General features: G+C 36.0%; 10 protein-coding genes, 1 long non-coding RNA gene and 6 pseudogenes across 13 annotated transcripts; 9 read left to right on the forward strand and 8 right to left on the reverse strand.

The window, feature by feature from the left end:
• Positions 1-3,419: 3,419 nt before the first annotated feature.
• On the reverse strand, positions 3,420-5,155 carry LOC147936140 (uncharacterized). Of its 2 annotated transcripts, none has more exons than XR_015569296.1 (3): positions 4,982-5,155; positions 4,730-4,813; positions 3,420-3,682 (listed from the first exon to the last, which is right to left on the reverse strand). It is a non-coding gene; the product is annotated as an uncharacterized LOC147936140 (long non-coding RNA). The 2 variants fall into 2 exon arrangements; XR_015569297.1 differs by having other exon boundaries at positions 4,987-5,041.
• Positions 5,156-7,562: 2,407 nt separating this feature from the next.
• Positions 7,563-11,133, forward strand: LOC104719064 (uncharacterized). Its single transcript, XM_010436908.3, has 2 exons — positions 7,563-9,222; positions 10,759-11,133. The coding sequence occupies exons 1-2, from the start codon at positions 8,636-8,638 to the stop codon at positions 10,847-10,849; spliced, it is 678 nt and encodes a 225-aa protein (XP_010435210.1). The 5' UTR covers positions 7,563-8,635; the 3' UTR covers positions 10,850-11,133.
• Positions 11,134-23,735: 12,602 nt separating this feature from the next.
• Positions 23,736-24,457, forward strand: LOC104719066 (protein RALF-like 31 pseudogene; annotated as a pseudogene). Its single transcript, XR_015569235.1, has one exon. The product of XR_015569235.1 is annotated as a protein RALF-like 31 pseudogene (transcript).
• Positions 24,458-25,333: 876 nt separating this feature from the next.
• Positions 25,334-26,422, reverse strand: LOC104720408 (F-box/kelch-repeat protein At3g06240 pseudogene; annotated as a pseudogene).
• Positions 26,423-27,840: 1,418 nt separating this feature from the next.
• Positions 27,841-28,768, reverse strand: LOC104720410 (F-box/kelch-repeat protein At3g06240 pseudogene; annotated as a pseudogene).
• A 1,427-nt stretch (positions 28,769-30,195) lies between these two features.
• On the reverse strand, positions 30,196-32,278 carry LOC104719067 (adenosylhomocysteinase 1). Its single transcript, XM_010436910.3, has 2 exons — positions 31,480-32,278; positions 30,196-31,252 (listed from the first exon to the last, which is right to left on the reverse strand). The coding sequence occupies exons 1-2, from the start codon at positions 32,188-32,190 to the stop codon at positions 30,506-30,508; spliced, it is 1,458 nt and encodes a 485-aa protein (XP_010435212.1). The 5' UTR covers positions 32,191-32,278; the 3' UTR covers positions 30,196-30,505.
• A 31,936-nt stretch (positions 32,279-64,214) lies between these two features.
• On the forward strand, positions 64,215-68,178 carry LOC109124625 (serine hydroxymethyltransferase 4). Its single transcript, XM_010436911.3, has 4 exons — positions 64,215-66,569; positions 67,023-67,413; positions 67,513-67,614; positions 67,707-68,178. The coding sequence occupies exons 1-4, from the start codon at positions 65,892-65,894 to the stop codon at positions 67,949-67,951; spliced, it is 1,416 nt and encodes a 471-aa protein (XP_010435213.1). The 5' UTR covers positions 64,215-65,891; the 3' UTR covers positions 67,952-68,178.
• An 897-nt stretch (positions 68,179-69,075) lies between these two features.
• On the reverse strand, positions 69,076-75,110 carry LOC104719069 (receptor-like protein 48). The gene is made up of 3 exons (XM_087468493.1): positions 72,266-75,110; positions 72,191-72,231; positions 69,076-70,667 (listed from the first exon to the last, which is right to left on the reverse strand). The coding sequence occupies exons 1-3, from the start codon at positions 72,865-72,867 to the stop codon at positions 69,208-69,210; spliced, it is 2,103 nt and encodes a 700-aa protein (XP_087324619.1). The 5' UTR covers positions 72,868-75,110; the 3' UTR covers positions 69,076-69,207.
• Positions 75,111-75,304: 194 nt separating this feature from the next.
• On the forward strand, positions 75,305-75,841 carry LOC104720412 (uncharacterized). Its single transcript, XM_010438316.2, has one exon. It carries the CDS (start codon positions 75,305-75,307, stop codon positions 75,839-75,841), a length of 537 nt encoding a protein of 178 aa, XP_010436618.1.
• Positions 75,842-89,000: 13,159 nt separating this feature from the next.
• Positions 89,001-95,572, reverse strand: LOC147936141 (receptor-like protein 48; annotated as a pseudogene).
• On the forward strand, positions 89,324-92,598 carry LOC104720413 (zinc finger BED domain-containing protein RICESLEEPER 2). The gene is given in 7 exon segments (XM_087470218.1): positions 89,324-89,687; positions 90,038-90,180; positions 90,277-91,929; positions 92,021-92,143; positions 92,145-92,198; positions 92,244-92,412; positions 92,516-92,598. Coding segments are annotated over 6 exon segments (2,103 nt in total). The 5' UTR covers positions 89,324-89,687; positions 90,038-90,159.
• A 3,064-nt stretch (positions 95,573-98,636) lies between the features above and the next one.
• Positions 98,637-101,123, forward strand: LOC104719072 (serine hydroxymethyltransferase 5). The gene is made up of 3 exons (XM_010436916.2): positions 98,637-99,946; positions 100,212-100,602; positions 100,684-101,123. The coding sequence occupies exons 1-3, from the start codon at positions 99,149-99,151 to the stop codon at positions 101,028-101,030; spliced, it is 1,536 nt and encodes a 511-aa protein (XP_010435218.2). The 5' UTR covers positions 98,637-99,148; the 3' UTR covers positions 101,031-101,123.
• On the forward strand, positions 101,010-103,717 carry LOC104719071 (3'-5' exonuclease). The gene is made up of 6 exons (XM_087468845.1): positions 101,010-101,409; positions 101,705-101,875; positions 102,559-102,689; positions 102,774-102,935; positions 103,135-103,245; positions 103,403-103,717. The coding sequence occupies exons 1-6, from the start codon at positions 101,142-101,144 to the stop codon at positions 103,436-103,438; spliced, it is 879 nt and encodes a 292-aa protein (XP_087324971.1). The 5' UTR covers positions 101,010-101,141; the 3' UTR covers positions 103,439-103,717.
• Positions 103,718-104,349: 632 nt separating this feature from the next.
• On the reverse strand, positions 104,350-105,723 carry LOC104719074 (glycine-rich RNA-binding protein 2, mitochondrial). Its single transcript, XM_010436917.3, has 5 exons — positions 105,566-105,723; positions 105,212-105,336; positions 105,028-105,096; positions 104,818-104,924; positions 104,350-104,733 (listed from the first exon to the last, which is right to left on the reverse strand). Exons 1-5 carry the CDS (start codon positions 105,712-105,714, stop codon positions 104,551-104,553), a joined length of 633 nt encoding a protein of 210 aa, XP_010435219.2. The 5' UTR covers positions 105,715-105,723; the 3' UTR covers positions 104,350-104,550.
• Positions 105,724-106,138: 415 nt separating this feature from the next.
• On the forward strand, positions 106,139-111,479 carry LOC147936142 (uncharacterized). The gene is made up of 6 exons (XM_087468846.1): positions 106,139-106,364; positions 108,465-110,103; positions 110,195-110,329; positions 110,413-110,484; positions 110,576-110,710; positions 110,796-111,479. The coding sequence occupies exons 3-6, from the start codon at positions 110,213-110,215 to the stop codon at positions 110,880-110,882; spliced, it is 411 nt and encodes a 136-aa protein (XP_087324972.1). The 5' UTR covers positions 106,139-106,364; positions 108,465-110,103; positions 110,195-110,212; the 3' UTR covers positions 110,883-111,479.
• Positions 108,486-110,166, forward strand: LOC147936143 (uncharacterized; annotated as a pseudogene).
• A 2,082-nt stretch (positions 111,480-113,561) lies between the features above and the next one.
• On the reverse strand, positions 113,562-115,933 carry LOC147936144 (uncharacterized; annotated as a pseudogene).
• Between the last annotated feature and the right edge of the window lie 5,963 nt (positions 115,934-121,896).

Raw genomic sequence — 121,896 nt, forward strand, 5'->3', positions numbered from 1 at the left:
TGTCCTTGTCCCCAATGGACGGTTGTGGCGGCGCGGCTCTTTCTTGTTGAGCACGGAGCAACTGCCCCAACTGTTGTCGAAGTTGCTGCAACTCGGCAGCCATATCCTCATTGTTTCTGTTGTCACCCATGTTGACGGATTGAAACTTTCTGTTCTTGCGGTTTGTTCTTTCTGCCAAAGAGAGCTTTGCGGCTAACAAAGCAACTAGTTCTTCGGTGTTGTTTCTTCTTGTAGATCTTCTTGACATGCACCTGAAACACACGCAAAGAAGAAGCAGAAAGACAAATCAGTAAGGTCTTAGTCTAGTAATTTCGCCGAAAACCAAAGGTAAAAATTTGGTCCCCGGCAACGGCGCCAAAAACTTGATACACAGAGTTTTAAACCCTATTTTCCTGCTGCAAGTGCACAACAAAGAAGTAGTACTTAGGGGTCGAATCCCACGAAGACCAAGTTTTACTCTATGGTTCTATTGGTTCAATTTCAAGCTAAGACAATTCAAAGTTGGGTTTGTTTGGTAACAGTAACGCGATTAAAGCGGTATAAAAAAAAAAGCAATAAGCAAAACACTAGATCAGGGGTAATTCTCGGGAATTTCAGAGACAGCAACTAAACAACTATTCAGGGCATAGATTAAGTACCAGTCTAGAACTCAAACATAAATATAAACTGATCCACTGTCGTGGCATCAATAACTCTATCTGATCGATTCTGTGCGGAAACGCGGAGCACGTGCTCAGACATCCGGAGCACATGCTCGGCGGTCCATAAACCCTAAACTGTCGTTTGAGCCCAGAATCGCAGACAAGCATTAAAGAACAGGAATGATAAGTTAACAAATCACCTACACATCAACTTTTGCAGGACTAGGATAATTTGCCCACTAATATCTTTTCTAGCAACCTACTACACTTTTGATGAATAGATAAACCTAGAATCATAGATTGGGTGATCAAATCAACCTAAGCATTAAGTCTAACAATAGTGAAGACAATCGATTATATAAAGCCCTATTTGTGTTCTGTTGCTAACCCATGAAACCCCTTTTGAAACCCCTAATCTAGCAAAGAAAACTACTCAGACATAGAGAAATGAATCATAGCAAAAGATGAGAAATTCAATGACATAAAAATAAAAAGGGTTCAGAGAATGCTTCACAAGGTAGCCGCTCTTCTTCCTCTCACAAAAACGTCGCTCCAAAACCAAAAGAAAAGGTATATCCTCTCTCCTAAAAACCCTAGGTTAAATAGCATACAAGTAGAGAAAAATAAGGAAAGAATCCAAATTCAAATCTCTCTATTAAAAAAAACGATCTCCTCCCTCTTTCTCTCACAAAGGATCGCCTAAAATAAGGGGAATTAGGCAGGGAATCAGCGCCTAGATGCTTGCCACGTGTCGTCATGAAACCGTAGAGTTGGGAGCATGTGCTCGGAAATCGGGAGCATGTGCTCCTGGGTCTAAAATCAGCTTTTCTGCTCCAATTCAACTCCTTTCTGCTCCGATTGCTCCTGCTGTTCCAATCCTTGCTTTTAGCTTCCTAGCCTCTTATTATAACCTGAAAAGGACTCAAACAACTACAAAACTATCAAATAAACGGGCTCAAAGTGAGTCAAAACCGTAACATATCAACCGTAAAACTTGATACACAGAGTTTTAAACCCTATTTTCCTACTGCAAGTGCACAGCAAAGAAGTAGTACTTAGGGGTCGAATCCCACGAAGACCAAGTTTTACTCTATGGTTCTATTGGTTCAATTTCAAGCTAAGACAATTCAAAGTTGGGTTTGTTTGGTAAAAGTAACGCGATTAAAACGGTATAAAAAGGCAATAAGCAAAACACTAGATCAAGGGTAATTCTCGGGAATTTCAGAGATAGAAACTAAACAACTATTTAGGGCATAGATTAAGTACCAGTCTAGAACTCAAACATAAATATAAACTAATCCACTGTCGTGGTATCAATAACTCTATCTGATCGATTCTGTGCGGAAACGCGGAGCACGTGCTCAGACATCCGGAGCACATGCTCGGCGGTCCATAAACCCTAAACTGTCGTTTGAGCCCAGAATCGCAGACAAGCATTAAAGAACAGGAATGATAAGTTCACAAACCACCTACACATCAACTTTCGCAGGTCTAGGATAATTTGTCCACTAATGTCTTTCCTAGCAACCTATTACACTTTTGATGAATAGATAAACCTAGAATCATAGATTGGGTGATCAAATCAACCTAAGCATTAAGTCTAACAATAGTGAAGACAATCGATTACATAAAGCCCTATTTGTGTTCTGTTGCTAACCCATGAAACCCCTTTTGTAACCCCTAATCTAGCAAAGAAAACTACTCAGGCATAGAGAAATGAATCATAGCAAAAGATGAGAAATTCAATGACATAAAACTAAAAAGGGTTCAGAGAATGCTTCACAAGGTAGCCGCTCTTCTTCCTCTCACAAAAACGTCGCTCAAAAAACCAAAAGAAAAGGTATATCCTCTCTCCTAAAAACCCTAGGTTAAATAGCATACAAGTAGAGAAAAATAAGGAAAGAATCCAAATTCAAATCTCCCTAATAAAAAATCGATCTCCTCCCTCTTTCTCTCACAAAGGATCGCCTAAAATAAGGGGAATTAGGCAGGGAATCGGCGCCTAGATGCTTGCCACGTGTCGTCATGAAACCGTAGAGTTGGGAGGATGTGCTCGGAAATCGGGAGCATGTGCTCCTGGGTCTAAAATCAGCTTTTCTGCTCCAATTCAACTCCTGCTGTTCCAATTCTTGCTTTTAGCTTCCTAGCCTCTTATTATAACCTGAAAAAGACTCAAACAACTATAAAACTATCAAATAAACGGGGTCAAAGTGAGTCAAAACCGTAACATATCACTGGGCGATAATAGCTCCTCTGCATCCCCAAGCGCGCTGCCCTCCTAGGCACGCAACACTAAGTTACAGCGAAAGGCTCCTTTTCTCTAGCCAAAAACAAAAATAGAAATAAAAATACAAATTTAAATACATTAATTTTAACAGCAATTTTATATAATAAGATGTATTGTCTTTAATTTAAAAACATTAATTTTACTTAAATACATTGATTTTCTATACTAAGATGTATTATCTTTAATTTATAACTTACAAGTCTTATATGGGTAAAATTTCAAATATTTTGATAGATTTTGGTTATAATCGGGTTCAAAATACTAGAAAATATACATATATTTGGTTATTCGGATAGCTGTCTCAGTAATCTTTGGTAACTGAACGCTCATTTAAGTATTTAGTACAAATATTTTGTAAGTACCCATTCGAGTATTGAGTACAAATATATGTAATTTTTAGTTGTTCCACTTTTTTTTCATCTGGTTTCGGTTTTTGGGTTCATTTGTTTTCTCATACCTAAAGATTAGTTATGAGAAAACACATATACAAAAATACAAGAGAATTTTAATTATTCTGATATAAGGAATACACATAAAATAATGGATTAGTTAATATAATGAGTACATTATTATCATGCAATTTGGAAGAGTCTTGAGATTCAAAGCTAATAATAGCAGCAACAATGGCCAGACTTATTTGAGCCACCATAGCGTTCACAAAACCCTCCTAATTTGTATCCTTTATAATAGCAAAACTCATTGCATGTCATTGAGTTTTTACATCCTGGTTGAAGATAACATTCTCTCCCTCCTCCTGTTTTGTTAAAAAAGCAAACATATTAATAAGATTACAAGAAAATCAAACTGATTCTGATTATGTTTAATTATGTATGTTTTTTTAAAAATCATACACAGTATTGGAATCAATATCACTAAGGTTTGCATAACAAACTTTAACAGATGTGGAAGTCATATCGATAGCTCAAATCAAAGATCTTGGCATTCAAAAGGATTGTTCAAGAATTGGGTTGGAATCTGTCAATTTATATAGGGATAATTATAACACTCCGGTTTTAGAAATATCATAATTCGTGTAAAAATATATAAAATAACTGATTTGGTCATCTATGTCGGTCAAACGTGCTAAAAGAATTTCACAGTTAACCATATTTATGTTGGAATAGTTTTAGGATGAGTGATTTTAAGAAAAGTGATTGTCGAAACCGTGCAAATAAGCATTAAACATGTAGACATATCATATGGTAATTTGTAATATCGGTAAACAAGTCTTTACAGCCTTCCAAACATAACAAATCGACCGTCAAATGAAAATAATTCTACTGACCTAGAATAGATATGGACCCACTAAAAAAGGTAGCAGTCGGAGGTTTACAAAAACTAAAATTGGTTCACATGGAAATTATGTGAAACTATCTCCTAAATCGAGTTGAAGAAGTTGGAAAGAAAGATATCACCAAGGTTTTTCTCAGCACTTAAGTTCTACAACACACTATTCTCCAATTAAAACTAAACTCGAACTTTTTATTTAGAAAATTAGAAGTTCTACAACACACTATTCTCCAATTTATATGGTCACCTTTAAAATAACACAATAATGGAGGTGACTGACCCAATTTATATTTCACGAAATATATTATACAGTAGAATAACTTAATTGGTGAGGATAACCTCAGAAACATTTAACAATAAAATAATTTAATCTTAATTAATATTAAACAACTAAAATATTATTAATCTAATTTTTTAAATCATCTATTTCCGTAAAATTGTAAAATATAGATAAATAAATATATTTTTTTGCTTTTACGACACTTAACCCTTAATAAAATACACGCATTACCTGAAATAATGGGTAGGAGTATGAGGGCACACACCATCAACAATACAAGACATGAAAAATTCTTGGTTCCCATTAGTTGTGTTGCTGCATGATGCAAAGAAAAAAATTTGTCAAAATATATCCAATCTCATGAGAAACCTAATAATTAAAAAAAAAAATTGAAAAGTAAAGTTTAAAATCAAGGTTAAGAAAAGTTCCATTTCGTGTTGAAACAATGATAATAGGAAGAAATGTATAGACTAAAATTAATACCTTACAAATACTTAAGGGATGTGGATCTTGAAATATTATTTTACACAATTTGATAATAACTAGTTTTTGTTAAATATTAGAAAGTTTTCAAGATTTCATACCAAAGTAGCCATATTTATAAACTAGTTTACGAAGTTCAAAATTTTGATTTTTAAAAGTCAATATATTGACAGCAATAATAAATTCCCCTATTTTAGATTTATTTTAATTGAACCTTTAGACCTTAATCTGGTCAAATTCTACATAACATCATATTATCTATTTTACATTTATTGTTAAGACTGTCCATAATATATAATGGATTTTCCATTAAAGCCTATTTGTTTTTATTCTTATTTGATCAGTAGGTATTAGATCTTTTTTATTTTTATTTTATTATAGATATTAGATCTTGATTTTTACTTATTTTAATTTACTTTTAAAATATATAAATTAAAAAGTCTAACATAAATTAATTTTACCAGATATATTTTATACATAGTTGATTTGTTCATATTAAGAGAAATTTTTAAATATTATGTGGTACTAAAATAATTAAAAATAAATAAGATATTAAAGTATAGTTTTTTGAGACCCACACAAAAACACAGATATTCTTATAAATGACTCATATTTTATTATGATAAATAAAATCGAAAAAGCTTACAAATTTAATTAAATATATATATATATATATATGTGTGTGTGTGTGTGTGTGTGTGTGTTTATGTTATCTAATTTTATACTTAATTTTAAAATAATTTTATTTATTAATAGTATTTTACAGTTTTATTATTGTTACTATTGTAGATTATATAAACAAACATAGTAATTAAAAAAAAGTAAATATGTTAGAAGTATAATTTTCTATTTTAGAAATATATTTATTAGAAATTTTCTAATATACTATAAATTTTAAAATAATTATATAAGTTAAATTACATTCCAGATATTAAAATATACTAAAACAATATTATACTGATGAGATATTAAGTAAGTTTCTCACCAATACATATAAACAAAACATAAAGAAAAAAAATTAAGACTCATAAAAAAGTTTTAAGCCTAAAGGTACACGAAAATAATAGTATTATATTAGTAAGAGACACTAAAAATGATAATTGTGAGATAATACTAGAAACTAAAACTATGTATTACGTAACAAATTATAGTATGTAGATGATCTAATAGGGGCCCTATCTTAGCCAATTGTGTAAGTTATACAAGAGATTAATTCCATCTCCAAACATATTTGAATATATATTAATTAATCTGATACATATAAAACGAGAAATTAATTAGGAATTAGTGCATTAATTAATATCATCGGTTATGGAAGAGTCTTGAGATTCAAAGCCTGGATGACAACAACAATCGCCGGTCTTTTTGCCTACATATTTGTGGCAGAACCCTCCTAATTTGAATCCTTTTAATTTGCAAAGTACATCGCATGTTAGATTGTTTGAACACGTTGTTCCTGGTATGCATGGTATTACTTCAACTGCATAAACAAACACATTAACAAAGATCATAACCACAAAATGATCAATTAATCGTTTTATAAATTTCTATTACCATAGCATATGTTTTTTTATTCCAATTACAATAGCCATATTTCTTTCTAAAGAGTTAACGTCACTTATCCAATTTTTCACGAAAGATTTACGCATATATTTTTTCTCTAACTAAATGTAAGAGAAAATTACAAGTCCCTCATGGACATATCATACAAATAAACACACACAAAAATAGCTTTAAAGAATATGTGTTACCTGAAATCATTGATGGAAGGATGAAAGCAAACACCATCAGTAACGGTAATAGAAAAGATGAAAACTTCTCCATGGCCATTTTTTATGTGGCTAGAGAATACATATAACAAATATTTGTTAGAATACTCTTGAGAGAAAATAAAAATAAAAATAAGGTTCAAACTCAAACAAGCACACTAATAGTATGGATAGATGTTTTCTTACGCAATTTTCTACAAAACATTTGGTAGAAAATATTTTACCAATATCATATTCGGTTTTGAAGAAATTCAGTGATCGTTATTTACTGCTTGAGAAACAAATTTTTGTTTATCAACAATTCTTATGAAATTAAACAGATTTACAACTCAATTCACCTTTTCTCTTTTTGATATTTAGATATTGGGAAGTAACGATATTAGTTTTGTCACCTTTGTCTATGGTTTTTCTATTATATATTCTTTAATTATTGGTTTTATTTGGTAAGTCAAAAAATGATAATTTTTGGTCAAATGGGTTATTAATTTAGGGTCAGGTTTAGGATTGTGGTGAAATAATTTTAATGACCACAATTTTATCTGAAGGGGTTATAGAAACCTTTCCCCCTTAAGATTAATAGTTATATGACCACGATTGTGTTAAATCTAGTGTTAAATGTTGATAGTATCTAGTATCTACTTTAGTTGTTTGACTTTGACTAAAAAAAAAAAGAAGAAAATAACATCATATCGGTCATTCAAACTATATAATTGAGTTTTTAAAATATGTAGAAATATTTTTTGAAGATAAGTTTAATTGGTTATTTAGACGGTTTAATCTTGGTCAAACAATTGATGTCACTTACATTTTGTGGCTAAGTCTATATGTTCAACTATGTGTATGATCCATTTGGAGATTATACATGCATAAAGTAAATAAGACACACAAGCTTTGTTAACGAGGTTCGGTTTTTCCTACATCTCCGGGACCTAGTTCAGAACAAATCCACAAGAACAAGATTCAATTATAATTGTTATGATATCAAATCATTCTTTTTTAGATGAATAAACCATCAAAAGATCTTCATATCTTATTGATGGGGCGACACCACACATCTTGTGTGCATCTCTTGAGAATACCTTGAAGCGTGCAAATCTTCATGAAGCACCCTCTTGGTATTTATATCAATTGCCCAACCCCTAGAGTTGGCAACTTTCCTCTTATACAACAAATAGGAAATTGAAAATTTTCCTTTTTCTTTTTGGATAAGGAAAGTTTCTCTTCATAATCTCATCTTGAATCTTCCATTCAAGATGTTCATCCAGCTCAACAACCGCCACGTGGCTTGTCCAAGTCGGCCTTAAACTTCTGTACTCAAACTCTTCAATTCAGCTTCTTGTACTACTTCTTGTATTAATGTCGGACTAGTACAAGAACTGCTTCAAACCTTTAATACAACCTCTCATATATCTAAGTGCAAGGTTCTTGATTCAACACCTTATCTTTTCTGCTTTGTGTTAATCACTGTGTTAGCACGATCACCAAGTACTACTTAAGCTCTGCTCTACTTAATCATTGTGTTTGCTCTACTTTATCCCCTGTGTTAGTTCTGTCAACTCTCTTTTTCTGAACTGTTGCATCACCACTATGACATCTATGATGTATCTATGTATCCATGTCTCATCCATTACAGCCACTTAGCAGAGATTTCACCACATGTTCTAAACCTTGTAAAACTTCATTCAACATAACATCTTCAATCTCTCCTTTGGTGATTGAGTTTTATAATCCACGCACCTATTAGAACTAGTCTGCTCTGCATCTTCAATCTCTCCCTAGATGATTGAATTTTCAATTCCAGGCATCTTATAAAACTAGTCATCATAATATCTTCAATCTCTCCCTTTATGACTTGAGTTTTAAATCTCCTTCAATCTCTCACTTCATGCTACATCATGTATTATTCATGACAATCGTCATTCTCCCCCTTTTTATACGAAGAAAAGCTTACGAATCGTTGATCATGGTGAGAGCTACTCGGAGAGGGCCTATTGGAGGAAGACGGGTTGCATGCGAATTCCGATTAGACGGGGATGAAAATCAGCCACAGCTTGTTGATGATCCGAGTGACACAGAAGTTGGGATGGATCTTGTTCTTTACAAAGAAGACAAAGAATCAACTGTTGGAATTACTACCAAAGAGACAAGAAGTAGATCTGAGGATGATGAGACTGAGAAATCAATTGTAGAATCAACAAAATCTGAAGCTTCACCAGAAGAAACAAATGTCGAATCCGAAGAAAGCAGAGGAGATAAGGAAGAAAACAATCAAGAAATTTCATCTTGTGATGAAGAAATTGATTCAACTGAAATCTCTGTTCAAAAACAGTTGGATCGAGCTGCTCGAAAAAAGAGAGTTTATAAGCATTTGGGTTTATCTTCTTCTAAAAAGCGACAAAAACAAGATGAAGAACTTAGGACAAAGTCTCCGGTTCGGTCCAAATATTTCTTCTCAGCCGAAGCAAAAAGGAGGTACAAATCTTTTTTCTCTAGAGACTTCATAGAGGAACGAGTGGTTGATTTTGACAAGGAAGATGAATGGGGATATTTGGCTTTAATTAGAAATGAAAATTTAGAAGCAACTATGTCAGGATTGGCTAGTTATGTGAAGGAGATTGTGTGTGAATTTTATGCACATTTACCCAGCAAGAGTCAAGGTGTGATATAAGAACTTGAGATTGAGAGAAATAGAAAATAGTTTTAACAAAAGAATTGTAAACGTATTTTCTATTAATAAATAAAAAAAGAGTTTTGAGAAAAAAAAAAAAAACCTTGAACACAAAACTCCACCAGAAACTGTAGCCGCCAACAGATCTAGCAATACTTCATAAAAAAATTGCAGCATACACAAAAATATATACTAGCAGGCCATCACTAAATACCACATACATAACAACTCTTTCCTTTCCAAAGTGTTACTCCTAACTCCACTTGAAAATTCTTCACATTACCACCATGAGCCAAGAACCTTCTCCAAAAACGCTTTTCAGCATTCTTCTTAGATTCCAGCCAGCTACCATAACATGTTTCAACATCTATACTCTTGGCCTTCCATGTCATTAGAACTTCATTGGTGCATAAGACTCTGAATCAACTGTTCTGCAATATTATCATTCAACTATGTTCACGGGCTCCAAATCCAATTCTCTTATACCAGAATCTAGTTCAACATGTCTATAGTACCTCTGCCAAATTTTATCCCATTCTGAGTTCATATGGTCCTCCTTTGATGTCATCACTGTAACTGGTCAAAACTGAAACTTCTAATAGACTGATTCCGGAACAGACTGAAGATCCTAGAATAAAATGCAATTCAACCGTCAAAACTTCAATCCAAACGTTGAATCTCACGTCCGTACTATCATAAAGCTCCTCACAAAATTTCAGCTTGATCAGATTACTAGACATCCATCAAACGTTGCCTTAAAACAGACATCTCGAAACTGTTTTCTTCTTTTTTTTTTTTTTGATCTAGGTTGATGATGCAGTCCATATCTCCTCTTCTCGTTCTTCTCCTCCATGGCTGCAGTTCTCTCTTCCTCACTGATCTCTTTTCATCTCTTCATTCAGACAACCTTGCTTATGATCTTTGTTAATGACACATACATTTATACATGACCAATTGAGATCATCTCTAAAATTATGATCTGCAGGCTAGCCTTCAAGAATTTATTCCACAACTTCTTGTCTTGAAGCAACTAAAATTCTGCCTGGGAGACAATCTCTAAGAGTCCAGTAATCTTCATAACCTTAATGCTGTAATTTGCAGTGGAATCTCCAACATTTGCAGTTAACCTTTTAAAACTGAAGTCATATGCTTGTAATTATCCGATCTACAGCTTGTGGTAACTCAGAACCAACAAACACCTTCTTGAAATTGAGCCATATATGCTTCAGACATTTAATCATACTCAGAACAAAACACCCAAATATCCAGTTTTTGTATATCTTATACTTTGAGCTCCATCAACTTGTAATGAAGCTATTTTTGTTTCTGTCTTGATGCAGTCTTGATGCAGATCATAAACGGAGTAGCAAAACATCCCAGAAAATTATGAAATTCGGTGACAACATCCACAGCAGTCATACGAAAACATAGAAAGAAACGGATCACGATTTGAGTTTACGGTTAGCAAGTTATGATCAAATTCGCAAGACAGATCCAAACTGATACGACCTGCGAGCATCCAACTTTGAGAGCAATTTCCCATCAACCCACAAGGAATCAGAGGGATATCTCTATAACCTTAGAAAGATCTTGTTTTCAAGTTTTCAGAACCTCTTTCAGAACTAAAATCGGAGGTCTGTTTCCAAATAAAACTAACTGCTTCAGACGTGATATAAGAGCTATAAATCACATCATGAGACCCTGTCTTTTAAAAATCTCTTCTATCCACGTCATGAACTATTGATGGTCCCATCAAGACCAAAAATCTCTTTCTCTGCTCTTTGGACAAGAACAAGAGCATTAACAAGATCATCACCATTTAGAACCAACACTCCTAAAATCATCGATAACACCATTGTTACTTCAACTTAAACAATCGAGAGATGTAGTCTCCACTTTCACATCAAACAACACAGCAAAGTCTCTGTAGCAGTAGTTCTTTAATGGCTGCATGATCACACCAACAAAGAAACTTAATCCCTCTTTGCTTTGCTTTCGATCTTTTATAACTTTGGATCTTTATAAGAAGCTGCTTGTGGTTAGCAACAATCTTCTCCCCCCCCCCCTTGTTGACTTTAAATCCAGCCTCTCTACTTTGCAGCCACATCACATACTGATTTCGTTTAAGCTTATAACATCCACAACTTTTGACTATGAAAATAATATCACAGTCATCTCGCTCCTGCCTCTAATTTCAAGACCAACTGAAAACTCCCTTTGAGATCATCTTCACAAAATTGCAAGTTCCCAGTACAACACCAAACTCCAGCCGAGAAAACAGTCCTCATCAACCCCAAATTGACTTCACGTTACCTGCAGCAGATTCCTCAACCACTGTCAAACTCAAATTCAGCTCCAAAGCTCTATTGATCCTAAAACCAGCCAATATTCCAAGAATTTTCAGACACCATAATCATAAACAGCTCCAAACTAATCGATCTATGAGCCCCAACAACTGAAAATAAATCTTCTTCTCGTTGATCAGAAACAGCTTAACCAACCAAGGGGAAATCAAATACCAGAAAAGACAACACAAAAGCTTCTTTTCGTCAGACCTGTAAACACAGATTACAAAACCTCACGCTTCACCAACAGAATCCAGAATTCTTGATTTTTATCTTGAGCTTGAAACTTCGAAGTTTATCAACTCTTTTATGACATTTGGATTCAACTTTACAGGTGAGTATCTTCACCATGAAATTCATCTCTCTTCTTTCTCAAAAAATCCATCCATTATCTTTCATGATTGTAATACATATACTCTTTGCTCCCCATTTCAGAAACTTCTCAATAAATTTGAAATCCTAACACCAGATTTAATTCACCTCGACCTGTTTCTTTTGCCAGTAATGACAACTCAGACAATCAAACCTTATGATGAAATACTGAAGATGTATCTTCTGACTCATCCAAAATACCACATGGTTGGTACTATACACAAACCCAAAAACAGATTTGGTCCTCCCCACTTTTGGATTTGACACACCACAAAACGCCCAAGAAGACGAACTGCAACTTTGATTGATATCACTGCCTCTTCCAGTGTGGACTCTTTTGCTGAGCTTCTTTGATGACTACATATAACATCAACTCTCCAATTGAAACCGACAAGCATGTAGCCCAGATTTTGGGGACACTTATCTGGTCATGATTCTCCACTGAGACTTATTCCTTTCTTTTCAAATCACGGAGAATATATCAGCAGGAAAGAACTAGTAAACTCACTCTTCTTCCTCCATCTTTTCCTGACAGCAAGAAAAACCATAAAGCATTCTGAGAACGATTCTGTGACTTCCGATGAGCTCGAGTCTCAAGACTTCATATCATAAAACTGAAACCAAATTCATATCATAATTCTCCATTCTTTTGCAATTTCTCTCCTAGCAAATATTGCTAATCCTCTTTCTCATCTCTATGATTTTCTCTCGCTTCCAAGCTCGAAACCTGATCTTTATCCAAATTTTAAATCAGACAGCTCTTTCCGTCGAGATCTCCGCCTTTTTCTCTCTTGTCACGAATCTGACAAGTAAGATTATTGCTTCTAATTTCTTCCTTCCTCGATGTATCAACAATCTTTATAGATTCCAATCTCTTGTCAGGCGATCATAAAAGCTTGCTCCGAGACCGTAAAAAAAAAACAGAATTCTTCCGCCTGACAATCTTTCTTCTTCAAAGCTTTGTATGATTTTCCATAGTTCTTGCAACCTCTTTCACCGATTCACTTTTTTCTAATCTGATTCTCTCTGTATTATGTGTCTTTAGATCAACAGAGGCTTGCAACCCTTTTCTTATATTTTCCCAAACAGAGAAGATGATAAACAACAGCCCCAACAAAAGAATCTTCGATACTCTTAGAAATCTGCAAAAGTACACAATCCAACGTTTTCTTCTTCTAAAACAAATCGGTCATCTCTTGGTTCTCATTAAGTTAACCAGACACATTAAACCAACTCTTTTATCCCCTCCAAGTCTTCGATTCAGAAACTTCGTATGGATCCCCTAATCCTAATCCTTGTGAATATATAAAAAAAAAAATTCTTCATGATCCATCGATTTTTTTTTTTAAATCTCTTCATGTTCGTGTCAAATGAGTCTCTATCATCTATTCATAATTGATCATCCAAATACAATATCTCTCGGTTCTTTTCTTCACCAGCAACGAACAGAGAACCGGATGCAATGCAACTTCTGATGACTTCTCTTCAAGAGCACTGGAACTTTATACGAACCTCACTTTGTTTTTACTTTGGCTCTGAAACTTCACACAAATCTGAATGCTCGATCTCTTTCCTTATATCTTCATGAACATGTTTCTTCTTATTCACTTCATTCTAGCCACAAATCTAGGACCACACCCAAAACAAGAACAAATCTCTATCGAGCACCGCTGTTATACCAATTGAAAACGCATATTTGTGGCTAAGTCTATATGTTCAAGTATGTGTATGATCGACTTCGAGATTGTATGTGCATAAAGTAAATAAGACACACAAGCTTTGTTAACGGAGTTCGGTTTTTCCTACTCCCCGGGACCTAGTCCAGAACAAATCCACTAGAACAAGATTGCAATTACAATTGCTATGATATCGAATCATTCTTTTCTAGATGAATGAACCATCAAAAGATCTCTCTATCTTATTGATGGGGCGACACCACACATCTTGTGTGCATATCTTGAGAATACCTTGAAGCGCGCAAGTCTTCATGAAGCACCCTTTTGGTATTTATATCAATTGCCCAACCCCTAGAGTTGGCAACTTTCCTATTATACAACAAATAGGAAACTGAGAATTTTCCTTTTTCTTTTTGGATAAGGAAAGTTTCTCTTCATAATCTCATCTTGAATCTTCCATTCAAGATGTTCATCCAGCTCAACAACCGCCATGTGGCTTGTCCAAGTCGGCCTTAAGCTTCTGTACTCAAACTCTTCAATTCAGCTTCTTGTACTACTTCCTGTATTAACGTCGGACTAGTACAAGAACTGCTTCAGACGTTTAATACAACCTCTCATATATCTAACTGCAAGGTTCTTGATTCAACACCTTATCTTTTCTGTTTTGTGTTAATCACTGTGTCAGCACGATCACCAAGTACTACTTAAGATCTGCTCTACTTAATCATTGTGTCTGCTCTACTTTATCCCCTGTGTTAGTTCTGTCAACTCTTTTTTTCTGAATTGTTGCATCACCACTATGACATCTATGATGTATCTCTGTATCCATGTCTCATCCATTACAGCCATTTAGTAGAGATTTCACCACATGTTCTAAACCTTATAAAACTTCATTCAACACAACATCTTCAAAAATACATCAAAATTGAATTATTTTGGGGCTAAAAGTTTAAATAAATAAAAAATATCGATACAAGTCTTAAATCAAAGTATTTTTGACGGTTAAAAGTTAAAACATGTTTTTGGCATAACCGTAAATATAAACCGAGGGGTCAGTTGAAGATGGTTTTCCATCCGTATGCACCGCTGCCCGATTTATGTGTGACGCTTCGGGTCATGTAAGATCCCACTACTCCCAACGACTAGTTGAAAGTGGTAACACTTTAGCAACTAAAACTGAAACGGTCTATATATGGATTTAAAAACCAATTTACCCTGCATACAAACGTTTTTTTTTTTAATATGGATATGCCCATTTGGACCTGGACAAACAAAATGGAAAATAAAATTTGATTAAACATAATAATAATAATAATAATAATCAAAAATGGACAAACCAATACAATCAAGAGAAAAACGGTATAAACATATTTAAAAAATACAAAATTATTCATTAAGAAACATACAAAAAATGATATGGGTTTTTGATTCAAACGACTACATAAGTATAGATTCACTAGACAATAGTTTGAAAGAAGAAAATTAACAAAGAACTTGCTCTCTTTATTAAACCTTTAGGAAAATAACTCAAAACCTAAGGCTCTCCCAATCTCTCAAACTAGTAACTCTCTTGTAAAACTTATATGTTCTGCAACGCAATTGCAGTCATATTTATAACAGAAGGAAAAACCAATTTGTCTTAATCCTACTTGGAAATATATGTTTAGATAACTCCTAAACTATTCAAGTCCTTATCCCTCAAGAAACTTAATTCCCAAATAGGTTTAGGATAACTTCAAGCTCTCTTCAAGCTTAATTCAACATACTCCTCCTTAAGCTTGAACTCCAAAGCTGCCAAGTCTTTAACTCCCATGAGCTCCCTCATTTCTTTGAACTTGGTTCTTCCTAACGCCTTTGTGAGAATGTCCGCCTTTTGATTGATACCTGCAACATGCTCCACCTCTACTTGTCCGTTATCAACACATTCCCTTATGAAGTGATATCGCCGGTGAATATGCTTACTACGTCCGTGGAACACTGGATTTTTTGTCAATGCAATCGCTGATTCATTATCAATTCGAATCAGGATTTTCTCAACAGAACTACCAGTGATTTCTGCCAACAACTCCTGCAACCAAATTGCTTGTTTAGTAGCATCAGTTCCCACCATATACTCAGCTTCACAAGATGACAAGGCCACAACATCTTGCTTTCTAGAACACCATGTGATCGGACTGTTCCCAAAATAGAAGATATGTCCATAGGTACTTCTTCCATCTGCTGGATCACCACCATGGCTAGAGTCACTGTAACCAACAAGCTTACGTACCCTCGACCTTTCATAAGAAAGTCCCAAGCCAACAGTTCCTCTTAAGTGCCACAAACACTGCTTCAATGCTGCACCGTGTGACAATCTTGGACTCTGCATATATCTTGACAAGATTCCCACACAATATGAGAGATCCGGTCTAGTGTGAAGTAGATAACGAAGACACCCTACTCTCTTGCGATAAATTGTTGCATCAACCTCCTTCTCATTCTCTGCTTTTGATAACTTCAACTCTGTTTCCATTGGTGTATGAAATGAGTTGCAAGTTTGTAAGCCAGCTTCCTCCAAGATCTTCAATGCATAACCTGATTGATCAAGTGTTATTCCCCCTTGATGTTGCCTTACTTGAATTCCAAGATAGTATGACAACTTACCAAGATCACTCATGTCAAACATTGGGGACATCTCCTCCTTAAACCTCATAATGATCTCTAGACTTGTTCCTGTAACAAACAAGTCGTCGACATACACCCCTACAATCAAGAGGTCATGATCAGAACTCTTTCTATAAACCGAGGGTTCCTTTGAGCATCGAAAAAAACCGAACTCTATGAGGATTCGATTCAGCTTGTTGTTCCAGCACCTTGGTGCCTGCTGTAAACCATACAGGGCCTTGTTGAGCTTATAGACTTTCTCCGCTTCTCCTTTATTCACAAATCCCTCTAGCTGACTCACATGTACTAACTCCTCAAGCTCACCATGTAGAAAAGCCGTTTTGACATCTAAATGATGTATCTCCCAGCCACTAGAAGCAGCAAGACTAAGTAGAAGTCTGATTGTTTCAATCCTTGCTACTGGAGCAAACACTTCCTCAAAGTCCACACCATACTTTTGGACATAACCCTTTGCTACTAGTCATGATTTATATTTATTGATGCTCCCATCCGAATTTCTTTTGATCTTAAAGACCCATTTCAATCCAATTGGCTTCGATCCTACTGGCAAATCTACGAGATCCCAGACTCTAAACCTCTCAATAGACTCAAGTTCTTCCTCACAAGCTCGTCTCCATTCTATGGATTCACTAGCCTCTCCAAAGTTTCTCGGTTCATGATTTAAACATAGCAACGCTAGTTCTCCTTCTTCTTGTGCAATCTGAAAACAGTCATAGTCATCGAGATACTTCGGCCTAGTTCGATGTCTTTTACCTTCTACTTCAACTATTACTGCAGGCAGTCCTTCGAGTAATGCAGGCAGTTCATCATCAGACTGCTCATCTCCTCCTGTTTCCACACTACAAGTCTCATCAGACTGAACATTTACCATAGGTTGTTCAGTCAACTTGTTTACCGTATCATCACTTCTTAGTCCACCAATTATAATCTGGAAACTCCCCTCTCCATCTTGTTCAGACTTGTTCTTACTCCAGTTCCAGCCTTTTTCTTCGTCGAAAACAACATCACAACTGACTATAATTTTTTTGGTTTCAGGATCAAACAGCCTATACGCTTTGGAACCAGGTTCGGTTCCTAAGTGTACAAGAAGCGGATTTCTATCATCTAGTTTCTTTAGTTGCGCCTTATCTTTCTTGGCATAGGCAATACAACCAAAGACCCGAACATGTCCAACTGCTGGCTTCCTACCTTGGTAACACTCATATGGTGTTTGATCCTTGAGTGATCTTGTGACAACTCTATTCAACAAATAAGTAGAATGTCGAACAGCTTCTCCCCATAGATAGTTCAGCATCTTCATGTGTTTTAGAACACTTCTTGTCATTTCCATAAGTGTTCTATTACGTCGTTCCACAACTCCATTCTGTTGCGGGGTATAAGGAGATGTCAAATGTAAAATGTTCCCAGAAAACTCGCAAAAAGAGTTGAACTCGAGAGACACAAACTCCCCTCCTCTATCAGTTCGAAAAGTCTAAATCCTTTCCTTTGTTTCCTTCTCCACCATTGTCTTGAATTTCTTGAACTTCTGCAATGCCTCACTTTTCTCCTTTAGAAGAATGGTCCACATGTACCGTATATAGTCGTCGATGAGCACAAATATGTATCGACTTCCAGCACTTGTACAAGGTGTTATAGGACCGCAAAGATCTCCATGTACAAGCTCTAGCTTCTTTGTTGCTCTAAAGCTAGCTGCTTGTGGGAATGGTTGTGTAGGCTGCTTTCCAAGTAGACATGAGCTACAAATCTCTTTATCAAGTGATTTCTTCGGTCCTCCCAACACATGCTCATTGGTAAACATCGACGATAGTGTGGCATAATTAACATGTCCCATTCTAGCATGCCACATACTTGATTCACTTGCACTCAAGAGATTTAGACACACACTATTTGTTAGTCCCATGTTAACTTTGTATAGCTGATTCTTAGACCTCTCTGTTTTGACCAACAGATTTCCATCTTGATCACACATTGTCAGATAACCTCCTTTTAAATGTATGTCACAACCTGCCTATGTAGCCTGTCCAAGGATTATGATGTTGCTCCTCAACTCTGGTATAAAGTATACATCGGACATCACTCTCTGCTTCCCATATGAATCGATAAAAGCTATTGTACCTTTTCCTTTGATGTCGATCCTTCAGTCGTCTCCAAATCTAACCTTCCCAGTAATTGACTGATCAAGTGTGTCAAAATACCTCTAATCCCATGTCATATGGTTGCTTGACCGTTGTCGAGATACTAGACATCATTCCCATCTTTGTCCGCTTCAAACTTACTTGGTCTGCAATACTTTTCGTTTAGATAGACAACTTCATGCATCATGAGTTTATCAGCTTCTTCTGTATCCTTATGTTCACCTTCTTTTGCTTCCACTATACCAAGTTTGAGTAAACGTTCTGGACATTGTGAGGCAAAGTGACCTACCTTGCCACATCTAATACAGACAACCTGTGATGGATCCCTCCAAGTATTACGACCACGTCTCCGTCCTCTGAAATTTCTTCCACCACGTCCTCTACCCCTATAGTCTCCACTGTAATCTCGGCTTTCTGACTCAGTATTCGCATACATGAGTTTGTTTTGATCCTCTTGAGTGTCTTCTTCCTCAGCAATGCGTTCCTCATATGCTTTCAACCTACCAACAATGTCCTCAAAGCTTACAGTATTGAGATCTAATACTTGCTCGAGAGAGGCAACCATATGTATAAACTTTCTCCTTGGAAGACTCTTCAAGAATTTCTTTACGAGTTTTGATTCTTCAATAGTTTCTCCGAGAGAGGCTGTCTTTGAGGAGATTGTAGAAAGTTTTTTCAGCAAAAACATCAATGGTTTCTGATGCCTTCATCTTGAGTCTGTCGAACTCAGCCATCAAGGTTTGTAGTCTAGCCTCTTTGACCCTCTCAGCTCCTACATGTCGAGTTTGAATTGTTTCCCAGACCTTCTTTGCTATGCCCAAACCTCCGACTTGCAGTATAAGAGATTCTGGTATGGATTGCAGGATCAATGCTATGGCTAGGTTATTCTTATCACTATCGATTGATTATGTTTCGATCACCTCCCAAACTTTGTTGACTTTGAGCACAAAACTCATCTTTATGGCCCAAACCGTATAGTTGGTTGTGTTTAGCATAGGACATGATATTGAGGACGATGACGATGTTGTTCCATCTTTTGGTTTGTCTCCGGTGACTGCGATCTGCTTGTTTTTGTTATCTGAACTTCCGTCGTCTGTCATCTTTTCACAGGTTCCTGATCTTCTTGCTCTGATACCAAATATAGATTCACAAAACAATAGTTTGAAAGAAGAAGATTAACAAAGAACTTGCTCTCTTTATTAAACCTTTAGGAAAATAACTCAAAACCTAAGGCTCTCCCAATCTCTCAAACTACTAACTCTCTTGTACAACTGATATGTTCTTCAGCGCAATTGCAGTCATATTTATAACAAAAGGAAAAACCAATTTGTCCTAATCCTACTTGGAAATATATGTTTAGATAACTCCTAAACTATTCAAGTCCTTATTCCTCAAGACACTTAATTCCCAAATAGGTTTAGGATAACTTCAAGCTCTCTTCAAGCTTAATCCAACAATAAGTACGAAGGCAAAGCTATATCGGGTGAATTTATCGGAGTTACGAGCTTGGCAATGGATGGTGAACCGGAACAGAGAAACTCATATACTAACTTAGGCATTTACAAGAGCTACTTTTTTTCAGTTCCATCACCGTTTTCGAAACCTTTGATCAGACTAAACCGTTTAGTCTAAACGGATTCCAGCATAAGTAAGATGGAACAAACAACAAGTCAGATCCCACAACTTTTATCCTGAAATATAGATCGACAAAACACACCAAAAATCTAATATCCTTAATCTCATTAACTTGCAAAAAGAGAAAACTCATAATTTATATATCTTCAAAAATTCTAACGTCGACAGAATTGCTAACCTCGATCTAGATCGGTTAGGCGTATATTATTGATGGCATTGAAGAAAGAAGATGGCTCAAACAACCCTTCAACCACCAAACCTCCAAGGCTAGCCTACCAATATTTAAACGGATATGTCGTTAATCGTCTTAACATGCAAAAAAGAGCCTATACACCGGCAATGCAAATCTAAGGCGAGAAAGAAAAAAAATAATAAAAATAAAAATAAAAAAAGAGGAAAGAAGAGAAACAATTATTTTTTTCATCAAAACAATATAAACAATGCAAAGTATTTGGTTTAAAACTTTAAATATACTCAAATAATTGTTTTACTTCTCTTGATAATATAGAAGTAAAAAAAAATCTTACCTATTTTAGATCTTTAGTTAATAAAAGCTTCTGTTATTTCCTCCATTTATAAGAGACTCCTTGGTAGTCCTAGATAAAATAAACCGAACTGAATGGACCGAACCAAAATTTTGGTCCCGAGAATCAAACTGAACTCATATTAAAAATATGTGTTAGCCGACAATCAAACTTAAAGATCTCTACAAACATGAACGTGTGATGTGGTCACTGCGCTACATCGAAGTTTTGATATTTCAATCAATACAATAAAAGTAGAACGTTTCTCACCTCGTGTTAACACATAAGTTTTTTACACTCTTCTAAACATGACACATCATTAAAAACTTAACCCAATCAATTATAACAATTAATACAACTAAGCATTATGTTCCAATAACAATCAATCTCTTTTACACGTCACTTTTTCTCCTGCATCTCGGTCGATATTGTAGCCGCTATGTCCATCCTTCTCAAATCAAAGTGAAGAAGAATTCAATTAGAAGAACAGATCCAAAAACGTTTCATATGAAAGATCTTTTAGGGTGCGTTTAAAGTTATAAAAGATTTTGAGAAAAAAGGAGCTATAACGAATCCAGATGAAGGAAGGATGGTTGAAGGACCATTCAGAATTGCACAACCAATAAAAATAAAGAAGACTTGAAAGAGTTGTTTTTGTAATGCAGAAAGTGTTATTTTCTTCAACGTTTCATGTTAATTAATGTCTCTTTAGCTTTGTTGATTGTCTCTGTTAGGCACCCAATATTTGTTTTTCTTCTTATTTCAGTATAGAATTAATTGATTTATGATAACTAATAAATAAAACAGTAGACATAAATTGTTACATCACATAATGCTCATTGGATGTATTGATCATAATATTAGACTCTAGATCATACGATCTGTTTTTGGATATGCATGTCTGGTATCTAGGGATACTTTTTTATAAGAATTTTAATACATTTTACATTGTCTTTTATCTGCAGATTTTTGGATTGCAATGGCACATCCATTGTATTTTGTGAGGTTGACTGCAACGACAATATCAATTGATGGGTATGTACACCAAGTCCATTCTTGCAATTCATACCAACGACAATACCAACTGTTTTGATTTGTGTATTTAATAATTTGGAAAGCTAGAGCACTTCTGATAGTTTCAATGCATGTAATCCCTAATTAATCATCTGTTTTGTGTCGTCTGTGTTTTTCCGGGGAAGGAAGAAGCATTATATGTAGTTAAGTCTTACAATTTTCATATTGTTTGTGTGGATTTGGGGTTAATTTCAATTGAGGGATGAGGTGAACCGTAGCCATTAAGCTTCCTTAGCTGGACTTATGTATCATTTAAGTATTTAGAGAAAATAATCATTTTTCATTTGACTTGATCACAAATAAAACCAAGAGTAAGAAAACGGTCTAAATTTTCAAGTCTTAACCATCCTTGTCCAGTGGTATTGAATCTCTTCAAATTTCTGATCAGACCGGTACTGGAACTATTTGTTCCCATCCCCAATCTAGATATCCAAGTAAGCTATTTCATCTTGATGCCTAATAATTTCCTAAATTTTAGTTGCTGTGATTTCACTAGGAACATATCTATTTGCTTATTGATTTCATGTCTTAGTGAGATAATATAAAGTTTATTGTTATTACTCTAAGTGTCCTGTTTTTAATGTAAGAAATTTAAGTGGAATTTATTTTTAAATCTATTTGTTGACAGAATATTTTTATACATCTTTTCAAGAAAACAAACAAACAAATGCTCTAGAAATCATATGAAGCTTGTATATGAAGTTTTAGTATAAAGCTTTCACCTCATGTATTGTTCTTAAAAAATGAGAGTCATATATCTGTTTGAATTAATTATAGTTTTAAACAATATGATTTATATTACAACTTATAGGTATTATTAAATAATTATTAAATAAAAAATTTCTAAATAAAACCCCGCGGCGTAGCGCGGGTGTCAACCTAGTACGTGTTAATTTAGATAAGGTAATAAAATTAAACTAAAAACCTAAATCAACATCATATATATTTAGACCAAAATACCAAAATATATTAAATAAACCAAATATTTGGAACTATTTAGATATATTTGTTAAATTATAATCAAATTTTATATAAAGATTATTTTTAAAAATATATATCACACTGTTTCGGATACCCAAAAAATAACCGAACCCAAACTGAAATAGTAAATTAACCTATTGGATCATAAACTCTTAAATCCAAAATACTCGAAACCAAATGGATACAGCAGAACCTCTATAAATTAATAAGGTCGGGACCATGAAATTTTATTAATTTATAGAGGTTTTAATTTATCGATAAATTAATAAAATATTAATTTATGAAAATAATTTTTTATCAGATTTTCAGAGTTTAGAAGAAATTGCTACTACTATTTTTCAAGGTGATGATGTAGTTGAAGAAGATATGACGGTACTTTTAGAACCAGTTACACGTAAAGAAGCAATTATCGCGTCAAGAACTCTCTACAATTTTTGGATGCGATTTGAGAAGACAACACCATAAGTTTTTGATGGAGTCAGAAAGATTAGAGATGTTCTCCAACAAGAATGCAAATTCAAGAACAAACAAACAACAATAGATTCATATTTCACTAGATTTTCATGGATATATATATATATATATTTCTTAGATATATATATATATATATACTATTTTATTTGATTATTAATTTATGATATTGATGAGACCATATTTTTACATGAAATTTTCAAAAAAAATTATTAATTTATTATTTTATCGAATAGTGTCCAAAATTACACTAGTTCCAACTTAAGACCGGAGAAATTTATTAATTTATAGACGTTATTAATTTACCGAGTATTAATTTATAGAGATTATACTGTATATCCAGAACGAAACAGAATACCCGAACCCCCGAGACTAATCCTTAGTTACAAAGTCAAATAACTTCACTAATGGGAGAAGAAGACACTGGTTTAACTTGACAGATTATAATTTTTGCAAACCGGCCTAAAGACGAACACTTTAAACTGTACATTTGTCAGCGACTCTTCTTCTTTCACCAACTACCCCCATTTCTACTTCTTCTGCTTTAAGCTCCAGCGCGAGAGACAGAGAGAGAGATCGCGTCGGCACAATCTTCATATACCGACATCGAACATGTTAAACTCTATCGCGACGGTGTTTTTCGCCATCCTTCTCCTCACAATCTCCGATGCGATCTCGATCCCGCCTAACGGAGAGATCGACGCAATGCTAGTCCGAAACAGCCTCATCATCGGAGAAGACGAAGATCTGATGCCGTCAGAGATCAGCCGGAGAGTTCTCATGGCGCATAAACGTTACATCGGATACGAAACCTTAAGGAGAGACATGGTTCCTTGTCAGAAACCAGGAGCTTCCTACTACGATTGTCGCTCCGGACAAGCTAATTCTTACAGCAGAGGTTGCGAAACCATTACTAGATGTGCTCGAGACACCAGCGACATCAACACCTGAAGCAATTAATTTGGGAGCTTTTTTTTTTTTTTGGGGTCTTTTGGGTTTGAGACTTGAGATTGAGAGAAGAGGCAAGTAAATTATTATATGATTAAGACTTTTGTATTTGTTGTTGTAACCTCTGAAACTTTGATATAATAATTGTTATATATATGTAACCTTAATTAAGCTATTTTGGTTATCAATGCTCAATTGTATGATGTTTTCATTAGATTGATTGATCAAAATTGGGTGTTTTTGGTTGTTTGCTTATGTACCCAAATTAGAAGCTTTTCACTTGGGGATGTAGAGATTGCTTGATGGTTCTTATATAGTTTTGGTAAAGTAGCAAGGTTACCATTTGTAGAAAGGTTGGTGTTGTTATTACAGGAAACCAAGTCCAGTTTCAGGTCCTATTTTAGTTGCTAATATAGTCTTTCAGGTCATGACTGGTTCAAGATCAGCTGAATTAAAAAGATAGTAGTATAAAAAGGACTTGTGAATTAATTGTGAGAACGTTGGCTTGATTCTACTATAGAAATAGATGTACTTATTTGTGTTGTGCTATGAATTAGGAGGGACTCGTATACACTATGATGGCTCAAAACCTGCCAGGGTTGCTAGCTGCACAGTGGAGCTCTCCAAATCATGGAAGGATATTGCTCTTGCTCGTGTAATTAGCAAAAATCGTGAGAATGCTTTAAACTTTCTAATAAAATTTTAAGTCCTAAGAGTGGCAACAATGTTGTGCGCAGACTTCAGACGGGCATGAATATTATAATCATCACAAGTGACACCAAAATCATCTATATTCTTTAGTACTTAAACTCGTGAGAAGGCTGCAAACTTTCAAAGGGCATCTCCATTGGTTAAGAGTCCATGAGTTCTTCTTAACCCCCAAACTCTAAATAAACTCCAAAGTAATGAACATAGCAGAACTTTTCTTCATCTCTGTAAACCGTAAGAGTTTGGTGATATGAGGCTCTCCACGTACGTATTTGCGTGTTGCAACTTGCGGGATTCAACACCGCGGATTTTTACACTCCTCCAAGTATTACGCTCAAAATTGTACAGGACCAAGTCTTTATTGATAAGTAGAAAAACCTCCTCATCGTTCCTGGTGGAACACACACAATGGTATCATGACTTGGCAGTAGGAAACGCCGATTCGAATCTTACTCCATGAACTCCCGACACCGTACTCGTTCATTACCCATATAACATCATGCATCTCTAAGCACCAGCGAACGACACAGAGACGCCCTTTGAGAGTGCCCACCGTATATCCCCCATAGATATGGTCACATTCCTCGGTCAAATCAGGCAATGGCATAAGTCGTAACTTCTCTGTGTTAAGGTCAAATGCCATAACCACTTTCTGAGATTCTCCTCCACTAATCAGGGAAATCCAATGGATCGATCCGTTGAGTTCCACAGAGGTCCTGGAATAGACTCTTCTACAAGGAATATTGCATATCCGCCTCCACGAATCTTTCTTCAATGAGTAGACATAATTGTCGTTATCAACATTAAACCTCACCACTTTGTAATCATTGGTCAGAGGATCAAAACCAAAACCATAACTAAACCAAGACCAAGTTACACTGGAACTGGAACGCAGATATTCAGGCACGTCCGGTATTCTCTTGGATTCTCCGGTAGTCGGGTTATACAAGAAGACATCACTCGCATTCGAAGCCATATGCACAAACACCAACCCGTTCGAAGATACGGAGATATAAACGCTACTTGTTCTAGATATTACACCTGAATCCAATTTCAGGTCATATTCATCTTCTTTAAGCAGGTTATCTAGTACCACGGCAGTCAAATCCCTATTTCCTCCACAATCATCACGGATCGAATCAAAATCCACAGCTAATAGATTATTACAAGGTCTACGGTGTCCCCAACGTACAGCGTTACGATCGGACAACAAATCATATAGATTAAGATTATTAGTAGAGGATAGGATAAGTCTGCGGTGGCCAAAACGTACTGTGTTATGATCTACATGTTTCCTCGCAAAGTTGGGATCGGACAACAGAGCGAGAAAAGGCTTTGATAAGCATCTGAATCTCCCTAATGACCTAGCATGTGATCGAAGGAAAATTTCTGTGATTAACTCTCGGGGAAGGTAGGGCAGTTTCGTCGGTGAAACTTCGTGATTGCTCCCTCCTTTGCCCCTCACATCCATTATCGTTCTCTGAACCGAGACCTTTATTTCTAACTTATGTATATGTGTGCCGCTCACTAGTAAGGCTACCCTAACCCTAGCTTAAACAGCAAGCTAAATTAATTATAACTTTATAAGTCAATGATATATATGGGTGTTTTACACATGTAAAAAGGAAAATAAGCGAAAAAAAAAAAAATATGCGACTGTTTACTTTTCGGTATCCATTTACTTTTTTTAGAATTTTCTTTTCCATAAACAAAAAGGAAGAAAAAAAACAATATATATGCTAATCTTTTAGTTGAGATAAAAAAAAAAAAGGAATTCATTTAGCATGAATACTAACCAATCATAATGGTTGTTGAAACTCAAAACAATGTATCATGTAGGTTATTGTCAATCAGATGTTAACAAGTATAAAAAAATAGTAATTTACTTTGCATGGATATTAATCAATTAAAAAAAACACTATATCTGAAACCCAAAAAGATTTGTGCTATTAGTCTAACTAGGACTCAGACACCCGCGATGTCGTGGGGGAAGTATTTAAGAAAACAAAAATAAACTAAATTTAAAATTTAAAATTTAAAATTATACATTATGAAAATATTTGAATGTAATAGAATAGTTTGAATACATAAACTGTTATTAAAAACACAACCATCAAAAAGAAAACTTATAACAAAAAATATTATGTAGAATAGAAGCAATTGTGCAAAACATATTGTTTAAAGTATTATAAATATAAGATATTTTTATGAAGAGTTATGGTAAAGAGCTACAATTAAAAAAAACATTATGACAAATTGATCCTAACTGAGAATATTGAACTATTGTTGTAATGAGTAAATGTATTTTATATAATTTGGAGAGCTGTAAAAACAGTTGAGAGTGAAATTTTATATTATTTTTTGTCATGGCAAAGAAATGAAAACAGTTCAAACAGACAAATATATATAGATTTCAAAATATATGAATATTCGAATAGACACAAATCAACAATGAACAGTTGCAAATTTACAAGAATAACAAAAAACTGTTACAACGAACAATCACAACTTTTTGTAAAATACACAATTTAAATTTTCTACAGATTTTTTTTTAAAATTATCCAAAATGTACGATTGAAAAAAACATAACTTTTGGTGGCATTTCTTCGGATTGCTATTATATATAGATTAGATTATGAAAATTTAAGAATATGACAGTGCAATAAAAAATACTAATTAATAGCACTGTCATATTCTTATGACGACATGTATCAATTAAATTATGAAAATTTAAGAATATGACCGTGCAATAAAAATCTCATCAATATAGTTTTAGTTTTGTTAAGTAAAAAAATCAGTAATGAACAAAGTATGCTTAGAAGAAACTAATTAAACCCCCAAATCTGTGAACTCCACGATCGTAATGAACATAGCGCATGCCATTTTTTTTCATCTCTCTATACTATAACCGTATAAGTTTGGTGATATGAGGCTCTCCACGTACGTGTACGTATTGCCGGATTTAACACCGCTGATTTTCAGAATCCTCGAAGTACTACGCTCAGAGTTGTACATGACCAAGTGTCCATCAAGTAACAAAACCGCCTCGCCATTCTTGGTCGAACACAGTGGTTGTGGTTTCATGCTTTCTAAAGAAACGCTGATTCGAATCTTAGTCCATGAACTCTCGACCCCGTAGTCATTCATTACCCATATGACATCATGTATCTTGAAGCACCAATGAACCACAGAGAGACGCCCTGTAAGAGTACTGACAATACATCTTCCGTAGTTATGCTCACATCCTTCGCCCAAATCAGGGATTGACATAACTCGTAACTTCTTTGTGTTAAGATCAAACGCCGTAACCTCATTTTGAGTTTCTACTCCACCAAGCACGGGAATCCAATGGATTGCACCGTTGAGTTCCACAGAAGAAGTGAAACGGACTTCTTTATAAGGCATATTGCATATCCGCCTCCACGAATCTGTCTTCAATGAGTAGACATAATTGTCGACGTTCTTGCTACAATCAAAAAGCTTAACCACTTTGTAATCATTGGTCAGAGAGTCAAAACCAAAACCATAATTTAACCCACTTTTATTAACTGTTGAACGCCGAGATTGACCAACCACGTTCGATAGTTTCTTGGATTCTAAGGTGGTTGGGTTTCAATTTCGGTAAGAAAACTTTATCTTCTTTAAGCGGATAATCGAGTTCCACAGCTGTCAAATCCCTTATTCCTCCACAACCATCACGGATGGAATCAAAATTCACCGCGTATAAATTATTATAAGAAGATATGATAAGTCTGTGGTGGCCAAAACGTACCGTGTTATGATCTACATGCTTCTTCGCAAACGTGGGATCGGACATGTTTGTACCGGGATTGCACAACACTAAGTAAATAAAGGTTTCGGGGAAAAGTGAAGCTAGTCCTTTTATTAACGAGTTAATTTGAGGTCGTCACTAACAAAGAGCCAAGATTAAGTTCGTCAGTTCACAGGAGAACTAACAAACATAATAATGACGAGCGCGGAAGTGGAAATGGATTACACAGAAAACAATAACAGATATCGATGCAAAGTATTGCTCTCCGGGTAAAGTCTGAAGGTCAGGATGGTGATCTCAATAAATGTTCTCTCCTTTTATAGAGGACTGTTGACCTAGGGCTACCTAAGGTTTTCGTCGTGAATTCCCGAGATTGCCCTTTGCGGATTGTTAATGACTTGCTCCCAATTGTGTCGGGCCGAAACCACAATTAATTTGTTTTGTTGGGCCGAGTGGCATATTGAGCGCAGGCCATGTCCAACAGGACAACAAAGAGTAAAAAGGCTTTGACACGCATCTGAATCTTCCTAATGATCTAGCATCTGATCGAAGGAGAATTTCTGTGATCATGTCCTGAGGAAGGTAGGGAAATTTCGTCGGTAAAGCTTTGTCATTGCTCCCCTCTTCTCCCCCGTTTTCCCACTTCGTCGTTTTGAACCTTTGCTTTAGAAAATATATATTTTTAAAGCAAGCTAAACCCTAAGCCTAGATTATACAACAAGCTAAATACAAAGGCAATATTTGTATTATTTGACTACCATGTGTGCTTTTATTAGAAAAAAAAATCATTTAAAATCATAATTCTCACGCCTTCATCTTCTAAGCTATTTGATAGGGTTTCATCTGAATAACATCCAAATTGTAATCTTTTAAGTGTTTTGAATCCTTCAAGGCTTCAACCATATATTATTATTTTGTTAAATCGTGGAAATTCTTGAACTTCTGCGGTTCGGCCTATAATTTCTCTCAATACTCGGAGTTAGTAAGAGAGACCCTAAACCCGTGCAGAAACAAAAAAAAAACAAACAACCCCGCCCCCGTTGTACTACTACTACCAGCACCACACTTTTAGTTCCAACCATACATCTTAGTTTGTTCACAAAAAAAAAAAAAAAAAGTTTCTTCTCCCTCTCTTGTGAAGAGATTAACAAACGAAACCTACAATACAAGCAAGTACAAGCCATCATATGGCATAGGGTTATGGTGGAGCCACTGATTAAGTAGATACCGAAATATTTGGGTATCGCTAAAACTGCATTTTGTGGACCAACAGTTTATTAATTAAGATTCCTATTAATTACGAGGAACAAGTACATGATGGAGAATGATAGTTGAATTTAGAGACATGAAAACGCATTAATGTCTTCGTGGACATCTCATTGTCGAATGTAGTTTGATGTAAATAAAATATACGAAGTAGTTTGAACTTTGAGCGAACGCATGTGTTTCTTGTGTTTATTGAGTCGCTAAAATTGGGATGCCGAAAAAAGTTTCCCCTTTGTTTTTTTTGGTTTCTCATTTGTTTGGAGAGTACAATGTTGAACAGAACACACAAAATAAATTCAAGAGAGGAAACTGAAACTAAAACAAAAACTAAATTTTTAAGTCTCATGAAAAATTTAGAAAACAAAGCACAACCTTCGAAAGCCAATAACCCTTATTAATAGATATTTGGTCAACTTCATCAGAAAGACCAATATCTCAAACTGTTCCACTCTTCCACCACAAACCCAACACAAAACCACAAGTAGAACCGCTTTGTCCACACACTCTCTCTCTCTCTCAGTACCTGTAGTGAGGAGGCTTGTATGGTCCCTCAATTGGAATGCTGACGTAGTCAGATTGGTCCTTTGAAAGCTTGGTGAGCCTGGCTCCAAGCTTGCCCAAGTGAAGTGCTGCGACCTTCTCATCCAAATGCTTGGGAAGAACGTACACCTTCTTCTCGTACTTTCCGCTTGACTTCTCGTTCCAGAGCTCGAGCTGGGCAATCACCTGGTTGGTGAAAGAGCAAGACATGACGAAACTAGGGTGACCAGTGGCACAACCCAAGTTCATGAGACGACCCTCAGCCAAGACAATGATTCCGGTCTTGGTCTCTGGGAACACCCACCTGTCAGTCTGGGGCTTGATTGTGATACGCTTCACACCTGGGTAAGTCTCGAGTCCGAGCATGTCAATCTCATTATCGAAGTGACCAATGTTGCACACAATGGCGTTGTTCTTCATCTTGGTCATGTGGTCAACCATGATGATGTCCTTGTTACCGGTGGTGGTGACAAAGATGTCAGCTTCTGAGACAACATCCTCAAGGGTAAGAACCTGAAGACCTTCCATCAAAGCTTGAAGGGCACAGATAGGATCAATCTCAGTCACAATGACTCTGGCACCAGCAGTCTTCATGGCAGCAGCACAACCCTTTCCAACATCACCATATCCACAGACAACAGCAACCTTTCCAGCGATCATGACATCAGTGGCCCTCATGAGACCATCAGGGAGTGAGTGACGGCAACCGTACAAGTTGTCGAACTGCAAGTAAAGAGCACAACTAGATTAGATAAGAGTACAACATCTCTATCAAAATTGTCAAAACGTTAATCTCCATAACACTGTAACCAAAGGATACTCGCTACTAAATAATATTAGTTTCAAGAAACAGTTCAGATCTTGCATCTACTTAGTTTAATCCTAACGCATCAAAAACCACAGATCTATAAACGTGACGTATTGTAAAGGTGGTAAGTAGTGATCAATACCTTGCTCTTGGTGACAGAGTCGTTGACGTTAATAGCAGGGAACAAAAGAGTTCCGTTTTGCTGCATCTGGTAAAGCCTCTTAACACCAGTGGTGGTTTCCTCAGAGACACCAACAAGTCTCTCCTTCATCTTGTGGTACTTCTTGGGATCAACTTGAAGACCTTCCTTGATGATAGACAACACGATCTGGAACTCAGGGTTATCAGTAGAAGTAGGATCAGGGACCTGACCAGTCTTCTCAAAGATCTCCTCAGCTTTGACTCCCTCATGGATCAAAAGCGTGGCGTCACCACCATCGTCAACAATCAGATCAGGGCCACCACCTGGACCCCAATCAAGAGCACGCTCCGTACACCACCAGTACTCCTGAAGGGTCTCACCCTTCCAGGCGAAAACAGCGGCGGAGTCACGAGCGATCGCGGCGGCGGCGTGGTCTTGGGTGGAGAAGATGTTGCAGGAACACCATCTGACCTCAGCTCCGAGAGCGGTTAGGGTTTCGATGAGTACGGCGGTTTGGATGGTCATGTGAAGAGATCCGGTGATTCTAGCGCCTTTGAATGGCTGAGAAGGACCGAACTCAGTACGGCAAGCCATGAGTCCAGGCATCTCAACTTCGGCGAGCTCGAGTTCGAGACGACCGAAATCGGCTTGGGACATGTCTTTGACCTTGTATTCACGGCCACTTGAGGTCTTCTCGACGAGCAACGCCATCGTTGAAAGGGGAATCTCAGATATGGTTTCTAGATCTGAGATTTGAAAAAAAATATCGAAAGGGGGCAGAGAGAGAAGAGTGTGTGTGTGCGAGGAGAAGAGAAAGGGGAGTGTGAGAGTATATATAGATGAGGTCAAATTGGAATGAACGGTTCAGATTGTTTTGAGGGTTTGGTGGATCTGGTAGAAGTTGGTAATCCCGTATATGGCGGAACACGCTGCACGAGCAGCATGACTCGTGTTTGTGAGCTTTGTCGTGGGTTAATCGGACGGCGATGTGGGAGGGGTTACCACGTGGCTGTATTTTATTTGTTTTGGCGAATCGTATATATTGTAGTTAGGGATGACTTATTTGAGAACCTTAACGGGCCTTCACGGTAGCCCACCAATGATGAATAGTTTTTCGATGACTATTCAAGACTTGTCAACTATGTTCAATAGAAGGTTTTATTTCCTCAGCATAAGTTAGTACATATTAAAACAGAATATATTTTTGTCAAAAACATTTATTGTAGTATCATTAAAAATCATTGTAAATCTTATCATTTCCATATATTAGTTAAGAGTTTTTAATATTAATAAATACTCCCTCAGTTTCACGAAATATGTAATTTTGACATAATTCATACAGATTTTTTATAAAAAAATTTGAATCATACATGTATTTTTTGACTAAGTTATAGTTTAAATTCAATGAAAAATAATTTTGTTTTAAGGGTATATTAGAAACTTAAGTGAAAAAAATCATATTCAAAAAAAAAAAAATGACAAAATTTTAGAATGACATTTTATTTGAAAGAAACAAAGTAATAAACACGTAAGTTATTTACAACGATATTTTATGCTATAAATGCATTCAGCACCATCATATTGCGGCATTCACCATGGGCACACATGATATTGAGATGGGTTGCTTAGAGTTTATTGTCACCAGGAACATGTGTTATTTAAATATAGAACGACGTGCATTGGAGTAGCCGGTCTCTTAGCGGATGTAATGTATCCACAAAAGTAACAGAAGAGTTGCTAGTCATGACTAGCATTATGTAAGATATATGCAGTGTAATTTCATTGGCCACAAAATATGATTTCTTATTCTTGCTCAAGTAATTAAATGCCAAGAATATAGAGAAGTAGACCAAGAGTGGTAATTAAAAAAAAAGAAAAACACATCTAAAGAGCAAAAATGATCAACCTAATAAGAAGGAAAATTGTAGCTATGATGATCGATCAGGATTATGCCATTAACAAATAGGAGTAGATTAAGTAGTGTATTGTGCTTTCGAATTGTTTTAGAATTTGAGTATCTTTTCAATTTACCATCTTCCTTTCAAATTCGTTCCTTTAGACAACTTAACCAGATTAACCGAATCATGGTTCAGCAACTAAAGCTAAATACATCTGTAATTATATTATATCCCAAAACTTCGTCCTAAATCAGTTCATCATCCCGCTTGTATCAGTTTAGATCACTCACTTGAATTGGCTCACAATGCATTGCTCTCTAGTCTCTAGTGTATTACTTTCACTCTAAAGTCGCTTAAATTGCATCATCATTCTTCTGCCATGAATTCTCCATGTTTGAAATCATTTAATTATGAGATCTCTCGTTCGTCTCATTGGCCCATGAGAGACGTCCCATGTTCTCCGCTTATTGTAACGGCGTATTTCTAAATAAATGCTTTAGATCCACGACATGTGACCTTTCTGTTTTTTGTTTCCACCTTATTAATATTGTTTTTTTTTCTTTTTATATTTATCAATTTTAACTAATTGGTTTATTCATACTTAAAAACATTTTGTTTATGATGTGAAATAGAAATTTTAACCCTCAATATACGAAAAAACTGAAATCTACAATTTTATATCTATTGGTGGATATATATCTATAGTGAAAATTTATAATTCGGTCCAATTTTTTTGAAACTTTAAATACATTACTATGAATCCATATTAAAGTTGAGTTTGAAAAATAAACAATAACTTGTTTTGAAGAATAGAATATTTAATAGGTGCAAATAAAATAGACACGAAGCGTTTACACTTAGTGGCATAGTGACTGTGTGTGTGCTGTTTGGATCTGGACCTGCGCGTGTAGGAGCGTCGGTGGATCTGGTCACAAAACCAGACTTTTAATAAATTAATACGATTGTTTGACAAAATAAATAAATTTAATGCGATTACGATGTGATTTAGAAAGAATTGTAATATTTCAAGCAACCGACACTGAGAATCATAGCAACTATGTGGGGATATGCGTTTCTTTTTCTCTTTGTTTCCATACGATGCAGATCTAATACATGGTTCTCCTTTTTTTATATAAATTTATGAAGTATTAGATAAGGCTCGTAACCCGGGTACAAATGAAGGTCCCTAACGCGGGTACAAATTTTAAAACATTATTGAAAAGAATCTACCAAATAATAGATTCTTATTAAGGGTAAAAACGTCAATTATTTATATTTTAGTCGGATAAACGCGCGGATTACCGGGTCGGATCTTATTTTTAATTTTTTTTCCCAGTTTTACGGTACCAATAAAAACGATTCATTCCGCCTTAATCTCAGAAACGACTCGTGGTCAAGTGGTTGAAAGAAAGTGATTTAAATCTGGGGTCTTAAGTTCGATACACCTAGATGCAGATTCCCATATATTTATATTATAAACATTTCTAAGTTAATTTTTGTTTTATTCTATTTAATAATAAAAAAAGAAATCCCTACTATTAAAAGAAAATAATTCCCTAAACATTCTAATCTTTCTCCTATAATTCAGGCATTTATTATTTAATATTATTATCGATATCTTTAAGAATATTGTATAAAATATAATTACACTATTATAGGAATTATTCATTTAAGATTTTCCAAAAAAAATCGTCATGCTAATTAAATTTGTTTCCTCTTTTTGTGCTACTGGATTGATTCGTTTAAGCAATTTCTTTCACATTTTCATAAGATAATCAATTATTCTAATTATTTACTAAAAATAGTAAAACGTTATGTAATCTTTGATAGTATAAATCTTGCATCCAATCAATTCAATAATTAACTCACATAATTTTTTTTTCACAATCCCGATGATCTTGTGTATTTTAGTGTTAAAAATATTCTTTTGTAATTCTTTTGTAATTCAAAAAAACAAGTCCACCCCAAATTTTAAAATCTATATATACCCTCCCACTACTAGATCTCTCATTACCGGATCACATTCATGATTGTAAGCCTTCTTAATATTCCTGTAGATATTTTTATTTCCAACATTGGTTTTTTTCCTCTCAGGTTATCATGAAATCATTCTTTATTAAATTTATAAGGTATGACTAATCTTATGATCTAGATTTTTTTCTAATTAATGGAAAAATATGTGACTAATCTTATAAGATTTGCAGATGTTTCGATGGCTTCATTGACCAACATATTGTTGTTTAAATGGCTTCATGTACCTATTCAACGTGATTTTCCATCTTTTTCTTTGGTAAAAGATTACTGCACTCTCTTAATATACTTTACTTATTAGACAATCACAAATGTAGCAATTGATATAATTCCACGTAATTAATCTTTGCAAGAATCAAAATAGTACACTACATAGAAACAAGAATTGTCATTCCTTTGATCTGTCACTAAGGCCAAGATTGGTGAAGAGGGAGACGGGTCAGTTCATTTATCTAACTTATTATACTCAGAAAAAATAATTATTATCATAATGAGATTTGTATTTTTTTTTTCTCTTGTGCAGGAAAAACCTCAAAGTAATGTGGGACAACCTTCAAATGAAGAAGATGATGGCACATGAGCATATGAGATTATGTAGATCTTTTGGAGGCACTACGTTTTATTTTAGATTTATCAATTATATCCCATATTTATTTATATCTTTAACAACAAAATATAAATAATTTAGATCTGCAGAAATAGGATATCTAAAACAAAATTTAACATGTTTTATTAAAATTTTTGTTTTCCATTGTTTCCTATTTTTCTATTACGTGATTGATTCCTATAATTGAGTTTTAGATATACAATTTCAGTTTCTTTTGTGATATTTTCTCCTCAAAAATCTCTATTATTTTTCTTTGTTAAGTTTGTGATATTAAATCTTAATTATTTTATTATATTAATATTGTAATCAGCATTTCTTAAAAGTAATATTAATAGGATTTCATTATTTTTTATTACCTTCAAATAATTATTAAAAATTAATTTAAAAATGAAATATTACGAGTTTCCAAAATAAATTTTATACGAAACAAATTTTAAAGATATTTTAAAATTTACACGATTATTCATTTTCATCCGCAATCTCATTTTTTAATTATTAAAAAGAGTTACTTTAATTCTTTTTTTTAACGAATATACAAAACCTCCATAAAATTAATTTACTGTAAAACAATCGGCCAAAATATCTCTACCTTTGTAAACAAACATTTAAATTGTAAATTAAAGGAAAATCAAATCGCTTGTGGAAATAACCATAAATTTACATTACTCTTCCAAAATATGGTTTTGTTTAACCAAATTTTACAAACATATAATCTTAACAATATTAAAACAGAAAACAGTTTTTTTTTGATGAAAAAAAAAACACATGTCTTCTATAAAAATCCTTTAAATTTTGCGAAAAGCATTGACAAAGAAATTTCGAATGTTTTGGATAAATTCACCAAAACAAAAAAAACCCCCCCTTTTCTGTTTTATGGTATAAGATTAAGAACTTAAATGGTAGCAGTTTTTAACATTGTTTTTGTTTTCCAAAATCCATTAATTTATCCAATCAAGATTATAGAAATAGAAAAGGAAACTTTCAATAAAAAAATAAGCAAACGTTACGAGATAATACCACTGATATTAAAAAATATTTTAATCTATCTTTTAGCTATTTAATAATAATTCTACTTTTTAATTCTGAAATTAATAATAATAAAAATTCACATTTAATGAAAATTTTGCTAATTAAGTACATATACTTTAAGATACAGTAATTAAATTTTGAGAAAAGTCCAGTATATTTATGGTATTAAGACGAGAAATAGTATATGTAAACTGAAACATGTAAATTTGAATGATGAAAAACAATATATTGATTTTTTTTAAAAGGATATAGATTTTAGATAAAAGTACGAAATCAAAAAAAAAATATAAGTAGATCAAGTGTCAAGCTTTCACTTATTTAGATAAGGATTAACTATGCAACATGTAGTTAATGACTTTTGAATGGACACTTTGAAAATTTTTGTATTTTTAAAAAATCATTATATAGTTTTTTAAAATTATAATTTTTGGATAATTTCAACTAACTAAAAAAAATTATTCAATGGAGAAATCAGGTATTTCGTCTAAATTTCTTACCCAATCTCTCTTTGTAAATATTGTTTAGCGAGTAATTATTTAAAAAAGAACGAACATAAAACATAAAATTCTGATGGATACGGGATGAGACAGGTCGAGAGGGGATGGGTTAGGACGTGAGGGGATGGGACAGGACTGGACGTGTTTCCTTTTCCGAAGTAAATACGTCTAGATTTAATTTTTTAAAAAAATTTACATGAAAATAACGCATTTCTGCTATAGCACCCAGGTTAATATAATTCTTAGTCATTCTACGAATTTAAATTTTGTATGAAATATTTTATTCTGTGATGTAGCACGGGTTACTACCTTGAGACGGGTATTTTGAGAATTTTGGATATTTTTGAAAATATTTTGAGAGTTTTTGAGAATTATAATTTCTAATAACGATATAATTTAAACATACAAATGGAGAATATATGTATTTCATCTAAATTTCTTAGCCAAAATTTATTAATAGCATTACTATATTGATAATTATTTAAAATAAAATGGTTATGGGACATAAAATTTCAAATGGAATGGATCGGGACGGGATGGAATGGGACTGGACGAGATTTAACACCCGTAACAAAATTACTTTAATATTTTCAACAAACACGGGTTGTCTTTGATTATTATGGATGGATTGCAAAAAATAGTATATTTTCCAGCTGATGAAGATGGTGATCATGTTTATTTTTGGTACAGGTTGCGGTATTTTACATTTACACCACAATATTCACAAAACACCATAAAAGACTTGCCAACTAATTTTTATGGAAAAATACTACTATTATACAATTAAAATTTTCCAACCGAAAAGGGTTTATTATTTGACTAAATATATGTTTTACGAGTGTTTTTTTGAAGTAATTTAATTTACTAATTAAGAACACATACTTTAAAGATAATAATTAAATTTTGAGAAAATTCCAGTATATGTAAACTGAAACGGGTAAATTCGAATAATGAAAAACAATATATTGAATACTTTTTTTAAAGAAGGGAACATAATTTTTAGATTAAAGTACAAAATCAAAAATATAGGTAGATAAAATTAAGTATCAAGCTTTCACTAATTTGGATTAAGATTAACTATACGACACTTTGAAATTTTTGGTATTTTTGAAAAAAATTATGTAGCAAAAGTGAGGATGGGACGAGACTGGGAAATGAAAGGATGAGACGAAACCTTAAATGAGAGGATGGGACGGGAATTTGTTTTTAATTTAAATGAAAATTAACGCACATGTGCTATAGCACCTGTGTTAATATAATTTTAATCATTTTATGAATTCAAAATTTATATGAAAATATGTTGTCCCGTGCTGTAGCATGGGTTACTACCTAGTTAAGTAGTAATAAACATGTTTTTAGATTTTATCTTGTAACATTTTAATATTGAATATGAACTTCTCATATTTCATTTTAATACTCTCTCAGTTCTATTATATAAGAGTTTGAATGCTTTTTACATTATTTTATAATATCTTCTCAAATTTCTATGTACAGTTTTTATTAATATAACAATTAATGACTATTTGAACTATGCAATATATTTTCCGGGAAAACGATCTATTTTCCCACAAAAAGTATCACATCAAGCTAGATAAAGCTTAATCTTTGATCAACAGAAGAAAATTATTATTTATTTTTTTCTTTTAATTTGTTTTAATTAATTTAATTCGGTTTAAATTAGGTTATATTTGTTTTATTATTTTATTTAGTTTGTTCAGTAAATAGTGAACCAAGCAAAACCGATGTTTGTGGGTAATTAGGTGAAAACTATGTTTCAAAGGAGATATAGATCTTGAACTATAGAGTCTGAGAGATATAGATTGAGAAATATTTTCTCGGAGATATATAGCATGCGGTAATATATTGAGCTCATCTGGCTAGATATAATTTTCTCTTGGAGAAATATATCGTTTTCCGTATATTTTCTTATTGGTTGAAGTTTTATAAATGACATAATATTTATTATTTATTAATGTTTGTGTTTTTATCTAAAAACTCTTATAGGACATGGAGTACCATTTAAATATCTATAACATCGTAATAAAGCATATTTTAAGTTTAATTATACATTTCATCTTAATGCATAGAACTAAATATTTTATATCAAACACAATTAATAACTCATATCAAGTCTATATCTTAGTAAGAATTGAAAATACAAATAAAAATTAACAAAATATAATTCGCAATAAAACTGAATCAACATATTTAAGATATATTTGTTATGTTGTTATCTCATAAGTACTAATTTTAACTCATTTCATAATCAATTTTAAATAAGTGAATGTTATAAAATAAAAACATATATAAAGATATATAGACATTACCATCAAATTAGTGAAGATTCATTCCTATAAATTATAATATATTTCGTATTATCTTATGTTTTAGCATATGCATTACAAAAATACATGTGTTCAAATTATAAAATCAAACATAAAAAATATGAATAATATTCTTGAATCAATTTTTTAAAAATGATACATATTAATATTTGAAATTTTTTTATTCTAAAATAAATTTCATCGTTAGACATTCTGTTTAGTAATCACATTTAACTATCTATTTCATCGTAAAACCATAATTCACTTCTTCATGTATTAGAGTTAAAATTTTAATATAAAAAAAACTAATATGAGCATCATATGAGATAATATGTATATTGGTTAGTATTTTAAATTTAACAATAAACAATCAGTAAAAAAATCAGTTAACATCCACATAAAATTTGGAAATTCAAAAATATCCTAAATATTATTCTACTATATGACGTAATTTCATAAGTAATACTTTTGTCAGTTATCATCAATTAACCAAAAATTCATTCCTACAAACTCAGTTTTTCTATTTTTCTTTCAGGTTTCTAATATTACTATATGCATTAAAATCTTTAAAATAAAACATGTAAAACTATACTAATACACATCATGTATTGAATTTTTTTAAAAATTCATTACTCTTTCAAAGTTTTGTGTGCTTACTTACAATAAAAATTTATATTAAAACAATAAACACAATTTATATTCGACTAAAATTATGTTAAATAACTTATGTTATTCTTTTTAACTTTGTTATTCACTATTTATTGATTAATATACATGTTTAATTAATTTCATTTTCGTTAACACATGTCAAATTTTATTGAGAACACATGTATAATATAATTAGAAAGTATATTAATTTTTTTATTTTTCCTTTTTGATTTAGAAAAATATTTTTTTATATAATATAAACATATAAAATTCTGTAAATAAACTTAGACAGGTGTCATGATCTAATCAATATATTTGACACGTGTCATTATCTTGTTAATTAGTAACTTTAACATTTTTTAATATATAAACATATAAAATTCTGTAAATAAAATTAGACATGTGTCGACATCTAATCAATATATTTGACAAGTGTCACGATCTTGTTAATTAATAATTTTGTCATCAACGTTTATATAATAAGATTTTATAAATTTTAAAAAGATTTAATCGTTCTCAATAGAAACGATACATAGACTCCTACTGGTAACTATTAGAAAAACAAAAAGAAAAAGAATAAAAAGAATAATGCGGAATAGAATAAACAATTTTTGAGCAGTGAAAAGAAAATATGTAGAGAAGGAACAAAATAGTAAATGGTAACCAAACAATAAAAATATTTTTATAATATATTAAATATTTAATAAATTAAATTTCAATGATAATACTAATATTATTTTTAATGTATATATATTATAAATTTTACAGTTGATTTTAAAATAAAATTTATATATTAAATTTTAGATATATCATATTAAATATTAATAATTAATATTAACATATAATAAAATTTTAAGAGTAATTTAAATTTATTTTACTATTCATACAGTTTTCAAATAGAGTCTGAAGATTACATTAACATAAAATTCCTATCAACAATATTTTTTCTGTCAATACATTGTGAAAATATGAAAATTTTTATATTATAAAATTGAAATTTTATTATTAAACATATTTTTTTTATTTATTTTAAAATAAAAAAACAAATTTTATTATTTGTTCTTTTTCTTTATTCCATTTGTTCCTTATCAATTTTGGGGAGGAACACTTTTGTTCTATTGTTTCTTATTTTTTGAAAAATGTAGAGGAATATAAGAAAAAAATATTACTTTCAAATAGTAAAAAAAATTATGGAATAAAAAGTAATGTTATATTCCTGCTTTTCCTAAATTTTGGTCACCAATTCAAAGCCATATGTTGCAAACTTGCAATCAAAGGAATAATGTATACTTTCCCTTAATATTAATAGTCAATCGCCATAACGTTTCACATATGTGTCATACGTAACAAGCAACATGTGGACTGTAGTTGTATAAATAAGTTCAAAACTGTTGTCACTGATAATCCCAAAGACTTTAAGCAATCAATCCGTAGCAAAAATAACTTTATTCGAACCAAAACAAGGGTGTCTAAACTATGTATGTAAAGGGAATAGATTTCTTCATAAACTTTTTAGCCCTATGTGCAGAATTCTATCACCGATAGCTGCAATCTAACCATACCCACTTATATCTACTTCTATATGCCACAATCCGTCTATAAAGCATATGGGAGATTTTTGTGGAATTGAGGTCAAAAGTATGTCCGCTTCTACGATCGCTAGAGCTAGATCTCAATTATTTTCTCTTTTCCAAACTTATTCTTCTTGGATGGCTTTTTCCAATGTATCTTGCGGAGGCTCAGATATATTTTAGTTACACTTCCTTATCTCTTGCCTTCCAAATGTACCACATCACCCAAGGAAAGGTTCGCAAATTTTTGATCAAGTGTACCAAAGTCTCTACCGTACCCTTATAGAAAATCGAGATTGCTATAAACGAAAGATTAGGGAAACACCATAGAATGGAAAGGGATTATCGATAAACAGTGTCGAATTAACTAGGGGGACAAGCAGTGCTACCTCCCTGGATTCACAGATTAAAGAGACATAAATTTTATTTTTACATCAAAAAAAAAAAATTGTAAGATAAAGGAGCAGAAAGTTGAAGCACTAATAGGTGAGAGTGGAATTTGAAACTGACTGTAGAGAGGTGGCAGAAGCATCAAAAAAATAATGTAAGATTTTTTTTTTTGTCAATAGGATTTCATTCATAATAGTCTTCAAGGTGAAATACAAAGAGCTGACAAGGAAAACAATCCTTCCAAAGACTTAAGCCAGCGAGTACATGAACACTTCCAGAGACTAAGACCAAACAAGGTGAGCTAAGGGGAAACAACATCCATTCATTACTTCCCTCAACAGAATCAAGAGATCCAAAAAGAGAAAATTAAAACCTAAATCTTAAAACAAATCTGAGACAAGAAAAAACACGCAAATGGGTTAAAATGCAAGAATCTCCTTTAGCACAAGTTAGAACCGAATGAGCGTGTCGTGCGACCCTTTATGTTGCTTCACGAAGGAGCTACACACAAAAATAATGTAAGATAAAAGAGGCCAAAACAAAAATTATTAAAATGTGTTTTAAGGATTTATTTTTATGAGTTAATAACCAAAAAGACTCTTCATCTTCCATAATTATATTAATTGACTCCAACAGTAGAACGAAAATAAATTTTTATAATCTTCTCAAGTGTTTATGTATTATCAAAATGAAATCAGTATTTTTCAACATATAACACATGTTCTAAAAAAAATTAGTCTTTTATTAAAAAAAAAAAAAGTTGCCCAGGGGTCCCTAAAAACATTGAGCTGGCACTGTCGATAAAGCCTACACTTGACGTGCTGGGAGCATTCATATAACATATGATTTATAGTTTTCTCCTCCGCTACACATCTAAGACAATCCTTATCTCTACCAATATGGCGATAGTGCAAGTGTGGCATGTTGTCGAGCACCCATTCAGACATACTTGCGCCTTGAGTGTCGTAACACTAGGTCCCTGAAGAGGGAGGTCGCAAAAAAGATGAGAGATAGCTCTCACGACTTCGTATCCAGACTTAACTGTATAATTTCCAAACTTTGTTAGGGTCCAGAATAACCATCCCTCAAGGCATTTAAACTCGGTTTAATACCCAAAATAAGGGTAATTTCTTTAGGGGGAAGAGTTCCCAAAAACGCTCCATTTTCTACCTTTTTGATGAATCGATCAAAGATATTAACACAAATCAAGGGATTTCTCTCATTAGTTAATCCTTGTGACGGCCGCGCTGGCGTATCCAGGATCCATGGTTCTGTCCAGATTTACGTATTGAACCCCGAGCTTATGGTCTTACGAATTTTGTAAGAGAGAACATGTTTTGCCGCCAAAATGCTCATCCAGCCATATGAAGGTCGATTTGATACTTGTATCTCTAACTGACTACAATATCGAAATTAACTCCCTTTGAGAACTCGGCTAAGGAGAGAATCTGGATATCTCAGCAACCTCCATAGCTGCATTGCCAAGAAAGAAAAATTAAAATTTTCTAGTGTTCGAAAGCCTTCTGAAAGTCAAGAGAGCATGATTAAACTTTCTAAAAGTTAATTACACATTTTCTCCCACTGGATCCACTATAATCCTTTACTATCGTATAGTAGTAGATTTATGAAACCAATTACACAGAACAAGAGTATACGATCGATTACGACATTTGATCCTATTCAATCTACTGGAAAAGGACAACACTCTTGTGGTGTCGATGTCAATGTAGCCTTTGGCACCAAAAATAATATTTCTGTATTTTGACCAATAATATCTTCGATTGGTAATGGCCAGTAAATTTTTCCATGCTCGCTCTAAGCTCGAAGTACCATTTGTATAAATAAGAATCCCCTTCTTTAGAGCTTTTTTTTGTTTTATATTTTATCTACCATGAACCCACTTGGTAGTAAGGAAATATATTTTGCAAGAAGGTTGGCTTATATAGGTGAATCTATGGAAGGTCATCATTAACGATTTTTTTTTCAAATATTCTTTTTAGGTCAGTAAAATCTCTTACTCTCTTTTTTCTTCACTGGTACTAAATACTATATGGTTCGGTTCGTTAGCAAATTTATTAATAGAGATTAATCGTTTATTTCCGGATCTTTTCGTGACCTTATTAATTTAACCATAATTTTTTTTGTGTAAATGTTAAAGTCGATTAAAGTAAAAAATCGATTTTGACTAAGCTCTATTTAAACATTATCTATTAAAGTCAAAATCGATTCTTTCTTTTATACCTTATATAGGTTAAAAAAAGGTATAAATTTTTTTTGGCTCAACATCAACTATTCATTAACGAAGATAATACATCCAAATCAAAGGTACTTAACATTCCCCTCTAAAGAATTGGATCAAATGCAATGAGTCGATCAAGTAAAACCCTGAATCACTAACGGATCCAACACTACCTAATTCGAGAAACATTGCATTTTCCTACTACAGCGAGATAGATAACACACCACAACTCGGTGTGAAATCATCTCTTAAACTACCTAAAAAAAACCCTAATGACACAAGAACAACTACTAGCACAAAGAAGACCAAATCCTATACTGAACAACAATTCAAATCCAAGCTATTAGAACCTCAAGATCGGCGATTAGAACATCTTCCAACAGCATCAACACCCAGTGGCAAAAAATCAGAAAAGCTTGGTATCTCCGGCTTTCATTGTTCCGGTCCTCAACCAAAAAACAGACCATACATCCGACAAACCGAACAAGAGACGCAAAGCAAACCAGCAAGAGAAAAGGCCTCTCCGAACTTATCTCGCAAATCCAGAATACTAATCAACTAAAGATAAGAAACTAGAGCACATATTAGCATAACTTCACCTCACGGTGCCTTCTCGGATTGGCCACATCGCATCTGCCTTATTATCTCGCTTCTTAGCTGGACTGACACCAGAAAATTGAGGAAGCTCTTAAGAATGCCGTCTTAAAGGATATCCTCAAATCTCGGCCACATACATACACAGAATATGATAAGTTATAAAAAAACTATAAAAATTTGAAATTATGAATTATAAAAAAAGAGGTGAGTTTTTTTTGTGAAACTAGTTTACTAAAAAAATGAAAAAAAATGAAATAATAAATCATTATCTAATTCATAATATATATGAAATATTAATATATTTAAATGATATTAGCGAAATGATCAAATGTGATATCAAATAAATTGTCATATGTTTATTTTTTAAATCTTCATTATTTGATATTAATGAAATCATCAATTGTTTATTTCATAAAAAGTATTCAAATATGAAATACATGAGACATAGTATTCAATTCATCCATCAAAAAAAAATGTTTCTAAATCATAATCGATTTAATATGTGTTGCTATTTCTTCTCAATAATTTTTTGTGAGAAGGTTAATAAGCCAAAAGCAAAGAAATCAAAACCGTGAAACCTCTTAATAAAGTCAAAACGTTGATTTTTGTTAGCTGTTAGGATTAGTGTTTCTAACCATCAAAAATAAGTTGTAACCAGCATCTCTAACCGCTTTCTTCATCCGTGATATCCAACAGCTTTCTCCAAACGATTTGTTGATTGGTGATCATTGGAACAATTTGTTTGCAAACAGTGTTTGGTTGCTTCTAATCATACTCAATAAAGCTTACGTAACACAAAGGTTACATGGCCATTAGTAAAATATCCATTTTTCTATTGCTCTAATTCTCGTCGTCAAAGTTGTCTTGATCTTTTTTCTTGATACCAAAAGACACTTTACGTCGGTGGTTTTCTATTAATCTACTTGGTTTGAATTTGTTTCAGTAATAGATTTATATCAAATTTGTTTTTTTTTCATTTTTTTCATTTCTCTACCATGGTCGCCAAGTCGTTAGTTTGTATCGAAACTGTTAGTCCATTATTTATATTTGGTTACTTCAAAAATACACAACTGACAAAATAATTAATTACATTTTGTCAATGTTATGGATGAAGATAATGAAGATAAGAAGTTTTATGTCTTTTGTGTGCAAAATGTCTTAAATATATTTAATTATATTAATTAGTTATATTTAATAATCAGTGCTATAGATGAATATAATGGAGGTAAAAAAAAAAAAGATGAAAATAATGAAGATAAGAAGTTTTATATAATGGATGAAAGTAATCATTTGATATGATTTTATCAAAATAGTAAAATGGTGACAAGAAATCCTAGATCTGGCTAGCACAACCAGAGAAAGATTGCGTAAAATTTCATATGGGCATCGTATCAATGTTTTCAAATATGATGTTGACAAACTTGCTCATGTATTTTTTACGATTGTGATCTGCGGAGGACTTTGCAGCACAAACGTCCCAGTTTTGAACACGTTTTAACTAGGTTCAATGCTGATGACTTTCTGGTACATAAATTTTTTTCTGGCATTCGGTTATGTAATGGACAAGATATTAACGTATTTTGATTATGAGTTTGATGAAATATTTGATTAATTATATTTTATACAAGTATTTGATTTATTGTCGATAAAATATGGTGATGGAACATATATATATATATATATATATATATATATATATCAAAGTATTAATTTATATGTATATATATATATATATATCAGTTTATTCATTTGAATCTAGAAAAATCTTAGTTTTTTCTAATAATTATATTATTATGAACTAAAAATAACATTCAGATATAATGTAAACTTATGCATAACAAAACTTAAAATGAAGATAATTTTATTTTATAATTTATCGAATATAAGATATCAATATTATAGAAAAAAATTAATTGAAAATTTTTATTTATCACAGAAAATATTAGCTACTTATTAAAAATATGTGTGTCGTGTTGAAGAGAAAAAGTTTCTTATGTAGTTCTTTACTAAGAATAAATTCTAAAGAAATTTAACTTCAAAACTAATAACTTTTTATTATTATTTTTTTAATTATGAGTCTCTAATGTAGAGTGCTAATCTCTGAACCTCAAGTGGTTTTAGTCAAAGAAAATAGTAATGATTTAGCTGCTCATGCTTTAAAAAACAAAGATTAACATGCAAAACTGTTATAGCTATTAAGACATATATGACGAGAAGTTACGATATTTAATTATTTATAGTATAATTTCTAATATTAAGAACTTGAAAAATATAAGAACACCTTTCTTATTAGATTTAGAATACTCTCTCAAAAACTAAATCTCTCTTTCTCTCAAGTCTTATGAAACACCTCGCCATGGACTCTTATATTTATAGGTTTACATTTTTCCTAAACCTATTAGAATTACCATTAAACAACTTAATGATAATAGGAACTTTTCCTTTTCCTAATCTATCTCTTTTGGCAACTTCCTAGGAGATAACTTTTTCCTCAAGTTGGAATTATCCAACAGAATTCATCAAACTATAACTCTTCAAAGCTTATGATTTGATGAAAAGTTGGCAAAATTGGCTATGAAGAATTTCGATATCTTTTGCTATAAATTCTCATGTAATCGCAAGGTAAACTCACACTTTTTTATTGATTCGACAAGCCGATTTAACCCAATGTGTCCAATACTCATTTATGTACACCGAGATTTCGAGATACTGAGTAGCACCAAGTTCTTCACCAATTTGCCATCCCCTCGTTATCGACAAGTTCTTTTATCGGGCCAAGAGTGGTGAGGCAAGTGCACTAATAAGCATCATTATACTAATCGTGAGACTTCGAGTCAAAAGGTCAATAAGGCAAATTCGATTGAAAGTTGCACTAATTAATGAAGATCATTATAGCTTGGAATTTTTTGGTTAGTAACCTACAACACTTCCATGATACGTGGTAACGTGGGAATGTTGATAATTCAGAAGCGAATCAAGGCAACAACGGCTTTTCTTACTCCAAAATCTTAAAAAAAAAGAAAAGGTTAAAAATTAAAATTGTTATATTTATTTAAAGTATCATATCAAATGTTTAAAAACGTAAAAGAATATTATTTAAAATTAGGGAATATTTAATTGACCGAACTAAGTGATTTTTTATACAAAATAATTTATTAAAATGTAATTATTTTTCAGTATATGAAAAATATTTGTCTCTATCAAAAGTATTTGTTAAAATGTAAGAAAAATTACTGCAAAAATCATCTTTAAAACACACAAAAATGTAATACAATTATCTTCAAAACTTGAAATCTGGTATTTCATTACTTTCACGTCGTGCTCGGGATGCTTATGTGGCTCTCGGCGTGTCTCAGCACAACACGTTTGCCAATACGAGATCCTCAGTGGTTCGGGAGGAATCACATGCCTATGTGAGATGGGAACGGGTGGCTGGATTGGAAGAGCGCTTTCTAAAACAAAAGTCTAAGCTACACTGGCTTAAGGTTGGCGATAGGAATAACAAGTTTTTCCACAACAGTATCCAGGAGAGACAAGCGCTCAATTCCATTCATGATGTTCTAACCCCTGACGGTCACACACTTACAGAACTTGGTGATATCAAAGCGGAAGCGGTCCATTTTTTCACAGAACTTCTCACTTTGGAGCCATCGAGTTTTACTAGTGCATCTCCTGAGTTTATCACTGATTTGATCACATTTCAATGTTCTCCTCATGACCAGAACCAGCTTACTGCAGCAGTCACTGAGGATGAAATTAAGTATGTTATTTTTTCGATGCCTGCAGACAAATCGCCTGGTCTGGATGGTTCCACATATGAGTTCTTAAAGGCAGCATGGGACATTGTTGGTAAAGAGCTCATCCTTGTTGTTCAATCCTTTTTTGGTTATGGTTTTCTTCCCAAGGGCCTAAACACAACCGTCCTTGCTCTGATCCCCAAAAAGATTTATGCTCGGGCAATGAAAGATTAAAAACCAATCTCTTGTTGTAATGTACTATATAAAGCCATTTCTAAGATTCTTGCGAATCGACTTAAGCAAATCTTGCCTCAGTTTATTGCTCCAAATCAGTCTGCGTTCATCAAGGATAGATTATTGATGGAAAACTTACTCCTTGCGACTGAGCTTGTGAAAGACTATCATAAAGCTGACATCTCCTCACGATGTGCTATGAAGCTTGACATTTACAAGGTGTTTGATTCAGTACAATGGTATTTTATCCTCAATATTTTTACTGCTTTGAACTTTCCCCCTCAGTTCATTCACTGGATTCATCTTTGCATCTCTACCGCTTCCTTTTCTGTTCAAGTGAATGGGAAATTGACGGGTTTCTACACAAGCAAGCGAGGGTTGCGTAAATATTGTTCTCTCTCACCCTACCTCTTTGTCATGTGTATGAACGTTTTGAAAAAGATGTTGGATAGGTCTGCTGTGAACAGAGAATTTGGTTTTCATCCAAAGTGTAAAAACCTGCAGCTCACTCATCTATGTTTTGTTGATGACATCATGGTGTTTTTGGATGGTAAAGCTAGCTCGCTGGACCAAATATTGAGCCTCTTTAATGAATTTGCAGACCTCTCAAGTTTGCAGATTAGCTTGGACAAATCCGCTCTTTTTTTGGCGGGTGTTGCACGTTCAGTTCGGGAAGAACTTCTTCAGTGGTTTCATTTTGCAGTAGATATTCTACCTGTCCGGTATTTGGGATTACCTCTCTTAACCAAACAAATGTCTCTGGATGATTCCCTCCCTCTGCTTGAGAACATACGTTCCTATATACGATCTTGGAAGTATTGGTTCCTTTCATATGCAGGCCGCCTGCAACTACTTAGCTAAATCATCTACAGCTTGACAAATTTTTGGATCTCGGCTTTCCGTTTACCTAGTGGGTGCATTGTAGATATTGAACGGATCTGCTCAGCTTTCCTCTGGTCTGGTCCTATTTTAAACACCAAAAAGGCTAAAGTTGCTTGGCGTGATGTGTGTAGACCTAAAGCTGAAGGCGGTTTGGATCTCAAATTGATTTTGGAAGCTAATAAGGTCAGTTTTTTTAAGCTTATTTGGCGTCTTGTCTCTGCTAGATCCCTTTGGGTGGATGGGTAAAACTGGAGCTTTTGCGTGATGAGTCTTTCTGGTCTGTCAAGGGGAATACAAACTCAGGTTCATGGATGTGGCGGAAACTACTCAAATATCGACTGTCAGCGAGAGACTTCTTCCGCAAGGAAGTGCGGAGTGGTACTAACTCCTCTTTCTAGTTCGATCATTGGTGTGCCCTAGGTCCTTTCAACGTTGCTTTAGGGGACTCTGGGTTCATTAGTCTTGGTATACGTCGTACTGCTACGGTCGCCGAGGCCCTTGGTCATAGACGACGTCGACACCGTTTGGTTATTTTGAATCAGATTGAGGACATACTAGACAAAGTTCGGGCTTTGCAGCATGGTGATGGGGCAGATGTTTCTCTTTGGCTAGGACTGGGAGATAAGTTTCGTCCTCAGTTCCTCACCAAAGAGACATGGTCTCAAATTCGTTATTCGGGGCTTCCACAGTATTGGTCAAAGGCGGTTTGGTTCTCCAACTCAACCCCAAAGTATGATTTCCTCACTTGGTTGGCTGCTCTCAATCGTCTAACCATGTGCAATTGCATGTCTGGCTGGACGGGGGTGGTCTCAACACAATGTGTTCTCTAGTCTGATCCGTGGGAGACGCGGGATCATTTGTTCTTCACTGGTTCGTACTCATCCAATGTGTGGGTAAATCTAGCAAGTCCCTTCTTGCAGACGCTCTGTTTCCTATGTTTTGACTTAAAACTATTTACATCTTTAAGGTTGCAAATATTGTAAAGGCAGAATGTTATTTTTAGGTGTGAATAAATTTAACATTCATTCAAAAATAACAATAAAAACAATGAAGTAAAAGCCGCCAAGAAAAAAAAATCCAGATCTGAGGTCGGACTGCGGTGGCTTCTCTATCACCGACTCCGGCCTCTTCTTTCTCTTCTGCTTTAGTTTTTTTTCGTCTCACTGTTTGTCTAGGTAAGATCGGTTCAATTTTAAGTATAGGCTGTGACAGTTTTAGTGATGTTTGTCGATAAGTATTTCATCTTCTACCACTGTTGGAGAGTTTGATCAGGCAAGGTCTCTCCGGTTTTAGAAGATTAGCTTTCGTAATCTCCTGGCTGTTTTGGATAGTTTGTCGGATTTCCCCATTACAGTGTTATTTTGATCGTTTGTTTGATAGTGGAGATGTTTAGACCTGCTACTTCTTTGGAGATTCTCTGATTCACTTTGGTTCACTCTGGTTTGATCTTCTACCCTTCTTGATCTTACAAGATTGGTGTTACCCAGTTTGGATTTTTCGCTCTTCAACTCTGCAATTTAGATATGATCGAGATCTATTCCTATGGTGTGGCTTCTATCTAGGTGGTTATTTGTCACCTTGAGTTCGACATCCCCGTACCTGGAAAAAAGTGTGTGGAACTTGAAGTAGTTCTTCTTGCTGGGTTATGAAGCACACTCTTAGGAGTTCTATTACGGTTCCAGTTAGGCAGTTTGGCTTCTCAAGAAGAGGATTTGTGTGTTGATGGTTGGCCGAGGGCATCTTCGATATGTCTCTATTTTTTCAGTTTCATTCGGTCTTTGGTTTGTAATTGTTAGGGAATTCCTCTTCTATCATTGTATCTTTTAGCCTTTTTGTGTTTGTTTCCTTTTGTTTGGGAACATTAGACTCTGGGATATTTACTTCTTCTGCCAGCTTTAGACTCTGGGGATTTTTTTTTCTGCCAGCTTATGTTTGTATTTTACAAGGTTTCACTTTGGTTTATTAATAACTAGATGAGGACCCGCCCGATGTGTGGGTTTAAAGTTTTATAAATGAAATTAAATTTATTAAAATTTGTTGTATGTTGTATATAAATTTTATTTTTGTTATAATACACTGATTTATATCTATTTACAAATCTTTTATGTATGTTACAATTAAAAGTATATTTTTTACACCTAAATGTACTCTTGTATGTTACAAAAATATTATTTATCACCATCTAGAAACTGTCTATATAAACACATTAAGCTAAGTATATTACTTTCACTTCTGCATAGTTTTTTAATTATTAAAATTGTTGGTTCAAAAATTTTTGAAGAAAAAATATATTATATAATATATTAATTAATGATGTATCATCACAATAATGTTTGACAACCATGGAGAAAAAATCGGCTCCGCCTTCATCCCTTATGGGGAGAACCTTGTGTCCAACCTCCTCCACCATGGAGAGATTTTGGCTCCGCCTTTCTCCCTTGGAGAGATAACCTTGCTTCCAATCTCCTCCACCTTCTTCTCTTGCGGAGATAACTTTGTGTCCTACCTCCTCTACCATAGGGAGAACCTCGGCTCTGCCCTCCTCTTCTGTGGAGAAAATATGTTCACGTCTTTTTGCTATCTCAAAATGGCTTGTTTCGACAACCAATGAAAGTAAAAACAATTTTCTAACTTCACAAAAAAATCTTTTGATAGTAACTAATGTTAAATTTTCCAATGTATTCGTGATAGTAACTATGCCAAAGTGAAAGTAAAATAGTTGGCTTAATGTGTTTATAGATAACATAATATACTAATCAATGATGTATCATCACAATAATGTATGACCGCCATGGAAAAAACCTTGGCTCCGCCTTCATCCCTTATGGAGAGAACCTTGCGTCCAACTTCCTCCATCATGAAGAGAACCTTGGCTCCGTCTTCCTCCCTTGCAGAGATAACCTTGCGTCCAACCTCCTTCACCTTCCTCTGTTGGGTAGATAACCTTGTGTCCAACCTTCTCCACCAAAGAGAGAACCTAGGCTCTGCCCTCATCCTGTGTGGAGAGAAAATGTTCACGTCTTTTTGCTATCTCAAAATAGCTTGCTCCGACGACCAATAAATGTCAAAACCTTTTTCAATCGTCACAAAATCTTTTGATAGTAACTAATGCTAAATTTCTCAATGTATTCGTGGAAGTGTCTTTGACACACCGTGATGTAGCCTCTGTCTCTGTAACGCTTCAACCGCCACATTGTTTAGTGAGCCCATGTCTACTCTCAGTCCATGGGCCCACCTTCCCAAGTGGGCCCTACATCTATTCCCGGCTTGTGGACCAACCCATATTCGATGGCCGGTTTGTTACATCTGGGAGTCTTTAAAATCTTGATTACCGACCTTACAAATCAACAAAAGATATTTTTTTGTGTTTTGTCCTCACTCGCACAATTTCGACAATCACTTCCAGAAAGGTCACCCATCATGAAATTCTCTCAAGACCCTTGACTGAAAAAAAAAGTGCATTTTGGTGATGTATGTGGCTAAATCAATTCTTTTAAACATTTCCGCAAACCAGGGTGTCAGAGTCTTTGAGCTCATATGGATCTATCAACAACGGTTTTTTTCCAATCTATTTATCTATGTTTGTTGTACGCTTGTGTTTGATTAGCTTATTTTATTAATTCATTAGGTTGATGAGCTTTTATTCGTTATCTCCCTTTGAGATTGAATGAATAATGGTAACAATTATGTTTGCAAAAAAAAAAAAAGGTTATGACTAACCAATCAAGGTTGAGAAATTGAAAGAAAATTAATTTGGCATAATTAAATAAACAATAGTAAATTATAAACATGTTAATATACGAATCCCAAATCATTCAAAGATTAAAATATAAATTAAAACAATCTAAAAATACTACAATAAATTTTTAAATACAGTATTAGAAAAAGAAGACTTATTAATCTTTTTTTTTTGTCAACATATTAATCTTACCTATTCCCAACTGAAAAAGGAGAAAGTAGTAGAAAATTTTGATTTAAGAAAATAAGAAAAATTTACCTTCCTATTAAAATATATTCCCAATTAAACAAAGTTGAAAGCAATGTTTTTGAATAAATTATTTAAATATGAGGCGATCTATGATTATATTGAAGTGAGTACAAAATTTAGAATTAATAATTAAAAGTATATTTTCCTTAATCTTTTTCTCTATTTTTTTCAAGAATTAATCACTTCAAATTAAAAATAAGTAAATAATATTATAATTTCAAGTTTTATGAAATATATATATATATATAATCTCTTCATAATTATTTTTTAAAACTTTGTTTTTCTAAATTCTGAAATCTTTTTTTTGTTGTAATCAAATTCTTCTTATTAAATATTTACACATGTCAAAATCTCAGATTGATAATGATATATCATGGTTTTTGTGGTTTTCAACCATGATATAAGGAGTCTTTTAGAGTCTTTTGAATTGTTTTCTAGGATGTTTTTGAGTCTTTGCAGGTTTTCTAGGACTTTGGCACAGAAGAAGCAAAGTGGAACAATTTGGATCATTTTGGAGCATAAATCTCGAAGAATCAATTAGGACTCGGATCAAAACAAGGGCATCGATCGACACCCTCTTCAGCCGATGAAGAATCACAAAATTGGAAGTTTTACAATTTTACCCAAAGTTTTCCTAAATTGAAACACAAGTCCCTGACGTGTTTTAGGACATATATATATATATATATATATATATATTGTTTTTAGGTTTTAGAAAACCCTGAAGTTTTATTCTAGCAAGTTTTATTTTTCTGCAACCCTGTGAGATTTTGAGAACTTTTGGAAGAGAGATCTGAACTGCTTTGAGAGAAGAATTCTTGAACTCCCTTTTTACTCTTTTAATTTCAATTGCTTATTATTCAGAATTATGTTTTGTTCTTCATTGAATATGTCTGGACTGCTTTGTTCTTCATTGGATTATGTTTTGTTCTTCATTGAATATGTCTGAACTGCTTTGAGAGAAGAATTCTTGAACTCACTCTTTACTCTTTTAATTTCAATTGCTTATTATTCAGAATTATGTTTTGTTCTTCATTGAATATGTCTGAGTAGTTTGCTTGTTAGGTTCAGGGTTTTAGGCAGGGATTTTATGAGTTATTAGATCTGTTTATTTAGGATTATTTATCTTTCTAGATCTTCATCATAGGTTGTTCTTAATGCTAGATCTTTAATTAGTCATCCGGATTTGGATCTTAGAACTATTGATTGATATGAGAAATAATTGATTTTCCTAACAAAACCCTTTTGATGAGAAAATTACTTTCTTCAAAGAGATTTGATTTAGTAATTTTGTGAACAATCTAAACTTGTTTTTAAAGCTGATTTTTAACCTAGAATTTTACAAAGAGATTTGGATTTTCTGGTTTTAAATTTAGATAATATTTGCAGTGAGAAATGATTTATTTTACTAAAGAGTTTAGAGTTCTAAATCTGATTTTAATTGCTTGAAACCTATTTAATTATTGATTTAATATTTTGTAACTTCCTAAGAAATTCCCTGGACCTAGCTTTTTGATATTCTAAATTTACAACAGTGTAACTTTGTAACTTTCATTTAAATCATCTTGTTTAGCGTAATCATAAAAGTCTATAATTTATTGTGTAGTCTTGAGTCCTTGTCGAATTCGACCCCTAAGTATTACAGTGACCTCTTAATTTGAGAGAGTAGCTCTAGGGTAAATTTGAGCATATCAAATTTTGGCGCCGTTGCCGGGGACTCTTTGATCTACCATTAGATTTGAGTTTTGTATTTCGTCTAAATTTTTCGTTTTATTTTCTACTTACACGCTTTTGTTTTTTTTCTCTTGTGTGTTTCAGGTACATGCCTAAGCCTAACACTAGGAAGAATCCTACTGGTCCAGTTGTTAAGCTAACAAACCAAGAGTTAGGACAACTAGAGCGTGATAACACAAAAGCAGCCAAATCAGCCAAGATGGTCAACCCAATCATATTGAGACCAGATGCGGATGGTGTTTTGAGGGATCAAGAGGGCCACTTGTGCAATGAGCATGGCCAAAAGCTTGATGCAGAAGGGAATATTATTGCTGAAGTTGCTGTCGGAAACGACCAAATTCTGGTAGTTGACGAACAGGCCGACGATGTCGATCGACACCAACATGGTATCGGTCGACACCCCCTTCCAGAAGACAGATGTGGAGCTGCAAACCATGTCAACAATCCGGTTCGAAGACAAGAGAACAACCGAGACTTGATCAGGACCATTGCTGACTACAACCGGGCTGAGAACCGGTCTGCTATTGTTCCTCCTCCATTCCAGAGGAATGATTTTGAGTTGAAACCCGCTTACTTTCAACTAGTTGGGCAGCGACCTTTCTCTAACCTGCCCAGTGAGAAGCCTTTGGACCATATTGAGCATTTTGAAGACCTAGTGACTAGTATCAAGGCCAATGGAGTAACTGAAGACTACATCTACTGCAAGCTTTTCCCATATTCACTTGCAGGAGAAGCATCTCAATGGTTGAAACAGTTGCCAGCCCGTTCTTTGACATCTTGGCAACAAGTGAAGGTGGCTTTTCTCAACTACTTTTATGATGATGCCATGTCAGATGAGCTAAGAGTCAAACTGTCTTCCTTCAACCAAAGACCAGATGAAGCTTTCAAGGCAGCTTGGGTAAGATTCAAGGCATATCAAAGGGACTGTCCACACCTTGGCTTTTCAAGAGTGCAGCTGTTGAGTATCTTTTTCAGAGGGATTGACTGGGAATATCAGCTAGCTTTGGATGTTGTAAGCCATGGAAACTTCAAGACAAGATACCCAGAAGATGCTGAAGTTTTGATTGAGAATTTGGCTTCCAGCAATAGCACTAAGAGAGCAGATACTGAAAGGAAGAGATTGCATGGAGGATTTGATTCAAACCAGCTTGCTTCTGTTAATTCCAAGCTGGATTCAGTTCACAATCTTCTGGTTGGTAAGAAATCAGTTCACTTTGCTGCTGAAGTTGAATCATTTGAGCCACAACCTGAGACTGGGAATGAAGAAGCAGATGTCAAGTTTGTATATGGGAATCAGGGTCAGGGATTCGGTAATCAACAAAGCAACAAGCCTTACAGTGGGAACTTTTCAGGCTACACTCCTAAACCAGATTACCAGAAGCAGCAACAGAACAATTGTTATACTAGAACCTATGGGAACTCTTCTTATCAGTCTCCTCCTCCACAGACTTCTTCTGAGAGTCGAATGGAAGCTATGCTAGAGCAACTTTTGCAAGGTTAGGAACAGTTATCAGTGACATTCAATTGGAAGATTGATAATGTCTACACAGAGCTTACTGGAAGGATTGATGCACTCAATGTACATGTTAAGCAATTGGAGAGTCAAGCGGCACAGATTGTTGGGTCTGTTAAAAGGCAAGAGGGTTTTCTTCCTGGAAGAACTGAATCAAACCCCAAGCATGCTTGCAATGCCATATCAGTGAGAGATGAAGATGATGGAGAAATTGAAACTGCAGAAAAAGGAGAGCAATCAGCCAAACCCGAGACGGAGAATTCAACTTCAGACAATGGTGTCGGTCGACACCACCTGGGTGTCGATCGACACCCCTCTCAGACAGAACCAGAAACTGCAAAATCTCTGATTCCAGCAGCTGTTGAGAGGGTGTACAAGCCTAAGATCCCTTTTCCTAAGCCAAGAAGGTCCAAGTAGGAGATGGAGGAAGCTAGATGCAAGGCAATGATGGACAAGGGGATGATTGAGATGACTTTGATTGATGCAGTAAAGCTTTCACCACCACTTAAGTGGTATGTGAAGAGAATGGTATCCAATGGTTTAAGCCAACTCAGATTTCTCTTATCTTGGCTGATCGATCCCGAAGAATTCCTGAAGGTGTTTTAGAGGATATTCCAATTAAGGTTGGAAACTTCATGATTCCCACTGACTTTGTGGTGCTGAAGTATGATCAAGAGCCTAGTGATCCTCTCATCTTAGGAAGATCTTTCTTGGCAACAGCTGGTGCAATCATAGATGTGCAGAAGGAGAACATAATACTGAATGTGGAAGATTTGAGTCTGAACTTTGAGATGGATAAGCTGAGGAGAGCTCCTACTATTGATGGACAAACTTTTTCTGTTGAAAACGTTTCTGCTACACTAGCAACATGCTCAGTATCGATCGATGCTACATTAGCATCGGTCGACACCCCTCCACATCTGAGCCTGCACTTGTCCACAATTGATGCTCCAAGTAAGAAAACTGCTCCCAAATAGAAACCTCCCCACTCCACACTCCAGAGTCCTCAGGTAGGGCCAAGGTACACATCTTCTGCACCTAATCCCCCTCCTATCATCAACAAGGCTTTCAAAGGTACAAAAACTGTTTTGCAGTTAACCAAGCCACGAGATTATCGTAGAGCGCTTGTTTCTTCTGTTGATGATTTTGCAGGGCATAAAAGAAGCAATCCCGTCCCTAAATCCCACCCAGGTCATGTTCCCCATGTCCTTGGTAGACCTCACTCTTCTACTGCTTATACACCACCTTGGATGAAAAGGTCATGCTATGGGAGGCATTCACTGCCACGTTCTGATCCACCCGATGCCTGAGCTTCAACGCAGTCCAGCTAATGACTGAAAACAAGCGCTTAGTGGGAGGCAACCCACTTCTAGGTTTTTTTTTCCCTTTTGAGTCATTTTTCTTTTTGCCTTGAGTCAGTTTTTGTTTGAAATTTGTTTGAAATCATGAATTATCTATCTATCATGTTGCTTTTAACTTGTGTTTGAGTGTCTCTTAACAGAATAATCATCCAAAGATTGATCCATCAACACAACTATCTGCAACTAACAAGGACTTACGGCCAAAAACACCATTCGTGATGAGTGTCGATTAACACTGAAATGGTATCGGTCGACGCCCCATGGTAACCCGAAAACAGTTCATCTTTTCCTTACAATTTTCAATACCTTTTGTTTCTTTTAGCTTTCCTCTTACTTGAAAACACTGGGGATAGTGTCGTTTAAGTCTGGGGGAGGTTAGTACTAACTACTAACATAGTTTTGGTTTTTAGTGTGTCAAAATCAATTTTTGTTTTTATTGAGTCAAATTTTTCAAAATTGTGTTGGGAACTATGATTTTTCTTTTCAGGTGTATTGCCTTGGTTGATTAATGCTGCAGATTGAATCCACTAATCCGACTAATGAAAAATCCAATGGCTGACCAGTAAACCACATACATCTAAATTTCCAACTGAATCCATCAAAGCCTGAGGTAATTTCTGTACTTTTCTTTTTAACTCATCAAAGATATTGATGTTCATAGAGCTTGACTCCTTGTTCATGCCTTACAAGTAAGATTTTCAAAAGAAAATGGTACTCCTCTCCCTTATTTAAGTTGAAAAGATCACTCATGAGAGTTTTGTTAAAAAAAAAAGAGAATAAAAGATGAGATGAGTTTGATCAGTTTAGAGAGGGAGGTAAATTACCAGTGACCTCATTATTCTACTCTTGAGTCAAATGATCACACAAAGCTTGGAAGTGAGGGGTAGGTAAATGACCGATGACCCAATTATTCGCCTACAACTTTGATTAAAGAAAAAAAAACAGCAAAGCAAAGCTCAAATGAGGATAATAATATAATAAGTCTGGGGGAGAGGAAGAATACCACATGTTGTAAAAAAATATATCTTGCTTGTTATGGTATAGTACGAGAATGAGTCTAGAAGGTTCTTGACATTGATCAAATTGATGAGACCCACCGATGAAGGCTTAATGGAGGAAGTAGTGAAATTTGGTTTGAATTTGGGATGCTATGAATGTCAACGGAGAAGTACATGGTGGTTCAATTTGGATTTGTCTGCTAAGCATATGGATTATGGTTTGGATGATCATGGCATTACCTTAGAGAGAAAATGAGTTTCTGTGTTTTCAAACCTCTTTCACAGGTCTAAGTTTCTGTTTTGCTTGAGGGCAAGCAAATGCTAAGTCTGGGGGAGTTGATATATCATGGTTTTTGTGGTTTTCAACCATGATATAAGGAGTCTTTTAGAGTCTTTTCAGTTGTTTTCTAGGATGTTTTTGAGTCTTTGCAAGTTTTCTAGGACTTTGGCACAGAAGGAGCAAAGTGGAGCAATTTGGATCATTTTGGAGCATAAATCTCGAAGAATAAATTTGGACTCGGATCAAAACAAGGGCATCGATCGACACCACTTAGGAGCATCGGTCGACACCCTCTTTAGCCGATGAAGAATCACAAAATTGGAAGTTTTACAATTTTACCCAAAGTTTTCCTAAATTGCAAACAAGTCCCTGATGTGTTTTAGGACATATATATATATATATATATTGTTTTTAGGTTTTAGAAAACCCTGAAGTTTTATTCTAGCAAGTTTTTTTTTTCTGCAATCCTGTGAGATTTTGAGAACTTTTGGGAGAGAGATCTGAACTGCTTTGAGAGAAGCATTCTTGAACTTCCTCTTTACTCTTTTAATTTCAATTGCTTATTATTCAGAATTATGTTTTGTTCTTCATTAAATCTGTCTGAACTGCTTTGTTCTTCATTGAATTATGTTTTGTTCTTCATTGAATATGTCTGAACTGCTTTGAGAGAAGAATTCTTGAACTCACTCTTTACTCTTTTAATTTCAATTGCTTATTATTCAGAATTATGTTTTGTTCTTCATTGAATATGTCTGAGTAGTTTGCTTGTTAGGTTCAGGGTTTTAGGCAGGGATTTTATGAGTTATTAGATCTGTTTATTTAGGATTATTTATCTTTCTAGATCTTCATCATAGGTTGTTCTTAATGCTAGATCTTTAATTAGTCATCCGGATTTGGATCTTAGAACTATTGATTGATATGAGAAATAATTGATTTTCCTAACAAAACCCTTTTGATGAGAAAATTACTTTCTTCAAAGAGATTTGATTTAGTAATTTTGTGAACAATCTAAACTTGTTTTTAAAGCTGATTTTTAACCTAGAATTTTACAAAGAGATTTGGATTTTCTGGTTTTAAATTTAGATAATATTTGCAGTGAGAAATGATTTATTTTACTAAAGAGTTTAGAGTTCTAAATCTGATTTTAATTGCTTGAAACCTATTTAATTATTGATTTAATATTTTGTAACTTCCTAAGAAATTCCCTGGACCTAGCTTTTTGATATTCTAAATTTACAACAGTGTAACTTTGTAACTTTCATTTAAATCATCTTGTTTAGCGTAATCATAAAAGTCTATAATTTATTGTGTAGTCTTGAGTCCTTGTCGAATTCGACCCCTAAGTATTACAGTGACCTCTTAATTTGAGAGAGTAGCTCTAGGGTAAATTTGAGCATATCAAATTTTGGCGCCGTTGCCGGGGACTCTTTGATCTACCATTAGATTTGAGTTTTGTATTTCGTCTAAATTTTTCGTTTTATTTTCTACTTACACGCTTTTGTTTTTTTTCTCTTGTGTGTTTCAGGTACATGCCTAAGCCTAACACTAGGAAGAATCCTACTGGTCCAGTTGTTAAGCTAACAAACCAAGAGTTAGGACAACTAGAGCGTGATAACACAAAAGCAGCCAAATCAGCCAAGATGGTCAACCCAATCATATTGAGACCAGATGCGGATGGTGTTTTGAGGGATCAAGAGGGCCACTTGTGCAATGAGCATGGCCAAAAGCTTGATGCAGAAGGGAATATTATTGCTGAAGTTGCTGTCGGAAACGACCAAATTCTGGTAGTTGACGAACAGGCCGACGATGTCGATCGACACCAACATGGTATCGGTCGACACCCCCTTCCAGAAGACAGATGTGGAGCTGCAAACCATGTCAACAATCCGGTTCGAAGACAAGAGAACAACCGAGACTTGATCAGGACCATTGCTGACTACAACCGGGCTGAGAACCGGTCTGCTATTGTTCCTCCTCCATTCCAGAGGAATGATTTTGAGTTGAAACCCGCTTACTTTCAACTAGTTGGGCAGCGACCTTTCTCTAACCTGCCCAGTGAGAAGCCTTTGGACCATATTGAGCATTTTGAAGACCTAGTGACTAGTATCAAGGCCAATGGAGTAACTGAAGACTACATCTACTGCAAGCTTTTCCCATATTCACTTGCAGGAGAAGCATCTCAATGGTTGAAACAGTTGCCAGCCCGTTCTTTGACATCTTGGCAACAAGTGAAGGTGGCTTTATATATTGTTTTTAGGTTTTAGAAAACCCTGAAGTTTTATTCTAGCAAGTTTTTTTTTTCTGCAATCCTGTGAGATTTTGAGAACTTTTGGGAGAGAGATCTGAACTGCTTTGAGAGAAGCATTCTTGAACTTCCTCTTTACTCTTTTAATTTCAATTGCTTATTATTCAGAATTATGTTTTGTTCTTCATTAAATCTGTCTGAACTGCTTTGTTCTTCATTGAATTATGTTTTGTTCTTCATTGAATATGTCTGAACTGCTTTGAGAGAAGAATTCTTGAACTCCCTCTTTACTCTTTTAATTTCAATTGCTTATTATTCAGAATTATGTTTTGTTCTTCATTGAATATGTCTGAGTAGTTTGCTTGTTAGGTTCAGGGTTTTTCACAGGGATTTTATGAGTTATTAAATCTGTTTATTTATGATTATTTATCTTTCTAGATTTTCATCATAGGTTGTTCTTAATGCTAGATCTTTAATTAGTCATCTGGATTTGGATCTTAGGACTATTGATTGATATGAGAAATAATTGATTTTCATGACAAAACCCTTTTGATGAGAAAATTACTTTCTTCAAAGAGATTTGATTTAGTAATTTTGTGAATAATCTAAACTTCTTTTTAAAGCTGATTTTTAACCTAGAATTTTACAAAGAGATTTGGATTTTCTGGTTTTAAATTTAGATAATATTTGCAGTGAGAACTGATTTATTTTACAAAAGAGTTTAGAGTTCTAGATCTGATTTTTAATTGCTTGAATCCTATTTAATTATTGATTTAATATTTTGTAATTTCCTGAGAAATTCTCTGGACCTAGCTTTTTGATCTTCTGAATTTACAACAGTTTTATTTTAATATTTTGCATTGCCTATTTCATTTAAATCATCTTGTTTAACGTAATCATAAAACTCTATAATTTATTGTGTAGTCTTGAATCCTTGTAGAATTTGACCCCTAAGTATGATAGTGACCTCTTAATTTAAGAAATAGCTGTAGGGTAAATTTGAGCATATCAAATAACTTACATGTGTAAAAATCTTGTTAATGACTAACTATTACAAAAAGCAATAAAGTATTAAAAGAAAGAAATATTTTTTCTAGGTAATAAAATATCTTAAGAAGAAGATATTTTTGGAGTAATAATATCGTACGACTATATAATTTAGTAAAAGAATAGTCTCACTCTCATGTCACCATGTCGACACCTCAATAAGAGTTATAATTTCACATTACTTTTTATCATATGATTCCCCATTCACGACCCAAAAAGAATTATTATTTTTAATTACGAAACGATATCATAAGGCTATACTTTTTCGTATTTTATTTTCTTTGTTAGGTGGACTTCCAATTATGCAGCCTAGAAATCAAGGTTGGTGAAGTATCATCCCCCATTAAAAAAAGTCCTCCTCTATTAATCTACCCACATGGAAAAATTCTCCAAAACGTGATTAAACACTTATTATATGTACATACTCTCACACTCTCACTTCTTCCAATATTTTATAGTACTTATCGTTTAATTTCCTATATTGAGTTAACTTTACGAAGTAGTAAAGTTGAATTTTACCAACTATTTTAATTGGGGATACTTCAACTGAGTAACTATTTTTATTTTATTTTGGGGGCAAAACTGAGTAATTCATTCACCTGAAAAAGGACAAATTTTCTAACTTCATTATTCTGTGTGTATACTCTTTTTTTTTGTTATGTGTAGAAGATGAAAATCTAGGTCACATCACATGTTGACCTCAGATCTGCCACTACCACGAGGCACTACGCTACTATCTAATGACCACAAAACCAAATCTGAAATACGCAAAGACGAATTTGACCCTCACCGACTCACATACATACAAAACTACCTACTCTCATCCCCCAACCCGTCCCATGGCACCATGTTATATTATATTATATGCCATTTTCTATGTATAACAAACATTAACTACTCAATATCCATACATGTTTTGATTCCAAAGACGAAACAATGAAATAGTAATCAGCAAACAGTGTTTATATATACCATAACAACTCCATCGTGTAGTGCGTACTTCCTATGTCGTCAGAAAAAAGGTTCCGAAGAGAGGCTACCAACTACTACGACTAACCCACAAATTACTTGTTTACCAAAAAGGTGTGTTTAATGGCTCGTTTGATATAAATTTGGTGATAGACAATATAAAAAACAAACTTAAATTAGCGAATAACAACTAAAATATTGTCTACTAAATGATACTTCCTCACTCTAGTTTAATGTTTAGGACTTCTTTTCACATATACTACGACAGGAAAATATAATTAATCTATTTATTTATTTTTATTTTTAATTGTTTAAATCTGTATTTTTTCTTCTTTTTCACCTCTCTCCTCTTTCTCACTTGAGTAAAAGTTTTTTTTTTAAATATATATATTAAAAATTTGAGAAAATCAATTTTTTGGGAACAGAGAAAATCCCTAAAACATCAAACTATACCGTTATAAAAACTTGTTTGTACATATTTCATTTGCCACTTATACCGTTAACAAGAATATGCGAGTAAAATTTGCTTATTGACTATTTTGGCTATAAGTAAACATGAGATTTAAAGAGGAATTTAGTTCTTCATTGTTTATAGGTGGGTCTTCAAATTTTTGAAGCTATTACCGTTTATAGGTGGATATCCACTACGTAGAGAGCAACTGCGAGAAGTTTTTTTTTCAAAATTTTTTTAAATCTACATAGCAAATATTTCAGAAAATAATAAAAATCATGCTCTTGATATTCAGTATATGATATTCTAAGCTAATTAAGCTACATGAATACAAAAATACTTCTTGAGAAGATTACATAGATAAAGTTATCACTAACTGATTGCAGTTTCTTTGAAACAGAAGTTGTAGCTAATGTCTTATATGGACTAATCACATACACATAATACACTGCAAAACAGTAACGACCCAAAATTGTTGCAATATTCTTAACCAGGCTAATAATTTTCGTGGTAGACAATGTTGAAACGTTGGTTAAGTGCCTTTGCATCAAAATATTAATTCATAAGATCTAATTTAACACGCAACCCAAATTGGGAAAGAGATGTAACGATCATTTGAAACCATAGAGTTTTTCAGTTTCTTGTCAAAAACGTAATTAAAACACTGGGCTGAATCAATTCCATGGGCCCTCAAAGCCCTTTCACTATGTTTTATTTCAATTTTAGTTTCACTTTTCTGAATTATAAACTTTTTCCTTTTTCTTTTTATGACTTAATAATAAAATATTTAAATATTTGTAAAATTTTCTACAAACAAATTGGAAAAAAATAATCTGAGAGAGTGAGATTTACCCAAAACAACCTTAAATGCACGCCGGTATATAGTATCTATCTAATCAAGGAAAAGGTTACTAGTAAGAGGGTAAAACAGTCAAAACACATCCGCTTGTTTCTCCTACCACACACACACCTAACCAACCAACACCAAAATTAGCAAAAGAAGGTCAAATTCGTAATTTAATCCACTTTCTTCTCCTCTTTTAAACCCAACCGCCTCTCTTCCCACTTCCCTCACTCTCCGATCTCAGATCTCTCGCTCTCTCTCAATCTCAGATCCATCGTTCCAACAACACATCCAAAGGATGGAACCAGTCTCTTCATGGGGAAACACCCCTCTCACCACCGTAGATCCAGAGATCCACGACCTGATCGAGAAGGAGAAGCGTCGTCAATGTAGAGGAATCGAACTAATCGCCTCCGAGAATTTCACTTCCTTCGCCGTCATCGAAGCTCTCGGAAGCGCCTTAACCAACAAATACTCCGAAGGTATGCCTGGTAACCGTTACTACGGAGGTAACGAGTTCATCGACCAGATCGAGAACCTTTGCCGTTCGCGAGCTCTCGAAGCTTTCCACTGCGATCCGGAGAAATGGGGCGTTAACGTTCAGCCTTACTCTGGATCTCCGGCGAATTTCGCCGCCTACACCGCTCTGCTCCAGCCTCACGATCGTATCATGGGGCTTGATCTGCCTTCAGGTGGTCATTTGACTCATGGTTACTATACATCTGGTGGTAAGAAGATCTCTGCGACTTCGATCTACTTTGAGAGTCTTCCCTACAAGGTTAATTTCACCACTGGTTACATTGATTACGATAAGCTTGAAGAGAAGGCCTTGGATTTCAGGCCTAAGTTGCTCATCTGTGGTGGTAGTGCGTATCCCAGGGATTGGGATTACGCTAGGTTGAGAGCTGTTGCTGATAAGGTTGGAGCTCTTTTGCTCTGTGATATGGCTCACATCAGTGGTCTCGTTGCTGCTCAGGTATATTATAAGCCTCTTCTCTTTTGCATTGATCTAGTGTTTCATATACCTTTTCCTCTTGTTAGATCTGGTTTTGTTAAGCGTTTTGAATAGTCTAGAATGAAGATCTGGATTTAACTCTGTCTCGTCTCATATCTGTGTGCATTCATGTTTCAAGTCTAGTGTTTTCAGGGTGTATTATCAAATGGGCTTATTACTAAGAAAGAATCATATCACATTGTTTTAGTTGTTTTATTTTACTTATGTGTCCCATGTAGTTTCTCGTTGTTTCTTTTTTCTCAACTCGCATGTGTAAGTGAATATACAAATGGGAAATCTTCAATACTATTCAGTAACTAAAACCAACCGGATAAAGTGGTGTGAGTACACTAATGTTAGTTGCCAAGATTGAGTTTTTTTTTTTTTTTTTTGCATTCACCGACAGAACTGATTGAGTTTTGATCATGTTTACAGGAAGCTGCAAACCCGTTTGAGTACTGTGACGTTGTGACAACCACAACCCACAAGAGTTTGAGGGGACCAAGGGCTGGTATGATCTTCTACAGGAAGGGTCCAAAACCAGCCAAGAAGGGTCAACCCGAGGGTGCAGTCTATGACTTTGAGGACAAAATCAACTTTGCTGTATTCCCTGCGCTTCAAGGTGGTCCCCACAATCACCAGATCGGTGCTCTAGCTGTTGCGTTGAAGCAGGCCAACACTCCTGGTTTCAAGGTGTATGCAAAACAGGTGAAGGCAAATGCTGTTGCCCTTGGAAACTACCTGATGAGCAAGGGATACCAGATTGTGACCAATGGAACTGAGAACCACCTTGTTCTCTGGGATCTTCGCCCTCTTGGATTGACCGGTGAGTGAATAATATATATATTTTTTTTAAAAACCACCTTTGTGACCCTGTTATATATGGAACTAGTTCTGATGTTTTTTATGATTCTGTTTTTGCCAGGTAACAAGGTTGAGAAACTCTGCGATCTGTGCAGCATTACTTTGAACAAGAATGCAGTATTTGGAGACAGTAGTGCTCTTGCCCCTGGAGGTGTAAGAATCGGTAAGAGGGAATTCTGAACTATTCATGCAAATAGCCAGCCATGGAATCTCGTTTGTCGGATCTTGCTAATATATATGTGTGCGTTTCTGTAGGTACACCCGCTATGACCTCAAGAGGATTGGTGGAAAAGGACTTTGAGCAAATTGGAGAATTCCTGAGCCGTGCAGTTACATTGACATTGGACATCCAGAAGCAGTACGGTAAGTTGTTGAAGGACTTTAACAAGGGTTTGGTGGACAACAAAGATCTCGAGCAGCTCAAGGCTGACGTTGAGAAGTTCTCGGCCTCTTATGAGATGCCTGGATTCCTCATGTCTGAGATGAAGTACAAGGAGTAGAGATCTCTCTCTTTATCTAAGAGTAATCTTCTGTTACCTACCATATATATAAAATGCTTTTGTAGGATCGCCTAATTGGAATTTTAAAGGCGAAGAAATGAAGAAACAAATAGTAAAAAAAAAAGGTTTTTCTTGAGTTATTTCCTTAATGTTTTTTTTTTGTCTTCTTTTCGAAATTGTTGTATTTTGTTGGCTTTCTTAATAATAATATCAGCGAGTTTTCTCTTTTCCCCGGTTCAGCTTTAAAATATGTTTGTATTTTGTTTTTGTTAGATTGGATTTGGTTTCTCATAGTCAATGGTCTACAGACACAATTAGTATAGTTTTTCTTTCAATTAGAAAGTGATGTCTTCCACACATTGGGACGACGAGGAAGATTGTAGGAAGGAAGAGCTTCTCGCTATCGACGACATTGAAGCTTCCTGTACTTTCTCTTTCTCCCGCTCTTCTTCTTTTCTTCTCCAACCTTACGGGCTATGCCCATGGTCAGGAGGTTCCTTATAAATTATTCCTAGTAGAACTCAGGGAATTTGGTTATATATATTCTTCTTTAAAGCTTTTGCTTTGCAGCTCCTTAAGCCGAACAAAATCAGGCTTGGAAACTGGAAGTGCCATCCTCCAAAGGAGCTGTACAAACTTCCGATATGCAGAAACCGATGCTTATGCTTCTTGACATATTTACAAGGTAGCATCAAGGAGAAACCATCTTCTCCTAACAACCTCACATCGTTCTAGTTATAAATTTATAATACCATTACTTTTGAAAAACTCGGAGCTTGTCTATTGTGAGTTAGAAGCTAATGGAGAGCATTGTTATATCTTTTTAGGTTCTGAAGGACCTTCCTGATGCTGTCAATGGTTCATAATGTGACGGAGGAAGAAGCTTAGAGAGGTTAGCCCAATGGACTTTATGTTAAAAGGAAAAGTATATTTATGAAGGGAAACGTAGAAAAGAACTTGAATGATCGATCATATGAATTGTAAAAAGGCAATAGAAAGTTTCTCTGTTGAGTAGTTTTGTTGTAGATAATTTAGCCTCTAATCTAACAGAGCCACCCATACATGTTCATTCATTTGACATGTCTTCAGAGACACCATATAAGATTAAGGTAGAGAATAAAAGTAACACAACAGAAAAGACAGATTCTCAAGATGAGAGATCCAAACAATACAATTAAAGAGAAGACACTTTTATTATTGATCATTTTCTCATCGTTTCGGAGAAGAAAAGTAGAAAAGCTTGGAGAACTCTTAGCCTATGAAGTGAGAATGTAGGCAATGGTGAATCCACAGAACAAACCAGGTGCATAGCCTATTGCAGCTGCAATCCAGCTCAATACTTGATCTTTCTCTTCCTTTTCTTCATCTTCATCTTGTCCTTGCTTTGTTTCTTCTTCTTCTCCACCACATTTTTTTAGGAGAGGAGCACCACATAGGCCGGGATTCTCTGCGAAAGAAGAACTGTTCTGGCTTTGAATCTGAGTGGCTTGTGGTATTGGACCTTCAAGCCTGTTGTATGAGAAGTTCATCCACTCTAGAAACGTAAGTTTCCCGAGCTCTGGTGGGATTTTGCCGGATAATCTGTTTTGAGATAGATCCAATGATTGGAGATTGGTCAACTTTGATAGAGATGGTGGAATATGGCCTGTGAAAGCGTTGTTTGACATGTTGAGCACAATCAGTTCCTTGAGCATACCAATGGATTTTGGAATATCTCCTTCGAGTCTGTTTCCGGAGACATCAATGGTTTTGTAGATTTTGAAACCACTCCCTACCAGCTCAATATTTAATCCTTTATCCGTCAGAACCACAGAGTTATGGTAGGGTTCTTGGGAACTTCCTGCAATTGCAAAACCAAGCATAATATCACAAATTTCTACGACCGATGACATTGCACTCCAACCAACGAAGTAATCTGATGGCAAGATACCACTGAAGCGATTTCCCGAAATGTCAAAGATCCGCAGGTTGGGAAAACTCATAGAACCTCCAGGAGAGGATATTGGCCCATGGAACTCGTTAGAACGAAGGACAAGCATCTGTAAGTTGGAAAACGATCTCAACCAAAATGGGAAGGTGTCAGTGATTCTGTTGTCTTCCACATTTAGAAACTGGAGACGAGTGCAGTTGATCAGAGACTTGGGAAGTTGTCCTGATAACCGGTTGCTACCAACATCAAGTGACATCAAGTTAACACTGATAAATTCCTCTGGGAAAACGCCAGAGAGACTGTTGTTCCGAAGATGCAAGATCGAAATAGTATTGAGATTCTTAAAACACCGTGGAATAGAACCGCTAAAGTTGTTGTTGGATAAAACAAGTATTTCAAGATTATCCAATTCGCAAATACATCTAGGAATCTCTCCCGAAAACTGGTTATTAGAGCCTATGAAGTAATCAATAGAGCTTGGTAACGTAGTTAGTTCTCCACTGAATGAATTCTGAGCAATGATTAGTTGCCGCAACTTTGGCAGTCTCAGTAACCACTCCGGTACTTGGCCTTTAATATGATTGTCCGAGATGTTTAAATAAAACAAACTAGTTTGGTTTTGAAGAAACATGGGCAACTCGGAAATATTGCAGGATGATAGAATCAACATCTCTATGGGTGAGGTATGATGGAGAGTTGAACTGATATTCAAATGAATCCCTGAAAGATCAAGTGACCCAAGTGATTTGAGATGCAAGAAGATGCTGAAATCAACCATGCCACTCCCTGCGCTCCAGAAATAGAAGCTAAGAAAGGATACCCTGCCTAATTTCGATATAGATACGGGGATTGGTCCACTGAAATTGTTTTCTCCAATGTATAATGTTTGAAGATTAGATTGTATAGAGATATTCCTAGAGCTCGCCCAAATGGTCCGTCCAGACATTCTTTTGCATGGGCCAAAGTTGGACAGTCCCAAATAGACAATAGTCCACAAAGTATCCATGCCCATTAAGACCATTTCCAAATGGTCATGTCCATAGACAGCCCATTTTTTTTTTTTATTGTCATTCACTTATAAAATCTGAATTTTATTTTTGTTATTTTTTTTGCTATTCACTTATAAAATCTGAGTTTTATTTTTGTTATTTTCTTTTATAAAATCTGAATTTATTTTTGTTGTTATTCACTTATAAAATCTGAGTATTATTTTTGTTATTTTCTTTTATAAAATCTGAATTTTATTTTGTTGTTTCTTTGATAAAATCTAATTTTTTTTTGTTATTTCTCTTCTAAAATTATGAGTTTGGTGGAAAATTACGTAATTACAGTTTCTCCTCAAAACCAAAATTAGAGAATCCACATTTTTTGCCAAAACCGTAAAACTGTGTTTTCGCGCCAAAACCGTAAAATTACGTTTTCTCGCCAAAACCGTAAAATTATGTTTTTCCGCCAAAACCGTAAAATTACGTTTTTCCGCCAAAACTGTAAAATTGTGTTTTTCCGCCAAAAACGTAAAAATTGTGTTTTCCCGCCAAAACCGTAAAATTACGTTTTCGCGCCAAAACCAAAAAATTACGTTTTCCCGCCAAAACCGAAAAATTACGTTTTCCCGCCAAAACCGTAAAACTGTGTTTTTCCGCCAAAACCGTAAAATCACTTTTCCTGCCAAAATCGTAAAATTGTGTTTTCCCGCCAAAATCGTAAAATTGTGTTTTCCCGCCAAAACCGTAAAATTACGTTTTCCCGCCAAAACCGTAAAACTGTGTTTTCCCGCCAAAACTGTAAATTACATTTTCCTGCCAAAACCGTAAAACTGTGTTTTCCCGCTAAAATCGTAAAATCACTTTTCCGCAAATACAATAATTTATTTGTTTTATGAAAAAAAATTATAAATGTATTTATGAAAATAAAAATTTATAAATGTAAAATATAATAATTTAAAATTATTTAGTTGTAAATGGAATTTCTCATTTTGGTAAGTGGGCAACCCATTGTCCATTTGGTTAAGCCCATATGGTCAATGGACAAAAATGGTCAAATGCCCAAATAGACCATTTATTTTTTGGTCTGACCATGGTCAGCCCATATGTATATGGACATGGGCATGTCCATGGGCGGCCGGCCCAATTGACAGCTATAGATATTCCCAATCTCAAGTGGACCGCTGAAGTCGTTTTTGCGTAGGTAAAGGCTAATCAACGAAGGGATATTGAAGAGAGAAGAGGGAACAGTTCCAGATAATGAATTTCTACTAACATCAAAATACTCCATTTTCGAGAGGCTACTCATGTTAGACGGGAGCATACCTTTGAGCTGGTTAAAACTAAGGTCGATAGAGGTGAGCTCGCTCATACTGAGCGGCATACTAGGAAATTTCCCACTGAGTGTGGCTGATTGAAGATGCAACTCTTGTTAGCTTGTTTAGACGCCCTATTGAATCCGGTAGCTCACCGGTGAAATCACTAACAGCAAGATCAAGATTAGTGAGATAAGTAAGATTTCCAAGCGAAGAAGGAATCTTTCCAAAGAGATGGCAACCACCAAGACGCAATTCCATCAAATATTTGAGGTTGCCAATAGATACTGGTAGAATACCCGAGAGATTATTGCTGGTAAGATCTAGGAACTGAAGATGTTGTAGTCTAAACAGGCTACTATTAAATCCCAAAGGGCCGTTGAGACCACTGAGCATCAGGTATAAACCAACGACCTTGCCTGTTTTAGGATCACAAGAGATACCGTCCCAAGTGCAACAATCAGTGTTGTTCCTCCACTTCTCTGTCCTCGTACCAAAAATAGAGGGATCGAACTCTTGGACAAAGAACTCGTTCTTGAACTCCCAAAGAGCATCCCTCTGGTCTGGAAGACACAAGTGGTGTTTTGCAGGAGAAGCAATAACAAGCATTGAGTTTGAAAGGCAGAAGATTAAACACAAGCTCCATATCATTTTTATCATCCTCCTCTCAATACAAGACTGCATCATTTCTCTTTGATTTTTTTTTGTTTTGTTTTTTTTTTCTGTCAAACGAATTGATCAATGGATCGTCACTTACATTTGTGGAAAAACATCAAAGCTTGACTTTAGAAGTCTCCTGTGTAGACTAATGTTGGTGCGGGATTTAGCACCTCCGACATACCGATCTAAACCGGCAAGATAAATCGATTAGTTAATTGGGAATCCGGTTAACGGTCCTAACTAGTGATCTATTTAAGGTCTGTTCAGATAAAGAGGCCCAACGATGGAGAACCGACTTCCCAATTCGCCTGACGACCGACTTAAGGAAGAAGTGGCAACTTTTCATATCTTATTTTGGGTTATAAGGAAAGTTGATATATTTTGTAGTCAAACGAAACTGTATAAAAAGGGAGAGATTTCTCCATTGTAAGGCGTCCAACAATTAATACAATAACTATCTTTCTTCATTGTTCTTGAGCAAACCCTAATTAGTTTCCTAGAGATCTAAATTCTTTTTCTTCTTAGTTGTAATCTGATTATTTGAAAGAATTCTTGAGTGAATTTGTTTCCCCCTTCAAACAAATTCATTGTGGAAACCCAGTTTCTACAATTGGTGCCGCCTGTGGGGACGCAAAATCGGCTTTACAAGTTAGTCTCTCAAAAACTTGACAAAAGAGTACTCTGAAACACCCGCGACAATGTCTCCAATTTTTGACAACGAAGTCATTGGCGCGAACCGCACCTCCTGAGGCGTAACCGACGTCACGGGCCTTGCGCTTCCTCAAGGCAACACCGAAGAACCAGGTGGCGCTCCAACCACTGCCGTTTACGTTCGTCGTAACGCCACCACTTCGGACGACTTGACCGACAATCGCACCGAACTCCCGACTGGGACCGGATTCAAAGGTGAACTTGATCATGGGATGGGGCGAACTCGAGAGCAACCAGACGACCTCGAGGCAGAGCGTTCGGATGAACAACCCTCGAACGGGGAAACGACGCGCATCACGGAGCAGCAACCTGGCGCCCAGGACAGATGATCTCACACGTTGTCTCGATTTCTCGGACATACCGATAGTCGACCAAGCAGAACGAAGGACTCTCCCTCCCCTGGCAATGTCGATCATCCGGCCGACAAATCCAAACTCAAGAATCCGTGAGACCCCGGTCTTTCAAGTCACCCCTTCAACAAGCACAGGACCTCGCCCTGAAATCAAGGAAATCCAGTCGCAGATTCGCGGCATGAGTTCTCTCCTCCATCGGGCTATCAGTACAGCCTCTGAAATCGACAAGATTGTCGAAGTCACCCGATGCACTCCTTTCACACAGCGGATTCTGCAGACGGCCATACCAAACGTCAAATTGAAACTCCCGACTTACCTTGTAGATAAGGATCCGGTCCACTTTATGAAATCTTTCATGGCAACCGTGGCCAAGGCGCGATATACTGACGAACAGAGGGATATTGGATACTACCAACTGTTCGTCGACAGTCTCTCTGGTCCCGCCCTGACTTGGTGCACAAGGCTTGAGTCGAACTCAATCGACAACTTTACCCAGTTGTCAACAGCTTTTCTCAAACATTATCGAATTTTAATTGAACGAGGTGTGACAAGTTCGGATCTCTGGGAGATGGCCCAAGAACCTGGCGAGCCCATTGGCAGCTTCCTGGGCAGATTTAAAGAAAAACTGGCGAATGTTTCCGTCCTGGAAGATACCGCGATAGCCGCTTTCATAAAAGGTTTACTTCCCGGTTCGGCTTTACGAAAGGATCTCAACATCCGGGAACCCAAAGATCTCGATGAAGCGATGCATCGAGCCTCCCGGTTTGCGCTTGTGGAACATGAAGACGCCAAGCTGGCCGCGAAAACGACACTCGAATCTCCAGCCCCCCCACGAAGGTTAGGAATCGAGAGGAATACCACGAGCCCCGAAAGCATCACGACCCTCAGGACCAAAAGAAGGGCATAGTTCATACGGTCTCAGAAGCCAATGGCCAAAGCAAACCGACGTCCGACCCAAAGGAGTTGTACTGTGATTTCCATATGGTACATGGCCATGTCACGGACGAGTGCATGCACTTGAAGAATTATCTCTATGGAAAATATCTTTCTGGCGAAGTAGAAGTCGTCAATCCAACGGTGGCCGCGGTGCAAGAGCTGGTGGTCGAGGTTACGCGAACAACGGCCTGACCAACAACATTCAACAGCTAGCGAGTCAAGTATTCGCCGACCACCAAGGAGAGATGCCCCAAGAAAATGAACTACCTGGTCCCCTGAAGCGACAACAAGGGCAGAATCCCGAGCGAGCTAACTCCCCTCACTGAGGTCGAATAACTATGATACTTGGTCCGCCAGAGGATTGCACCGATTCTGTTCGAGCATTAAAAAAGAGGGCACGCTAAGTTTGCAGCCATCAGGCAGTCTCGAGCGAACCTCCACTCTGTTCGGAGCCAATATCGTTCATGGCGGAAGATGCCAAAGGGATTCAACACCCTCATTCGGACCCCCTGGTCATCGAAGTAACCATGGGCAAATTCGACGTCGAGAGAGTCTTGGTGGATACTCGAAGCACTGTAAACGTTCTCTTCTGGCAGACGTTAGAGAAGATGGGTATCACATCCAAGCAGGTGAAGCCCGAGACCCGAACGTTGGCTGGCTACGATGGAATCGCCAAAATGTTGATGGGCAATGTAACGCTGCAAATGCGTGCTCGAGGAGTGACCCGGAAAACTAAGTTTGTGGTCGTCGACACACCGTCGATTTATAACGCTATTATGGGATCACCATGGATATATGCAATGCAAGCCGTGCCGTCAACTTACCATCTCTGCCTGAAATTCCCAAGCTCAACAGGGATTTGTACGTTGTATGGTGATCAGAGGATGGCCCGATCTTGCAAAGGAAAAACCAGGACGCATAGCAATTACAGAGCGGGGACCATCCCGTCGGTCCCCATAAGCCGGAGCGAGACCTTCTCAAGTCTCCGGAATGTCGGATAATCCAAGCAAATATCGACCCTATGGATCCATCACGAACTGTCGGGCTGGGGGCCGAACTGGAAGACGATTCTAAGGTACAACTCTTCGCTTTCCTACAATCTTTGTCCTCCACATTTGCTTGGTCAACAAAGGATATGGTCGGGATTAGCCCCGACGTCATCTGCCACAAGCTCAATATCGACCTGACATTCAAACCAGTTAGGCAGAAACGCAGGCGTCTGAGTCCAGATCAAGCAAAAGCATTTTAAGACGAGGTCGAACGTTTACTCAAAGCAGATCAAATAATGGAGGTCAAGTATCCTGATTGGTTGGCCAACCCGGTCGTGGTAAAAAAGAAAAACGGAAAATGGAGAATGCGTGGATTTCACAGATCTGAACAAAGCGTGTCCTAAGGATAGCTTCCCTTTGCCGCACTTAGACCGACTTGTCGAAGCCCAATAGGGAACCAATTGCTCTCGTTCATGGACGCATTCTCAGGATACAACCAAATCGCCATGAGTTCGACGGATCGTGGAAAAACGACATTCATCACGGACAAAGGAACCTATTGTTACAAAGTTATGCTATTCGGATTGTAAAACGCCGGGGCAACCTACCAAAGGTTGGTCAATATGATGTTTGCCTATCTGCTCGGACGAACTATGGAGGTCTACATCGACGACATGTTGGTCAAGTCTTTAAACGTGGAGCAGATGAAACTGAATCCAACGAAGTGCACGTTTGGAGTTATATCACGCGAATTCCTAGGATACATCGTTACTGAGAGAGGAATATAAGCCAACCCCAAACAGATTGAAGCCATACTGGGCCTCCCGTCCCCTACTAACAAACGGGAGGTGCAGCGCTTGAATGGCCGGATCACTGTTCTAAATCGTTTCATCGCCCGATCAACGGATAAATGCCTTCCCTTCTATCAGCTCCTCCGAGGAAACAAGGATTTTCATTGGAACGACGGTTGCGAGATCGTCTTTCGGCAGTTGAAGGAATATCTGACCAGTCAACCGGTGCTAGTAAAACCAGACACCAATATTTTATACTAGCAATGCCCTCAATGACGCGGAGTCAAGATATACTACGCTAGAAAAACTGGCTCTCGTTGTGATCACCGCTGCGTGCAAACTTCGACCTTAGTTCCAGTCACATTCCGTCGTCGTGTTTACCGATCAGCTGCTCCAAACTATCCTCCATAGCCCCCTTCAGTCCGGACGCATGGCAAAATGGGCGGTCGAGTTGAGTGAGTACGATATCGAATATCGTTCTCGACCAAGCTTGAAGTCACAAGTCCTAGCCGATTTCATTACTGAGCTTTCTCCTGAGCTCGAAGACCCAACTCCTAAGGAAGAGCATTGGACCATGTTCGTCGACGGTTCATCATCTCATCAGGGATCCGGTGTGGGACTCATTCTCCGATCTCCCAGCGGCGAAGTGATTGAGCAAGCATTGAAGCTCAACTTCAAAGCATCCAATAACGAAACGGAATACGAGGACTAGGAGTGACACACCTGCAAGTCTTCTGTGATTCCCAGCTGGTGGTCAGTCAGTTCAGTGGTGAGTTCGATACGAAGAACGCATATGCTCTTGCATCCTTGGCAAATTGCTCGGATCCTGATTTGCGGCGCATAATTCATGTTGAGTGCGTCGAGGCACCCAGCATCGATCTAGCCAACCTGGTCTCCGTTACAATGACGATTCGGTTCTGATGGAAGTTGACGAGCCAATGGAAGACCTAACGGATGTCACAAAGCCACCTGATGATTGGCAAATCGAGATTAAGCTTTATATCTCCGAAGGGGTCGTCCCGCCAGATCGTTGAACAGCTCGGCGTTTAAAAGCTCAAAGCGCTAGATACGTCCTCTTGGATGGAAGCTTATACCGTCGCAGTTCGTCCGGAGTGTTCCTTACATGCGTTAGCTGCGAGGAGGCCGAACGAATCATGATGGAAGTACACGAAGATGACGGTGGCAACCACTCCGGTAGACGGGCGCTTGCTTTGAAAATCAAGAAGGATGGTCATTATCGGCCAACCATAGTTGCTGATTGTGAGGCCTTCTCGGCGAAGTGTGAAGCTTGCCAGCGTCATGGGCCAATGCGACACGTTATGCCCGAATTATTAAGTACTGTAACGGCCCAGTATCCTTTCATGCGTTGGGCCATGGACCTTGTAGGGCCTCTTCCGCCGTCGAGATCCAAGAAGTTTGTTCTGGTACTAACCGATTACTGCACCAAATGGGTGGAAGCGGAGTCGTTCACTAAGATCCCGTCTTTGGACGTGACTAATTTTATATGGAAAAACATCATATGTCGTCATGGATTTCCTTATGAAATCATCACCGATAATGGTACACAGTTTACCTCGCTCATCACCAGACGTTTCCTGAGTAAGTGGCAAATTTGTCTGAGTACGTTAACTCCCCGATATCCACAAGGGAACGGTCAAGCCGAGGCGACGAACAAATCAATCATAGTTGGACTGAAGAAACGATTCGGTTGGAGAAAAGGAGCGTGGGCAGATCATCTCGATGGTGTACTATGGTCCTACCGAACAACCCCACAGCGATCTACAGGACAATCACCTTTTTCTCTGACTTATGGGATTAAGGCGCCTGTCCCGGCAGAAGCAAAAGTCCCAACACTTCATCGAACCATGATGGTCGATAATCCTGATCTTAATAACGATATGCTAACCGATCATATCGACTTCGCTGAAGAATTACGCGACCAGGCTTTAGTTCAGATTCAACAATATCAAGATGCAGCAACTCGGTATTATAACAAGACTGTTCGTCAGCGACGTTTCAGCGAAGGTGACTTGGTCCTACGAGAAGTTTACGAGAATACCAGAGAGCTTAACGCCGGTAAACTCGGCGCTCGGTGGAAGGGGCCATATCTGATATCCAAAGCAGTTCGTCCTGGCGTTTACGAGCTTATGACCATGGCTGGAGAACGAATCCAGAACTCGTGGAACGCTGCACATTTGAAGCATTACTACTATTAGGTCGCCTTCGCAACCTTTCCTACAAGGTTTTGGGAACCCAACCTCCACCTATTTTTTGTTTGTACAACGAAATACGACTGGCTTGATCCCTGTTTCAGGGTACGTAGGAAATTCCTTATATTTTGTTAAAGATTAAGCGAATGCAGCTAGAATTTCAATAAAATTCATTTTTTTGTCGAAATTTCCATTGAATGTGCGAGTCAATTACATTTTGTTTGGCAGTTCGGCAGAAAAATTAATCTTAAAAAAAACAACGTTCAGCGGCAAGCATCCTATGAGTGAACTCGATCAAAAAGTTTTGCCGCAAGCCCTCTAGCGTTCTGGACGGTCCTGCAATCTCAGGATGGGAGCTGGGCCGGATAGGTCAGACTCCAACGGTTCTTCCACCGCCAGTTCATTCACTGCAGTTCGCCAGATCTGCCGCTCCCGCTGCAAGGCTTCTAGCCTTTTGATTCGCAACCCGGAACCCTTGGACACCATGTCCTCTATAAAGGCACATGGGCCCTCAACTAGATGGCGTTCACGGAAGGCCTAACCCGTCGATTCCAAGTAATTAACGAACTGGATCAGCCTCTTCAGACAAGCCTGGTAGACCCAGACGTCTGTTATGAACGAGAAGGCAATTTTCCCCAGGGGTTCGCAGTCGCTTTCGGGTAGATCGGGCACCTCCATCCGATCAACTAGTTCTTTGCACGCCGAGTGCTCAGCAAGTAGACGGTTCATACACCACTGCGCCAGAAAGTAACCTTCGTCGATAAGCTCGTACAGAACTCGGATGGTCCCTACCAAACAGTAGAGACGATGGAGCTGGTCAAGTTTTGGGTGAAGCGCCTAGATATACGCACCCATTATTTTACGACAAGCTCGATATCCTCGGAGCTCTTGTTGTAAAGGAGACACTCCCGGTTCGATGGTCTCGGAGCTTGGAATGAACTCACTAGATCGGGAAGTTTCTCCTACTTCTTGAGGGGAGGTGTCCTTTCCCAGGCCCTCCTTAACCAAACAGATCTTTTCTATGTTTCTATTTTTTGTTGGAGTTGCGAATGTCTAACAAAGATCCAACCCCTCCTCTATTTATACTCCAACTTCGTAAACAACCGCTATGAATTCCACCAATCTGAGTACAACAGATTTTTCGCTGCGTCCCGAGAATCGCAATTAAAGACCGTGCAAACATTCAATGTTTCTAGCCACGTGTCAAAAATATATATATATATATATATATATATATGTATGAACTTCTAAAATTAAGTCTGCTTCAGTTCGGACCGAACTCTTTGATATATTTTTTGATACCCTGGCCAGGTGATCAACTTGCGTCGAAGGCACAAATTTTCTTACGGAGGGATAAGCCGAACCCAAAGTATTTATTTCGCACCCGTTGTCTTTCTTTCATTGTTAGGGATAAGCCGAACCCAGAGTATTTATTTCGCACACGACCTTTAGTTCAGACGGAATGGTTAGTCGAATCCAAAGAATAATTTCGCAGTCTGACTTCCGAACTAAAGTAAAAGAGGTAAGCCGAGTCCAGGATCTCGCCCTCTGAACAAACACGTTTTGTTAGGGATAAATGTCCCACTTTCAAAACCCATCTCTTCGGAGCCTAGAGGGGTTGCTTTCACAAGTGGCGTAAATATGAAAATTACTTGATATAAGCCAGGAGACGTCCCTCTTCTTGTACATTTTTCGAATAAAATGAAACTTTATTTATTGCAAACACAATTTGTCTAAACTCGACAACTCATCGTAAAATAATACTAAGAATGTTTCGAATCGCTAAATTGCAAGTACATCGGTTATCCTGAACTTAGGGTAAACCCGGCTGCGATCCTTCGAGTATCCGCCTTAAGACGTTTCAGCATGGGCCATAAGAGCTGAAGTCATGTTTTCTCCCTCTCATCGGGACGGGATTCCAGTGCCATGATCTTTTGCTCCGCCTCGTCAAGACGACGGACGGCTCTTTTCCGTTTCGACTTCAATGTGGTGACCTCAGCTTCTAGCATAGCTAGACGGTCGTCGATCTCGTTCTTCTTCAGGCGATGATAGTAAAGTTTATGGCATTGCTCATGATGCACAGATTCTATATGCTTGCCAAGAAAATATAAAAAGGATCTCAAGTTAGAATTGATATTCGATAGGACATATTGCAAATTTAGCTCGAGAATGTTACCTGGTTGACAAAGGCATGAGCTGCAGCAGCTTCTACATTATTAGCACTTTTATATATGTAGAACGGTTGACTTCGGTAGGCATGAACTCGCCACTTAGCGAAAAGCTCGGTTCACTCGGAATGGAGTTCGCCGAGTAGTAACATTAGTTACAATACTTGATCAAGCACGATGGCATAGCCGTTACCCTGTCGAATCCGTTTTCGATCCAAAATCTTGGATAAGACTCAAGCAGCTTTAGTTTGCACAACAGATCGTTCCGCGTTTGTTCTACCGCAGCAAGTCGTTTCCGATATTTGGCATGATGTTCTTCAATGTGAAAAAGGAAAGTCTCCAGTTTCGCTCTTGCTTCAGGAGTAACGCGGAACAGCAACATCCACTGAGCTCGGATGTGTGGGTAGTAGGGCATTCCCCTTTTGATAGCCTCCAAATTTGAGAATGTCGGGAAATCATTCCCAATTTCAACCAAGGGATCAATACTGCCGACGGAGCTTGGCATCTCTTACGAATGAAACTGCGTTGCGAGTTTATGATTCGATTAGGAATGGCACTGAGATATTTATATTGGTTCCTGGGGATGCTTTTCCAATTCCAGGATTGGGAAAGTTAGCTTTTCTTTTTGGCGCTAGTTCCCTTTTTACATAAAGGAAATTTCTCATCAAAGCATCAAAAGGAAATTTGCTGAAAAGGACTATTGCAAAATTCAACCGCAAAACGGGAAATGTTTTAACAGGGATTTTCACATCCCTTTTCACGAAAGTTCAAAATAATAATAATAATAAAAGTACATAAGGAGTTATGGTTTCAAGCTTCAGAAAGATTGGACAAGTCGGCTCGGAAAGCTCCGGCGTTGGATCCATGCTGATCTCGGACAGAGTTGGGCGCAATGTTCCCAGGATGAAGTATTCCAAAGCCAAGCTGATCTGGAGACATGGTGAGGTTGCCTTCACCCAGATCTAGGAGTTCTAGGGCCTCAACAGCTTCCAAGGCTTTTGCCCTTTTCTCCTGAATCTCTAAGATCAGTTCTTCAGGAATAGTTGCCCCCTTTCTGAGCAAATACTCCACGGTTTCCCTGACTCCAACCTCTTGATTGTTAATCCAAGGAAACAATGCGTTAGGTCACCTACACAAAATCTGGACAAAGTTAAAAGGAAGCAGTGTTACGAACCATTAGATGAGACTCGGCGATGTCGAGGTATGCTATTTCAAATTCCAATCTGCTTGTCTTAGGAAGAATTCGAGAGGAAACCATCAAGTTCTGAAAAAGATCACTGGAAGCTGCCCGATTCGTGACCAGGGGACTATCACCGAAGTAGTCAAAAGCGAATCGGTCAGTTTTATCGTTCCTCCTTTTCACGCGGAATCTGTCAGCAGATTCCAATTCGGCATCTTTAGCCGAACGCTTGCGAGTGACTGCGGGTTCTGGTTCGGAAACAAGGTCTTCTCCGATCTGTTTTTTATTGTTTAACTTCTTCTTCTTTTTTCTTGTTTCCCTGGTTTCAAGCGAGAGGATGTTTTCTTCGGCGTTCGGAGGATCGGCCCCTTCTAGAGTCAAAGGATGGTCACCCAACAACACGGTATCCTCAAGACCGACAATGTCGACGTTTATGTCGTCATCCTGAATAGGGTCAGTTTCAGGTCGAGCTTCAGCGTGAGGACTCGGACATACGACCTAAAGGGAACTGGCATCAAAAACGCGGGATCTGACAGGTTCCGAGGTTTTCCCCAGAGAATTCGCGAAACTCGGAAATGTTGTCCTAGCTTTGCCCATCGCTTTCTCGACACGGATACGAGTGATAAATTCCCACGGCCGATTAGAACTGGATAGTAATGCGTCTCAGACGGATTGATAACCGCGAGCTAGATGTGTAGGACAGAATGGGCGATCTGAAAACCAAAGAACGAAAAGTTAAAACAAGTTAGAAGTGTTATGATCGATCAAAGCAAACAAATAATGAAAAATCTACCCGGAGTTCCATTTCACACTCTCTGATGGATGCCTAGCGGGTTCTCGAATGAGTGTTGGTCGACGCGAACAAAGAAATAGCGGGCAGCCCACTTTTTGAAATTGCTAACTATCTTGCCGGGGAGGAAAAAAAAACAGCAAACAAAGCTCAAAGGAGGATAAGAATAGAATAAGTCTGGGGGAGAGGAAGACTACCACATGTTGTAAAAAGATATATCTTGCTTGTTATGGTATAGTACGAGAATGAGTCTAGAAGGTTCTTGACATTGATCAAATTGATGAGACCCACGGAGAAGTACATGGTGATTCGATTTGGATTTGTCTGCTAAGCATATGGATTATGGTTTGGATGATCATGGCAGTACCTTAGAGAGAAAATGAGTTTATGTGTTTTCAAACCTCTTTCACAGGTCTAAGTTTTTGTTTTGCTTGAGGGCAAGCAAAGACTAAGTCTGGGGGAGTTGCTATATCATGGTTTTTATGGTTTTTAACCATGATATTAGGAGTCTTTTATAGTCTTTTGATTTGTTTTGTAGGATGTTTTAGAGTCTTAACAGGTCTTCTAGGATTTTGGCATTGAAGGAGCAAAATGGAGCAATTATAAGGGATTTTGGAGCAATTCAGCTAAGGAAGAGAACTTGGAGCCGAGGAAGGATGAGAGTGTCGATTGACACTGCCTTAGCATCGATCGACACCATGTTCAGCCGAGAGAGAAGCAAGTTTTGGAAATTTTACAAATCTGTCCCAAAGTTTTCCATATTTGCATCATTAGTCTCTAACGTGTTTTTGGACATTTAAATAGTATTTTTAGGTTTTAGAAGCCCCTTAAGTTTTATTCTAAAAACTTTTATTTTTCTGCAACCCTATGAGATTTTAAGAGCTTTTGGAAGAGAGAGATCTGAACTATTTTGAGAGAAGAATTCATAAACTCCCTATTTACTCTTTTAATTTCAATTGCTTATTATTCAGAATTATGTTTTGTTCTTCATTGAATATGTCTGAGTAGTTTGCTTGTTAGGTTCAGGGTTTTTCACAGGGATTTTATGATTTATTAGATCTGTTTATTTAGGATTCATTATCTTTTTAGATCTTCATCATAGGTTGTTCTTCATATTAATCTTTGATTGACCATCTAGAATTAATACCTAGGAAACTAAATTGATATGAGAATATAATTGATTTTCCTGATAAAACTTTTTGATGAGCAAAATTACTTCTTGCAAAGAGATTTGATTTAGTAATTTTGTGAACTTATCTAAACCTGTTTTTAAAGCTGATTTTTAACCTAGAATTTTATAAAGAGATTTGGATTTTCTGGTTTTAAATTTAGATAATATTTGCAGTGAGAACTGATTTATTTTACAAAAGAGTTTAGAGTTCTAGATCAGATTTTAATTGCTTGAATCCTATTTAATTATTGATTTAATATTTTGTAATTTCCTGAGAAATTCACTCGACCTGGCTTTTTGATCTCTTGAATTTACAACAGTTTAATTTAATATTTTTCATTGCCTTTTTAATTTAAATCATCTTTTTAGCGTAGTAACAAAACTCTATAGTTTATTGTGTTTGATATTGAGTCTCTGTGGAATTCGACCCCTAAGTATTACAGTGACCTCTTAATTTGAGAGAGTAGCTCTAGGGTAAATTTGAGCATATCATATTTTGGCGCTGTTGTCGGGGATTCTTTAATCTACCATTAGATTTGAGTTTTTAATTTCGGCTAAACTTTTGTTATTATTTTCTACTTACACGTTTTTGTTTTTCTTCTCTTTGGTGTTTCAGGTACATGCCTAATAAGCGTAACACAAGGAGCAACAAGACTGATCCTACTGTAAATCTTTCAAACCAAGATTTGGGAAAACTTGAGCGTGAGAACAGAAAAGCAGCCAAATCCTTGAAGATGGTTAACACAATCATTTTGGTTCGTGATGAGGATGGTGTTTTGAAGGATCAAGAGGGCCACTTGCGCATCATTTAAAATAGGTGACCAATCAAAATATAAGAATTAATACAACTCAGCATATTCATCCAATAATAAATTTTCTTTTTATTTTTCTCTTCCTCGTGTATATATGTGAAACATGATATAACTTTAGTCATTTAAAAACTCTCCAACGCTTACACAATTTTTGTTTTCATATAAAGCTTGAAGAATTTTTTTTAATTAAGTTACTTGTCGATTTTTTGCAAAAGTTATGTCGGATGGTAACAATTCAAAATTCTCCAAAAAAATAGAAAAATAAATCTATCAGTAAATTTCAACAGAATTATCAATTGGATTGTAAATTTGTAATTTTTCTAACTACAATGTTACGTAGCAGATAAAGAAATAATTTTGTGCAAATAATATAAACAAAAATGGCTCCATCGGTGCTGCTGATTTCAAGCAAAATGCATACATCCCTTAATTCTATTGTTTGTTTCTATCTGTTAGAAATTGGCTACAAGAAATTTCTTAATTTGTTACGAATTGTTTTTTATCATGAATATTATGTAGAAAATCAGAGGAAAACTCTAATGCTGATTTTGGGAAAAACCTTTGTTGTGTTTTGGTTGATTAACTCAAATAATCTGAAAAAATTCTCAAGTATATTCGGCTCAACAAGTTACGTTTGAGGCTATCATCTTAGAAGTACTATGATCTATGTGATTTTTTGTTTCCAGCTTATGTGTATACTTATATGGTTTCTTTTATGCGTCTGAGTGTCTTTGATCTGATTTGGTGGTTTTAGAACTTTTGATGAGTTGAGGAAACTTGATATTTTATTCATTAAGGGACACAGAATTCTTTAAAAATCTTGGTTACATATTATTTCTAATCTAACATCATTTTGATAGTTTATTTTATTCTAAATAACAATTCGCACTATTTGCAGAGTAAAATAATTATTAAATAATTTTACTGTAATTTATATAAACAAAATCTATAATATTTATCTGTAAAATTATTATTTGGGATCTAAAATTTATTTGTATAGTATACATTTTCAGTTTATTTGAATATATAAAATTCTTGTATAATAATTAAGATTTAACATATACGAGATCCCGGGATATAAACCAAACTAGAGTAATCTCTCAAGCGTGATTGGAGGATAAACACTCTTTGTGAAGCATACATAAACTAGAGTAAATCAGTTACATATAATCAAACAAAAATTCTCATATGTCTATCTTATTGCTTTGCATTTACTATGTGATTCCTTTTCACATTGATGATTGCAGTGTTTGAATTTTGGCGTGTGATAGCAAAAGTTCATTGTCTCTCAAGATTTACATATAAGAACACCAATGACAAGTTAAATAATGTTTAAGATTGAAAACCAAATGTTTTAAATTAAAGAAAATTAAATCATCTATAACTTTTAAAATAACTTTGAAATTAACATAATCCTTATAAACGTTGTATATAGTTTAACATAAGTATAATATTTAAATAATAACACAAAACCAAACTAAAGTAAAATATGTCTATTTACTTTGACATCCGTGTACTCGTTATAAAAAGAATAGGTAATTTACAAAGCAAAAAAAACAAATAATAACGTAACAACAACACAAACTATATAAACTTAGATGATTAAATTTGTAAACTATAAAAAATGCACCACAAAATAAATAAAAAAAACACTAATATATCTCCCATAACAAGTAATAGGAGAAAAAAAAAATAGCATACAATAGAGTTAAACTAATTATACGATTAAATTAACCCGACTTAAATATAAATGATTGTAATAACAAATACTAGGCAATTACAAACTATTGTAGGTTTTTTCCAGTCTATTTTATTTCTTAGCATTTTGTAAACCATAATTTTCATGATTAATATAATTTCAAAAAATTAAAAATCATATTTTTAATATCAAATATATTTCAAAATCGCGGGTCTAACCTAGTACTTATTAACTCTTACTGCCCAAAAGCTTGTCTTTGATAAGTAAGAAGCTAATGGGGAAGCATTAATACATATCCGGTCCGGATGCCTATAATATAATGACTCCAAAGAGTAAGTGTGTGTAGGTATTCGAATGTTGTTCAATCAATCCTTAAAAAAAAACAAAAAATAAAAAAAAACAAACAAACTCTACACAGCGTACAAATTCGTAATTTTTTTTTAAAGTTCCGTCGTATTCGATCGGTGGATTTAAGTTGAATCTTATAAAAACGTAAATGTAGTAAACTAAAATTTATTCTGTTTTTATTTCGATTTCTCTTTTCCGGTTCGATTTGGTTTACCCCGATTCGTAGGAATTGGACAAATTGGGACGACGACAATTTTAAAGAGGAACAGCTTTCGACGCCATCGAAGCTTCCTATAGATGATGCCTCTTCTTCTTCTTCTTCTTCTTCTTCATCTTCTTCTTGCTTTGTTGCTTCTTCTTCTTCTTCTTCTTCTTCTTGCTTTGTTGCTTCTTCTTCTTCTTCTTCTCTACCACATCTTTTTAGGAGAGGAGGACCGCAAAGCCCGGGATTCTCTGCAAAAGAAGAACTGTTCAAGCCTGCTGTAGGAGAAGTTCATCCACTCTAGTGTTTCGAGAAATTTCTCATTTAATTTGTTTTTTTTTTTTAATTTTCTTATAATTCTCCTTTTATATTTTTTAATATTATTACATACTACAAAATCTCGATAAAATAACAAAAATTCCAAGAGGCAAAAGATTCGTAGGCATCTAGGACAAATTGATTGATGACGAGGAAGATTTTACAGAGGAACAGCTTTCGACGCTATCGAAGCTTCCTGTAAATGATCCCACTTCTTCTTCTTCTTCTTCTTCTTACGACAGTACGGGCTACGACCTACGTGCTCCGGCCATGACCACCAGGATCCATTTCAAAATCTCTCGTTGCCGTCCCGAGGTAATAAATTGTTAAAATCAATCCTCCTCTTTATTGTTATCTCCTTTGTATATGGTCGGAAGAAAGTGTAGTTGGCTCACTTGTCCTGTTTTGTGTAGTATCGAATCCCATCATAGCTGCAAAGCTTTTCAAATTTCTTGTGAAGTTGTAAAATATTTTATCCGTGTGTTTCTATGCCGAGTTTTGCTCTCGTCGAGCCGAAAGTGTAAGATGTATCTTTTAGTCAAACAAAATACAATAGAGTATTTAATGTTGTACTTCGGCAACTCAACCACGGATGCTTTAAACTCATGTCAAATCTTTGAAAAAATGTACTAAATTTGCAACTTTTCTCTATAATAATTAAACAATGGAACATTTTCTTGAACTCTATGATGTTTTCTTATATGTGCATTATCCTTAGAGAAGTGCCAGAACTAATGATGAAAATTATATCAGGGAAGGTTACAGTTGTCCAGATATTTTTGAGGATTCAACACTCGTAATGGTTTGTTAACTTTTTTTGAAGTGATCAAAGTTCATGTTGGACGCCACGGATATGCTCACACGTAGACTTGGCGGAGATTTGAAAAAAAATGCTCCGCTAACTGAGAGACTTGTTTGCAAAAAGGTACCCATTGTCTTGCTGATTTCAAAGCTTGGTTTTCTAACTTTTAGATATTAAAATTTCCCACTCTTTTGGTCTGCTGTTTCTATTTAGAACTTTGGTTTAAAACTGTTCCTTTGCAGGTCGAGAAGGATAAGCTGTTAGAATTAGAGTCTTAAGAGAATTGCGTAGGAAAATAAAGAGTATGTATGAAGGGTAACTTAGAAAAAGATCTTGAATGATCGTATGAATCGTAAAAGGCAATAGAGAGTTTCTCTTGTTGAGTGGTTATGTTGTAGAGGATCCACAACCTCTGTTCATGACAGAACCATCCCCACCTGACACATGTTCATTCATCTGACATGTCTGCATCAGTTTCAGATCGACTGATTAGCGAAGGTCATACGGACGTTCCATTATAAAGATTTCAGGTAAAGATAAAATGATCTCAACATTACTACAGATTTCCAAGATAAGATCATAAGAGACACAAATAGTACAATTGAAAGAGAAAGATTACTTATTGCTCATTTTTTCAGCGCCAGGGAGAAGAAAAGTAGAAAAGATTAGTAACTCTTAGCCTATGAAGTGAGAATATAGGCGATGGTGAGTCCACAGAACAAACCAGGTACATATCCTATTACAGCTGCAATCCAGCTGAATCCTTGATTTTTCTCTTCCTTCTCTTCATCTTCATCTTCTTCTTGCTTTGTTTCTTCTTCTTCTCCACCGCATTTCTTTAGGAGAGGAGTACCGCAAAGCCCGGGATTGTCTGTGAAAGAAGAACTGCTCTGGCTCTGAATCTGAGTGCCTTGTGGTATTGGGCCTTCAAGGATGTTGTTTGAGAAGTTCATCCACTCTAGAAACGTGAGTTTCTCGAGCTCTGGTGGGATACTGCCGGATAGAACTGCCAATTGGGCTCTCGGCCCATGGTCAAGACCAGTCCAAACTATTACGGGCGGGCTATGGACATGCCCAATAATTAAATGGTCCCATTGGTCCAAAGACCAAATTTGATCCATGACCAAATGGGCAAAACCATGTGGACATTGGGCATGCCCAATTCTCTAAAAATCTAGGGTTATGTAATTTGGGGGAAAATTAGATTTTACAATCGATCATCAAAGTCTTCTTCCTTCTTCTTCTACAATCGTATTTACAGATCAAATTCTTATAATTCCACATCAGATGAGAGGATTCAACCATCGTTCATCATAGATACTCTCTTCTTCTTCTCTCATCGTTCAAGTACTTCAACCTTTTCATGTGTAGGTTTTAGTAGAGATAAGTACTTGTTATTGATAGATATTGGTATATCGCTTTAAGATGCATGTGGTGATGAAAAATGTACCTTCAGTTTGATCCTTTGGCGCAAATCTACTATATTCTTTCCAAATAAGTGTAGAGAAACATGTTTAGGTCTTAGGTGACAAGGTAATGCTAGGGAGAAGTGGTCATATTATTATTAGATTATTTGTTATGTTAGTGAAAGTGGTTATAAACATAGTTGATGGATTCAGGGCAGTTGCAGTTTCACTTTCATTTCCAGTTTTGATTGTTGTCGATCTTATCTTGTTGTGATGTTGTTGTTACTCATGAAGAATGTTAATGGATGCAGGGCAGTCGCACTTGCACCTATTGTTGATAGAGGATTGTCGTGGTTTACAGTAAAATGCAAGTTTGAAAGTCAGGGAAAAGTGAGGGCACCAGTATTTACGAAATTTCCAGATCATGTGATTAATGCTACTACAAACTACAATGGTGAGCCTCTTACTTCTCTGTAGTTCTTTGCTATTCTTCTCGAGACTCTTGTGTTAGCGTCATTGTGTAATCTATAACATGATCTTGTTTTCGCAGGTCAGGATAATGGATTTGGATACTCAAAACTTGATTGATCAATACAACTTGGCTGATGAAGAACGCTTTGCTAATGAAGACAACTTTGCTGATGAAGATATGCCGCCAACAACTCTTGGTGAGATTGAAACCGTACCTCAGGAAGCTGCTTCTTCTAGGACTGAACAAGGTACAAGTAGTTCAAACCATTCTAGTAGACGTCATGCTAAATGTTGGAAGAACTTTACACTAGGAAAGAAATATGTTGATGGACCTAAGGCTAGTAAACATGATGTTACATGCAAACATTGTAAGAGAAATTATTGTTTGAATTTGAGTCGGAATGGTACTAACACCATGAATCGCCATATGCGATCTTGTTCAAAGACTCCTGGGAGTACACCTAGCATTAATAAGAAGCTGGATATGATGGTATTTAGAGAAAAAATTGCAATGGCTTCAATTCAGCATAATCTTCCATATTCGTTTGTTGAATATGAAAAGATTAGGGAGGCTTTTACTTATGCTAATCCTTCTATAGAGTTTTGGAGTAGAAATACCGCAGCATCAGATTGTTTCAAGATTTTTGAGATGGAGAAAAGTAAGCTTAAGACAGTTTTAAGTAGAGTTCCAGGTAGAATTTGTTTGACAACTGATCTTTGGAGAGCTTTAACCATTGAAGGTTATATTTGCTTAACAGCTCACTATGTTGATGTGGATTGGGTTTTGAAAACAAAGATCATATCCTTTAGTGCTTTCCCCCCTCCACATACGGGTGTAGTTATATCAATGAAGATAAGTGAGTTGTTGAAAGATTGGGGAATAGAGAAGAAAGTTTTTACTATAACAGTAGATAACGCTTCTGCAAATGATAGCATGCAAGGTATTTTGAAGAGAAAGCTACAAAAAGATTTGGTTTGCAATGGAGAATTTTTTCATGTGAGGTGTTCAGCGCACATACTAAATTTGATTGTGCAAGATGGTTTGGATGTGATTAGTGGAGCTTTGGATAAGATTAGGGATAGTGTCAAGTATGTGAGGGGATCTCAGACTAGAGAAAATTTGTTTCAAAACTGTATGGGAACAGTTGGAATTCAAGCTGAAGCAGGTCTGATTTTAGATGTTGCAACTCGTTGGAACTCCACTCATTTGATGCTCTCTAGAGCAATATAGTTTAAAGATGCCTTATGCAACCTTGCAGAGGTTGATAAGAGTTATAAGAGTTTGCCATCAGATTTGGAATGGGAGAGAGCAGAATTGATATGTGAACTTTTGCAACCGTTTGCTGAGCTTACAAAGATGATTTCTGGTTCATCATATCCGACAGCTAACTTGTATTTCATGCAAGTGTGGGCTATTAAATGTTGGCTGAGAGATCATGAGGATTCTAGTGATCCAGTTATTTGTGATATGGTTGAGAATATGAATGAGAAATATGAGAAATATTGGGAAGAATTCAGTGACATACTTGCAATTGCAGCAGTTTTTGATCCAAGATTGAAGTTTGCATTTCTAGAATTTTGTTACAATATCTTGGATCCGTCTACCACCAAGTCAAAGTTGGCTCATGTGCGTAAAAAAATGGATCAACTCTTTGGAGCTTATAAGAAAGACACAAGCAATGTTGCATCCACTTCAAAAGTTTCAAGAAGGAACGTTCCATTTGGATATGATGTAAGTCTATCTTTTGTCTCTCATTGTTGATTTTTTGGTTTGAATGTAAAACTGTGACTTACTTTGAGCTTGTTGTTGATTCTTATGTCAGGGATTTTATACTTACTTTTCACAAAAGCATGGAGGTAATGGAAAATCTCCTCTAGATACTTATCTAGAGGAGTCAGGGTTAGATATGGTTCAGTTTAAAAATTTGAATCTGCTCTCATATTGGAAAGACAATTCAGGTCGTTTTAAGGAGTTAGCCTTAATGGCTTGTGATGTTCTTAGTATACCTCTTACAACTGTGGCTTCTGAATCCGCCTTTAGCATAGGGAGTCGAGTACTTAACAAATATAGGAGTTGCTTATTACGCTCCAATGTGCAAGCTCTCATTTGTGCAAGGAATTGGGTTCGGGGTTTTGAAGAACTTGGTGATGAGTTTGAGTTTGTTGAGGAAGAAGGGACTATTGTGGCAGTGTAATGCTGAATATCACTCTCCAGGTACTTGTTTCTATCATCATTCATTCTCTAAAGTTGTTCATCGAATTGTGTTCCTGTTGTTGAAATCATTGTGAATTGTTGTTATGTTTGTGGTTGAATGTAGAAAGAGGCAGCTCAGAGATGTGGTTTAAGAAATGGTTTCTTGTCATCAAAGGGAGGAAGACGGAGGATAGAAAGACATCTTAATATGTATGTCCCATTCCATGTGACATATCGATCTTCTGTTCTTTAGATTTTTATTTTTAATTTTCTTCACATGAATCCTATATTATTAACTTCAACTCCAAGTCGCCAAGACACCTCTCTTATTAAGTAATTTCATAGGTTTTGTAACCTTTCAGTTTAACATTATTTATCAGTTTTTTATATAATTAGAAATGGTATATATACATACACAAAGCCAGCTTGGAATGGAATGTAATCCAAAACGTCTAAAATGTGTCTTATGTTCTTAAAACAATAAAAATAAGGATTGTTCTTAAAACAACAAAAATAAAAAACATTGTCCAATGGGCATGTCCAAATGGACATGGGCATATTTTGGACCATTGTCCAAATGGACCACTGTCCATTATAGCCCGTCCAAATATAGCCCATATATAGAAACGCCCATATGGACACACCCATTGGGCAGTGGACAGCCCAATTGACAGTTCTACTGCCGGATAATCTGTTTTGAGATAGATCCAATGATTGGAGATTGGTCAAGTTTGACAGAAATGGTGGAATCTGGCCAGTGAAAGCATTGTTTGACATGATGAGCACAATCAGTTCCTTGAGCATACCAATGGATTCTGGAATATCTCCTTCGAGTCTGTTTCCGGAGACATCCAAGTTTTTATAGATTTTGAAACCACTCCCTACCAGCTCCCTTTCCACTCCTTTAATCGTTAGTTTCACATATCTAAGATAGGAATCTAGGTCATCTCCAAAAACCCTATACCGAGGCATAAAATCAACCTTGGCTACGACCGATGACATTTCACTCCAACCAACGAAGTAATCTGATGGCAAGACTCCACTGAAAGCGATTTTCAGAAATGTCAAAAATTCGTAGAGTGGGGAAGCTCAAAGAATCTCCTGGAGAGGTTATGGGCCCATGGAAGTCGTTAGAACGAAGGACAAGAATCTGCAGATTGGGCAACGAACTCAACCAGAATGGAAATTTGTCATTGATTCTGTTATCTTCCACGTTCAAAAACTGGAGATGAGTGCAGTTCATCAGCCACTTGGGAAGTTGTCCTGATAACTGGTTGCCACCAACATCAAGTGATTTCAAGTTAGCACTGATAATCTCCTCTGGGAAAACACCAAAGAGACTGTTATTACGAAGATGCAAGATCGAAAGAGATGTAATGGAAACTCCAAAACACCGGGGAATAGAACCGCTGAAGTTGTTGTTGGAAAGATCAAGTGTACCAACTTCACATATTGCTCTAGGAATCTCTCCCGAAAACTGATTATCAGAGGCTTTAAAGCTTTCGATAGTTGAGTTTGGTAACATAGTTAGTTCTCCACTGAAGGAATTTTGAGCAATGTTTACGTACGCCAACTCTGGAAGACTCCATAACCATTCTGGTATTTGGCCTTCAATTTGATTGGAAGAGATGTCTAAACTATACAAACTGGTGTGGTTTTGTAGAAACTTGGGGAATTCATCAATATTGCATGATGATAAAACCAAGTTTCTCATGCTTGAGGGAAGATGGAGCGTTGAACTGATATTCAATTGAATCCCTGAAAGATCAAGTGAGGAAAGTGACTTGAGATGCAAGAAAATGCTAAAATCAACAATGTCCCCTCCTGTGTTCCAGAAAGAGAGGCTAAGTTCCGAGAGTCCGACTAGTTTCAATATAGATCCTGGGATTGGTCCACTAAAATTGTTTTCTCCAATGTATAATTTTGAAATGTTAGATTGTGAAGAGAAGAAATTCACAATCTCAAGAGGACCGATGAAGTGGTTACGTCCCAGGTTAAGTTCAATCAACGAAGGGATCATGAAGAGAGAAGAGGGAACGGGTCCAGAAAATGAATTCTCGTTAATATCAAAAGACTCCAGTTTAGAAAGGCTACTCATATTAGATGGGAGCATACCTTTGAACTGGTTAGAACCAAGGTCTATCCGGACGAGCGAGCTCAAGTTGAGTAGCACTAGTTGAAAATCTGTTAGTCTCCCCATCGAGTTTGGTCCTTCACTGGCAAAATAATTATAAGAAAGATCAAGATCAGTGAGATAAGAAAGTCTTCCGAATGAAGAAGGAATCTTTCCAAAGAGATTGCTATTTACGAGATTCAAAACCCTCAAATATATGAGGTTGCCGATGGAATATGGTAGCTCACCGTTGAAATCATTATTAGAAATATCAAGATTAGTAAGATAAGTAAGATTTCCGAGTGAGGATGGAATCTTCCCAACGAGATTGCAATAACCAAGACTCAAAACCCTCAAATATTTGAGGTTTCCAATCGAATACGGTAGCTCACTGTTGAAATAATTATAAGAAAGATCAAGATTACTTAGATAAGTAAGATTTCCGAGTGAGGATGGAATCTTTCCAAAGAGATTGCTATTTACGAGATTCAAAACCCTCAAATATTTGAGGTTGCCGATGGAATACGGTAGCTTACTGTTGAAATCATGATAAGAAAGATCAAGATTACTTAGATAAGTAAGATTTCCAAGTGAGGATGGAATCTTCCCAAAGAGATTGCAATAACGAAGACTCAAAATCCTCAAATATTTGAGGTTGCCAATCGAATCCGGTAGAATACCCGAGAGATTACTGAAGCTAAGATCTATGCTTTGAAGATGTTGTAGTCTAAACAGGCTACTATTAAATCTCAAAGGGCCATTGAGATCACTGCCAATGAGGTCTAACTCAACGACCTTGCCTGTCTTAGGATCACAAGAGACACTATCCCAAGAACAGCAATCAGTGTTGTTCATCCACGTCTCTGTCTTCGTTTTAAACATCATGTAATCAGAATCGGGGCTTGGGATATAAAACTCGTTCTTGAACTCCAAAAGAGCATCCCTCTGGTCTGGAAGGCACACATGGTTAGCAGGAGAAGCAATCACAAGCCTTGAGTAAGAAAGGCAGAAGATTAAACACAAGCTCCATTTTGTTGTTACCATCCTCCTCTCACTACAATAATGCATCATACTTTTCTATTTGATTGTTTTTTTTTTTGGTTGTGTTTTCTGTGAAACGAATTTATCTTTGGATTCTCACATTCATGGAGTAAATTAAAGCTTCATATGAAAAGTCTTCTGTGAAGACTAATTGATTCTACATGAAATCGAAGACCTGACTCTAGATTAGGCATGACCACGGTTACGGTTATCACGGTTATGGTTTATCAACCACCGGTTACGGTTAAAAATTTTGTTTAACCTTAACCATAACCGTTAATAAACGGTTAAACGGTTACGGTTAAATAAAGTTCCGGTTGAAGCGGTTACGATTATATACGGTTACGGTTATTTGATAATATGATACGGTTAATATTATTTGATGATATAATATAATTGATATTATTTATTTATAATTAATATGTTTTTTAGTGTACTCATATTTCTATATATCATATAACTCATATTAAATAAATAACTATTAGTATATTTTATTAAATTTTTAAAACGGTTACGGTTAAAAAATTACAGTTTAACTATGCGGTTAACCAACAGTTTTTATACGGTTACGGTTAATTAACGATTATGGTTAATATAATTTAACCACATATTTACGGTTAACGGTTACGGTTTTTAACCATTTTATACAGTTACTGTCTGGTTAAGGTTTGGATACGGTCCGAACGGTTTGATTTTAGTCATGCCTACTCTAGATCATTGAATTGACTCTTAAATTTGTGGAGAAAGATTTCGTTTGACTATTCAAAAATGCAAATGCAGTTTCTTTTCACTACTCAAAACAGTGGTGGAGGTTAATCTTTGACGATTGTCGCAAATTCTCTTTGATAAAGACAGGCGTATGAGCTGTGGCGCCAGCCGCTACGTAAGCTGTCACTGTTAGGATGAAATCATACAATTTGTTATTACATAATTAAAGACTAAGTAGAAGAGTGAACGATCGATCATGAACCAGTTCTTATATGAACTGAGAAATGAGTCTATAGGAAGTACAATAGTGACAACTGGTCCAACTGGATTGATCATTCTATTACAACCTCTGTTAAATAAGCCGTTACAATATGCAGTAAGCAGCCGATAATAATGCTTCATGGCATCTTTATCTGGTAATAATACAAACAAACCCCACTTTTTACGTGGAACTGGCGTCTGGCTGCACAAAGCTTGTCTTTGGTGACTAAGAAGCTACATCTGATGCTGTGCATTGCTTATAAGGGATATATAGTATTCCAAGAGATATCTGAAGCAGACATCAATATAAAAAACGTTCAGTACCTGGGTTAAGCAAATTTTAAATCATAACTCCCGCCATAATCCTTGTGAGCCACGTAACGTGAATCCTAACATAGAGAAAGGTAGAGTGAAATAAGAACCGTTATTAATATACTTTTTCTGATCTCACTCGTTTTTAAAAATCAATGAATAGAATTAAAAATAAATTTAAGAACCAATCAAAGGAGGTTGCACAAGTCCCATAGACGTGGTTCTGACTTCTGAACACACATATGATGTCTCTATTACATAGTCAACTTTTCAAAGAAGACAATCATACAAAAATAGTAGCGTGATGTAGCAAATATAGTTAAAGTATTGTCAATGATACAAAAATAGTATACATATTATGCCCTGTAATTAAAACATGCAACTCTGTATGAGGGAAACGTCTCAACTAATACCGTATTACCGTAAATATTTTCATGGTAGATTTGCTTATGAAGTATGGGGGAAAATGGAATACAAGACGCTATCTATTATTATTGCACATGGTCAATCTTAAAAATGAGTAACGTTTGCTTCATTGCTTGAAGTTATGTATAAGTGGAATTGGAGTCTTTATAGATATACAGTACAAGTATGGTCTTTTATAATTATTGCACATGGACAATCATAAAAATATGAGTCATTGTTTTATCTAAGTCTTTATATGTCTTGCAAAAATTATAATTAAGAACAAACTTGTCAACAATATTAGTTGTCATGGCAAAATTAAATTAGTTTCCTTGGTGAACTGCACATTGGAGTACAAAAATGGATAATGAATTTTTCTCTCTTTAAAAGACAGACTTGACTTGGAATTACTTGATTCTAAAGCAACCAAAATGCCATACTTAAGTCTACAAAATCACCCAAAAAATGTCAAACATACTAAGGCTCTAGTAAGAATCAAGTTCAAGGAGATGAGGGACCTTGTTGGAGTTCATGATTTGTCAAAGATCAATTTCAAGCTTAAGGAGGTGAATGTTGGATAAGCTTGACATGGCTTGAGTAATAAGCCAAACAAGTTATGGTTTAATAAAGAGATAAGGACCAATATCTTTAGGGGTTATCTAGAGATACAGTAAAACCTCTATAAATTAATAATATTGGGACTAAGACATTTTATTAATTTATAGTGATATTAATTTATCTATAAATTAATAATTATTATTTTATAGTGTAAATTAATAATTATTAATTTATAGATATATTTTTAATTGTTTATTTTTTAAAAAATTATGAATTGGAACAACTATAGCAAAATAAGATTAAACTTTCGGATGTTATAAATTTTATGGTTTAGGAATTGAACTTGTAATATTTAGAAAGCACTATTTACAATAAATTACAAATATTATAGACAAATTGACTTATACACATGAGACACATAAATTCAAATCTATGAATAATAATATCAATTCTCCTATTTTAATAATCTGTCAAATTATCAAATTGTAAATGATGCATATCTAAAAATTAAAACTTTAAATTTAATTATTTGTATGACATATTATAAAATATTTTAGAGATATCATTATAGGTTGAAAATACAACATTACAATTGTTCTATAGAATTGAGCTTTAGGAGAAACATACACTATTATATCAGTATATATATATATATATATATAAATTTACATAATTATTAATTTATGATATTATTGGGACCATATTTTATAAGGAGATTTCGAAAAAATTATTATCTTATTATCTTATCGAATATTGTTAATTTTTACACTGGCCCGACTTGGGATCAGCAAAATTTATTAATTTATAGTGTTTATTAATTTATAGAGTATTAATTTATAGAGGTTTTACTGTACATATGTTTAGGAGTTATCTAAATATATTTTCTAATGTGTTTAGGTTTTAGTCAAGGTGTTCTCTATATAAGGAGGTGCAAACTTGTTGCATAACTTAGAGAGATTAAGAGTTTAGGAGCTTTAATTTTTGAGAGATTTTCTAAAGCAATAAAGAGAGATATTCTTTACTTGAGTTTCTTAATCTTACTTTTGAATTCTAGAATATACAAGTGCAATTGGAGGCTTATACAGAAGAAGTAAGGTCTTTATATAATTGCACATGGTCAATCATAAACAAATGAGCCTGTTGATATTTATCTTAGTCAATCATAATTAAAGACATTGTTTGCTTGCGTTATCTAATAAGTCTTTATATATTAAACTTGTCATCAATATTAGTTGTCATGGCAAAATTAAATTAGTTTCCTTGGTGAAATGCACATTGGATTACAAAAATGGATAATGTCTTTTTCCCTCTTTATAAGACAGACTTGACTTGGAATTACTTGATTCTAAAGCAACCAAAATGTCATACTTGATTCTACAAAATCACCCAAAAAATGTCAAATGCTTAGTTTTGCTTGCACGACACATATCTTATCATGTAAATACCCGCCAAAAAGTCTCTATCCCTCCAATGTCAGATATGGAAGCAGTCTCTTCTTGGGGAAACACGCATCTTGACTCCGTCGATCCGGAGATCCACGGCCTAATCGAGAAGGAGAAACGCCGGCAATATCGAGGAATCGAACTCATTGCAGCCGAGAATTTCACTTCCTTGGCCGTCATGGAAGCTCTCGGAAGTCCGCTCACAAATAAATACTCGGAAGGTCTGCCTGGTAATCGTTACTACGGAGGTACCGAGTTCATCGATGAGATCGAGAGTCTCTGCCGCTCACGTGCTCTCCAGGCCTTCCATTGTGATCCAGAGAAATGGGGCGTTAACGTTCAGCCTTACTCTGGTTCCCCTGCCAATTTCGCAGCCTACACGGCTTTGCTTCAGCCTCATGATCGTATGATGGGGCTTGATCTGCCTTCAGGTGGTCATTTGACTCATGGTTACTATACATCTGGTGGTAAGAACATCTCGGCGACATCAATCTACTTCGAAAACCTTCCGTACAAGGTTGATTCCACCACTGGTTACATTGATTACGACAAGCTTGAGGAGAAGGCTATGGATTTTAGGCCTAAGTTAATCATCTGTGGAGGTACTTCTTACCCTAGAGAATGGGATTACGCGAGATTCAGGGCTGTCGCGGACGAGGTTGGGGCTTTTTTGCTCTGCGACATGGCTCACAACAGTGCCCTTGTTGCTGCTCAGGTATAAATTAATATACTAGCATAGTGGCCCGACTTAGTATTTTATAAACTTTTGATAAAAAACTAAAATATCTTTGAGCATCAAACATCTTTTGCTATAATCTAAACATATTAATAACTTGCATTTATGTTAGATCTGGTTTTGTGTAGCATTTTGATTGAGCTTGTCTCGGAGAACAAATCATATCACATTGTTAAAATCTTTTGATCTTACTTTTGATGTCTCTCAAGTGGTGCGGTGTGAACTCTGTTTATTATGTTCACAGGAAGCCACAGACCCGTTTGAGTACTGTGACATTGTGACAACCTCAACCCACAAGAGCTTAAGAGGTCCAAGGGCCGGTATGATCTTCTACAGGAAGGGTCCAAAACCAGCCAAGAATGGGCAACCCGAGGGTGCTGTTTTTGACCTTGAGGAAAAAATCAACTTTGCTGTATTCCCTGCGCTTCAAAGTGGTCCTCACAATAACAAGATCGGTGCTCTAGCTGTTGCGTTAAAGCAGGCCATGGCTCCTAGCTTCAAGGTTTATGCAAAACAGGTGAAAGCCAATGCTGCATGCCTTGCAAACTACCTAATGGGCAAGGGATACTGTATTGTAACCGGTGGAACTGACAACCACCTCATTCTCTGGGATCTTCGCCCTCTTGGATTAACCGGTAAGTGAGAAAAAATCCACCTTTAATTTGTTATATACCGAACTGTCTCTGATGTTAGATATGACTCTGCTTCTGCTTTAGGTGACAAGCTTGAGAAGCTCTGCGATTTGTGCTACATAACAATGAACAGGAATGCAGTATTTGGAGACACTAGTTTTCTTGCTCCCGGAGGTGTAAGAATTGGTACACCCGCGATGACCTCAAGAGGATTGATGGAGAAAGACTTTGAGAAGATAGGAGAGTTCTTGAGCCGTGCCGTGACACTCACGTTGGAGATCCAGAATCAGTACGGTGAGCTGACGGAAGACTTTAACAAGGGTTTGGTGAACAACAAGGAGATGGATGAGCTAAAGGATGATGTCGAAAAGTTCACTTACTCTTTTGAAATGCCTGGATTTGTCATCTCTGATACGACTAAGTACGATTAGAGGATCTCTCTCTCAGTCTCTTTATCAGTCAATGTGCTTTTGTATGTTTTAGAAGCAAACAATAATAATAAAGCAGTTTTATTTTATCTTTAATTTTTTGTTCATAAAAAAATGTCTTGGAAAAATTGGGACGACGACGACGATTTTACAGAGGAGCAGCTTCTGGCTATCGACGCAATCGAAGCTTCCTATAAGCTCTTTCACTCTTCTTCTTCTTCCTCCGCTACTCCAACCGTTGGGGCTACGAGCTCCGGCCATGGGCACGAGGTTCCACATCATCAAATCCCTAATAATAATAATAATCAAATCCGCCGCGAATTGCCTCGTTCCATCACTTCTCCTACAGCTCATGAACGATTTCCCCTCTCTCGTTGCCGAGGTCTTCATCGCTCTCTCCCTACAGATCTTTTAACGTCTCTTTTGCTTTGACATTTCTGGGCTCGCTGTTGATCTCGATTCATTTGTTGTCTCTCACATTTTTTTCCCACGTTCTTGTTTTTTTTTCTTTTTTTCAATTGTCACCGTCTTAATGTACAAACCTGTTCGTAATCGTACCCTAATCTATATAATTAGGATTTATTCCTTAATAACAGTGTTTGTTGTTTGAAGTGAGGATGTTATGTGGCAAAGCAACTTATCCTTTGATTATTTGATGTTTTTTTTGTTAATTGCAGGTAGGAATTTTCCAGCGATGAGGTTTGGTGGTAGGATTTTGTATAGTAAGACTGCTAGTGAGGTTGATAGGCGAGCAATGCAGCTTCTTAAGGTTCTTGATACCAAGAGAGATGAATCTGGGAAAGCTATCGTTGGCTTAGATATTGAATGGAGACCTAGTTTTAGAAAAGGTACGCTTCTTTTACGTTTTGTGTCTTGAGTCCGTAGGCAACCTACTTACTTCTCTCGGTTGCTGCTATTAGTTCATCTGTTTGCATTTTATGAAATGTGCAATCGGGTGCATCTGATGGTGCATTTTAATTGTCTCTTTGGATGCATATGTTGTCTTTTTCTATTTCCTCTTCTTAAATCTCTATGATACGTTCTCTTTTCTTTAGATCAGAAAGAGCTTATGGTTGTTGGTCTCCTTGTTAAATGTTGAGAAGAAAGTGTAGATGTCTCACTTGTGCAGTTTTGTGTTGTCTCAAATCTCGTTGCTGCAAGCTTTTCATATGCTACATTGTTCTACTACTTTGTAATGATAGCTGTTTGATAATTTCTTGTGAAGTTGTAAACTGGATATGTGTGGTCCTGCATTAAAGTTAAAACTCCTTCTCTATGTGGAGTTTGCTCTTTTTTCCGGTTTGTGTTTTGGAGAGTGTATCCTAACTCAAACCAAACCATGCATTAATCTTTTGGTCGACAATTCAATAGATTATTTTACTTCGAAAACTCAACCACGGATGTTTCAACTCACCTCAATTCAGTAAGACATAATCATGAACTCTTTGATGTTTGCCAATATATGCATTATCCTGAAAGAAGTTCTCTTGATCTGACTAATGATATTTTGTGATAATATGACTTTGTTCAGGTGTTCTCCCTGGGAAGGTTGCAACTGTCCAGATATGTGTTGATAATAATTATTGTGATGTTATGCACATTGTCCATTCTGGTATCCCACAAAGTCTCCAACATCTTATTGAGGATTCAACACTTGTCAAGGTTTGTTAATTTTTCTCAAGTGATCAAAGTTATTGTTGTTAGCCATATATGCTCAATTTTAACATAGTCCTGTATCACATATAGGTAGGTATTGGGATCGACGGTGACTCTGTGAAGCTTTTCCATGACTATGGAGTCTCCATCAAAGATGTTGAGGATCTTTCAGATTTAGCCAACCGAAAAATTGGTGGAGATTCAAAAAAATGGGCCCTTGCCTCACTAACAGAGACACTTGTTTGTAAAGAGGTATGTGAAATCCACCTCGCTGTGTTGATTTCTAAAGCTGGAGAACAATAGTGAGAACTGGACCTGTCCTTTTCTGCTCTCTCTCTAAAACTATCAAAACAACACTCTTCTCTCTGCTGTTTCAAAGTTCTTCTGCTTAGAACCACCTCTGAGAATCTTGGTTTTATTTCGCTTTAAAAGCTTAACTGTTACTTTGCAGCTCCTGAAGCCAAACAGAATCAGGCTTGGGAACTGGGAGATTTATCCTCTATCAAAGCAGCAGTTACAATACGCAGCAACAGATGCTTATGCTTCATGGCATCTTTACCAGGTAACATCAAAGAAAAACCATCTTTTCATGCTCAACGAACGACCTTGAAGCAAGAGTCTCACATTGTTCCAATTATAATACTATTATACTTGTCAAAACCCCGAGCTTGTCTTTGGTGAGTAAGAAGCTAATGGAGAGCATTGTTATATCTACTTAGGTTCTAAAGGACCTTCCTGATGCTGTCAATGGCTAGGAAGCTCAAAGATTTTCCTATAACCCCAAGAGTGAGCATCAAATGTTATGATACATTTAATATTTAAAAAGGATTTTTAATTTATGGTTGATATAAGATACAATACTACTTATTGATAAGGTCCTGGTACGATTAATCAGCCGGATACTAATTGTAAGCTCTTCTTAGATTGATGTACCTATCGGTACACTTGTAACGATCTGAAGCCCCAAAATACAGCTTTTGTAATCCCCGAGATGAACAGAATCTAATAGTTCTCCAATGATTTGATAAAACCCATCTCAGACTTGTAATAAGTTCTCAAAAACACAAAGCACAACACCTTGATATATAGATAAGATTCAAACGAACCCTCGAAAGGGAAGGGTAGGATCACAACCAGAAAACGAAATAAGAAAACCAAAAACTAACACTGCAAACACATGAAAGCACCATAAGGTTTTTTGACTTCTGAATGGAGGCGCATGACTATGTTTAACATAACTTTCAATCTACGGCCGTTGATCACCATTCACCACTCGTGAAAAAATCAAAGCCAATATAATTTTGTAGCTATATTAAAGAAGATTTTAACTCGTGTCACATATCAGATTAGGTGAGCTATCAACGCTCGTGATAACTAGGGCTGATTCTATGAGTTCTCAGATGTGTACACAGTTGGCTGCCTAAGCAGCAGCTAAGCTATGACTTGGCTACAAGAGTAGATTCAAAAATAGAAAGGATTGCTTTAAACTGTCTCCTTGACTCATAATTATTACTGAGTAACTCACAAAAAAGGGTGTTTCCATCACGGACGATGCTTAACCTCTGATAAAACCTTTACTTAAAACGAGACCTTAGAGCCAAATCACAAAACAAAGGGTGAAAAATTGGATCAATCAGAGCTACGAAAAGGCATTGGTAGGTAGAAGAATCTAAACCTCAAGTGAGGGGGGAAGGCCATATTAAAATGCACCTAATGGGGGCAATAAAATATTCAACGAAAACAGAAAATGAGTTTTTTTTTTTAGCAAATCCCATTCAGGTTTTATACTAACACAAGATTCGATTGAAGAAACCAACTAAACAGAACCATTTTAACTCTTCGTCTTCACAAGCAGCAACTCCTCTGTTTAGTAAACACCACCATCACCACCACCTCCTCCGAAGCTGCTGCCACCTCCACCTCCGTAGCTGCCGCCACCACCTCCGTAGCTACCACCGCCACCTCCAAAACCACCACCGCCACCATATGCACGGGGAGCACTTGGTCTATCGTTAGCCTGGTTCACTCGGATGTTACGACCATTCAGATCCTGAAATTACAAAAACAAATAGAACTAGCTGTCAGCATTAAAACAGAAACAGTTAACACTAAACCGAGGATTCCAAATACAAACCTTTCCGTCCATCTCTGAAATGGCAGCAGATGCGGCAGTCTCATCACTGAAGTTGACAAATCCAAAACCCCTCGATCTTCCCGTCTCTCTATCTACGATGACTTTAGCTGCAAAATAGGGAAACAAACAAAAACAGAACACATTTGTTCATCTCCAGAGCAATCACAAAACTAGAACAAAACCAGCTAAAGAGAGAGTAGAATACAATACCGTCAACTACTTCACCGAAGTGAGCAAAAGCATCCCTCAAGGACTGGTCATCAGTTCCCCATGACAGACCTTAAGCAATTTTGAAACTCAGTACAAAACAAAACCAATTCTTGAAACCGACCAAGAACCAACTCTCAAATCTCACCGACAAAGAGAGAGAGAGAGGGGAAGACAAAGATCTTACCACCGACGAAAAGCTTGGTAGACATCAACCGAAGAGATCCAAGCATAGATGTAACCGGAACATTTCCTCCGCTGGGGGTTATGGTCTGTCTCAATAGACCACCGAGTTTGTTGCAGAAAGACATTCTATAAACACACAAAACACCAGATCAACAAAAACCCTAAACCGTTTAAGACTAAATCATCATCATCATATAAAGAGAACCAACAGATCTAGAGATTCAATTCACAGGCAAAACTGAAACAAACAACAAATCTACACGAGACTCACTCACACGAACGAATCCTCAAATGAAAGATTACAGATCAGGAACAGAAAAAAGCACAGGAAATCGAAAATGGAGCAGAAAGGTACCTGGTGAATGAAGTCTTGAAACTAGGGTTTTTGTGTGATCTGAGAAAGAGGCAGAAGAAATGGGAAGAAGAATGAAGCCAAGGAGTAGGGTTTAAGGGGCTATATATACGAAGTTTTATTATATATAAAAAAAAATATCTCATTTTCATTTCAGTCTTTTCTTTTATTTCCTCGTAATCTACTGTGTGTTGGTGTATATTGTATTACTGTGTACCGATGTATCAAATGTAAGATACACATACACGTAGCAGAGTGAAGAGTGTGTGTTTAAAAGTCAATACTGCGTTTGGGGTGTACGATGGACTCGGTGTAGGAGATTTATGTTTCGGACTTATCCAATTTTTGGTTTTTTTTTTTTTTTTTATTAATTCTTTTTGTCAATGCTTTTTATTATTTTTAATCTGATTTTATTGCAAAAAAATAAAGACTTTTTATATTGGGCTTGGAAACCCGTATGTTAATGGATAATTAACGTTGATGGGCCATGGAAGAGAAGTCATATTTGGATATATGAACTTTGGCCCGCTCGTAAGTAATAGTATACATACGGAACTAATAGAACTATGTACTGTTGACTAAACAAAATAAAACTATAGTATGCACTAGAATTTCTATATGTTCACATGGGGTTCGTCCTCGATATCGGTTCATGTACTGCTCCGGTGGCCGAATTGTGGGTGTGTACTATGGATTGGTTGTAGCTTGGGAACGTGGATGGAGAAGGGTGGTGTTGGAGGTGGACTTTGGTTGTAAATTTTCTATGGTAGGAATTCCAAACACTCATCCACTGGTTTTCCTGGTACGTTTGTCCCATGAATTTATTTCAAAAAACTGATTAGTTTGGATTACTCATGTGTCTAGGAAAGCTAATCTTCTTGTTGATGGATTAGCGAGCTATGCGTTTTCTGTACCTCTTGGTTTTCATTTTTTAGATGTATGTCCGGAAAGTTATAATTAAGTGCTTGTCGAAGATATGAATGAGACTTCAATTCGGCCTAATGTTCGTTTGTAATTTTCTTTAATTTTGAATAAATAACAGGGAATTGGTGTCCCTATCTACTAAAAAAAAAAAAAATGTTCACATCAAAAATTAAATGAAAAGTAAAAAAGAATCACGCATAATATAACAACTAAAATCGTCTAATAATTGCTTGTGGTCACATCATTATTGTTTTTATAATATCTGATGAATTATTGTCATTTTGCTAACTACTTTTTGACAAAAAAACTTTGAAAAAAAAAATGGATCGTTAGTCATTAGTTTCATGTAAAAAAAAAACAGTCTCAATCTTGCCTCATAATATCCTTAACTAAGTTCTTCTTAACAACCATGTGAAGTGGTCCTTATTGATGTTAATATCTTGAATATATATCAACCTTCACGGCTATGAATAATGTTCAACCAACAATTCCAATTCATGCATGTGGCATCTTCTCAGTTTACATCCTTTTCAGTTTCTATGTAATTTATTGCTAAATTATCTACTGATTTATTTCAAATACTCATTTCAAATTGAATAACAAACATTTGCCTACCTGAAAGCCAGACGAATAAAAAGAAGTTTTAAAACTAAATAGGGTTTCTATTAGAGAGTACTAGTACTATATAGCTGATTTAGTCTGGTAACTATTTTGGTTTTAGTTTGCTTTTTATTAAGATTGTTTTGTCTTTCATTTCACACTTGTCTAAAGATATTTGCGGTTCTGTTTCTCTCACGGTCCATTTTGCGTCGTTGCTATTATAAATGTCAACTAGTACTAACTCATAACTGATCCTAAATTCCTAATAGTATTATCAAAGCTAGCTCTAGTTCATGTTGTACAATGAAACTGATGATTTAGATGCAAATAATTAAATTCTAAAATGGCAGCAAAACATATGAAAATGTTTAATATTATTAGGATATCCATTACCATAGGAATACAATATTCCACATTAGAAATTGAGTAAGATTTTAAGTGATATATATATATATATATAAGATATGGACATTTCCACTCATTGTTAATTGGTTTTGAGTTGGAAGTCCACACTCTAACATGGTATCAGAGCCCGATCCGCACATACTCAACCCAATCCACAATCGGCCCGACCCAATAGTTGGCCCGCCGCAATAACATATTGGGGAATTGCATTGTATACCCATAAATCAAACTATAATTCACCAGCTGACTACAATAACCATTAAAAAGTTATACACGGTATATTTTGTATAGTATTTACTTTTTTAGCCTTATTGCATGATCAACAGTTGCCTACTATCTCTCTCTCAACTATACACCATTGAAGTCGAAAAGACGTCTGGCGAACAACAAAGTCCTAAAGCAAGGGCTTACGTATTACCTTTAATCGAATATCATCTTGCGTCGCTCCGCGATACAGTAAACGACAACCGCTGAATAAACCATTGGCGGCGATTGGGTCAGAAAACACCGAACTGGACTTTTCGGCTGTTCTGCTTGGAACCGCCGGAGATTGTGGAGGACAAGATTCGCGGTGTGGATCGTATCAAGGCTTTAGATCGACTCAATTCGGCTATTCAACGGCATTTGCGATCCTCTAGTTGAAAGCAAATGTCCTCCATTATAGTTCTCTGGGATTATGTATTTCGTCCTGCATTAATACCATCACCTCCTCATAGTCTAGTCCATCTTACGATTTTGCTACAACGCCGGAATTGCATGAGTCATAGAACAATTGTCACCTGCTCATTTATCCGGTTATAGTTTGATTATTTGCTACACCGCCTTTAGTGAATGAGTAATAGACAACCAGGATAGAGAAACTTATATTAGGAGAATTGCATAACTGACCTCTTATGCATGTCAGATGAAAACTGTTACCACTACACCATATCAATGGGTACTAGCTAAACTCGTGTTTGCCTTTGTGATTCAGGTTGACCAAAAGGTATTTGTGATGGACGAATGTCGGTAACCTCAGCGGTTGTTCTTGGCAGGATGTTAGCATTGAGGCAGAAATAGAGTTAATAACTACTTTGATTTTGCGTTGGATATAAAACATCAAAAAGGCGCTAGATGATGACCATCTGGAGCAGTTGGCGAGTTCACAGTTTGGCCATCTGATGTTAATGGGCAACCACACCTTCTCGGTTATGTTTGTCCATTACCTCTTGACAAGACAGCTAGTGACAAAGAAGAAGTATGAGTTGTGGTGGGTCTTTGCGGGAAAACTGATAAGGTACGCCCTTGATGACTTCGCACTTGTGACTGGGTTGAATTGTGAGAAGATTGGTTTCAAATTGGACACGCGTAGAGGTAAAGCTGTTAAGAAGGGATCCAATGCAACATCACCAATGTGGAAATCCTTGTTTGGAGTGGAGCCTAAACCAACTGTTTCATGGATTTTCCAGAAGCTCTTATTGGGGAAGAAATACAGGGATGCTGACACCCGTTTCAGACTTGTGTTGCTGCTTATAGTTGATGGCATATTATGCCCAACGTGTGGGTATACGAATATTAGTCCAGAACATGTGGAAATGGTTGGGGATATAGATGTCTTCCTGAAGTATCCATGGGGTCGTGACTCCTTCCTAAAAACTGTTAGGAGTGCAAAGACAAGAACGGTCAAACAGTTTGGACAAGATACATGTGTCATTCAAGGGTTCTCAAATGTGTTGGTTCTTGTTACAGCAGTGTGAGTCCATATATCATTCAGGGATTTATATTCGGTATTGACATGAATGACCCTTCTCTCTCGGTTGAAGATATAGTTCATAATGTTATTGAACAAAGCCTTTCTATCAACGTTCAGGCAGCGAGAGTGGTTGATCAAACAGGACAGGTAAAGACTATATAAACCGTTTCTATCTATTATTAGGTAACGTTTTAACCTGTAATTAACAGCAGCTGGTTTTGTTGTTCAGACGCGAGTTCGATCACTCCTGAATTTGTCTTGTCTTGACGCTGTTAGCGACATGTCTTTCTCCGACGAGAAAGATGATGAACACGTATCAAATTTATTGATACTGTTGTCGGATGGTCATCCATTTGAACACAATAGCTGGTGTGGGGGATAGATGTTGATGATATATATGAAGAGCCAGTTCAAGGAGCACCAACAGAAGAAGTAGACGAAGGCGAAAACGACTATAGTTTTGGAGTTCAGAATCACGCTGCAGAACAAACCACAAACAAGGTTTCTGGGTCAAGTGAAGGTCAAAACGTGGATGTGGTTAAACTAGAGAAAGATGCAGCCGACGCATTGGAGGAGCGTATTATTCGGATACAGCAGAACACAAAGTTAGAACTGAAAGCTTACTTTGATGATGGCATTACTCGTTTGGAGAAAAATATAGCCACACTGATCACAACAACTATGGTAGGAAAGGCGTCTACATCTAATGTTCCAAATGGAAAGGAAAAGCTTCTTCCCGTTTGTTGCCATCCTAATTTTTACACACCCTAAGATTACTATATGGTGATGTCCTACGCTATTTGCTGTTCCAAAATAGGGGACTACAGATACCAGCTCCGGACGAACTCAGCGTAGTGGAGATACTGAAGGACTAGTGCAGGTAGGTGTTTCGCTTAATACGGTTTTTACTAGAGTTATGAAGATAGTACGGAATTCCCTTTAACATCCATGTTATTCCTGTATACTATCAGCAGCCGCTAGAAGAGAATATGGGCCACGCTAACCAATCAACTGTTAATATGTCTAGCATCTTCAATGTGGATCCTCCATCGTTTTCTATTGGATTGACCCAAGCAGAGGCTGCAGAAACTTTGGAAATCGGAAGTGTAAGTATGTTTTGGTTATTCTATAATTTGGATTATGTTACCCTATTGTGTTCTATGTGTTACTTGTTGACCTTTTGTGGTAGGGAACAAACACCTCTAAACCATGCTATAAAGTTGACTTAAATGGGCTGACTGCCACTGTTGACAAATCGCAGGTATGTGATCCTCATAGTAATTACGGAGACTGTAACCTCCTACTCTTTCTGAGTTGCTAAATCTCGTTGTCATGCTCTTTACTCTGGACAGGAGGTGAAAGATAACTCGACAAACCACAAACCAACAATTGGTAACGTTGCCAACATCTTGGATATGGATCCTCTAAGTTTTTCTATTGGATTGACACAATTATCAAAAGAAGATTCTACGCATGAGAGAGAAATGGTAAGTTTGGTTTTTGTAGACGCCTTGAATTGTATACTGTTTCTCTGTCATATAAATGTGATAACCTGGTACGACCATTTAATAGGGATCAAGCGCAACTCAAGCTCATTCCGAAGTGAAATACAATTCGCCACCTGCAATTGTTGACCTAACACAGGAAACAGATGTTTGATTTCGCGTTTCTCACAGGAGGTCATCTATAAAGGGTAAAGCCACATCTCATATAAAACAAACACCAACTCGAACGAGCTTGCACATCTGTGGTAATGCAGAAGTTACCCATGCTGAGTGCGATATTCCAAAGACTCGCTCAATGATCAAACATGACAAACCTGATATCGTATACAAAAGCCGTAAGAAGCGTGGAACTGAATCGGATAAGTCACCCAATGCCTTGCCATTGCAGGGAGCCAAGTAGCCATCGACCATGAGGCTGGTAGGTGGGTTCGCTGCATTATCTGCGAAAAATCCGAAGGTTGTTGATGGCTTTTTGCGCACGATGATTAGGGCTATGTTAGACATTACACAATAACACAATAGTTTGTCAAGGCATTGGAACCATTTATCATTTTATAGCTGATCACACCGTGCTTACCTTGTACAGATCCTACGAACTTAAATGTGGGATGGTCGTGGACAACACTGATTTCCTAAAGATTTATGAATCATCTGTGTTTCGCGATGAATCAGTATGTTAGTTGATTGTTCAGACTCTACACTGTATTTCACTAATTGCATTACCCAATCAAAGTTTCACTTTTAAGCACCATTTTAAACATAGAGCAGATTAGTTGGTTAAGTTCATCCAAGCACGTCGAGATGAAGAGCCCTCACAACGTATTAATTTTTTTATTTTGTCCCTGCCTCCTTTCTGGCCGAGTTATACCGCCAGTATAATCGATTCATTAGAGAACCTAACAAAGTACACTTTGTCTTGTCACACTCAACCAAGAAACCTTATACAACCAAGCCTAAATGGCTGAAGGAAGTGGATATCATATACAACCCAATGCAGATAGAAAAGCAACACTGGATTGGTTTAGTTATAGATTTTAATTCCTGGCAGGTTATGGTCCTGGATTGCAACAGATCATGCTTAACTGACCAACAGGTCGGTCAATATCTGGAACACATTGCGGTCATGATACCGTATCTTATCTGCAAGTATGTGGTGAATGTTGAAGCTACTCGTGTGAGACTAGATCAGATGGCCATATTAAGGCTGAGCATTCCTTTCCATTGTTCTTCCTGGGGTATTTAAAACTCTTCACTTCTTTACATTCAGTTACGACCTTATTAGCACTTATACAATATAAACTTGTAAGTTTGTTCACTTGCAGCTATTGTTGGGATCGCATCACTACTTCTGCTTGAACTTCACGTGGTATCTTCCCTAGCCACCTTCTATAGGAGTCTTGATGAGGAGCAGGTTAAAACGGCCGCAACACAGTATGCTATAGGTGCCTATGAAACTTTTACGCCAACATCATAACCATTGTAGTAATTTTATTCCATCTACTACACAATGAGAGTGTATGTATTCAAATATTCTGTCCCTTGCTGGTATTGGTACATTTTTGTGTACTTTAACGTTAATTCATTGTCCTCTGACTCAATGTATTTGCCTTTGTTGGGTTTTATAACCATTGGCTGCCACATGAAGTACAAATTGGATTGTTCCATACTCTTTAATCTGGTTTTATTTTATTATATATTATTTAGTTGTTGTACTATACTATATAAGGTGTTATATCAACCACTTCTAAAATATTATGGAACCTTCTTGCCATGGGTTGAAAAAATTGTATGAAGTAGGTTTTATTATCTCACAAAGTACAACAATTAGTGTAGGTCACATATTGCTCAAGGGTTATGGTACAGTGGAAATTACCTACTTGTTACAACATTGTTTAACTAGATCCAAGAAGGAGTGTTTAGTTTTTACCCACTGGAAACCATTGTATGGTCAATAGAATTTTGTAATATAAAATTCCACCAAACAATTCTTAAACCTGACGTACTCTCTGGTTGGGTTGACAATATAGTATCGTGTAGGGTTTAGTATCCCTCAAAGTACAATGATTTACATAGGGGACACACTACTGCTTGGTTGTGGTACAAATGGTAATCACATACTCGTCAAATATGGTTTACCTATATCCAAGAAGTCGGTTTTAGTTCTTATTCACTGGGAACCGTTGTACGAGTAAGAGAAATTTGTTATATAGTTTGGGAGACGATACTATATATAGGATTACTGACCAACACTTCTAAAGCCTTTCTCGACCTCTCTGCTTGGGTTGAAAATATAGTATCGTGTAGGGTTTAGTGCTTCACAATGGAAAACAAGTAATGTAGGTCACATACTGCTGTTGGGGTTTGGTTCACATGGTTGGTATGCCGTACTTGTTACATCAGCGTTTAGCTATCAAACTCGCAATTGGGTTTAGTTCTTATTACATGGAAACCTTAGTATGCTTAAACGTGTGTTTGTGTTACCAGGCTTTGTTTAGATGTCCACCCTAGAGCAAACGTTCCCTAACCCCATGCCCTTAAGTTATTAATTGCATTTTTGTTCAATTAGTGACATATGAGTAATCGTAATTTTAAAGGCACCTGTGTGAAACTTTTGATTAATGCCAATGCACTTTGGTGTTCAACTGTAAGTACTCTGCTCCGTTGTTTGATAATCAGCCACTGGTTAATGAACTAAGTCAGCCTAAGAACAATTTCGAAGATTACTTAATACAAAAAGCCACTATGGGGTTTCCATTGATTTTTGACATACAACAAACTTTGGTGTTCATGGGCAGGACTTAAATACATACACCTTCCTCATACCAGACACTACTTAAGACATTACTTGGGGTACCTATACATCAAAATACAAAGGTATATAACTATGTAGCTATATACAATGGTATTTTGAGTCAAAATTATACCCCATACGCATTTAATATGTACATCAATGCATTCTTTGACCTTGGATCCTTCCATTATTTAGCCCATTCCAAAAACATTCCCGTGAACACCTACTCCACACCCCATTTTTATAGTGGATTACTTTAGATGGCATTTTACGTGAACATCTCCTTATAGACTTACGCTGAGGTCGCTATCAAATAGACATGCAAGTAAATTAGACTCGGAAAATGGAAATTAATGGACTCATTTTGTTTTATCTTTTACTACTATATTCAGAACTTACCTTGAACTCCCCACGAGATAAGATCCTGATTTTTTTGGGTCGCCCAGGTGGACGCCGGGCAAATGGTGGATTGAGGTCACTCCTAGTGCCAGATGTTGATCCTACATAATAGTTTCCACCCACTGATGGAATAGGATAGATCTTCTCTTCATAGGAATGCCTAATTGTCTCTTCATAGTAGGCAACATCAATGAAAGTGTCAATTGAAACACCAAGGCGTGTCGCTGCAGTGATAGCGTGAGCACAAGGGATGGTCAGACACTGGAACTCGTTACAAGAACAAGTTCCCTCAACTAGGTTTATTGTGAAACATTCACCAGTCCTTATCTGAACTTGAAACTCAAAGTCGCTAATTGGCCTGACCGCCATGGACATAGCAGTCTCAAAGTTCTCTTCAAAAATTGTACGACACTTTGGAGCTATGATAGAAACAGAACGTGCAGCTCTTGACCTGCGGACAACAGACCATTCCATCACCGTTGTCCGTATGTATTCTAGCATGCATATGAGTGGATACTCCCTTGCTTCCTTGATGACTTGGTTCCAAGATTCTGCAATGTTGTTGTCCATCGTGATGGAAGGAGTTAATATTTCAGGTTGTTATGAATGGTAAGGGTAAAAAGCTAATTATGGATCCTTGGAAAGTTCTGGACTTACCAATATCGACAAGATATGCTGCACAACCAGGACTAACACACTGAATTTCCAAGAACTTCTTGTTGAAGTCATAACCAACAAAGGCCCTCCCTGCTGCAGACATAAAACCATCCAGTGTTTGTCGCTTATACAGGTGATGTACATTTCACGACATATGAACGGTGCATGCAGAGTGGTGTGCTTGAGTATAAACCTGCAAGTAGAAGGCAGACACAATCGTTGTTGACTATATAACAAGAAGAATTGGTTTTTAACAAAAATTTGAACAACTTTTACCTTTCGCAAGCCTGCATATATGCTTGCATGTCAGTCAGAAATGAACACCAGTTCTGTTGTGTCGTGGACAAATGCAGAGAGGTGGCGAAATAACCATTCCTACGCTTCATCCTTTTCATTGTCAACAATAGCAAATGCGAGGGGAAATATTTGGAAATTCTCATCTTGGCAACTAGCTGTTAGGAGGCAACCACCATATCGCGCCTTCATTGACATATCGTCGACCACTACAACTTTCCTCATGTATTGGTAACCCTTGACACAAGCTACATAAGCTATGAACTGATATTTTAAACGCATAGCACCATTGGGATCATCTACATTCTTAGTGAAGCATAGAGAGCCGGGGTTGGTTTGCTGTAAGAGGCCAATATAGGCTCTGAGTAGGGCGTAACTACCAAAGATAGAAACTAGGGACATCTCCATTTCCACCTCCCGTGCACGCCATGCTTTCCAGTATGAGATACTGATATGATACTCATCATGTAAGATCTTACGAACTGCAGCTGCATTGGGACCTCTTTTGATACCAACAAAATGGTGTTGCATTATAACCCCAATGATTTGTGTTGTTGCCAAGCAATGATAGCTCCTCCTCTCGTCGACAGTGCACGTATGCTTTTGATTTGTCTTACGAACTTGAAAATGCTCAGTAGAGTTGACTTTGACTGCATACACACGCTAGGGACAGGTTTTCGAAATGCACTTCGACACCATGAACGACTAGTCCTGAAATGGAACTTCCTATTAATTGCGTGGACTACCAGCTTTATCTTGCAGTCAACTTTACTCTTGAATACCCTTCCATCAAAAAGATTGTCCCCTTCATACTGTATATCTTCCAAAGTTGTCTCAACACCTGGATAGTAATAAATACATTAAACATTGTGATCTTAAAAAAGTCTATGTTACGTCAATACCACATTAAGATTTCAAATGTGTCTGAATTGCAGAAGTAAATGGAAATTACCTTCACCTTTTTCATCATTAAATACAGGTAGTGCATCACGGCAAAACAACGCAGGGTCGTTACTCATGTCAGATAACATGGTGTGCAACGATTCTTCAACACGCCCCCACATTGTTATAGAGTTAGCTTCCATTTCATCACCGCCACCGTTAGTGCTGACAGTTGAAGTAGCTACAGATGGGGGTCTCCTTTGCGCGTCATGAGAGGCCACATCTTCCGCTCATGGCTTGGCTTGGTTACATTCAACTAGCATAAGGTTGTTTGGTTGGGAAAATGGAACAATATGAAAGTCATTGTCATCACTATCGCTGCTTGTTCCATCTCCATTCGTGTCTGCCACAACTTTTCCTTTTTCACCGCGACTAGAAGTGGGCATCGTTTGACGGATGGTATCTCCTCTTTCATTGATGAATATACGCTCTAGTTGCATGGACAGAAGCCATTACGATGTCCTCTGTAGCAGCGGCTTCGGGTGCGATTACTCCTGTTTTGGGCCGCAGGGAAGCGTCCAGTGCAAACTCATTCTAGTAGATGTCTTCAGAATCAGAGTCTGAATCATCATCGTCATTTGCAAATACGTAATGCAGCCAATGCCTTGCGGGACTCGCTAGAGTAGGCGACTGTGCTTGAGTTTTGTTGACAACGGTTACACAAAGTTTAACCTCTTCTATGAAGCACCTCATTCGGATAAACACACCCACTTCCTCATCGTCGGTTATATACTGCGGCGTTGATCCATTTCCCTCATTCTCATTCAGCTCAAACCACTCAGGGAACTGGTAAGACATCTTTATGACAACTTCATGAGCACGCAAGAAAAGCTTCTCTTTCACCTTAGCAACCAGCTGCTTGTACGTCATGCCATCGCGGAGCCTCACAAATTTGTTCCCATGGGAAATTTCTGGTTCGAAGTTCCAGAGCAAAGTGTTTACATGTATCTACTCCCCTAAAACAACACAAATTTCGTCTTTCACTGACATCTACACACAAAGGTGACAAGCCACATGAGTCTACGATACTATAAACAAACCAGGAGTTTTCACAGGGAAAGAAATATTTTAGTGACTTTATAAGCATCCTCAGTTTTAAATCGAAACACTATAGATCTTAAAGATGGATAAGAAAATAGTATTAAATGTTGGTAAAGATTTGGAGTAGGATAGATCTAAATGGAAAGGTACTAACAGGCTGATCTTGACATAGAAACATAATCCTACTATAGCTATTAAATACATGCAATAAGTGTATAAGGTTAAAAAGAAGCTTTTCACCTTAACTCCTCTGTAAACTGCCTCAACTGTCCAGCTACTATTACCCTCGCTCATACCATTTACAGGTCTATATTATTTTGTGGAGATGGAAATCGACATGTGTCTACACTATTTATGGGCAAAATTAATGTATCTGTGTATCAAGGGATTTAAAACTCAAACTGAAAATATTAAACTTGGTTATGTTACGGATTTGACATATTTCCATTTACGCTAGGTCACTAAGCAACTTACCCAAATGGCTTGCCACGTCTTCCCTCACGATGCCACCTTCAAAGCGCGTGTAAGACACATGGGCCTAAAATGGTAATATCAGGCTGGTCAGTTGTCATTCACTTAATTTCTCCGTTTAGTATGTTATATTCTTAACAACTTATCCCATATTGGTTCACTATGCAAATTCACCTTAACATATTTTTATTTGTTTGCCAAAAAAAATTAACAACATTTTGGTTATGGATAGGCTATCGAAGAATGTTAGATTATAGATGAATTAGAAAATAATATGAGAATCTCTTGTATTATAAGAATATTTTTATTTTTTCTTTCATGTGTTTTTTCCTTGAGACAGTTTTTTCTCTCTTTCCTTAAATGAAATAGACCAAACGAACGTCGGAATGACTAAAACATTTCCATATTAATGGTTGTTTTGTTCCGTTAAACATATGTACGACTGTCTGGCTGAAAAGCCCGACGATTTAAATCTGGAGTCTCTCGATGTAATGACAAATGCATATGTGTATATTAGACAAACTTGCTGATGTTTAATATGTACAAATCAAAATTCATAGGTTTTGTCGACGTAAAGTTCAAAACTGCATCCATTAACTTTTGTCTCCGATGAGATATGAGATGGTAATTGCTTGTCTTTTTGGTTGGTCGTATATTCTTTATAACTTTCTCTAGTTTTTGTTTTTAGTGTTAAATCTGTTTCAAAACGCTGATGCCAAGTGTTAAGATTGATTTGCTTTCCATTTGTATTGGGAGATGGTGAACAGGAGATCGACCGAGATCGACGGTCTAAATGATAAACCCGAAAATGGAAGTCATGAATATATTATTCTAAAAAATATTAGATAAATGTTAATATTGGTTTAGGAAATTTAACATTATCAAAAATATCTAAATAATATTTAGTTTACATTTATTCTTATCTTAGTTTAGAAAACTCATCTCTAAATAAAAAAATGTATTTTAATATAATTCTTCCTTTTAACACATTTTACTCTCATCAATTTATCAATTTGCGGTGGCTAGTTTTTAGAGTTTTATTAATAGACACGAACATACAGTTAAAGAGAATCAACTAATAATATGAAAAAAAAACAGTCAAGAAAATAAATGGATAGACCCTACTGCTAGAAAATGTTGGCAGAGACATCAGACATATCTCTATATAAAAAAATGTATATTAATATAATTCTTCCTTTAAACACATTTTACTCTCATCAATTTATCAATTTCCGGTGGCTAGTTTTTAGAGTTTTATTGATAGACACGAACATACAGTTAAAGAGAATCAACTAATAATATAAAAAAAAAAACAGTCAAGAAAATAAATGGATAGACTCTACTGCTAGAAAATGCTGGCAGAGACATCAGACATATGTCACACTACATATGTTCTCTGAATTAATTATATAAGTTCAACTCAAGTATTTGTTTTCGACCATATGTTTCACTTAAACCTATAGCGTAGTACTAACTCTCATTCAGGATACGAAATCATAGAACAAACATTATAAAAGTTTCAAAGCTTTAACATTACTCTAGAATAGCTAGCTCGAATTATGGAGACATTCACCAAACAAAAACTAGTCTTTTACCGTACATTCAGACAAAATCAAATAAAATTGAATGGCTAATTGGCTATGCTCTCCAAGGGGTTTCTTGTTTAATACAAGAAAAATACTTCCAGCATTTATGATCTCATAATTTTTTGTTACTATTTTCAATGATTCAAATTTGCTGTAGAATTGAATAGAAACTGCATTAAATGCGAATTTCAACAACCAACCATTCTAATTTATGAAAGTGACTAACAAAACAGTTTAAAAATACTGACAGAAGATAAATGACCAGTTGTTAAACCGAGACAGTAACTGTGACGAAAATCCCTAAAAACGGTAAGAAGATTTAGATTTGCTTTTCTACATAAACGGTAAGAAGATTTACCTGCCCGATGTACTGATTTAGAATTTTTAAAATAAAATAAAATTTAAGAAAGAATATAAAGTTAGTATTTTAAGTAAGTAAAAATTATCTATAAAAGTAAATAGATACATCCAGGTGTTCAATGTAAATATCTGGTGTAAAAGGTGTAATTCTGCGGTTGAGACTACTAATCACATTTTTTTTGAATGCTCTCACTCGTGAAAAATTTAGGATTTATCTCCAACTCCGGTCTCATCAGAGGGTTTTTCTTATGAGTCGGTGTACTCAAATTTAGATTTTGTTTTTTGGAAGGATGTCTCTCAACAGGGTGATCCTGATCAACTTCTTCAATTACTGTGATTTTTATGAGCAATCTGGAAGGTCATAAATAATTTTTTTTTTAAGGTTTAGAGATCGAGACGAATGATATAATTTCTCAGGCTTTGGGCGATAAGTTAGCCTGGAAAGAGGCGCTATCTTTTACGGTGGTCATGTCGGCTCCATCTCCGTCCTCGAATGTCCAGGTTTCTTCACTTTGTTGTCAAATTGATGATTATTGGAAAGCAACCAATGAGCATTCATGATTGGGGTGGTGGTGTTGCGTTGGTGAGGAGCGAACCTTGTTGTTGGGGGCCAAGTGTGTAAGACGGAGCCCCTCCCCCCTGCATTAAGAGTTAGAAGCGTTATTGTGGGCCATGGAGCGGATACGTGATGAGTTACTCATTATGGTGCATTCCCCTGAATATTGGCCATCCTTCTTCAACTTGCTCGATGAGTTTAACTTGCTGGAGTTTTTTCCACTACTCTCCATCTCTTGGATCCCGCATGCGATAAATTCAAAGGCGGATTGTCTTGCCCGTGCTTCGCATTCTCTTATCTCTAAAGTTTCTTTTGTAAACCCTTTCCCTCTGGCTTGGACAACTAACCTAGGAAATTCCTTTTAATTTATTGTTTGTAGTAAAAAAAAATAGATACACTTTTAGTTAAAGAAAATAGTGGTAGATGAGTTCAAAAGTATTAAAATTAAATTAAATTTAAAAAATAATATATATTTAATTCTTTTTGTAAGTAAAAACAATGTATAAAAGTAAAGAGATAAAATTTTAGTTATAGAAAATAGTTGTTTTATTTTGTTTTTGCTATAATACACTCATGTATATCCATTTACAAATCTATTGTCTACATTACCAATAAAAGTTTATTTGTACACACAAATATATTTTACTGTTAATATATACTCTTTAGTCTTAACTATTATCAACAAATTGTCTTTATGACCACATTAAATTACCTATTATATGTCTTTTCACTTTAATCTTACATACTCCTATCATATATATTACAATAGCAGTCTTTTGAATAAATTATTTGATTAGTGAAAAAAATATGAGACGATCTATTTTTTTTTTACTTCAACAATCTTCTTCTTTATGTAAAGGTAAGTATTTACAGTTTTTTAGAAACAGTAACTAATTGTATAATTTTCACAATCATTTTTTATCTTATATAAAAAGTAATCTTTTTCTTGTAATATAGCAACTAAAAATTAAATTAAGTAAACAATATTATAATTTTGAATTTTACGGTATATATATAATTTATCTTATAATTAGGCCTTGATTGGTAGTGTATATAAGTGAGCATATAGATTTTAGAAAGCCAATCATGTTTTGTTTAGAAAGCATAAAAGGAGCATAAAGGGAGCATAAAAGGCTTTTAAATGCTCTATAGCCCAATGCTCCTAAATGAAGCATTTCCCAAGCATAATGGTTTTAAAGTTATTAAAATACAATTTTACCCTCATTAATCACCTAGAGTTTACTATAAATTCACAATAATATTTTTGACCTAACCCTAAAGAAAACGCATCAGAGAAAAGTTTGCAGCAGCAAACCTCAGCAAACCTCGTAAGTTGAAAAGCAACTCTTCCATTTTTTTAATCTTATAGTCAAATTTCTTGTGTATATTCATATATAATGCAAAGGGTACGAAGATGTCTTGTTGTTTTTCTTGAAGATGATGGTTTTCATTTTTTCTCATCTATTATTAACTTTTTGTTTTTTAATGCAACGTCTCACAACATTTTTTGTCAAAGCCAGAAATATAACATATAATAATATTGTAAATAGTTTCAACATGTCGAATGAAGAAGAACGTGTGCAACCAACAAGCAAGGTATGAGTATATATGTTTTACGTACATGTTGATTTTTTTTTGGTTTGTGTGGTGGTTGAAGTTTATGTATTATTTATATTTTTGGGTTGGTTTAGCCAAAATTTATGTGGACCCATGAAATGAGTCATAAGATGCTAGTGTTAGCCAGTGGTGAGAAAGATAAAGGATACTGGAGAGGTACATGTTTTAGTGAAATGGGAAGACAGAACATACGAGCAGGATTTTTGAAACGGTTTGGTTTGGACTTGCAATAGAAAAAAATTAAAACTCGGCTAGAGCATTTAAGAAAGCAATATGATATCTATAAACGTGTCACAAAGAACGTCACAGGGGTGGGATTCAATGAGTTTGGAGAGCTTGACATGAGCCCTGACTGGTGGGATCAACTCATTGCGGTAATTTCTAATTAATTAGACAGTGACAATATACATTTTATAATTTATTAGTTTCTTATAAAAATAGTTTCACTCTTATT

This window comes from Camelina sativa, chromosome 10, assembly GCF_030686135.1.
Source record: "Camelina sativa cultivar CO46 ecotype springtype chromosome 10, ASM3068613v1".
In the NCBI taxonomy this organism is placed as follows: Eukaryota; Viridiplantae; Streptophyta; class Magnoliopsida; order Brassicales; family Brassicaceae; genus Camelina; species Camelina sativa.

Coding starts and splice junctions, on each gene's coding strand:
- LOC109124625 (XM_010436911.3), top strand. CDS start 65,892: ATGGAACCAGTCTCTTCATGGGGAAACACCCCTCTCACCACCGTAGAT. Junction 66,570..67,022: donor GTGGTCTCGTTGCTGCTCAG/GTATATTATAAG, acceptor TCATGTTTACAG/GAAGCTGCAAACCCGTTTGA. Junction 67,414..67,512: donor TCGCCCTCTTGGATTGACCG/GTGAGTGAATAA, acceptor TGTTTTTGCCAG/GTAACAAGGTTGAGAAACTC.
- LOC104719074 (XM_010436917.3), bottom strand. CDS start 105,714: ATGAAAATGAGATATTTTTTTTTATATATAATAAAACTTCGTATATAT. Junction 105,097..105,211: donor TACCAAGCTTTTCGTCGGTG/GTAAGATCTTTG, acceptor AAATTGCTTAAG/GTCTGTCATGGGGAACTGAT. Junction 104,925..105,027: donor CTTCGGTGAAGTAGTTGACG/GTATTGTATTCT, acceptor CCTATTTTGCAG/CTAAAGTCATCGTAGATAGA.
- LOC104719064 (XM_010436908.3), top strand. CDS start 8,636: ATGCTACATCATGTATTATTCATGACAATCGTCATTCTCCCCCTTTTT. Junction 9,223..10,758: donor TCAGCCGAAGCAAAAAGGAG/GTACAAATCTTT, acceptor GTCTTGATGCAG/TCTTGATGCAGATCATAAAC.
- LOC104719067 (XM_010436910.3), bottom strand. CDS start 32,190: ATGGCGTTGCTCGTCGAGAAGACCTCAAGTGGCCGTGAATACAAGGTC. Junction 31,253..31,479: donor ACTCTGTCACCAAGAGCAAG/GTATTGATCACT, acceptor CTTTACTTGCAG/TTCGACAACTTGTACGGTTG.
- LOC104719069 (XM_087468493.1), bottom strand. CDS start 72,867: ATGATGCAGTCTTGTATTGAGAGGAGGATGATAAAAATGATATGGAGC. Junction 72,232..72,265: donor TCTTCAATCAGCCACACTCA/GTGGGAAATTTC, acceptor GCTCAGTATGAG/CGAGCTCACCTCTATCGACC. Junction 70,668..72,190: donor TAGTTTTAACCAGCTCAAAG/GTATGCTCCCGT, acceptor TCTGGAGCGCAG/GGAGTGGCATGGTTGATTTC.
- LOC104720412 (XM_010438316.2), top strand. CDS start 75,305: ATGGCGGAAGATGCCAAAGGGATTCAACACCCTCATTCGGACCCCCTG.
- LOC104719072 (XM_010436916.2), top strand. CDS start 99,149: ATGTCATACTTGATTCTACAAAATCACCCAAAAAATGTCAAATGCTTA. Junction 99,947..100,211: donor GTGCCCTTGTTGCTGCTCAG/GTATAAATTAAT, acceptor TTATGTTCACAG/GAAGCCACAGACCCGTTTGA. Junction 100,603..100,683: donor TCGCCCTCTTGGATTAACCG/GTAAGTGAGAAA, acceptor CTTCTGCTTTAG/GTGACAAGCTTGAGAAGCTC.
- LOC104719071 (XM_087468845.1), top strand. CDS start 101,142: ATGTCTTGGAAAAATTGGGACGACGACGACGATTTTACAGAGGAGCAG. Junction 101,410..101,704: donor TCCCCTCTCTCGTTGCCGAG/GTCTTCATCGCT, acceptor TGTTAATTGCAG/GTAGGAATTTTCCAGCGATG. Junction 102,936..103,134: donor AGACACTTGTTTGTAAAGAG/GTATGTGAAATC, acceptor GTTACTTTGCAG/CTCCTGAAGCCAAACAGAAT.
- LOC147936142 (XM_087468846.1), top strand. CDS start 110,213: ATGGGCCACGCTAACCAATCAACTGTTAATATGTCTAGCATCTTCAAT. Junction 110,330..110,412: donor AAACTTTGGAAATCGGAAGT/GTAAGTATGTTT, acceptor CTTTTGTGGTAG/GGAACAAACACCTCTAAACC. Junction 110,485..110,575: donor CCACTGTTGACAAATCGCAG/GTATGTGATCCT, acceptor TACTCTGGACAG/GAGGTGAAAGATAACTCGAC.